Genomic DNA, 134137 nt, shown 5'->3' with positions numbered 1-134137 from the left:
GTATATTTGAAAAGAAAGACGCAGAAAGCAGGAAAAAGAATGGAAGCAAGATGGCGGCCACTCACCTCTGTTCAGAAGGATAAGGCCCGCCCACACACGCACCGATTGGTCGACCGGTCAGGTCACCGAAGCGTAGGATTGGTCAATCGTCAAGTCACTCGACACTCAACTGTAGGATGGCACGCGCCAGGAACCCGCCGTACGATTGGTCGACCTCGACGTCACACGGTCGCTAATGAGATGCTAATGAGCGGAACGCTGAACGTTTTTGGATACCGCGGGGCGCGATTTTTGTCCGACCGAAACGTAAATACGCCTATGACCGGTCCGGAATCGCAAGCTTTCTTTTGAGGCGATGCGCGCGTCGGTACGCTCTATAACTTTCAAACGTATAGAACATGGACAGACAGACAGACATCCAGACAGACATAAGAGCCGCTTTAGCCGCTTTATATATATAGATAGCTGGGGAGCCCCGCGTTGCGAGGGCAATTTTGGGGCGATGGGTCTCCCTGCCCCTGTGTGTCCCCCCCTCTCCCTGTCATGTCCTCTCCCTGTCCTATCCCTCCCTCCCCTCTCTCCCTCCCCTCCTCTCCCTCCCGTCCCCTCCTCTCTCCCTCCCTCCCCCTCCCCTGTCTCCCTCCCTCCCCTCCCCTGTCTCCCTCCCTCCCCTCCCCTGTCTCCCTCCCTCCCTCCCCTCCCCCACCCCCCACACCTACCCTCCCCCTCCCCTCCCCCCCACCCCCTCCCCCTCCCTCACCCCACCCCCTCCCCTCCCCCGCTCCCCCACTCCCCTCTGTCCCTCTCTCCGGCCCCTCCCCCTGCCTAGCGCCTGAGGTCCGGTTCTGAGGCCGGGACGGACCGGAGCTGAGGTCCCCCCGTGTATGGCGCGGCTGATGGACGGCCGCTGCGGGCGGGCGGCGCATGCGCGGGTCAGTGCGGGCGGCGCATGCGCGGTCAGTGCGGGCGGCGCATGCACGGTCAGTGCGGGGCGGCGCATGCGCGGTCAGTGCGGGCGGCGCGAGGCGGCCCGCGGGGAGCAGGCAAGGGCGGCTTGGCGGCCGTTAGCGAGCGGGAAACTTCGGGCGGCCCGCCCGCGCTCCGTCCGCGACACCGTGAAACCTGAGACGGGGAACTAGAGAGAGACAGAGAGGGAAGAGGAGAAGGAGAGAGAGGGAAGAGGAGAGAGGGAAGAGGAGGAGAGAGAGGGAAGAGGAGAAGGAGAGAGAGAGAGGGAAGAAAGAGAGAGAGAGAGAGAGAGAGAAATTTTTTGAGCTTCAGGCCCCGAATCCCCCCTGCGCGAGGGTGAGGAGGAGGGGGGGGGTTGCTAAACACAATATAAAACTCAAATAAATTGTTAATTAATTCCCTAACACATAATTCAAATATTTACCTTACTTCCCTAACACACTGAAAGTGTGGGGAAAAAATCGTGAAAAATCAAGATGGCGGCCACTCACCTCAGTTCAGAAGGATAAGGCCCGCCCACACACGCACCGATTGGTCGACCAGTCAGGTCACCGAAGTGTAGGATTGGTCAATCGTCGAGTCACTCGACACTCAACTGTAGGAAGGAACCCGCCGTCCGATTGGTCGACCTCGACGTCACACGGTCGCTAATGAGATGCTAATGAGCGGAAGGCTGAACGTTTTTTGGATACCGCGGGCGCGGTTTTTGTCGGCCGAAACGTAAATATGCCTATGACCGGTCCGGAATCGCAAGCTTTCTTTTGAGGCGACGCGTGCGTCGGTACGCTCTGTAACTTTCAAACGTATAGAGAACGGACAGACAGACAGACATCGGGACAGACAGAAGAGCTCTTTTATATATATAGATACTAGCTGGGGTGAGCCCGCATTGCCGAGGTTTTTTCGAGGGCATGTTGTTGTTGGAAGAGAGAGAGAGAGCGACTGGGGGGGTGGGGGGGCGGCAGAGAGAGACTGGGGGGGGGGGGAACAGAGAGAGACTGGGGGGGAACAGAGAGAGACTGAGGGGGAACAGAGAGAGACTGGGGGGGGATCAGAGAGAGACTGGGGGGGGAACAGAGAGAGACTGGGGGGGAACAGAGAGAAACGGGGGGGGAACAGAGAGAGACTGGGGGGGGAACAGAGAGAGACTGGGGGGAGGGGGGAACAGAGAGAGACGGGGGGGAACAGAGAGAGACTGGGGGGGAACAGAGAGAGACTGGGGGGGAACAGAGAGAGACTGGGGGGGAACAGAGAGAGACTGGGGTGGGGAACAGAGAGAGACTGGGGGGGAACAGAGAGAGACTGGGGGGGAACAGAGAGGAGACTGGGGGGAGGGGGGAACAGAGAGAGACGGGGTGGGAACAGAGAGAGACTGGGGGAACAGAGAGAGACTGGGGGGGGGAACAGAGAGAGACTCGGGGGAGGGGGGAACAGAGAGAGACGGGGGGAACAGAGAGAGACTGGGGGGGGGAACAGAGAATCTCTCCCCCCCCCCACGATTTCCCGAGGCTCTCCCCCCCCCCCCGCGATTTCCCGAGGCTCTCCCCCCCCGCGATTTCCCGAGGCTCTCCCCCCCGCGATTTCCCGAGGCTCTCCCCCCGCGATTTCCCGAGGCTCTCCCCCCCCCGCGATTTCCCGAGGCTCTCCCCCCCCCCGCGATTTCCCGAGGCTCTCCCCCCCCCGCGATTTCCCGAGGCTCTCCCCCCCCCGCGATTTCCCGAGGCTCGCCCCCCCCGCGATCTCCCGAGGCTGTGTGCTGGCGTCACGGGGGCCGTGCGCATGCGTGCCGGCGTCAAGGCGGCTGCGCAACTGGCGGCCTCTTCATTTTTTTGAAACTCATGCGTGCTGGCGTCACGGGGTGGCGGGCCGTGTGCATGCGTGGTTTCAAGACCGCCGGCGTGCCCCGTTGCCGGGGTAACGGGGGCCGTGCGAATGCGTGCCGTCGTCAAGGCGGCCGCGCAACTGGCGGCCTCTTCTTTTTTTTAAACTCATCTTTCGCCGAGTAAGAGGAGATTAAATAAATAGAGAGCAGCAAAAGAGGAGGAGGGAGTAGGAGTCGCTCGGTAGGCCCATGCAAGAAGGACGGTAGATGTGAATAGGAGGCAGGGCTCGGCTGCCGGTTAACTAAGTGGCCCCTCGGGTCGGACGCAGGCCTGGTCTCGAACGAGGAGCCAACTGCCCCGCCCACCGCGTGCGCATTTGCTAAACACAATTTAAAACACAAATAAATTGTTATTTAATTCCCTAACACATCATTAAAATATTTACCTTAGTTCCCTAACACACAGAAAGTGTGGGGGATAAAATCGTGAAAAATCAAGATGGCGGCCACTCACCTCGGTTCAGAAGGATAAGGCCCGCCCACACACGCACCGATTGCTCGACCGGTCAGGTCACCGAAGCGTAGGATTGGTCAATCGTCGAGTCACTCGACACTCAACTGTAGGATGGCACGCGCCAGGAACCCGCCGTACGATTGGTCGACCTCGACGTCACAACGGTCGCTAATGAGATGCTAATGAGCGGAACGCTGAACGTTTTTCGGATACCGCGGGCGGGATTTTTGTCCGGCCGAAAGGTAAATACGCCTATGACCGGTCCGGAATCGCAAGCTTTCTTTTGAGGCGACTGGCGCGTCGGTACGCTCTATAACTTTCAAACGTATAGAACACGGACAGACAGACAGACATCGGGACAGACAGACAGAAGAGCCGCTTTATATATATAGATAAATTCCTATGTAATTGTTTATTATATAAAATTTTACTGAATGTAATATAGTTAGCCATTGAACTCTGCCAAAATTGTAATTTACAGTGAGACCTCCAAACTAAACTGTGTCAAAGGCAGTCATGCTATCTATGTATTGTGCTGATTAGGATTCCCCACAAAATGAGATCATAACTTTTGCAATGCAGTAGATACATGGAAGAAAAAAAGGTGCCTTCTTACAGAGAAAAAGGATCAAACCTGAGGTTGAATGTAGGCCATTCTCGCACATGTTAGAGCCAATTAAACAGTGCCATTTGGAGAGGGAACACTGATAGTTTGTCACTGCTGCGCATTACATCTCTCATAGTCATAACGGCACAGAAGGAGGCCATTTGGCCCATCGCATCCATGCCGGCTCTCTGTAGAGCAATCCAGTCGGTCCCATTCCCTCGTTCTATCCCCGTAGCCCTCCAAGTTTATTTCCTTCAAGTGCCTATCCAATCTCCCCTTCAAAACATTGAGTGTCTCTGCTTCCATTGGCAGCGAATTCCAGGTTATCACCACTGGCTGCATAAAAAAGGTTTTCCTCACGTCTCCCCTGTATCTTTTGCCCAAAACCTTAAATTTATGTTCCCTAGTCCTTGTACCATCAACTCATGGGAACAGCCTTTCCCTGTCTAGCCTATCCAAACCTGTCATAATCTTGTACTCCTCTATCAAATCACCCCTCAACCTCCTTTGCTCTAATGAAAACTAATCCAGCTTCTCCAACCTGTCCTTGTAGCTAAGATCCCCCATCTCCGGAACCATTCTGGTAAATCTCCTCTGCACCCTTTCAAGGGCCTTCACATCCTTCCTAGAGTGTGGTGACCAGAACTGGACGCAATACTCCCGTTGTGGCCTAACCAGCGCTTTATAAAGGTTCAGCATATCTTCTCTACTTTTGTACTCAATGGGCAGGATTTTAACTCAGGAGTCGGGTAGGAGGCGGGACTACAACTTTCGGGGTTGTAGTCCCGCCTCCATCGTGATGTGGCCAATCCACGCGATTTTAACTTGGTTGACCTTGTTGAGCTCGCCTCCTTTGAAACTGGCATGGAGGTGGGTTTGGGTGCGGGATGGGGTCAGGACCCCTGATTTTGGGATTTTAACCCCCCCCCTCCCACGCCTCCAATCCCGACTCCACGGCCCAATGAAAATCCTGCCCAATACCTCTATTTATGAAGCCCAAGATCCCATATGCTTTGTTAACCACTCTCTCAATATGTCCTGTCACCTTCAGGGACCTATGCACATTAACTCCCAGGTCCCTCTGTCCCTGCACACTCTTTAAATCTGTGCCATTAAGTGTATATTGCCTCTCCCTGTACCTTCTGCCAAAATGCATCACCTCACACTTCTCTATATTAAATTCCATCTGCCACTTGTCTGCCTATTCTGCTAGCCTTTCTATGTCCTGTTGCAATCGATTGGTATCATCATCACTGTTTGCCACAACCCCAAGTTTGGTGTCATTGGCAAATTTAGAAATTCTACTCTGTATTCCAATATCCAGGTCATTTATATATATAAAAAGCAGTGGCCCCAGCACTGACCACTGTCTACCATCCTTCAGTCTGAAAAACAGCCATTTACCATGTTGTATCCCGAAAAGTGGACCTGGTGTTGTGCCAGGTCGACACTTAACCCTTTCCCCCTCAGAGCGGACTAAGTGATATACAGAGTCGACGCTTAGCTTTGGTACAGATGACAGACTTCGAGTGAAGGATGGTTCAAAACGGTCTTTATTCACAGGCCTGGGGAGAACCTTCTGAGACCCCTCTCAGATCCGATGCCACCGATTCCCTAGCAACAATCACAGTTATACAAAAATCAAACCCCTGCCCTAGGGGCGGGGGTAAAGCTTATCAGCATATACAGAGTTATAGCTAAATGGCAATTATAAACCATGACATTTCATCTTCTTGCCGCCCACAAATCCCACATTTCAGTTATCAGTTGGTCCCGTCACCTCCTGTGACTGTGGGCCTCATCTTAATTGCTTTACAACCATCCAGTTGCCCATAGCCAGGTGGTTTTGCTTGTTACATGTTTTCTTAAGATAACAGTCCTCGTTAAGGCGTGCAAAGCACAGACTTTTGGCCTCGTCTCAGGTTACCTCTGCAAAGCAAGCACATTCTGATTAGTCCCACCATACTTTGAAGAATGGAACCCTGTTGTGATTTACAACAAACGAATTCTTAGGTGCGTTATCTCGCATATGTGTTGCCTCGCCTGGCCGAACAGACCTCCTCCCCAATCTTCCCATGAGTTGTTCTGCAGTTTAATCTCTCAACAGTTGAAGTCACTTAATCATGTTTTAAAACTTAGCTGGGTAAATGCAATATACAGACCTCTATATCGTTTAACTCAGGGTAGGGATTAACCCATTATCTCCACCTTGTACATTAGTGCTGCATTATACATATTCTAACATAAAAACTAAATTATACATATTCTAACATAAAAACTAAGGTATAATAGTAATTTGGCTACTTCAGACCCCCTTATGGCCCATTGGTCATTTTGACCCAATACGGCCAATATGCTGCAGTTTAAGATTGTTTGCTATGAGTACCGTCGCCCTAGTGGTACCAAGCCAGGGTGTCTGGTACTCATACTTCCGCAATCCTAAACGCAGTCTTCATAATAATTCTTCTCACGCCCTACCCCTGGCTTGTTGGTGGTTAGCAACAGTGTTTCTTTCTCTTCTTCCTTCGTTATTCATTTGGTTATGGCCTGTGCTAGGTTGTGGTTCTTTCGCCATCGGCAATATCCACAAAGTAAGAACAAAAGAATCATTAATACGGCGCCTTGCACAACTACCAGCACGTGTGACATGATCCTGATCCAGGGGCGTATATCGACATTTAGCCCCCAATTCCAGATCTTATTGTACCAAGGAGTTTCCGCTAATGTTGTACCAATGTCTTTTTGTTGTTTCTTTAAGTCTTCCTCTATTTTATGATAATACTTTAAAATTTCCTTCGTTTCCTGCCATAATTTCTTCCAAGCCTCCTCTTCCTCTAACTTAGGAATTGCCTTGGGCTGTGGTATGACATAAGCTTCAACCTCTTTATTAAGTACCATACTATCAAGTGACCATGTTTTCGTTTCCTGTGGTCTTGGTGGGTATATATATTGATGTCCTATCTGTGTAGATATCTTTGGATCAAAACAAAAGTTTGGTTGGGGAATGGGACAAATCATATCTTGATATTCATATTTCTGTTCAGTTGTGGTGACACAAAATGTCCCGTTGTTCCTTGGTGCTACCCTTGTCCGGTGTATCCCCCTTGGGTGTACCTCAAGGGTGCAATTGGTGGTTTTTGTAAATCCGCACTCGGATGTGTCTCCCTCGGTGGGGGGGTGTGTGCACGCCCATGTCCTTCCCTTATGGTGGCACCCGTCCATTACCACCCCACTTAAGGTTTCATTCTTCTGTTTATTATCTTCATCCCCTTCCCAAAGTGCCTTGGTAGGGACATCATGATATTTAACCCAACTTTCCCTTTGTATCTCTCCTATATTAATCACGTCGTATAAGGGCTGTCCCTCTTCTGGGAGTTGGGGGATGGCCAGTACGAAGCCAATCACCTTAGTCCATGGGGTTAAACAATTACCTGCCCGGTATACTTGTCCCATTTTACGCCCCTTACATAGGCTTTTATTTGCGTCAATCAAAGGTTCCAGATCCTCATTAGTAATCCAGTCAGGGATCTGTCCATTATTTATTTGCCTCATGTTATGCTGAGCATTCGACAATAGCCATGAGCCATACATGGCACATACTAACTCCTTATGGGTTTGGCGAGAAGCATTGTCAAGTTGATCAATAATTGTATTGATTGTTTCTGCATGGGGGGCTACTACCTCTTCCACCCCCAACAATTGCATTATTGTTTGTTTTCCTGCCAGTGCCAATTGCTGGCTATTTCCATTGGTTTGTTTTAGTAACTTCTCTATTTTTGCTTGTAGTTCTTCTACTCCTTCGTTTACTCCTTCTATGTCCAAGCTATTAACTGTTGCTAACCCGGCCGCATACCCTGCTCCGGCCATTTCCAATACTCCCCGTTTCTTACGTCTTTGTAAGAGAGATCTTCCCTGTGGACCCTCTAATTGTTTTACCCACAGGGAGTTCCATATTTGTTTTGTATGATTGTTACACGTTGCGGGCATCTCAAAAGTACTCATATTAATGGCAAGCTTAATAACTCTATGTGCCACACTAAAATACACCTCATCCTGTGTTTTCCTTATTACTAATCCCCCTCGACAACGGCAATACTTATGTTCATCCCTAGGATCAAGGTGAGGATGTTCCACCTCATTCCGGACGTCCAGTGTTCCTGTAATTACAAAAAGGGGGGCTGGTCGTCACCAGCCAATTAGAATTATTCTATTCTTATCCGTTCTATCAGTTCAAACTGCTGTACATCTTGTTCATTTCTTGGTCTGTGGCTCTGTCTCCAGACATACCTGAAGATGCAAACTATGGCATATAACATTATCATCATACACAGCCCTATCATTGATATATGTCGAAACTCCCCTTCCCATTCTTTATACCTTCTAGCATACTCCTCACTCTCCTCAAAAGGCACCATCTCTGGCTTATTCATTGTCTTTGTTATATATTTTTAACTGAGTCCAGTGCTCCCATCTTCCTTTAACTGTTCCGGACTCATCTATATAAGCGCATGTGTCATTGTTCATTAATACTTCGTAAGGTCCTGACCATCTGGGTGCTAGCCCTGGTTTGGCTGGTATTATTTTTGCCATCACCTTGCTACCTATTGCTACGACCTCCTTCTGGTCATCCCGTGTATCCTGTTCTAGATCCCGTATAATCTGTTGGTCTTTGGCCTCATGTCTGAGAGCGTGTAATTGCGTACACAATTGTTTAATAAATCTCCTAATTCTATCCTTCAGGGGCCCTACCTCCTCACCCCCAGTAGCGACTCCTTCCGGCAGTGTCATTGCTCGTCAGGTCATTAGTTCGAAAGGTGTCAGCCCCGTGGTTCTATTCGGAGTTGCTCTAAGTCTCATCAGTATACTTGGGAGTAATTTTGCCCATCCCTTCCCCGTGTCTTCTATTGCTTTAGCTAAGGATAATTTCAAAGTCCGGTTCATCCTTTCCACCATCCCTGAACTCTGAGGGTGGTATGGTATGTGGAACCTTTGTCTGATACCTAACAATGCACATATTTCCTTTGTAACCTTCCCTGTAAAGTGTGTTCCCTGGTCTGAATCAATCTGCAGCGGGACCCCCCAGCGTGGTACGACCTCCTCTGCCATTATTCGTGCTATGGTTGTTGCCATGCAATCTCTAGTGGCGAATGCTTCAACCCATCTAGTAAATTGATCTATTATTACCAAACAGTACATTTTCCCCTTTGATTTTGGTAGAGGTCCAGTAAAGTCTATCTGCAACTTCTCCCATGGGCCTCTTGGTCTCGGCTGATGTCCCCACTTTACCTTGACAGGTTTCCCTATGTTGTACTGCGCACATATGGGGCATTGTCTACAGAATCTGTCCACAGCTTGTTTCATTCTGGGCTACCACCAGCATTGCTGGAGGCTGTTTAACATATTGGATATACCTGTGTGTTGTCTACCATGGTACATTTTCATTAATTCTTGTTGTATACAGCTTGGTGCACATATTTGCTGCTCTTTCCTCCATATTCCCCCCACCCTTTCTCTTGCGCCCCCTCGTTCTCATAGCTGTTTCTCCTCCTGGGATACTTCCTTATGTAATTTGGATATATCTGTATCTTCTGGCAATGCAGTTATAGCAGCTATGTCTATCTGTATTTCTGATTCTGTGTTGCTCTTGTTTGCTGCTGCAATCTGTTGCTCTACCACTTTTCTGGCTGCATGATCGGCGGCTGTTTCCCCTTTCTGTCGAGGAGTTCCCCCTCTGGTGGGCTTTTACCTTCACTACAGCTGTTTCAGTGGGTAACCCTGAGGCGGCTACCAATTCCTTTACTAATTCCTCATGCTGTATGGGTTTGCCACCTGAGGCAATATACCCCCTTCTACTCCAAGCTGCCAAATAATCATGTACTATGCCAAAGGCTATTGGTATAGATATTCACCCGTTTCCCTGCTGCCAATTTGAATGCCTCTGTCAACGCTGTTAACTCGGTGACCTGTGCTGAACTACCCCCTGGTAATCTTCCTTCCCTCTGGATGGTGCCATCTCCAGTCACCATGGCCCAACCTGTTCGTGGTGTTCCGTTAACATGTTTACGGGACCCGTCCACATATAGCTCTAGGTCTGCCTGTGTCAAAGGTAATTCCCTGATCTTGTCTACATACTCTAATTCCTCTTCACTGGTGCAACAGTGATCCGCTCCTTCCATTCCCATCATAGCTGCAGGGTTCTGGCTCATGTCTCTAACTATCTGTATAGATTAATCTTTGGGTAACAGGACAGCCTCCCAAGCAGCCTTCTGGCCGTTTGAGATGGTGCTGCAATTAGTTTACAAGATAACTTCCATTTATCAAATCATAATTTTCCTTCTATCACTGTGGGGAAATATTAACTTAACATTAAGAAACTTAAATTTAATAATGTCCAATATCTTTAAATTTTATTCAGTAATACTGAAGTTGTTGCTTGGTGAACTTAAACAGCTGTCAGTGGAAAGGGTTAATTCCTTTGCAGGCTTTTGAAGGTGGAGCAAAACATTGCGTCACTTCACGTAAATAAAGAAAACCATTCCCGATCGAAAAAGACAGTTGTGTTTTCACACTTTAACTAAACATGAACACTTGGGCTTCATTGGTCAGATTCCCTTTCTCAGCTGCCCGTGAAGTACGTTCCTTGGCCGGGATCTATTTGTAAGGGTACCCCCCTTTGATCAAATCCTGTATAGGCTGGGCCATTTCTGCATATTCTGGGATAAAGTTCCGGCAATAATTAAATAGCCCTAGTACCTGCCTGACCCCCTCCCCTCTCTGGCGCGGTCCCTTCCTGCTGCCATCTCTAGCTGCTTGTGCAGTCCTAATGCCCCTCCCATCTGTTTTTGGGCATTTGTCTCTTCCCTTGTGTTATTATGTATCCTAGGTAGATTTCTTCATCCTTCCCTACCTGTACCTTTCTAGGGTTTAACTTTAGTCCCGCATTCTGTAGGGCTCCCAGTACCGTAGTCAATTAAATATTGTAGAGGGACCTGCCACTATCGGATGTTCTTGCGGAGTGGAGTTATCTTATTCAATTCGGACTACACCAATTTACACCAACCAGAATTTCACTGTGGCCACAATGAAAGTCTGGTTTTAATAGGTTAATTTACCTCACAACTCCAATTCAATCTAAACCAATCCCCCTTGTGCTGCCTTCCTTTAGGAATTTATGTTAGTTTTCCAGTTAATTCAGGGGTTTGAGTAATTTGGGTCGATTTCCATTGTGTGCCGCCACCTAGTGGATATTTGGTACCTAGCAAGTGCAGTAAAGCGCAGTAAAGTGCAGTAAAGCTCAGTAAAGTGCAGTAAAGTAAACTACTGTATATCACAGACCTGCAGCTCGACACATGGTCTGGGAAGTTATTTTCTTGTTATGCTCCGGCCTTGGACACTATTTGTCTGTAAGTACTTGAGAATGTTATAGATGATTAGTGTACACTATATTTTGCAGAAAATGTTTAGTTTGTAACTTTTCTCTGTAAGCAAACCTGTACAGCTAGCCGTGAAGTGCTCACTCTCTGTCTAGCTGGTTAACTTGCAGCTGTATTTGATGCACTATGTACAGGGCTAATTTAAAGTGAATGTAAGAGAATGCCTTTCAGTTTGCTAAATGTATATTCACAGTAAGCTGTGTTTCCACGTGTTTTGGTAAGGTACATGCCAAATGTACTGTGTTGCTCAGGCTTACCTAAATTTGTGTATGCATATCAGTTATGTGCTTGTGTACTAATGTGTGCTTCCATTTCTGTATTGTATTTCAGTTTCACAATAAGAATCTTTCAGTAAAGTTTACAAGAAAAGTCAAGCCTTGTGATTTTTATGGGAAGATATCAAGTTGTTAGCTACCTGTCTAGCTCTGCATAGGAACGCGCTGCAAGGGCAGAATACCCCTTTCAACTAACCAGTATCATTTGGAAACGAAAGAAGGAAGCCATTTCAACAAAGAAACAATCACTCATGCTCTGCAAACATTCACATTCAAATTCATTTTCTTCCAGGCACACCGGCAACTGTAACGTCAAGGCCGAAGCCCATTCTCTGCATCAACAATGAACAGACAAAACAAAACAAAATAGCACATTCTTGCAGAAAACAGTAAATTATGTCATATTTCTTATTGTCCTTTCTTCAGATGTCTTTCCAAAATACTATAAAAACATTGAATATAACTGGAGAAAAATTAGTATTTCAACATTTAAACAAATCAAATCAAACTGCTCTGGAAGACTTCACCATAGCAACCGCAACTCTAAGGTTAAATCTTAGATTGAAACTTAATCTTTTGTTAAACAAATTGTTTTTGTTCTTCTCAGTTTTTTTTTTACACACCAGCTTAACTTAAATTAATTCAAAGTTTTTCCAGTTCTGGGGCACAATCTTATTCGCACATTCTTAAAACTTCCAAAATCCAAGACAAGACAAAAGGGTTAAATGCTTTTTTTTAACACAGAGAAGTGGGTGGAGCTAAAACACACAACAGACATTTTTCTTTTTTTAAGACTTTCAGACAAAGGAATATTGTAACTTCTTAAACATTCATAGTCAGGAAAACATTCACACTTTAACACACAATTTCATACAACCTGAAATTCCAGCATACTTTTAAGGTTCCTTTCACTCAGCAAATCTTGTGTTTTATTTGTCTCGGTACAGATGTTAATAACTTCCATGTTGGTAAAGCTTTAAGTTTATCTTTTTTTTCTTTTTACATCGGTGACTCAGCAACTTTCCCTGGCTTTCCAAATCCCTGTTTGTTTTTTTTTCTTCCTTTGCTAAGGTTTCAAATTGGTTAGCCTGCAAATTAGATCTTTTTCCTTCTTTATCTCTCCCTTCTGTTTCGATTCCTTACATTGTTTCTGGTAACAAGCTAAGATTACCATTCCCTCTTTATCTTTGGTTTGTCTCCTCCACCAAGCCCTTTGGCTTTCTGCACAGTCTTCGGGATCCCACCCTTTCTTTTTCATAGTTTCGATAAGTTTTTGATCTTTGTCTGCTACATAGCGAGTGACGGAGTCGGGATCTCCCCAAGGGGACGGTCCCTCCTCCTTTATCTCTGCATCCTTTTTAGGCATTCTATATAGTTTCTGACTTACTTCTCAATAGTTCTTATGTTACCCTATCATTCACACACACACACTTATTTTGCGCACACTCACTCGTCATGGGGTCACGATCCTGTGGTGTTTCGTTCCCTACACCTACTTGGTCCTGGCCGTCACATGGGACTACATCCTTTTAATTCGGGCTCAAGCTAGGCGTTTAGGATAGGCAACCACCCTTGTCCGTGTTGGTCACCCTGTGACTCCCAAGGATCCACTATTCATAGGAGTTACCGCCCACTTAACCACCTCTTTACCCTGGAGGCCTTGCTGTCTTAACAGCTCTGAGGATTTGGTTTGCCACCTCCCAGCTTCCTCGTAGGTCTTTATAGCCCACTTATCTGCCTCTTTATCCTAGAGGCCTTGCCGTCTTAACGGCTCTGAGGATTCGCCGCCTCCCGGCTCACCAGACCGCACCCCTTTCTCGAGTCTGTCTCTAATTTAGTTCTTTTAATCACAGCTTTACCAGATCTCACAGTATGTTCTGAGCTTTCTAATTTATGGGTGGTAATTTAAAATGTACTCACCCTTCTTAGCTCGTCGTTCCTGTGGACCGGTCAGAGTCTGTGTTCCTGTTCGTGATGCCAATTGTTGCATCCCAAAAAGTGGACCTGGTGTTGTGCCAGGTCGACACGTAACCCTTTCCCCCTCAGAGCGGACTAAGTGATATACAGAGTCGACGCTTAGCTTTGGTACAGATGACAGACTTCGAGTGAAGGATGGTTCAAAACGGTCTTTATTCACAGGCCTGGGGAGAACCTTCTGAGACCCCTCTCAGATCCGACTCCACTGATTCCCTAGCAACAATCACAATTATACAAAAATCAAACCCCTGCCCTAGGGGCGGGGGTAACACTTATCAGCATATACAGAGTTATAGCTAAATGGCAATTATAAACCGTGACATTTCATCTTCTTGCCACCCACAAATCCCACATTTCAGTTATCAGTTGGTCCCGTCACCTCCTGTGACTGTGGGCCTCATCTTAATTGCTTTACAACCATCCAGTTGCCTGTAGCCAGGTGGTTTTGCTTGTTACATGTTTTCTTAAGATAACAGTCCTTGTTAAGGCGTGCAAAGCACAGACTTTTGGCCTCGTCTCAGGTTACCTCTGCAAAGCAAGCACATTCTGATTAGTCCCACCATACTTTGAAGAATGGAACCCTGTTGTGATTTACAACAAACAAATTCTTAGGTGCGTTATCTCGCATATGTGTTGCCTCGCCTGGCCGAACAGACCTCCTCCCCAATCTTCCCATGAGTTGTTCTGCAGTTTAATCTCTCAACAGTTGAAGTCACTTAATCATGTTTTAAAACTTAGCTGGGTAAATGCAATATACAGACCTCTATATCATTTAACTCAGGGTAGGGATTAACCCATTATCTCCACCTTGTACATTGGTGCTGCATTATACATATTCTAACATAAAAACTAAATTATACATATTCTAACATAAAAACTAAGGTACAGTATAATAGTAATTTGGCTACTTCATACCACAACTCGCTGTTTTCTGTCCTTAAGCCAATTCCTTATCCAAGCTGCCACTGACCCACCTATTCCATGAGCCTCTTTTAATCTTATCCTCCAACAAGTGTGAGGAGTTCATGGACTTCTTTGTCTCTTAAGATTGAGACCATGCGTTCAGCTGCCTCTGCCACTTCCCTTCCTTCCCCTAGCCCACTGGGCCAAATTTCCTCTCAGGTTGCTCCCGGCCCTAGCCCTGAACTCACTTCTTTCTCCAGTTTCTCTCCAAGCTCCCCTCATGACTTCTCCGCCTCAGCTTGTCCATGAGACCCACTTCCTGCTCCCTCGACCCTATTCCCACCCAACTGCTGACCACCCAACTTCCTTTTCTGGCTCCCATGTTACCTGAGATTGTTAACGGTTCTCTCTCTTCAGGTACTGTCCCCCTCTCCCTCAAATCTGCCATCATCACCCACTCCTCAAAAAAACAATCCTTGACCCCTCCATCCTTGCAAACTACCACCCCATCTCCAACCTCCCTTTCCTCTCAAGTCCTTGAACGTGTTGTTGCCTCCCAAATCCATGTCCATCTTTCCCGCAATTCCATGTTTGAATCCCTCCAATCAGGTTTCTACCCCATCACAATACCGAAACGGCTTTCATCAAAGTCACAAATTACATCCTTCGTGACTGTGACAAAGGTAAACTACCCCTCCTTGTCCTTCTTGACTTGTCTGCAGCCTTTGATACGATTGACCACTCCATCCTTCTCCAATGCCTCTCCACCGTCATCCAGCTGGGTGGGACTGCACTCACCTGGTTCCATTCTTATCTATCTAATCATAGCCAAAGAATCACCTGCAATGGCTTCTCTTCCCGCTCCCGCATCGTTACCTCTGGTGTCCCCCAAGGATCTATCCTTGGCCCCCTCCTATTTCTCATCTACATGCTGCCCCTTGGCGACATCATCCGAATTCAACAAAGGAGGACAAAGGAATTAATTAAGAAGGGGAAAATAGAATATGAAAGTAAGCTTGCAGGGAACATAAAAACTGACTGTAAGAGCTTTTATAGATATGTGAAGAGAAAAAGATTAGTGAAATCAAGTGTAGGTCCCTTGCAGTCAGAAGCTGGGGAAGTTATAATGGGGAACAAAGAAATGGCAGACCAATTAAATGCATATTTTGGTTCTGTCTTCACAAAGTAGGACACAAATAACCTCCCAGAGATGTTGGGATGAGAGGGAGGAACTGAAAGAAATCAGTATTTGTAGGGAAATGGTGTTAGGGAAATTGACGGGATTGAAGGCCGATAAATCCCCAGGGCCTGATAATCTACATCCTAGGGTACTTAAGGAAGTGGCCCTAGAAATAGTAGATGCATTGCTGATCATCTTCCAAAATTCGCTGGAATCTGGAACTGTACCTATGGATTGGAGGGTAGCTAATGTTACCCCACTATTCAAAAAGGGTGGTAGAGAGAAAGCGGGGAATTACAGACTGGTAAGCCTGACATCGGTAGTGGGGAAAATGCTAGAGTCCATTATAAAGGATGTAATAGCTGAGCACTTGGAAAACAGTGACAGGATCGGACAAAGTCAACATGGATTTACAAAAGGTAAATCGTGCTTGACAAATCTACTGGAATTTTTTGAGGATGTAACTGGGAAAATAGATAAGGGAGAACCAGTAGATGTGGTGTATTTGGACTTTCAAAAGGCTTTCGATAAGGCCCCGCATAAGAGATTAGCGTGTAAAGTTAAGGCACATGGGATTGGGGCAAGGTATTGACTTGGATAGAGAACTGGTTGGCGGACAGAAAGCAGAGAGTAGGAATTAACGGGTCTTTTTCCGAGTGGCAGGCAGTGACTAGTGGGGTACCGCAGGGATCGGTCCTTGGACCCCAGCTATTCACAATATACATTAATGATCTAGATAAGGGAACTAGATGTAATATCTCCAAGTTTGCAGATGACACAAAGCTGGGTGGGTGTGTGTGCTGCGAGGAAGATACCGAGAAACTCCAGGATGATTTGGACAGGTTGGGTGAATGGGCAGAAGCGTGGCAGATGCAATATAACATGGATAAATGCGAGGTTATCCACTTTGGTGTCAAAAACAGAAAGGCAGACTATTATCTGAATGGCAATAGATTGGGAGAAGGGGAAGTGCAACGAGACCTGGGTGTCCTTGTGCACCAGTCACTGAAGGTAAGCATGCAGGTGCAGCAGGCGGTGAAGAAGGCAAATGGTATGTTGGCCTTCATAGCGAAAGGGTTTGAGTACAGGAGCAAGGATGTCCTGCTGCTGTTGTACAGGGCCTTGGTGAGACCATAGCTTGAGTACTGTGTGCAGTTTTGGTCGCCTTATCTGAGGAAGGATGTTCTTGCCATGGAAGGAGTTCAGCGAAGATTCACAAGGCTGATCCCTGGGATGGCAGGAATGACGTATGAGGAGAGATTGGGTCGATTGGGATTATACTCGCTGGAGTTTAGAAGAATGAGAGGGGATCTCATCGAAACTTATAAAATTCTGACAGGTCTGGACAAACTAGATGCGGGTAGAAGGTTCCCGATGGTCGGCGAGTCCAGAACCAGGGGTCATAGTCTAAGGATAAGGGGTAAGCCATTTAGGACAGAGATGAGGAGGAATTTCTTCACCCAGAGAGTGGTGAACCTGTGGAATTCTCTACCACAGAAGGCGGTTGAGGCCAAGTCTTTAAATATATTCAAGAAGGAGTTAGATATATTTCTTAGAGCTAAAGGTATCAAGGGATATGGGGAGAAGGCAGGTACGGGGTACTGAGTTTGGATGATCAGCCATGATCTCATCGAATGGCGGAGCAGGCTCGAGGGGCCGAATGGCCTACTCCTGCTCCTATCTTCTATGTTTCTATGAAAACACAACGTCAGTTTCCACATGTACACTGATGATACCCTCACCACCACCTCACCCGAGCCCTCCACAGTCTCTAAATTGTCAGACTACTTGACCGAGATGAGCAAAAATTTTCTCCAATTAAATATTGGGAAGACCAAAGCCATTGTTTTCAGTCTCCGCCACAAACTCTGTTCCCTAGCCACTGTTTCCATCACTCTCCCTAACATCTGTCTGAGGCTGAACCACATTGTTCGCAACCTTGGTGTCATATTGGACCCTGAAATGAGCTTCCGACCACATGTCCGCAGCATAACTAAAACCGCCTACTTCCAGCTCCGTAACATTGCCCGTCTCCGCCCTTGCCTCAGCTCATCCGCTGCTGAAACCCTCATCCATGCTTTTGTTACCTCTAGACTTGACTATTGCAATGCACTCCTGGCTGGCCTCCCACATTCCACTCTACGTAAACTTGAGGTCATCGAAAAGTTGGCTGCCCGTGTCCTAACTCGCACCAAGTCCCGTTCGCCCATCACCCCTGAGCTCGCTGACCTACACTGGCTACCGGCTAAGCAGCGCCTCGATTTCAAAATTCTCATCCTTGTTTTCAAATCCCTCCATGGCTTCGCCCCTTCCTATCTCTGTAATCTCCTTCAGCCCCACAACCCCCCGAGATAGCTGCACTCCTCTGATTCTGCCCTCTTGAGCATCCCTGATTATAATCGTTCAACCTTTGGTGGTCATGCCTTCTGTTGCCTAGGCCCTAAGTTCTGGAATTCCCTGCCTAAACCTGTCCGCCTCGCTACCTCTCTTTCCTCCTTTAAGACACTCCTTAAAACCTACCTCTTTGACCAAACTTTTGGTCACCTGCCCTAATTTATCCTTATGTGGATCATGCGTCAAATTTATTTTTGAATACCACTGTGCAGCGCCTTGGGACATTCTACTACGTTAAAGGTGCTATATAAATACAAGTTGTTGTTGTTGTTGTCGTTATCCTATCTTTAACTTCTCTTGTGAGCCACGGTTGGACCATTTTTCCCGTGGGGTTTTTATTCCTTAAGGGAATGTATATTAGTTGCAAATTATGAATTATTTATTTAAATGTTTGCCATTGTTTATCCTTTCTTTTAATCTAGTTTCCGAACCCTCTTCTGAGTGTGAAAACCACTTTGCGTCCTGAAAATTATTGCTTTCTGACATACTAACAGGTGTGTGGATGACAAGACTGGCACAAAAATACCGCCAAGATAAAAATAAAAAAACCTGTATGAACAATTCATTACCTGCTGGAGTGAGACTCCACTGCTTAAGTGGTCTCTTTATGGACCTCCAAGGTTGAGTGTCATGTCAGGACCATAAATCACGTCATTACTCAGGTCCTCTGAGACATTAATTACCAGCCCCAAATGGCTGCGGTATGAATAATTTGTAATAAAATCGTAAATCCAGCAATTTCACGATTGGCATTAATTTGCAGAGAATTGGACCTCATGGCACATCTCTCACTCAGTAAATTGCAGAATTTTTTACAAATTAATAATGGCGAGTGCTGGCAATGCGTCATTCTGATGATGCAACTTCCCAGCGATTTTTGGCCCATGTATTTTTAAATATACAAAAGCAAAATACTGCAGATGCTGGAAATTTGAAATAAAACCAGAAAATGCTGGAAATACTCAACAGGTCAAATACCCTTCATCAACCTGGAGTGTTAACAACAACAACAACTTGTATTTATATAGCGTCTTTAACGTAGTAAAATGTCCCAAGGCGCTGCACAGGATTATTTTAAGTCAACAAATTTGACACCGATCCACAAAAGGATAAATTAGGGCAGGTGACCAAAAGCTTGGTCAAAGAGGTAGGTTTTAAGGAGCATCTTAAAGGAGGAAAGAGAGGTGGAGAGGCGGAGAGGTTTAGGCAGGGAATTCCAGAGCTTAGGGCCGAGGCAACAGAAGGCACGACCACCAAAGGTTGAGCGATTATAATCAGGGATGCTCGAGGGCAGAATTAGAGCAGCGCAGATATCTCGGGGGGGGGGTGGTTTGGGGGCTGAAGGAGATTATCGAGATAGGAAGGGGCGAGGCCATGGAGGGATTTGAAAACAAGGATGAGAATTTTGAACTCAAGGTGCTGCTTAACTGGGAGCCAATGTAGGTCAGCGAGCACAATGGTGATGGGCAAACGGGACTTGGTGCAGGTTAGGACACGGGCAGCCGAGGTTTGGATGACCTCGAGTTTACGTAGGGTGGAATGTGGGAAGCCAGCCAGGAGTGCATTGGAATAGTCAAGTCTAGAGGTAACAAAGGCATGGCTGAGGGTTTCAGCAGCGGATGAGTTGAGGCAAGGGTGGAGACGGGCGATGTTACGGAGGTGGAAGTAGGCGGTCTTTGTTATGCTGCGGACATGTGGTTGGAAGCTCATTTCAGGGTCAAATATGGCACCAAGGTTGCGAACAGTGTGATTCAGCCTCAGACAGATGTTAGAGAGAGGGGTGGAGCCAGTGGCTTGGGAATGGAGTTTGTGGCGGGGACCGAAAACAATGGCTTTGGTCTTCCCAATATTGAATTGGAGAAAATTTTTGCTCATCCAGAACTGTATGTCGGACAAGCAGTCTGACAATTTAGACATCATGGAGGGGTCGAGAGAAGAGGTAGTGAGGTAGAGCTGGGTGTCATCAGCGTACATGTGGAAACTGACGCTGTGTTTTCGGATGATGTCACCAAGGGGCAACATGTAGATGAGAAATAGGAGGGGGCCAAGGATAGATCCTTGGCGGACACCAGAGGTAACGATGCGGGAGCAGGACCAGAAGCCGTTGCAGGTGATTCTCTGGTTATGATTAGATAGATAAGAATGGAACCAGGCGAGTGCAGTCCCACCCAGCTGGACGACAGTGGAGAGGCGTTGGAGAAGGATGGAGTGGTCAACCGTGTAAAAGGCTGCAGACAAGTCAAGAAGGATGAGGAGGGATAGTTAACTCTGTTTCTCTACAGATGCTGCCTGACCTGCTGAGTATTTCCATCATTTTCTATTTTTACATATATTTGTGGCTTAAAGTCAAATGGTGTAATCTTTTATTATGTATATAATTCTACTTGTTTTGCATTTTCTTCAGAGCTAGTAAACTTTAATAACTAAATTAAATGGCAATTGAAATATGATTTTTTCCCTGTGTTTTTCTTTCTTGGCCGAAATAGACTGAAAAGCTTGACTGAGGTTTGCTGCAACACCTGACTATAATTAAAGGCGGGGGGTGGGGGGAGAATCTAAGATGTTGGGCGGGCACTGAAAGAGCGACTCCTAGTGAAGTATCCGCCTCAGTGTTGCATCATTCCTGACCTAGTGGTGATACGAATGGCGCTTTGATAAGGAGGGGGACGACATTCAGGCTCATAAAAGCGTGAAGCAAAGAAATCGTGTTCAGTTGCGAACGGGTACCGACCGGAGGCGGCAGGGGCAGCACCACCTTTCCAGACAAAAGCTACACCACCAAAAAAGGAGTCGGGTGAAATTAATAGCATTGCTTCAGCTGGGCTGGGACTCCATTCAGATCCGCATGTCTAATTTGAAGAAGAGGGGCTTGGGCTCGGTCCGGGAGCAAGGGGAGGACGATGGGCAGGCGAAAGAGAGCATGTTGGCGATAGGTGCGTCCCCTGGCCGGGACAACAAGCCGGCAGCCCAGGAGCAGCAGGCTTCAGACGTGGTCCTGAAGCGGACCATCACGCTGAGGAACGGCATCGCCATCATCGTGGGGACCATTATCGGCTCGGGCATCTTCATCACCCCGACCGGGGTGGTGCGGGAAGCGGGCTCGGTGGGTTTCTCGCTCATCATCTGGGCGATGTGCGGCGTCTTCTCCACCATCGGGGCGCTCTGCTACGCCGAGCTGGGCACGACCATCGTCAAGTCGGGCGGCGATTACGCCTACATCTTGGAGGTGTACGGTCCCCTGATGGCTTTCCTCAAGCTCTGGATCGAGCTGCTCATCATCCGGCCCAGTTCGCAGTACATCGTGGCGCTGGTCTTCGCCACCTACATCATCAAGCCGGCCTTCCCTGACTGCGCCGTGCCCGAGGATGCCGCCAAGTTGGTGGCTTGTCTCTGCATCTGTGAGTATTGGAGCCAGCCCCCTCACTCACCCACACAGCATCACTCCTTCGCCTCCAGGCAACTTTATATTTCCACAGCGGAGGAAGGAACCATTCTTTTTTTTAATCACTCAGTCGCTTCTTTAAAATCTTAGTTAGGGTTTGGAAATTTAACTTGATTTAAAAAAAAATGAACGTTGAACATTTTCACTGACTTGTAGCTTCCCTTGAGCTACTCAGAGGAAATACATTGTTCTGTTAAACATTGCTTGGGCTACTTAAAATAGCAGAGGAAATAAATTGCATCTTTGCAATGTTCGTAGGACTGTTTAACACGTGTTGTTTTGGAATAAACTTCTCCTCTCCAAAACTGAACCCAGCTTTAAGCTGATTTGTATGGTGCTTTATTCCTTGTATTTTGTTGCAGTGTTGTTCCAGTGTCTGCCACACTACTCCATCGGCCGGCCCCACGTGCGCCTCTTCCTGGTTCAGTTCCTTCAAATCTTTTCCAGGCCTGTGTTTGTTTTTTCTGCTGTAAACGGTTGCTGTTTGGGAAGTGTGAGCTGAGAGAGCCCAAATCAGATTGCTCCAGCTATTTCCTTGTGTTATTTTCAGTGTAACCCAGCTCCGTCGGTTCGCGGGGCACATTCAGCGACCGGTGGGCACAGCAAGATAAAAACCGAATCATTGATTTCGCTGATACTAATCATAAAACATTGTTGAAGTTACGATCACACTACTGTGTGGCTTGGATCCACAATGGGTGCGATTTGCAACCTGGCTGCTGTTACTCAAAATGAGCTGTTAATGTAGTCTGAATGAACAAGCTGGAGGAGGAAATGCGATGGAAAGCTAAAATCATTTGCGTAAATCGCCCCCATGAGCTTGGTTAGGAAGAGATTGCTTATTGGGCAGAGTTTCACAGTCACCAGTGTACTGAAACCGTGCCCAATTGTCCATGTGAGGCTAAGCAGTGATATTGGTAGGCTATTGGGGTGAGGGCTAGGGGGGAGGAATCACAGACAATCCTATCCTGTCCTCAATGGAGGATTGTATTCTTTCCCCGAAACGTTTTATCGTACTTTGGTTCATGACTGGCCCAAGCAGTGTGAGGGAAACTAGCATTGCAGTCGCGCACATGCACAAAGTTAGATTTTTTTAAAGTATAAATATGAAGCAAACTCTTGTGTGTCAACTATTATTGTTCTCCCACAGATGGGTAAAATTTTTTTGCAAACTTTATTTCTTTACCTTTGTTACACAGCAAAAACATTCTTTAGCAGAAGCTGTACATTCTACTTGTGTCAGTGCTGTAGTGTAGGCTGTTTATTGCCAAGACATATTAAATAAAAAGAACTAAACAAATATGCTCTTTAATGTGCAGTTGTCTTAATTCTACACTGAAGTTGCCATGAAAGCAACTCCCAGATCAGAGGGAACAGTTAGGGATTTCCTGTATTTCAAGCCCTGTCCTTTATAGAAAGTGTTACAATGCTTCAATTCAATATCTGTGCATCTCCCTCAAAAGAAAAGTAACCTTTACACAAGAACACTTCAATCCAATTTCCATCCTTGGTTTTATGTGGTATGATCTGACATTCACTTAATTGTTGCACTTTTGCTTAAATCTATTTTCCTTTTTTTTCTGGTTGCTGAATTCTGATAACTTCTCTAAGCTTATCAAGTTCTTTGGTACTTCAGTATAGCTTCTCTTTTACATCATTTACTAATGCATCAGCTACTCTCCTAGGTTTCAGAAGTTAGTTTGCCGTAGTCTTTGAGCTGGTTGAGTTGTCCAGTATCTCACTTGGTGTATTGCATCAGTTGAGAACTTCTCATGGCCAGAAAAAAATCAAAAACATTTTATTGTTTGCTGTATGTTTGAAACCAGAATAGGGAGAGATACTTACCAAAAGAAAGAACTTGGATTTATATCGTGTCTTTCACAACCTTGGGATGCACCAAAGCATTTCACAACGAATGAAGTACTTTTGAAGTGTAGTTGTAATGTAGGGAAACTCAGCAGACAGTTTGCGCACAGCAAGGTCCCACAGACAGCAGTGAGATAAATGACCAGATAATTTGTTTTATTAATATTGATTTATGGATAAATGTTGGCTAGGACACGGAGAAGTCTGCTGCCTCTTCTTCGAAGTGTGTCATGGGACCTTTTACGTTCACTTGAGAGTGCAGACAGGGCCTTGATTTAACATCTCAACTAACAGATGCCACCTCTGACCATGCAGCACTCTCTCAGTACTGCACTGGAGTATTAGCCTAGATTATGTGCTCAAGTCTTTGGAGTGGGGCTTGAACCCACAACCTTCTGACTTGGAGGCGAGATTGACAATAAAGCAAATGATGATGGCTTGACAAAAGAGAAAACCTAAGATTGCTGAGTGTTTCTATGTTTGAATTGAACTGAGTATACAGGATGGATTGATATTCAAGTAGAGTCCCATTGTTGCATGTTCCAGCAAAGGTTCAGAGGCTCACAACATACACCTCTATTGTTTTATCAGGGTCTTGGTTCCAGTTGTTGAAAAGTGTAGTGTATGTTAATAGCCTATTAACCTTGGACGATATCACAACCAGGGCCATTGTTTTCCTTGCCCATCATTTACACACACACACTCTTCAGCAGACTCATTTTAGAGTGATTATGGGTGACCTCGGCTGATTTTTTCTTCCCCTCCTTAACCCAGGGGTATCTATGAAGAAACTTTTGTTATGATTCTTTCACCCATGACAGATACTCAACTCTGAGTTACGCAGTCTGCGAACAATGTAGAATACAAATTCTAATGTAGTACTTCGGGGGGGGGGAAGTACTACATATAATCTTTGAATATATAATTTCTAATAATAGCATGCATATTTGAGGCATATAGATTGTAATCATGTATGTTGAGTAAAGTGCAACTGTCACATGTTACAACAAATTACCATTAATAGGTATTCTTAGCCAATGATTTAAATGTTGTCAGTATTGTGGATTACTGCATTATTTTTGAGGACTTTTAAGAAGTGTTCCTGATAACTGAGTGATAACCTTTCTTGATGCAGGCCATAATTCCGAGGGTTTCACCATGTCTTCATTGTCTACCTTATGTGGACTGGGGCTGTGTAGATAGATTAATAAAGTAACAAGCCCTTCTAGGAAGGCAACTTAAAAAATATATCCATATGTTTTGCTCATTGCTGCAGCAACTGCATGCTTATTGTGCTCGAGCTGCAAGTTCCACATTCTTTACATTGGAACTGGAAGTTATGATGTTCTGGTTGAATTCGAGAGACCAAAAATGGCCATATTACTTCATGTATCCTGATAACATTGGATTTTGTGCACCAAAAATAATGGCAAAACATTACAGATTAATATAATTCTACAAGAAGGAGATTTCTCAAATCATGAGTTGCAGTAAAGTTATAACTTTTGCAAAAAGAAACAGAGCAGGAAACTTCACTAGCTTTATACGATTAACCCCTTCTAATAACTGTAGTACAGTATTATGATATTAATTTATTAGGAAAAACACAATTTTAACTCAAATTTTCCCATGTAATTTTCTTTATTTCCCTTGCTCTATAAACGGAGATTGCAGGAGACATTCCTAATGACTTAGTGAATTGCAGCTATAGCTGGTCCTAATTGCTAAATAACAGATGCATTATGAAGGCCAAGGAGCCTAAATGTGCAGAGATGAAATACTGTTTAAATAATTATTTTGAATCTGTACACTTAGAGCCATAAGAACTCAGTTAACAAGATCTTAAGCAACCACAAAGATAACAACATAACACGCAGGTTTTAAACAGTAAAATGCGTTCCACTTCAATTCTGACTGACTGACTTCTTTAGAAATGGACTCATTTTAAATAAGACATACATGTTATTATTTTTTAATGAAATTGCCATTTTAAATGCATACATTTTCGGGTAGAGTAGCTTTAACTTTAACAGTCACGGTTACCCACTAGGACTAATGTTTCTTGAAATTGAAGCACATTTATATTTTGTATTCCCTCCCAAGTGACCAAGATGTGGAGTTTTCACCGTAACTAATTAGCTTGGGGGTGAATTTGCAAAGCCATTACAGGTATTAAGTTTGAGGAAAAAGGCATCCTAGAATAAGTACTGTATAGTTACTGTTCTTCAGTTTCTTATGCAGCCTTTTTCTGCAGCTTTCTGAAGCTGTTTGTAAGAGGAACAGGAGAATGTATGGGTTACTGATAGTATTTATTATATAAAAACAAACGTTGTTGCAAGGAAGTAAATGTTCGCATAAATGTGGATAGCATAGCTTTGTTCTATACATTTTTATTAGTTTGTTAGGAATGAGGCAGATTCCTCAATAGATTGTAAAATCAATCTTCATTCAATGTTTTGCATGTGGGTGAGGCAGACTTGTCTGATGCAAGCATGGCCCGGCCTTGCATGCAAGAGTAGAATTACTCATGCAGTACATGATAAAAAGGGTGGAGCTGAAGTTAACAAAAGAAGTATACGAGTAGCTTGTATTAGTCATTAAAGCATGAAGTCTGCTGCAACCATATGCATCAATGAACTTTTTCACCAGACAACATTTTCATCTATTTCTTTTGAATCGTACTCATTTTAGTAGGACAGAAGGTCACTTAGAATAATATGTTCCTTCTCGTCAGATAATGTTTTATCTATCAGATGGCCTGTACTTTGGTTCTCTCCTACCAGATGTGTATTTGCAGATAAATAGGGTGTAACACCATGTTTTTTAGCACAATGCCATTTTGTAAATTAAAAACTCTAGGTGCTATGAAATTTAAAAAATATAAATTGATCATCTTGATTGGTTCATTTCATCAAACTTTTTAATAAAATGCAGTGTACCTTTTGTTTCATAGCTATACTTTTTGAATCCAATATTTTAAATATTTTGCCATAATTTTCAGACAAAACATAAAATTGGAATGCAATAATATAGAACAGCTTTGAGGGTTTTGCGCGTCCAGTGCGGTAACGCAAACGATCCCGGAGAAGCCGGCGAGAGTCCCGGGGAGAGTTCTCGCCACACAAGTGCAAGGCAATGACTTTCTCCAACAAGCGAGCGTCTAACCACCGCCCCTTGACATTCAACGGCATTACCATCGCCGAATCCCCCACCATCAATATCCTGGGGAGTCACGATTGACCAGAAACTTAACTGGACCAGCCACATAAATACTGTGGTAACAAGAGCAGGTCAGAGGCTGGATATTCTGCAGTGAGTGTCTCACCTCCTGACTCCCCAAAGCCTTTCCACCATCTACAAGGCACAAGTCAGGAGTGTGATGGAATACTCCTCCACTTGCCTGGACGAGTGCAGCTCCAACAACACTCAAGAAGCTCAACACCATCCAGGACAAAGCAGTCCGCTTGATTGGTGCCCCATCCACCACCTTAAACATTCACTCTGTCCACCATCGGCGTACCGTGGCTGCAGTGTGTACCATCTACAAGAGGCACTGCAGCAACTCGCCAAGGCTTCTTCGGCAGAACCTCCCAAACCTGCGACCTCTTCCACCTAGAAAGATAACAGCAGCAGGCGCATGGGAACACCACCACCTCCAAGTTCCCCTCCAAGTCACACACCATCCTGACTTAGAAGTATATCGCCATTCCTTCATCGTCGCTGGGTCAAAATCCTGGAATTCCCTCCCTAACAGCACTGTGGGAATACCTTCACCACATGGACTGCAGCGGTTCAAGAAGGCGGCACACCACCACCTTCAAGGGCAATTAGGGATGGGCAATAAATGTTGGCCTTGTCAGCAACGCCCACATCCCATGAACAAATACATTTTTTTTAAACTTGGTTTCTCGGTATTTGTATTGTTTTTTGCATTAAAATAACAGAGTGTGGCATCAAACCTGAAATTTTGGTGGCAACACATGAACAAACTGTAACTTTAACTTGTATATGTTGTGGCCTTATTCTTATCCATTGTTTTTACTCCTGACACTTACCTTCTTAGCCACTTTTCTACAGCACTTCATATGACAGCCTACTTAATAGGTATTTAAATCTTACCTTTCAGCAAACCAGCTTCACTCATGGGAATCAGTTGGGGTTGATTTAGGGCTTTGTATTTAGGTTGCTTGTTTATAACTGCTGCTTGCGCTGCTGACTACTACCATTTTATGAAAGCTAATCGCGCTTCTCGGATAAAATTTCATACTGCATAGAATTATGAAGTCGGTCTTCTGTGGCCTTACACATGGGGAGTCAAGACCAAGTGCAGTCTTCAGGTGAAAGAGGGCAGAGATCAACTACACCAGGAGGCACAAACATAATTTAGACCCTGTTTTAAAATAATTAATTATGTCCTTATTTTTATATTTATCTATTTACATTTTATATTAAAAATCTGATGTTTGCATGCATTCCCTGTCAAAATTTTCTTTTATATATTCTTAGGTCTACATTTATAATGGAAACTGCCCATGTAAACTGTTCATGCTGTAATTACACTCTATTCCTCTAGGAAGCACTACCCCACTGATGGCAGTGTATAATTACAGTGTGATAAGTTTAAATGTGGACATAGGAATTTGTAATGGAAATCTGAAAGTAAGGATTTGACTTTAAATAGGGACTGAATTACAGCTGCACACCCTGGTCCAATTATCCATCTAACTTTGCTTCACCTAGAGATTGCAATTAGTCTTGACTCCCGGGTGCAATGCCACAGGAGATTGACTAGTTTTAGACCTAATTGCATTGCATCGTATTTTGTTTTGTTTTGTAGCCAACGAGGCTACAGTTAAATAAAGCTAAATTCCTACATCTTTGCAAGACTACACATTTCTTTTTTTAATTGGTGAAAGCTTGGTTCAATGATAGCACTCCCGCCTCTGAATCAAGATTATGCCCCACTCTAGGGCTTAAGTATATAATCAGTATTGAAGAAGTACTGCATTTTTGGAGGTATAATTTTTGCAAATGAGACATTAAACTGAGGCGCCGTCTGCTTGGTCAGTGGGACAGAAAAGATCCCATGGTACTATCCGAAGGAGAGCAGGGAGTTCTGATGTCTTGGCTGATAGTCTTTCTTCAATAATCATCACCACCAAAAACAGTCTGACTGCACATTCCTCTCATTTACTGTTTGTGGGATCTTGTGTGCCGGTTGGTTGCTGTGTTTGCCTGTATAACAATAAAACTAGTAAGTGGCAAAGCTATTATTTCTTTAGTCTGGCATACATTTTACAGTGTTTAGGTCTCCCTTGTTTGGAGTGATAGTGCTGTGCGTGCGTAGCCAGGATTTCATAAGCAAAGTGCAGTTGTTTTATCCGAGTTTGCTTTGCTTCACGTCAGTCGCTGGATCCATCTAACTTGAAACATAGTTCAGATTGTGCTACTGGTCCTTATGGAGTAGCTTAAAATTCTTCTGTTTATGATTTCTTAGGGACTATTTCTTCTCCAAAGAGGCAGATTTTACCAAGAGTAAAAATCAAAGTTTCAACTTGCATAACTTTAACACAAAGGTCTTTTTTATTGCAGAGAGAATTGGCTCCTGATCAAGATTGGAGTATCCTATAGATTGATATCTGGTGTATTCTTGTTAGAATGATTACGTAGATAGCAGAAAATGTCTGACAACACACGTGGCACCAACCCACAAACAGGAAAAGGAGACAGAGCAAAGAAACCCCTGTATATTTAGTTCGTTGATGGAGTTCTAGAAGCTGGCTTAAACAACAACTTTCCTCCTCCCCTTCCCCCCCAGCTTCTCGTCCTTCTACTAAATGTACTCACTTGGAGATCTTTTTGTACTGTGAATTTATCCAGTGAGTACCTGTGCCATACAGATCAGGAAGGATCCACTGCACCAGCTGAGATCAGCCAACTGAGCACAAACCCAGTATTAAACACCAGAACTTTGTGGCCTGTATGGGCCAGTACTACATTAGTAGGTGTATTAATCCAGTGACCCTTCAAAGGACCAATGTCTTGTACATTTGGGAAAGTGAAGTAGTTACGGTGTTTATATAAAAATAAATTTAAAATCCTTAAAAAATAAACAATGTTGACTGCCTTTCTCCTCTTCATTTCAGTGTTTCTGACAGCAGTGAACTGTTACAGTGTAAAAGCAGCTACGAGAGTGCAAGATATCTTTGCTGCAGCCAAACTGCTGGCTCTATTTATCATCATCATTATTGGCTTTGTGCAGATATTTAAAGGTAAGTGTGGGACAACTTTTAATTGTACTGTCAGTCTGTTCCTAATAAATCTGGCTGAAAAACCTATTGTACCAGACAGGAAAGGTTCCATCCCGTGTAAAATTGGATTACATTTATACTGAGCCAACATATTTTGGAAAATAAATTTAATCTACTATAAATAAAAATATGGATGAAACAAAAGATTGTTTATTGCCCCTGCTGTAGTAAATAGGAAGTCCTGCTTTAAATGTTCCCTGTATTTGTCTATATTTTTAACCCAACATCCTTAAGACCAGTACAATTCAAGGAGTAGAATTTCATATTTGCTGTTATTCCTGTTTGCATCAGCACTTGTAAATAAAAACTGACTATAGTCTGTCTCAAAAATTAAAATTGTAACTTCCACTCCACTAATTTGAGGGTCCTGAGCTGAGAGCACCTAGATATTTAAAAAATGTGACTTCACAATGGACTACTGTGTACTGGAACTCCAAGCAGTGCAAGTGTAGGCCTCTTGGACGAGGTCTCACATCTCCTTAGTGCACTTGGGTGTTCATGGCGTTGCTGAAGCACTGCTTTTCAGGATTTCAAAGTATTTTATTTGTTTCATTCTGCAAAACAGCTGACATTGTGCAGCACCAAAGAAATATGAATGATTTCATTTAATCATGATTTTATCACAGTATGTGCCTGTGATAGAATTTTGAAGGACCATCAGAGAAAACGGTTTTATATTGTGCCTAGGGCTGTCAATTAATCACAGTTAACTTCTGCGATTAGTACGTATATGCATCTGCCGATTTAATGTTCTTAACACATTAATTGCAGAAGTTTCGGAAATAATACTGGGTTTCAAAAAATGAACCCAAATGGTCAATACTTTGTTTTCAAACACCACCTTTTTGTGTTTTCAAATTAAAAATCTTAAGTTATTTCAGTTTACTTGACGATGAATCACCTGGTGCCTACCGTTGCCATCCAGCCTATAATAACAGCCTATAATAACAATAAGAACCTAAGAATTAGGAGCAGGAGTAGGCTATACGGTTCCTCGCGCCTGCTCCGCCATTCAGTAGATCATGGCTGATCTTCGACCTCAACTCCACTTTCCTGCCCTAGCCCTATATCCCTTAATTCCTCTGGAGTCCAAAAATCTACTATCTCAGCCTTGAATATACTCAACGACTAAGCATCCACAGCACTTTGGGGCAGAGACTTCCAAAGATTCACAACCCTCTGAGTGAAGAAATTTCTCCTCATCTCAGTCTTAAAAGGCCGCCCCTTATCCTGAGACTCTGCCCCCTAGTTCTGGACTCTCCAGCCAGGGGAAGCAATCTGTCAGCATCTACCCTGTCAGCCCCCCTCAGAATCTTGTATGTTTCAATGAGATCACCTCTCATTCTTCTAAACTCCAGAGTATCGGCCCAATCTACTCAATCACTCCTCCATAGGACAACCCTCTCATCCCAGGGATCAATCTAGTGAACCTTTGTTGCACCGCCTCTAAGGCAAGTATGTCCTTCCTTAAATAAGGAGACCAAAACTGTGCACAGTACTCCAGGTGTGGTCTTACCAGAGCCCTGTGCAATTGTAGCAAGACTTCCTTACTCTTGTACTCCAATCCTCTAGCAATAAAGACCAACATGCCATTTGCCTTCCTGATTGCTTGCTGTACCTGCCTGCTAACTCTCTGTGTTTCTTGTAAGGACACCCAAATCTCTCTGAACACCAACATTTAATAGTTTCTCACCATTTAAAAAATATTCTGTGTTTTCTATTCTACCTACCAAACTGAATAACCTCACATTTCCCCACATTATACTCCATCTGCCTCCTTATTGTTCACTCACTTAACCTGTTTATATCCCTTTGCAGGCTCTTTGCATCCTCCTCACATCTTACTTTTCCACCTAGCTTTGCATCATTTGGATACATTGCACTCGGTCCCTTCATCTAAGTCACTAATATAGATTGTAAATAGCTGAGGCCCAAGCACTGATCCTTGCGGCACCCCACTAGTTACAGCCTGCCAATCTGAAAATGACCCATTTACCCCTACTCTCTGTTTTCTGTCCATTAACCAATCATCTATCCATGCTAATAGCTTACCCCCAACCCCATGTGCCCTTATTTTGCTTAACAACCTTTTATGTGGCACCTTACCGAATGCCTTTTGGAAAACCAATTACAGGAAACTTTGGTTTATCTGGAGGTTAACTGTCTGGAATGCTCGAGCCACCGGCAAAAATCAGGAGCCGTTTCGTTAGGTTTTTTTTCTTTTCGTTGCTTTTTTTTCACCAGTCAGGCTCTGCAAGGTCTCGCTGAAGCTGTTGCTAAGCTACAGAGACGCTTGCAAGGTACGACCGACTGTTTAGAAGCACAGGGTTTGTTGCCAGATACGGAGCTCAAAATCTCCGTATGTTTCAACATTAGCGCTGGTTTGTCCGGCAGTTTTGATGGGACGGCAACAGCTCGGTCCCGTCGGTGCCGGATATCACAAAGTTTCCTGTATACTACAGCCACTGGTTCTCCTTTATCTATCCTGCTAGTTACACCCTCAAAAAACTTTAATAAATTTGTCAAACACGATTTATCTCTCATAAAACCATGTTGACTCTGCCTAATCATATTCTGATTTTCTAAGTACCCTGTTACCACTTCCTTACTAATGGATTCCAGCATTTTCCCGACGACTGATGTCAGGCTAACTGGTCTAAAGTTCCCGATTTTCTCTCTCTCTCCTTTCTTGTATAGCGGGGTTACATTTGCTACCTTCAATCCGCTGGGACTGTTCTAGAATCTAGTGACTTTTGGAAGTAGCGAATGCCACTTGATGTTGGCTGACTGGGGTGGGGGGGAAAGGGTGTCATTCTGCGCCGAGTGGTCAGACAGAAGGATGCCAGGTTGGGTTGGGTGGGGCAGAGAGGTTGGATGTGACATAGCAGGGCAGAGAGCCATCCTTAAAGAAAGGGAGGAGAGCTAAAAATAAAAGCAGGGAACAGGGTTGTCAAGCAAATACTGTCAAAAATAGTTGGCAGTGTTGCAGGCAACGAACAGCTGCTGTGGCAATTGGGGGAAATGGATCCTTGCATTTGTGTTTGTATGTTTTGTAATGAGGCAAATTAAATAGAATTCCCAGGACGATGGGGGGTGGCGGGGTGAGGGTATCCATTCTAGTTAAGCTGAAGGAAGTTCTCATCCTGAAGAAACAGATTGTATTGTTGGATTGGTAAGTCTTTGTATCCCTGGAAAATCCAATAATTTAAGGTGAGTGGAATTGCTTATTGTAACAGAACTTGCTTCTTTAATCAAACTGTTCCTAATGCAGTTTGTTTTCATAGTAGGGTGACACAAGTGTTTACGAGCTACCGCTTACAGTGCAGTAAGTGGGATGCAACATTAGAACACTATTCCTAGGCAAGGGTGAGTGTTCTTGAGACACAGCCAAACTATTATTTGCATATAAATGACCTGGAATAATTACTTTTTGTATTTATTAACTAGGTGTACTCAAGTTGACTAACATTATCAACTTTCTGTAAGTACAGACATTGTGGACTTGCAGTATATTTGTAACAATACATTACTTTATCAGCACAGAGCTTTATTTTGTGACGTATTTCTTTAACTGTAAAGTAGAAATAACTTAAGGCTGAGACTGCGGCTGTGCACAGTTTAAGGATTGTTGTTGTAGCAGATTTTGCAAACTTGTCTTTAATCTAATTGTAAACCTGCTGGGATCACATTGTTAGGTGAAAGTTAAGATGAAACATATAGATTTTTCTTAATATATAAACTAAAGCCTACTTTACAGTTGCATTTTTTCCCCTCAGGTTTGTCTCTTTTTTCCCCGAAGACAATGATTCATGCTGGGGTATAGTTTCACAAGCTCCTTAGCTTCCCAGTATCTTGTGATAATAATGATAATAGTGGCTATTCTTTGTGTGAGTCTAGAACAGCAGTATTCAAACTACACCCAGTGGGCCATATCCAGCCTCAAAGGTCAGGCAAATCAGCTGATTTGTGCATATACGTCTTAGGTTTGTTCGCATCTTTCAATTTCTGGGGTGTGGAGGTTAGAAAAGGACTGCTTCTGCCACTTTTGCACCACTGATGGACAAATGCTAAATCTGTTAGTGACTGCGGTTTGAGATATATGCAAATTCATGGAAACATTTGAGGGCAATTTTCAACATTTGCCCAAAACGGGCAAGAAGTTGGTGATGCGTCCGCTGCTCCCGCCTGAACACCTCAGCCTAAGGCCTAAACCATTTTCAGGGTCAGGTTTCATTCGAATATAGTTGGCGAGCTACCCAGTACTCCATGGTCGTCAAACCAGGGGGCAGAAAATGTGTTTGCTTCTTGAGTGAACCTAGTGGAAGTCAGCAATAAAGGAGGGAGGGAGTGCATGGGGTGGTGGGGGCTCACAGTTCTACTCGGCATTACTGTTCTTCCTGGCCCCTCAAAACTTCCATCAAATGTTCTGGACCATTTTTGAAGTGTCCTTCAGTGGTCCCTTTAAGGACCGCTGGTTATTGTACTCACTTGCACAAATGAGTGGAGTTTGTCCTTGAAAATTGCGAACAAGATCCTACAAACTGGTGTACGACCCCAATTTGCATATACAAGAAGCTTCCTGCCTGTTTGGGGCAGGAGTGCTCGGCGCTGATTTTCAGGCCCGCTCAAAAATCACATTAGGCGGGCTTTGAGCATTAAGGATCGGCTGCTATTTCTTTGCCATTTCCAACTGTCGAACACCTGGCAAACGGGGCGCTCGATGGTTGAAAATTTCCCCTATTGATTTCATCATCTTTATGTGGACCATGAAACTCCACGGTGCATATCTAGAGGCCTACAAAGACAAAAACATGTCAACATTCCTGGTCTAGACATTTGAGTGTTGGCAGACTGTTCAACAGTGGATGCATCACAGCTTGGCCCAATCCTGTCTTCGCCTGACATACACACATAGCTTTTCCACATCGGTGACTAGATAGTGGAAAGAAGCAGGAACCCTGGATTTTTTTCCTCCTCCCTAGCCTGGGGATGCTGAGGAAAATTGTGATGCTCCTACTGCTTTTTTTCCCCAAAAATATACTTTATTCATAAAATTTGTCAAAATACATTCCAATACTTCATTAAAACATTTTCTACATCATACAGCCCAAGGCGGGGTTTACACTGGTTCCAGCCCCTCGGTGTACAGTGGTGGGAGGGCCTTAAACTGTGGCCCTTCCCCATCGTGCCTTTGCAGTGACGGACCAACCTTTAGTGCGTCCCTCAGCACGTAGTCCTGGACCTTGGAATGTGCCAGTCTGCAACACTCGGTCGTGGACAACTCGAGTCCTGTGTTACAGCGCTGCTCAGGATGAACCTCGACAAAAACCACTGCATCTCTTTCCAGACTTTCTTTGCAAACTCACATTCCAGGAGGAGATGGATGACGGTCTCGTCTCCACCGTAGCTGCGGTGGCGCTGAGACGGATTTGACGAGGAGGGCCCTTCTCACCACCAGCCAAGCTATGTCTTGGTGCTTGTTTGAAAGTTCTGGCGATGAGGCATTCTGCCAAATAACTGACAGTCTACCCGGGGAACCTTCCAACAGGATCCATCATCTCCTTTTTCCGTACGGCCTCGAGGACATTACGTGCAGACCACTGCTTTATGGCCTTGTTTCCCTGTACAAACTTTTCTACGAAGGACAGGTGTGGTCCAACTGAATGGAGCGTTCCGCGGCAGCGTGGCCAGACCCATCCTTCACAACACTGGGGACAGATAGAACCTCAGCACGTAGTGACACTTGGTGTTTGCGTACCGAGGGTCTATGCACCGCTTGATGCAGCCGCACACAAAGGAGGCCATTAGGATGAGGGCGATGCTGGGTACGTCTTTTCCCCCTTTATCTGGAGATTTGTACACCATGTCCCTGCGGACACAGTCCATTTTTGATCTCTAGATGAAGTGGAAGATGGCGCGGGTGACTGTGGCGGCACAGGAGCGGGGTATGGGCCACACCTGCGCCATGTACAGCAACACCGACAGCACCTCGCACCTGATGACCAGGTTCTTGCCCGCAATCCATAGGGAGCGCTGCTCCCACATTCCCAGTTTCTACTTGACCTTGGCAGTATGCTCCTCCCAGTTTTTGGTGCACGCCCCGGCTGCTCTGAACCTTATTCCCAGCACCTTCAGGTAACCTGACCTGATGGTGAAGGGGACAAAGGATCGGTCAGCCCAGTTCCCAAAGAACACAGCCTCGCTTTTGCTGCGATTAACTTTCGCTCCCGAGGCCAGTTCAAACTGGGTCGCAGATGCTCAGCAATCTGCAGACCGACAGCAGATCCGAGCAAAAGACGGCGACGTCATCCATGTACAGGGATGCCTTGACCTGAGTGCCTCCGCTGCCGGGGATTGTCACCCCTCTTATGCCCGCATCCTTCCTGATGGACTCGGCAAAAGGTTCGATACAACACACGAACAAGACAGAGGAGAGGACAGACTCCAGATTTGATCAGAAAGCTTTCCGATTCCCACCTGTTGATTAGAACTGCACTACTGATGTTTGTGTAGAGCAGTCGGATCCAATTGCGGATTCCCTCCCCAAACCCCATTTTGGAGAACACGTCCACTATGTACGTGTGCGATATTCTGTCAAAGGCCTGCTCCTGGTCCAAGCTGATGAAGCAGGTGTCCACCCTCCTGTCCCACACGTAGGCGATCGTATCTCTGAATAGTGCAAGGCTATCAGAGATCTTCCTAGCGGGTACAGCGCAGATCTGATCCGGGTGGATCACCAGCTCCAGAGCAAACTTGACCCGATTGGCGATGACCTTGGACAGAATTTTGTAATCTACGTTGAGCAGCGAAATGGGCCGCCAATTTCTGATCTCTTCTCTCTTCCCCTTCTGCTTGTAGCTGAGGGTGATGATGCCTTTCCTCATGGATTCTGACATGCTGCCAGCCAGAAGCATACCCCCGTACACTTCCAGCAGGTCTGGGCCTATCCAGTCCCACAGAGCCGAATACAACTCGACTGGTAAGCTGTCGCTTCCGGGAGTTTTATTCGTCTCGAAGGACCGGATGGCCTTTGTCAACTCATCCAGAGTTAGCGGGTGATCCAGACTCTCCCGCTTGCTGTCGCCTAACACTTCCGAGATAGCGGTCAGGAAGGACTAGGAGGTTGCGCTATCTGTGGGCTTCACGTCGTACAGCCCGGCATAAATGGATTTGCTGATCCTTAGTATGTCAGGCTGTGAGGACGTCACAGAACCGTCTTCTTCCGTCAGGCTTTTGATCACAAGATTCCTCTTTGTACCTTTTGGAAGAAGAAACGCGAGCATGTCTCATCCTGCTGCATGGAGCGGACTCTGGAGCAGAAGATGATCTAGGAGGACTCTGAGGCAAAGAGCGAGGCTTGCTGGCCCTTCACCTCTTGGAGTTCCTCTGCATGCTTTACTGGAGACGGGACATTTCCCTCTGTGTCTCTCTCGCCTTCTGAACACTTTTGAGGATGAAGAATCTCTTGATGTTCACCTTGATCGCTTCCCACCAGTGCATCGGGGAATCAAAGAGGGGTTTCACGGTTCTCCAACCTTTGTAATCCCTTTTGAATTCTTCAATGTTTTCTGGGGTCAAAAGTTTCACGTTCAGCTTCCATATCCCCCTGCCGACCTTCTGCTCTTCTTGTGGGTGACAGTTGGCCAGTAGGAGGCAGTGGTCAGAGAAGAACACCGGCGTGACGTCGGTGGATCTGACCGTGAGCGTTTGGGACACAAACAGGAAATCTATCCTAGAACGGACGGACTCATCTGGTCTCGACCAGGTGTATCTACGCAGTGCTCCATCTGTAGGGTTGCTGAAGGCGTTGCACAACTTGGTGTCTTTTACCACTTCTATCAGGAGTCTGGATGTGGCATCCAGTTTGCTGTCGGCTCTGCCGGATCGTCCAGCCGCATCGATGATGCAGTTGAAGTCACCGCCCAGAATGACCGGCCTGGACGTCGCCAGCAGCAGTGAGAACTGCTGGAAGACGGCCAGCCGCTCGCTCTTGAGAGCCGGGGCGTACACATTGATTAGCCTGGGCGGAGCGTTCATGTACAATACGTCTGCTATGAGGAGGCGGCCGCCCACCACCTCCTTTACTTCGGTGATGGTGAAGTTGCCTCTTTGCAGCAGAATACCCAGGCAGGAGATGCGGCAATCGTTGCCTCCTGACCAGATCGATGGCCCTTGGGACCACCATCGTGACCACTGCTGGTAGTTGCTGAAGTCCTGCAAGAACAGCACGTCGGCCTTGACCTTGGCCAGGTACCCCAAGGTGGAAACACATCGCTTAGTGTTTTTGATGCTACGCACATTAATGGTTACAATCTTTAAACCCATTTAAATAAATAAACAAATTCCGAAATCCCACTTGAATAAGCAGTCTGTTATGGTGTTGGCAGCCCTTGGGTCTGTTCATAAGAACATAAGAACATAAGAAGTAGGAGCAGGAGTAGGCCATACGGCCCCTCGGGCCTGCTCCGCCATTCAATAAGATCATGGCTGATCTGAATCTAGTCCACTTCCCTGCCCTCTCCCCGTAACCCCTAATTCCCTTATCTGCTAGGAAAATGTCTATCTCCATTTTAAATTTATTTAATGTTGCAGCTTCCACAGCTCTCTGGGGTAGCAAATTCCATAGATTTACTACTCTCTGAGTGAAGAAGTTTCTCCTCATCTCAGTTTTGAAAGGGCAGCCCCTTATTCTAAGATTATGCCCCCTCGTTCTAGTCTCACCCATCAGTGGAAACATCCTCACCGCATCCACCCGATCAAGCCCCCTCACAATCTTATATGTTTCGATAAGATCGCCTCTCATTCTTCTGAACTCCAATGAGTAGAGTCCCAACCTACTCAACCTTTCCTCATACGTCAACCCCCTCATCTCTGGAATCAATTGAGTGAACCTTCTCTGAACCGCCTCGAGAGCAAGTATATCTTTTCTTAAATATGGAAACCAAAACTGCACGCAGTATTCCAGATGTGGCCTCACCAATACCCTGTATAACTGCAGCAAGACTTTCCTGTTTTTATACTCCATCCCCCTTGCAATAAAAGCCAAGATTCCATTGGCCTTCCTGATCACCTGCTGCACCTGCTGCACTTTTTGTGTTTCATGCACCAGGACCCCCAGATCCCTTTGTACTGTAGCACTTTGCAGTTTCTCTCCATTTAGATAATAACTTGCTCTTTGATTTTTTTCTGCCAAAGTGCATAACCTCACACTTTCCAACTGTGGTAAACCACTGTTTGTATTCCACTGTGTACATGCCTGGACATGCCTCGGCTGACTCCTCCCACAAGTCCGAGTATAAAGGTGACTGCTCCCCAGCCCCTTTGTATTTCTGGACCGGTCGACCACTCGAGGCAGACCTTCATTCTTTTGTTAATAAAAGCCTTTAGTTACTCTCTTAACTCTCAGTCTTTTATGAGTAATTGATAGCGCATCAATTTTATTAACAAAATCTTTATAATGGAGAAGATCCTCACACCAGCATGCCTGGACTTAGATCATCGGGAGGCGGACTCATCCACCAAGTTTACTCACTGGCTTAAGTGTTTCGAAAAATTCCTGACCGCCTCCGCAGCAATCAAATCGAACGAGGACAAACTGGATGTCCTGACCTCCAAAGTGAACCACCGAGTGTACTCGGTCATCCAAGACGCGACCTCGTACGCGGACGCTATCAAGCTCCTCAAGGACCAGTACACGCGCCCAGTGAACGAATTGTACGCCAGGCACCTTCTGGGGAGTCGTAAACAACAACCTGGGGAATCGACCGTGGAATACCTTCAGGCACTATCTGTGCTTGGCCGGGCCTGTGGTTGTAAGGATGTAAAGGCCGCCGTGTACACAGAGGAACTTATCCGGGACGCTTTTGTAGCGGGCCACAGATCCAATTACACCCGACAGCGACTGTTGGAGCAGAGTGACCTCGACCTCAACAAGGCCTCTGAACTCGCACGATCATTGGATGCAGCCTACCGGGGCATGGATGCCTACTCCTCTGCACCGTGGACGCCGCGGGGAACGACAGCCTGGGACACGGTAGGACCGCCTCATAGCGCCGTGCCACCCCAGCCACACCCCAGCAACGGCCCAACTACCGCAGCAGTGTCCCAAGGCCAGACAGCAGTGCCCCAAGGCCAGAAATGCTACTTCTGTGGCCAGGCAAAACACCCCAGAGCGCGCTGCCCGGCGAAAAACGCGATCTGCTCGGGCTGCGGGAAGAAGGGACACTACGCTAACGTCTGCAGGGCCAAAGCCACCCCGAACCCCAGCAGCGCCGCGTGTGGGCCATGCGGGCCGCCATCTTGGGCCTCCCCGGCCATGTGCGAACCACCGGTACAGCAGCCATTTTGGACGCCACCAGCCACATGGGGATCATGGACGCCGCCATCTTGGACGACAGCCGGAACGCAGCAGGCCCCCAACACCGCCTCATCTGATACCCGCAGCGACACACCGACCCCTACGCTGGCATCCGTTACACTGGACCAAGCGAGACCGCACCAGCTGGCCAGTTCCACAATGGACATTAAGGTAAATGGCCACGATACAATCTGCCTTTTTGACTCTGGGAGCACGGAGAGCTTCATCCACCCCGACACAGTGCGGCGTTGCTCTCCCCCAGTCCTGCCTGCGCACCAGCGGATTTCTATGGCCTCCGAGTCCCAGTCGGCGGACATCGGCGGCTACTGCGGAGTGACACTCGTAGTAGACGGGACCATGTACGATCATTTTAAACTTCTGGTCCTGCCCGACCTCTGCGCTGCCGTCCTGCTGGGGTTAGATTTTCAGTGCCACCTTAAAAGTGTTACGATGGCGTACGGTGGACCCCTACCCCCACTCACAGTCCGCAGCCAGCAGCTCCCAAATTGCCCGCCGCGCACCAGGTGCAACCTCTCCACACTCAGAGTCACCCGCCCCCCCCCCCCCCCCCACTGTTTGCTAACCTCCCCCCCGACTGTAAGCCCATCGCCACAAAGAGCAGGCGATACAGTGCCGGGGACAGGGTTTTCATTAAAACCGAAGTGGAGCGGCTCCTGAAGGAAGGGATTATTGAGGGCAGCACCAGCCCCTGGCGAGCCCAGGTTGTGGTCGTTAAGACCGGCGAGAAGCAGCGCCTGGTCATCGACTACAGCCAGACAATAAATCGCTACACCCTGCTGGACGCCTACCCACTCCCCCGCATAGCTGATATGGTCAACCAGATCGCGCAGTACCGCGTCTTCTCGACCATTGACCTGAAATCAGCGTACCACCAGCTCCTTATCCGCCCTGAGGACCGCCAGTATACTGCCTTTGAGGCAAACGGCCGCCTCTACCACTTCCTTAGGGTTCCCTTTGGCGTCACCAACGGGGTCTCCATCTTCCAAAGGGAGATGGACCGGATGGTAGATCAAAATGCGTTGCAGGCCACTTTCCCATATCTGGACAATGTGACCATCTGCGGCCGTGACTTGCAGGATCATGATGCAAACCTCTCAAAATTCCTCCGCACCGCCCAACTCCTGAACCTGACATATAACAAGGAGAAGTGCATATTCCGCACAAACCGCCTCGCCATCCTTGGCTGTGTTGTGGAACACGGAGTCATCGGCCCCGACCCCGACCGGATGCGTCCCCTTATGGAACTCCCACTGCCTCAAGGCCCTGAAGAGGTGCCTAGGGTTTTTCTCCTATTATGCCCAGTGGGTCCCCTACTATGCGGACAAGGCCCATCCGCTGATCAAGTCCACCTCTTTTCCCTTGACGGCAGAGGCCCGCTTAGCCTTCCACCGTATCAAGGAAGACATTGCCAAAGCCACCATGCACGCAGTGGACGAATCCATCCCCTTCCAGGTGGAAAGCGACGCGTCCGACTTTGCCCTGGCCGCTACCCTCAATCAGGCGGGGAGACCCGTGGCCTTCTTTTCACGAACCCTCCAAGGCCCGGAGACCAGACACTCCGCTGTTGAGAAGGAGGCCCAGGCGATTGTGGAGGCTGTGCGTCATTGGAGGCACTACCTGGCCGGAAAACGATTTACCCTGCTCACTGACCAACGTTCAGTTGCTTTCATGTTTAACAACAAGCAGAGGGGCAAAATCAAAAATGACAAGATCTTGAGGTGGAGAATCGAACTTTCCACCTACAATTACGAGATCTTGTACCGGCCCGGGAAGCTCAATGAACCCCCGGATGCGCTATCGCGTGGCACCTGCGCCAGCGCGCAGATCGATAGACTGCGGGCCCTCCACAATGACCTCTGCCACCCGGGGGTCACCAGGTTCTTCCACTTCATCAAGGCCCGCAACCTGCCTTACTCTATTGAGGAGGTCAGGACCATGACCAGGAACTGCCAAGTCTGCGCTGAGTGCAAACCGCACTTTTATAGACCAGACAGGGCCCACCTGATAAAAGCCACTCGCCCCTTCGAGCGCCTGAGCGTTGATTTTAAAGGGCCTCTCCCCTCCTCCGACCGCAATGTGTACTTCCTCAATATTATTGATGAGTACTCCCGTTTCCCGTTCGCCATCCCCTGCCCGGACATGACCAGTGCCACGGTCATTAAATGTCTGAACGACCTCTTCACCCTGTTCGGTTTCCCCAGCTATATCCATAGCGACCGGGGCTCATCGTTTATGAGCGACGAACTCCGTCAGTACCTGCTAACTAGGGGTATTGCCACAAGCAGGACCACCAGTTACAACCCCTGGGGGAACGGACAGGTGGAAAGAGAAAATGCGACAGTTTGGAAGGCCGCCCTGCTAGCCTTAAAGTCTAGGGGCCTTCCAACCTCCCGCTGGCAGGATGTGCTCCCCGATGCGCTCCACTCTATTCGGTCACTGCTCTGCACTGCCACTAACGCCACCCCTCATGAGAAAATGTTTGTCTTCCCAAGGAAGTCCACATCGGGGACATCGCTACCGCCATGGCTGACGTCCCCAGGGCCGGTCCTACTGAGAAGGCACGTGAGGACCCATAAAACGGACCCCCTGGTCGAGAGGGTCGACCTCCTCCACGCCAACCCCCAGTATGCTTACATTGCATACCCGGACGGGCGGGAGGACACAGTCTCCATAAGAGACCTTGCACCCTCGGGGGCCGCAGTAACCCACTACTCACTACCAACCCCCCCCCCCCCCCCCCCCCCCCCCCACGATCCGATATCCAGCCCCAGCAGACGGCAGGCCTGGGCCCCGCGACCCGCTCGACATCTACGAGGCCGACACGCCTGTGCCACAGCCCACGCAGGACTCGACGCCGGAAGCTCCACTACCCCTGCCGTCGCCACGCCGATCACAGCGGCAGACAAGACCTCCGGAGAGACTCCAATACACTAACTTTTAATACACTTCACCCTGCCGGACTCAATTTTAAACAAGGGGTGAATGTGGTAAACCACTGTTTGTATTCCACTGTGTACATGCCTGGACATGCCTCGGCTGACTCCTCCCACAAGTCCTAGTATAAAGGTGACTGCTCCCCAGCCCTTTGTATTTCTGGACCGGTCGACCACTCGAGGCAGACCTTCATTCTTTTGTTAATAAAAGCCTTTAGTTACTCTCTTAACTCTCAGTCTTTTATGAGTAATTGATAGCGCATCACCAACATTATATTGCATCTGCCAAATCTCTGCCCACTCACTTAGCCTGTCTATGTCCTTTTGCAGGTTTTTTATGTCCTCCTCACTCACTGCTTTTCCTCCCATCTTTGTATCGTCGGCAAACTTGGATATGTTGCACTCGGTCCCTTCCTCCAAATCGTTAATATAGATTGTAAAGAGTTGGGGTCCCAGCACTGACTCCTGCGGAACACCACTAGTTACTGATTGCCAGCCCGAGAATGAACCATTTATCCCAACTCTTTGTTTTCTGTTAGATAGCCAATCTTCCACCCTGTGATTTTTTATCTTGATCAGTAATCTTTTGTGTGGAACCTTGTCAAATGCCTTTTGGAAGTCCAAATACCCTACATCCACTGGTTCCCCTTTATCCACCCTGTATGTTACATCCTCAAAGAATTCGAGCAAATTTGTCAAACATGACTTCCCCTTCGTAAAACCATGCTGACTCTGTCCTATTAAATTATGTTTATCCAAATGCTCTGTTACTGTTTCCTTAATAATGGACTCCAACATTTTGCCAACCACAGATGTTAGGCTAACTGGTCTATAGTTTCCAGCTTTTTGTCTACTTCCCTTCTTAAATAAGGGTGTTACATTAGCAGTTTTCCAATCTGCCGGGACCTTTCCTGAGTCCAGGGAGTTCTGGAAAATGATCACCAATGCATCCACAATCCCTACCGCCACTTCTCTCAAGACCCTAGAATGTAGGCCATCAGGTCCGGGGGATTTAGCCGCCTTTAGTCCCATTATTTTACTGAGTACCATCTCTTTAGTGATTTTAATCGTGTTTAGCTCCTCTCTCCCCCCCCCCCCCCCCCCATTGCCCCCTGTTTGTCCAGTGTTGGGATATTTTTAGTGTCCTCTACTGTAAAGACTGATACAAAATATTTGTTCAGCGTCTTTGCCATCTCCATGTTCCCCACCACTAGTTTCCCGGTCCCATCCTCTAAGGGACCAACGTTCACTTTAGCCACTCTTTTTCATGTTTGAGAACTGCTGTACTACCCCTGGGCTGAGAAACCAGACCTGGTTTCTTGAGGGGACGTTGTACCGATGAGGTGATGACGGCGGTGTTGTGTAGGGGTCCCCCTTGCAGCCTGGGCAGTCCTTGGTTGGTGGTGGCTCTTCCGTCTGTCGCCTGCGGTATCGCTGCTCCCGGTGTCCCGGAGCTGGAGTGTGCTGGGCGCTTCCTGGAGCTGAAGTGCGCTGGGTGCTTCATTGCTCCCACTGTTCCAGAGCTAGGGGGTCTTCTCTGTCTCCGTTTCTTTCTTTGCGTTTTGCCGCTTTTTCTGTTGGTGGCGACTGTTCCTTTCGCGCTCTTCCTCGTCAGACGAGGAGCAGCCGCTATTGTCCGTTTGCGACATGAGCCGCTTTTTTCTGCTGGGCTGGGCCTTTGCGGCATCTTTTCCCTTTCTTGGGGGGTTGGCGGGCTTTTTCTTGGTGGTTTTATTCCTCACCACCTTCCCGTCACCCGGTTGTTCCTCTGCTGCTCCTCTTCCATAGACTCTGTCTACTGTGGAGGAAGCTGAGGGCTGGTTTCCAAGGTGTGGCAATTTCCTGCAGCGTCCTTTTCCTTGTTTCCCTCGGTGTCCTCCCATGTTCATGACATTTCCACTGAGGGGCTTGGTGCTGGGAGCGGTGTTGGTCTCCTTTGAGACGACCATTGCGGTCTCTTCCTCGTGCACCATATTGTTCTTTGCCGCCTGCGCATAGCTGAGTGGCCTTGTCTGGTGACCTTCTTTCTTGCAGTTCCTGTTGATGATGACCGTGCAGTTGGCCGCCACGTGCCCGGATTTCCCGCAGGTTCGACACACCCTGGGTTGCCCGGCATACACCATGTGTCCCCGCCTTCCTCCAGTGACGAAGCTCGAGGGGATTGCAGGATCGCTCCTTTAGCGTCCACTTTCAGCGTGACCTTGAACTGCCGTTTACTCGTCCAGATCCCGAAGAGTTCGTTGATGTCCACGCTATTCCCAGCATCATCAACATAAATCCCAAGGAATGTGAGCACATCGATGACAGGATGTGGGGGTTGTACATGTGTACAGTAACAAGGCGATTTCTTTGCGATGGTAGGGTGAACAGCGTCTCCTGCAGAGCGAAGATGTCCGCAGCTTTGAATCCGCAACATCCAATCAGGATCCTCTTCATGAAGAAGGGGCGGTCTATCGGCGCTCCTTCTTCTATCTTCTTCACTGTCACTTGGACAGTATTCCGGGCTCCCTGTCTCGCTGCTCAGTTGGTCGTCATCATGTATGCGTTTCCCTCTTCTCTGGCATTAGGCCGAAGCAAGCATGAAAATCCACGAATAGCAGAGAGAGTTTGCTTTTCAGAGGGCGTTTGGCCGAAGCCAGCATGAAGATCCACCCAAACTGGAAAAACAAGGACTGCAACACAAGGTCAATTAGCACAGGAACAAGTACTCACACTTGATCTTAGCCAGAAGGCCAAGATGCTCCTACTGCTGCCCTAGCTGAAGTCAGCACAGACATGGAATCAAATCTGGTTTCTTCCTGCAATAGCAAAATACTGCGGATGCTGGAAATCTGAAATAACAACAAAAAGTGCTGGAAGCATTCAGCAGGTCTGTCAGCATCGAGGAGAGAGAAACAGAGTCAACGTTTCGGGTTGAATCCTTCGTTAGAACTGCCTGGTCTTTCTGGTCTGGACACTTTAGCACCACATTATATAGTGTATTTACCAACTCCAATTGAGATACTGAGAGAACAATGGCTGCTGTTCCTCTTACCTACATGAGTTCCTTGCAGTACATTCATAAGAACATTAAGACGCAGGAGTAGGTCATTTGGCCCCTTGAGCCTGCTCTCCCATTCAATAATATCATGGCTGACCTGATCTTGGCCTCAACTCCACTTCCCTGCCCGCTCCCCATAACCCTTGACTCCCTTATCGTTCAAAAATCTGCCTATCCCCACCTTAAATATATTCAATAACCCAGCCTCCTCAGCTCTCTGGGGAAGAGAATTTCAAAGATTTACGACCTTCTGGCATTAAAAGGGAAATTAAAGAAGCGTGCAATAAGGGCACAGCAGTCATCATGGGTGACTTTAATCTACATATAGATTGGGCTAACCAAATTAGTAACAATACTGTGGAGGAGGAATTCCTGGAGTGTTTACGGGATGGTTTCCTGGACCAATATGTCGAGGAACCAACCAGAGATCAGGCCATCTTAGACTGGGTATTATGTAACGAGAAAGGATTAATTAGCAATCTTGTACGAGGCCCCTTGGGTCAGAGCGATCATAATATGATCAAATTCTTCATTAAGATGGAGAATGAAGTAGTTGACTCAGAAACTAGGGTCCTCAATTTAAATAAAGGAAACTACGATGGTCTGAGGAGCGAGTTGGGTAGGATTGATTGGGGAATGACACTCAAAGGGTTGATGGTGGATAGGCAATGGCAAACATTCAAAGACCGAATGGATGAACTACAGAAGTTGTTCATCCCAGTTTGGCATAAAAATAAAACAAAAAAGGTGACTCAACCGTGGCTAACAAGGGAAATTAGGGATAACATAAGATCCAAGGAGAGGACATACAAATTGGCCAGAAAAAGCAATAATCCTGAAGATTGGGGTACCTGCATGCTAACTTTTTGTGATTCATGTACAAGGACCCCCAGATTCCTCTGTACCTTAGCATTTTGTAATCTCGCCCCATTTAAATAATAATTTGCTTTTTTATTTTTCCTACCTAAGTTGATAACCTCGCATTTTCCCACATTAAACTCCATCTGCCAGATTTTTGCCCACTCACTTAGCCTATCTATATCCCTTTGGAGATTCTTTGCGACCTCCACACAATTTACTTTCCCACCTATCTGTGTATCATCAGCAAATTTGGCTACATTACACTTGGTCCCTTCATCCAAGTCATTAATATAGATTGTAAATAGTTGAGGCCCCAGCACTGATCCCTGTGGCAACCCACTAGTTACAGTTTGCCAACCTGAAAATGACCCATTTATCCCAACTCTCTTTTCTGTTAGTTAGCCAATCCTCTATCCATGCTAATATATTACCCCCAACCCCGTGAGCTCTTATCTTGTGTAATAACCTTTTATGTGGCACCTTATCGAATGCCTTCTGGAAATCCAAATACACACATCTACTGGTTCCCCTTTATCCACCCTGCTCGTTACATCCTCAAAGAATTCCAGCAAATTTGTCAAACATGATTTCCCTTTCATAATATAGTCAAGCAGAGTCAGCATTGTTTTATGATTTTCTAAATGTCCTGCTACCACTTCCTTAATGATGAACTCCAGCATTTTCCCAATGACAGATGTTCGGCTAACTGGTCGATAGTTGCCTGCTTTCTGTCTCCCTCCTTTCTTAAATAGGGGCGTTACATTTGTGGTTTTCCAGTCCGCTGGGACCTCTCCAGAATCCAGGGAATTTTGGTAGATCACAACCAAATTCATTTCCACTCAGTAAAAATGTGTTTGTGACACGTTTGTACACATATCATTACATTGCTATATTTTGCAACCGTAGCTCATTATCATAACAGCATTGTGTGTAACATTTTCTTCTTAGGCAGTCCCTCGGAACCGAGGATGACTTGTTTCCACACTAAAAATGAGTTCTCAGGTGACTGATGAGTCCAATGCGGGACCTACAGTCTCTATCACAGGTGGGCAGACGGTGGTTGAAGGGGCGGGTGGGTGGGGCGCTTAGGTTGCTGTGCGCTCCTTCTGCTGTTTGTGCTTGGCTTCCGCTTGCTCCCGGCGAAAAGACTCGAGGTGTTCGGTGCCTTCCTCCACTTCTCCTCCACTTTGTGCAGTCTTGGGCCAGGGATTCCCAGGTGTCGGTGGGGCTGTTGCACTTCTTCAAGGAGGCTTTGAGGGTGCCCTTGAAGCATTTCCTCTGCCCACCTGGGGCTCTCTTGCCGTGTCGGAGCTCCGAGTAGAGTGCGTGTTTTGGGAGTCTCGTATCGGGCATGCAGACGATGTGGCCCGTCCATCGGAGCTGATCGAGTGTGGTCAAAGCTTCGATGTTGGCCTGAGCGAGAACACTGACGTTGGTGCGCCTATCCTGCCAATGGATTTGCAGGATCTTGCAGAGGCAGCATTGGTAGTATCTCCAGTGCTTTGAGGTGCCTGCTGTACATGGTCCATGTCTCTGAAGCATACAGGAGGGCGGGTATCACTACTGCTCTGTAGACCATGAGCTTGGTGCTGGGTTTGAGGTCCTGGTCTTCAAACACTCTTCCTCAGGCGACCAAAGGCTGCACTGGCACACTGAAGGCGGTGTTGAACTTCGTCATCGATGTCTGCCCTTGTTGACAGTGGGCTCCCGAGGTATGGAAAGTGGTCCACATTGTCCAAGGCCTCGTCATGGATTTTGATAATCGGGGAGCAGTACTGTGTGGCGAAGGCAGGTTGGTAGAGGACCTTTGTCTTACGGATGTTTAGTGTAAGGCCCTTGCTCGTACGCTTCGGTGAAGGTGTTGACAATGGTTTGGAGTTCGACCTCAGAGTGTGTGCAGACGCAAGCGTCATTTGCATATTGTAATTCGATGACAGAGGATGGAACGACCTTGGATCTGGACTGGAGGCGACGGAGGTTGAACAGTTCCCCGTTTGTTCTGTATATTAGCTCCACTCTAGCGGGGAGCTTACTGAGGGTGAGATGGAGCATTGCAGCCAGGAAGATCGAGAAGAGCGTTGGTGCGATGACACAGCCTTGCTTGACCCCGGTTCGTACGTGAATTGGGTCTGTTGTGGAGTAATTTTAAATACTCAACACAAGTCTGAGATCGAGAGTTCAAGTCGTCTTTATTCGCACGAGTGGGGAGACCGTCTGCCCTGTCTTAGCCAGACTCATCCAAATTGCTACAGCAATTGTTAAACATTTATACACATAGGTATACATGGTTGACCTCGTGCACGATTCTTTCTAGTAATCTGACTGGGTTGCACCCCGACTGCACATTTACTGATTGGTTACCTAAATCGCGTCACATTGTCTTCGCCTATATTTCAAAAATAACTGCATTAATCATCTTAGTAAAGCAATCATTTTAGTAAAGCTGAGGCTGCAACTTCTAATCTTTGCATTGTTTAATTTCTTCCCCTGTGTCCCTGCAGCTACGGTCTCACACAACCCTATCGTCCCTGTCTTTGTTCTATATCTGTGATTTGTTCTTCCTGTGTCTCATTTGATGTCTGGCCTTGTCTTGTGGTTTAAGCTGAGGTCGTCTGTTTGCACAGCTTCTGCATTATCTGTTGCGAGGCTGGCAGCTCTTATTCCGTCTTTGAAATGTTGTGTTGTATTATATTGACCCTTGCCCGGAGAGTAAACCAAGCCCCTTCGTGCTATACTACCCTACACTTATTTTCCTCAACATCTTTGAATTTTTCCCCTTTCAGGCCTGTGGCGGATCCGTTGGTCAGGATCACGGCTTGCATGTTGTCGTGAAGCAGGCGGAGGATGGTTTTAATCAAATAATGTAAACACACTCAGGCAAGTTAGCATTTCACTGAATGCTCTCATTGCTGTTAATATTTGCTTCAGATAAAGAAACAGAAAAGTGGTGACAATTTTGTCAAAACAGCTGGTCATATGCGCTGCTGGTAGCAGACATGAGCCCTCCTGCATAAATTTGCCATCCAACAAGGAGTGACACTGCAGCAGGATGTTGAGGCCAGTGGGACTTCAGGCCTCAGGAAGAGGAGGGGTCGTAGCTGATGTACTGGCCGGGCTTGGTGTGACACTCTTGTGATTGAGAACATTGTCCGGTAATTCTCGCAAGATGCCATTGGAAAAACAGTGCTTGCATTGAAGACCCTCCCAGCACTTGATAACTTTCTTTGACCTTCCGCAACAAACAGTATCTGCACTAAAGAGTAATAAAAATATGAAGATTTAGTGATCTATCAAGTGCTCTAATTCTAATCACTGTTTCCATTTGGTGACCCTATAAGGTTTTCTTGTTCTATTACATAATCTAAGGCTATGTCTAACAGGTTCCTGGGTGGGAAGAGCAACTGTTGTGGTAGGTTGCTGTTGGGTGGTGTGGCGCTGTAGGGTTGGTGGTGGTGGTGTTGAACCTTTGGGTGTGGGCTCATGCGATGTCTGAAGTCATGTGTTAGCTACATAGTGGCTGTCAGTACCTGTCCAATCTCTGGCACTTCATTAATCGTTTGAGGAGCCTGGATGGTGTGGTTAGATCTGAGGATATTCTGAGAGGAAGCTGTCTCATTTGCTACCTTTTCTTGCCAGGTGCTGGGTATCTCAGCAAGATGACCAATGATACTTGGTGGTTGGTGGCATCACAGTTCCAAACTTGTCCTCACCTGTACATTCCACAGATTCATGGCCTAAAAAGGGCCACGGTCACCTCCTTCTGTCTTAGTCCCCCTTGTGATTGTATACTACATTCACCTGGGAGCACTCCGAATTTATGAATATATGAGGATCCCAAACACCAACACTTTGCCAAGCCACCTTCCTTCTCTGTTTGAGGGCGTTGCAAAGTACCATGCATGCCGATTATTGTGGCCGTAACCTTTATGGATGGAACTTTGAATGGTTGTGTGTCCCACTAGAATGACACCCTACAGCTCTTGTGCAAAGTATCAGTGTTGAGAAACGGGACAAAGGTCATAACCGTGCTTTGCAGTTGCAGATTTAGATTTGTTCCATGCATTCTTTGAGGAAATAATCATATAGATGCTGTTGAGTACACTTAACTTTGACAGTCCTGATGCCACTGAACAACTGCTGTTTGCAAACTACATTAACTTGCTCTGCAATCTTCACCCGTCCATGTTGGAATTGTGATTTATCTGGAGGGTGGTCTTCAACTTCAAAAACAACTGTCCTCCTTCATTCACCTCTGGTACCAGAACCTCCAACAACTTGTCTGGAAAGGAGGAAGTTTTTTTTCTCCACTGCCCACATTGCATACATTTTCAAAGCTAATAATATACACAGAGCCTCAAAGCAATGAAACTCCTTCCACACCCAGATTTATTTACGAAAACAGTCCACTCCCTTCTAGTGATGAACAACAACCCTTTTAAGAGCCGTTGCTTTCTTAAGATTGTGCTTCCCAGCCAATTGCCATATAGGCCTGCCTCCCTGCACATACTTCACAAACTGATTGCATGAAAATCAAGGCGAACGGCTTGCCTCGCAAAATTTGGTGATGCCAGCCCTGCATTAAAAATAGATCCTATTCACAAGATTCCTTTTTTTCCAACGAAAGTTCCCTGTATCTGCATTGTAAAATTTGAAATATATATCCTCAGAGGAATCTCATCTATTAAACGTGCGTTAGATGTTGAAATCTGTAAGCCTACCTTTACAGTTGCCCATCAAGCTCACTCATTTTGGAATGTTAATTACTGGGTGGCTGAATGTCCAGCCAAACTACAGGAGGAGTTGGTGGTCACCCTCGTAGGGAAGGATTAAAACATTTTTTCCTCTGGTTTGGCTGAGTACTTGGTCAGCTGCTAATCTCGTGATAGATTTTGCTTTTAAATTATTCTAAATCATATAGACATTGTTCCATTGGACTTTATGGTTGAATTGTTGAACCCTTGAGGAACTGTCGAGCATGTGATGTGGTGAGAACAGCAAGTAATTGAAAAATTAAGACATTTTATTAATCTATGCAGTGAATCACTTTTTGTTCTTAAATCATTTATTTCTTGATACCTTTTCCATACCAAAGAGATTTTTCATTGTTTCTACCATTAAAGTTTGTTTATTTTCATTTTTTTTTTAAAGTTTTAATTCAGATTGGAATTGTGACTACAAGCATTTACTTCACAGGTTTTCAATTGCAATTTTTTTTTACATGAGAACAGTAAGCTTGATCTCTCCCACCTCGTCACACTACTCCTGTATTCACTTTCCTTGAACTGTTCAATTTAGTGAGAGATTTTGTTGTTTTGCAAAAGTATAATATTTTTGTTCCCATCGTGTCTTTTAGTTGAAATCTCATGAGGCAGGAATAATGTTAGAATTTGGAGAATGTGATTCAGGGTCCCTTTCTAGTAGTTTAATGGACACTGTAGTGGTATCCGATTTATAATGACCCATAGAAACAGGCTGGCAGTTGTTCATCTCGGCCTTTTGTCTAATAAAACCATTGCAAAGTGTTTGTAAAGTTACAGAAAAATTAGAAATGCAATCTCCATTAAAATACAGTGCAGGTATTGTTCTGGTAGCGTTTTCTCATAACCTCTGGCATGAACTTTGGTGGGGGGGAGATGAAATCTTTTGTTTACTATGTTGAACTTGCGAATAGTTTGTACTTGTAAAAGAAAATACAAACTGGGCTTTAATTAATTCTTTTAAAATGTGTTTACAGCAATAATGCCCATGTGACAGCAAGAAGTGCAGAAGCTGAAGGACCCAGTGTTGAGTGACCCACTTTTTACACTGGAAACCTTTAGCGGTAACTAAGTAATAATAGACGATTGTCTGTACTTTGTAATAGAAGTTAGGATGGATCAAGTCTGAAGGACAGGATCACTAGTAGATTCTTTCAATTGGCCTGCTATCCTTTTCCAATGCAGATTGGGCTGAGTTGGTGATTACTATTTGGCAGCATTTCTAGCTGTATTTGGAAATTTTAGGAATCAACAAATTAGCTTTTCGTATGTTCAGAATTGTTTTCCAAACAGTATATTAAACCTTTAAGGAAGCCTGATTTGTAAAAATAAATCTTCATTGGTGCTCACAAGACAAAGCAGCACTGATGTTCCTCACACTCAAGGGCTTCTGGTGAGGGTTACTCTATTGGGCAGAACATCCCCAAATTGAGTTTTTGAGCACGATACTCTCAATCAGTTTTGCATTTTTCAACTTGTTCAGTGCAGGACCTCAGAGCAGTGTTGCTCTTAAAAAAAATTTCACCAACAGTAATTTGAATTTCTACAGCACCCTTAATAGAAACATCCCAAGGTGCTTCACTGATTACAATTGGGAATGAATGCTGTGCCAGAAATCAAGAGATGAGGAAATGGTGCAGAAAGCTAGGCTGAAGAGAAGGGAAGGTTTTGCAAAGATTTTTAAAGGTGAAAGGAGAGGTCCAGGGAAAGAGTTCCAGAGAATGGGACATGTGGTGGTGGTTTAGACAGGCTAGAGCTTCTAAAGAGAGGGGATTGGGTGGCCAACAGGTAGGGCATTAAAGTACGATAGCAAAATACTGCAGATGTTGGAAATCCGAAATAACAACAGAAAATGCTGGAAAAACTCAGCAAGTCAGGCAACATCCGTGGAGAGAAATTTGAGTTGACGTTTCGGGTTTGACCCTTCAAAACTGGAGAGAACTAGATCGAAGGCAGGGCTGCGATCGGACAAAAGAATAAAAGAACCAAAAGAAGTAAAAGAGATTAGAAGCTAGACGAGATGGTAATAGGCTGTGATTAGGTGTAAAGTGTACTGGCAGGGCAAAAGATAGCTGCCAGGTGTGAGAGAGAAACAAAAGGAAAGGGGGGGGGGGGGGGGGAAAGGAAAGGAGTGGAAAAATATAAGTGAAAATGAAATAGGGGCCGAGGTTATGATCTGAAATTGTTGAACTCGATATTGAGACCGGAAGGCTGCAGAGTGCCTAATCGGAAGATGAGGTGCTGTTCCTCGAGTTTACGTTGAGCTCCCGTGGAACAGTACAAGAGGCCAAGGACGGTGAGGTCCGAGTGGGAATGGAGCGGTGAATTGAAATGACAGGCGACCGGAAGCTCGGGGTCACCCTTACGGACTGAACGGAGGTGTTCCGCAAAGCGGTCACCCAATCTGCGTTTGGTCTCCCCAATGTAGAGGAGACCGCATCGTGAGCAGCGAATACAGTATACTAGATTGCGAGAAGTACAAGTAAATCGCTGTTTCACCTGGAAGGGGTGTTTGGGGCCCTGGACAGTGGGGAGGGGGGAGGTATAGGGGCAGGTGTTACATCGCCTCCGCTTGCACGGGAAGGTGCCAGGCGAAGGGGAAGGGCTGTTTGGGGTGATAGAGGAGTGGACTAGGGTGTCTCGGAGAGAGCGGTCCCTGCGGAATGCTGAAAGGGGAGGGGAGGGGAAGATACGTTTGGTGGTGGGATCACTTTGGAGGTAGCGGAAATGCCGGAGGATGATCCGTTGAATGTGGAGGCTGGTGGGGTGAAAGGTGAGGACAAGGGGAACCCTATCGTGGTTCCGGGAGGGAGGGGCAGGGGTGAGGGCAGAGGTGCGGGAGATAGAACTGACACGGTCGAGGGCAGTGTCAACCACGGTAGAGGGGAATCCTCGGTTGCGGAAAAAGGAAGACATGTCTGAAGCACTGGTGTGGAAGGTGGCATCGTCGGAGCAGATACGGCGGAGGCGGAGAAACTGGGAGAATGGAATAGAGTCCTTACAGGAAGTGGGGTGGGAGGAAGTGTAGTCCAGGTAGCTGTGGGAGTCAGTGGGCTTGTAGTAAATATTGGTCGATAACCTATCCCCAGAGATGGAGACGGAGAAGTCGAGGAAAGGAAGGGAAGAGTCAGAGATGGACCATGTGAAGGTGAGGGAAGGGTGGAAATTGGAGGCAAAGTGAATGAAATTGTCAAGTTCGGGGCGAGAGCAGGAAACGGCACCGATACAGTCATTCTCACATTGAACAACTTCTCCTTTAACTCCACTCATTTCCTCCAAATCAAAGGTGTTGCCATGGGTACCCGCATGGGTCCTAGCTATGCCTGCCTTTTCGTGGGCTATGTGGAACAATCTTTGTTCCAGTCCTACTCGGGTCCCCTCCCTCACCTCTTTTTCCGATACATTGATGACTGTATCGGTGCCGTTTCCTGCTCTCGCCCCGAACTTGACAATTTCATTCACTTTGCCTCCAATTTCCACCCTTCCCTCACCTTCACATGGTCCATCTCTGACTCTTCCCTTCCCTTCCTCGACTTCTCCGTCTCCATCTCTGGGGATAGGTTATCGACCAATATTTACTACAAGCCCACTGACTCCCACAGCTACCTGGACTACACTTCCTCCCACCCCGCTTCCTGTAAGGACTCTATTCCATTCTCCCAGTTTCTCCGCCTCCGCCGTATCTGCTCCGACGATGCCACCTTCCACACCAGTGCTTCAGACATGTCTTCCTTTTTCCGCAACCGAGGATTCCCCTCTACCGTGGTTGACACTGCCCTCGACCGTGTCAGTTCTATCTCCCGCACCTCTGCCCTCACCCCTGCCCCTCCCTCCCGGAACCACGATAGGGTTCCCCTTGTCCTCACCTTTCACCCCACCAGCCTCCACATTCAACGGATCATCCTCCGGCATTTCCGCTACCTCCAAAGTGATCCCACCACCAAACGTATCTTCCCCTCCCCTCCCCTTTCAGCATTCCGCAGGGACCGCTCTCTCCGAGACACCCTAGTCCACTCCTCTATCACCCCAAACAGCCCTTCCCCTTCGCCTGGCACCTTCCCGTGCAAGCGGAGGAGATGTAACACCTGCCCCTATACCTCCCCCCTCCCCACTGTCCAGGGCCCCAAACACCCCTTCCAGGTGAAACAGCGATTTACTTGTACTTCTCGCAATCTAGTATACTGTATTCGCTGCTCACGATGCGGTCTCCTCTACATTGGGGAGACCAAACGCAGATTGGGTGACCGCTTTGCGGAACACCTCCGTTCAGTCCGTAAGGGTGACCCCGAGCTTCCGGTCGCCTGTCATTTCAATTCACCGCTCCATTCCCACTCGGACCTCACCGTCCTTGGCCTCTTGTACTGTTCCACGGGAGCTCAACGTAAACTCGAGGAACAGCACCTCATCTTCTGATTAGGCACTCTGCAGCCTTCCGGTCTCAATATCGAGTTCAACAATTTCAGATCATAACCTCGGCCCCTATTTCATTTTCACTTATATTTTTCCACTCCTTTCCTTCCCCCCCCCCCCCCTTTCCTTTTGTTTCTCTCTCACACCTGGCAGCTATCTTTTGCCCTGCCAGTACACTTTACACCTAATCACAGCCTATTACCATCTCGTCTAGCTTCTAATCTCTTTTACTTCTTTTGGTTCTTTTATTCTTTTGTCCGATCGCAGCCCTGCCTTCGATCTAGTTCCTTTTCTCTCCAGTTTTGAAGAAGGGTCAAACCCGAAACGTCAACTCAAATTTCTCTCCACGGATGTTGCCTGACTTGCTGAGTTTTTCCAGCATTTTCTGTTGTTATTAGGGCATTAAAGTAGTTGAATCTAGAAGTGACAAAGATACGTTTAAGAGTTTCACTGGCGGAGGAGGGGCTGAGATTATGGCAGAGACGGGCAACATTGCAGAGTTGGAAGTGAGCAATCTTGATTATATATAGGATATGTGGTTTAAAGCCCAGCTTAGGGTCGAGCAGGGTGCAAATTCTATAGTTCAGCTTGAGTGAGTGGTCAGGGACGAAGAAAGAGGCAGTGACAAAGGAGCAGAGTTTATGTTGGAAGCTTCAGTGTTGAGCTGGTGGAAGCTGTGCTCATCAGGATGTGACGTAAGACAAACAAGTTGACAACACAGAGACAGTTGAAGGGTCAAGTGAAGTGGTGGAGAGGCAGACTTGTGTACCATCAGCATAGATCTGAATGCTAACTCTGCCCATGGATGATACAGCCAAAGGACAGCATGAATTTTACAGTTCCACTCTGAGGGCTCAACAATACTGGGCTTATGTAGAGTTTTTATTCCTGTTCCAGAGGGTAAGGAAAAGTATTTGAGCAAATCGGCATAGTTAAGTTACAGGAAACTTTCGTTTAAACAGAGGTTAAATGTCCGGAACGCTCTATTCACTGGCAAAATTCAGGAGTCGGTTCAGATAAGTTTTTTTACTTTTCGTTGCTTTTTTTCTCCAGTCATGGCTCTGCAAGCGTCTAGCTGAAGCTGTTGCTTAGCTACAGAGACGCTTGCAAGCTGTGCCGACTGTTTTGAAGCTGTTGCTAAGCAACAGGGTTTGTTGCTTCAGACGGAGCTCAGAAGCTCCGTATGTTTTAACATTAGCGCTGGTTTCTCCGGCAGTTTTGATGGGCCGGCACCAGCTCGGTCCTGTCAGTGCCGGATACCAGAAAGTTTCCTGTAACAGTAACTCGCCAAGGCTTTTTCGGCAGCAGCTCCCAAACACGTGACCTCTTCCACCTAGAAGGACAAGGGCAGCAGGCGCATGGGAACACCACCACCTCCAAGTTCTCCTCCAAGTCACACACCATCCTGACTTAGAAGTATATCGCCGATATTTCATCATCGCTGGGTCAAAATCCTGGAACTCCCTACCTAACAGCACTGGGAGTACCTTCACCACATGGACTGCAGTGGTTCAAGAAGGGAGCTCCCCACCACCTTCTCTAGGGCAATAAATGCTGGCCTTGCCAGCGACGCCCACATCCCATAAACGAATAAAAAAAAGATAGTTAACAGATAGTTGTTATCAGGTATAAGTGTGAGAAACTTCGTATGTGGAACACTTGGAAGTATGCTGGATACTTTTTCATGCACTACAGATGGTCACTAGAAACAAGACTATATAATCTAGAACTAAATTGAGCTGGCCTGGAATGGAGTGAATGAAAGTTTAATGGACAACTTATTCAGCAGTCAATCTGCCTGTCTGCAGTGTTGTATTGCGAATTGTTCAGGCCTTAGAATTGGCTTCAGACTATGGGAGATCACCCCTTTTAAGCAAACTGTCTGAATAGACCTGCAACAAAAGCTCAGGAAGAGGAGTATAAAATAATTAACGTAAGCACATCAGTGATCTAACTTTGTACAGCAGTTAGATCTGATATGACGGAATTGAATTTTGACATTGTTTACTGTAATTCTACCCAGTAAGTCAGGGGAGTGGCTAGGTTAGAGGTTGAAAGGCTTCAAAATTAATTCAGAGTTAAGTCTGCTTCCTGAAGTCTGCACCTTTTTAGCAATGGGTCAGTGAAAGTGGGAGTATTGTAATTCCAAGGGCCTATTGAATGCATTCCAATGTCATGTACTGCACTGTACTTTATACACAGCTGACCTTTTTGTGAAGTCTTTGTACAGATACATAAACGAATGCATGTTTTGTACATTTTGTTTTTTTTTTAATTGGCGGGCCAGTGACTTTCCAGCTGTTCAATAACTTAATTTCTGTGCAAGAAATATGAATTTTAACAAAGAATATGCTGGAAATATGCAGCCGGTCAGTCAGCATCTGCAAAAAGAAAAGACAAGTTTTGCATTTTGGGTCCGAACCCTTTAACAGAACTAGCATTGTTTTTGTCCCTGGGTTGAGGTTTACTGTGTTATTCTGTCCAATAGATTGAAAGCACAAGTGTGGAAATTGTTTAAAAATTTGCTGGTCACTTTTGTTGATGATGCTAGATCTGGAATGATAAATGCATGTTTAATATCTCATTGACTGGCTCGGACTCTTCTGAACGGTCAAGTATTTCCAATATTAGAAGGCAACAGGAGGTTATTTTAAATGGTGGCTGATTTTTCTTTTTGATTTTATAGTAATAATAATCCCAAATGGAGAGTAAAGATCCATAGTAAATTTTAGGCAACCAGTTCTCAGATTGATTGGAATTTTCGAAGTCTTGAAATGTCATTACTATTGGAAGATTGCAAATGAATGTCTTCAGGAGATTATTGATAATTATAACTGCTACTCTTAAAATATCTATTTTAAACAAATTAGTAAAATGGCCAGCAGCCATTTTAAATACGCTGTTAATCATTTGTCATTTTGAAATGCTTGGGAAACCAGAGAAATTATAATTTCGGAATATAATGGTGAGGGTATCTCAACAGCACAACATGTTACAACATGCTTCATGTATTCAGTAAAACTCTTCAGGATAAATGTTATTAAACATTATTCTTTTCATGTCACATTCATTCCTTGTCCTCCTAAAGAAGGGTAAAGAGAATATACATGGGAAAGAGTGGCACTCGCCATTTTTAACACATGAGTAGGTTCAATTGAGGGCTGACTAGGCAATCCTCATGTAGAATTGATCCCAGTGTTTGCAATTTTGTATTTATTTAATACAGTCAACTGTTAATTTAAATTTGAATACATTTGGATAAAAATGATTTTGAATTATCAGTTGACTGTACAAGGGAATGTCTTTAAATCGAAATCCACCTGCTTCCTCAATTATTGGAGTTCTTTCCTCTTCCCCTCTGATGTCATCTCACTATGCCAGAATAAATTAGTTTTATCTCCATTTTAAGCATTTTAGCCCAGTACGGTGGTTTTCCTGTTCCCACTTAAACAATTGTTGAGACATATGGGAATCCGATTAGTGCGACTATGATCTTGGAGACTTAATCTCATGGCTCTCGCATTAAACAAAGGAAAATCCGCTCAGTCATGTCTACTAACGTTCCTGTTAGACCTGTGCGTCCGTGTGAACAAGCAATACCACCTCACACGCCAGCCAAGTTATACTGCCTTAGAATGTCTTCGTTATTTGTGAATTCATACCGCTACTTGAATTTTGGTGAAAAGCTTAAATTTACAGCTTGGTGGGAATGGTTAGGCCCGCGCCTGTAGTGGGTTCCAATCTGCGTCATGACATGGATTGGATTTTTTGCGGGGGGAAGGTCTTGTCATGCCATCAGTGCAGCACTGCTTCAGCACTGAGATATTTGTTTTGAACGGCTGCCAGTGACACTGCAGCAGCAGAATAAATGTGATCTGGCTCCTCTTTTCTCATTTTCATGCTGAATTTTGCACAAACTGCGCAGGGGAGCTCTCCATGGTTAGATCTTTAGAATGATAGCCAAACCGCTCATGAGTTTGTCTCCTGGAAGATGTTATCGGATGAATGTGACTAACTGGCACCAACTCTTTAAAAGCTTGTAGAAGAGTTTAGATCATTTCACTGATGAGTAAACTGAAATATAAGGGGGCATTTTAATTGCCAGTGGATTTTGGGCACCAGTGTGCGAGGCAGGTGGCACAGCCGGACGAATTTGTCAGTGAGAGACGCAAAGGATTTTAAACTGCTGGGCTGCATTAGCATTTGATTGGCGGGTTGCCCACCTGATCGCATCAGTGACAGGCAGCACACGCTTGTCGGGCAGGATTTCTTGTGAGCCTCCTGATTGCTATAACATGTGAATGCACGGGAGGTTACATTTGCATCGCTGAAATTTGCCTCTGGCCTCGCTGAAAACATCTTGATCGAAAGCAAATCCTCAGGTCTTCAGACACATCCGTGGAGGTCCTCGTTGAGGAGGTGAGAGCATGGAGGGATGTCTTGTTTCTATCTGATAGAAAGAAGTTGCCAAACAGATCTTACAGCAGGCTTAGAAAGAGGTGGCAGTGGTAGTTAACTCTCGGAGCATGGCCCCCCCACCGCCCCCCTCCAGGACCTGGACTGGATACAGAAAATGCTTCAATGACTGACCAGAGCAGCAAGGGTGAGTACACGCCTTCATATCTCCATTTCTATGCAGTACACCTGGCAACAACATTTCCACCCCATCCCCCTTACCCCCCTCCCTTCGCATTGCAAACACGTCCATCCCCTGCATTACATCCTCTCTACCAACCACAAGGGGACACTGTACCTCCTCTCCTTCTCTTTCCAATCATACACTCACCTGTTGCTTGCTGCCTTCACAACAGGCAGTAACAGCATTCTGTTCTCGCCTGGTCGCAAACGTCGAACAATAATCTGCTGTGATGACTGCTTTCTCGCTTCTTCACAGTCCAACTCACTTCTTCACAGTCCAACCATTTTCTTTCCATTGAACAGTTCTCCACCCTGCTTGCAACTTGCTTCTTCTCCCTCTCAGCATACACACTATATGAAGAAGCCCCATACAAATGGACATCCCTTTTCAACAGGCACTCACTAACTCTCAATCTATTTCGGTAGGACAAATTGGTTCATAATGCAAGGGAAATTAGAAACTGCATCAACTGATGCTTAACCCAGAAGTGATTTTCACTCCAGAGTTTTACTGCTTCAAAATATGCTGCTATTTGCATTTTCCTTTTTTTTCCCTTTTTGAACAACTTAATTTGACCTCTTCCCATGGATTCTTTCTACCAGTCTAGTTGTTTTTTGAAGTCCAGATGTTTCTGTCCCTAGTCGTCTTGGGGGCGATTTTGCCAGCGCTCAGGGGTCGGGTTTGGAGGCAGGACTGCTGGCAAAATCAAAAAGATAGGCAGCGGGTCCCGAACCCGCTTCCAACCCGTCTCCAGTCAATCTTCCTGGGAGTCGGGTCCCCGATTTGCGCAGGGACCAGACTCCCAGCGGCGGGAAGAGGATTATAGCCACACAACTGCTCGTTAACAGGCAGTTAAGAGGCTTTTTCCAATTTTGACACTTCTACTGCGGGCTTCCTGACGTTGGGAAACCCTGCCAGGGTAAGTGTGGCGTGCTGTGGGTCTACTGTAATGTTTGTGTATAGCTGACAGCTGCAGAAGTGGTGTGAAGGCTCCAATGGGACACTGGTGAGTTGCAGAGGTAAGAAAATGTTGGGAAAGTCATTTTTAATGTGTTTAGAATTTTCTGTATGTGACAAGCTTTGAAGTGTTTGTGTAGTCCCACCTCATTGGGAGAATCTCTCACCAGTGAAAGATTGCTTCTGTAACCTCACCTGCAGCTGCCATCTGTTTTAGCCTAAGGAGAGAGTCACTGGAGAGCCTGGGTGCAAGGGCTCACCTTTGTACAGTGATTGTCAGAGTTTGCAGCACCTCCATGCTGTCACACACTGAAAAAATCATCTGTCAAAAAGAAATGGTGGTGGCACCTTTAAGAAAACCGGCAAATGACGCGTAATCAACTAACGTCATCTGACACCGGCTTTCTCTTAATTGGCCGGCAAGCCCGCAGGCCAATTGATGCAAAATAGCGTCTGTGCGTCGAACGTCGCTGGGGGCGGGACTAGATCCCGAACGGCAGCAGTCTCGCTCCCAACGCACCTCTTCAGGTAAGATCCCGGCCCTTGTCTCTGCATTGATTGCAGTGGCTCACGCTGACAAAGGAGTGTTTTTGTACCTCGCTGCCAGTGTGAGCCATTTTAAAACAAACTCCCCTGCCCTGGATCCGATTGAAGCCTGATTACAGTAAATCCTCCCTTCCTGGTGATAGAGACTACTCTGGTGATGCACCCGCAGCTCTTCACTACAGACAAAAAATGTTTTAGAAACAAACTATCAGCAATAGGACAGATAGTTCAAGTCTTACAGCTCTGATATTGTAGCATAAATGTAAAGCAAATAACATCAGGATTCACACTGCCTATGAAGCCAACTAACACCTTTAGGAAAGGGGATGGGAAAAGGAGAGCATTTTGGGTGGTACGAGGGAAGGAAGATTAAAAAAAATGCATAAAGGCACCCACAATTTAGCCTGTAACTTTATTCAAAAGTAGTGCTGAATTGAGACTGCCTCGTTACTCGCTCGTTAGTAAATGCAAAGTACAGTTAATTGAAAAAGTTATATTTCAAATATTTTATGATATTTTAAATTGATTAGCTTGTGTTACAACAGTGTTTTTATTGTTTGTTAATATGTCATTTGAAATAATCCAGTTGCTCCAGAAATTTCCTTAGGAGCTTATCAGTGTACTAAAAGTCCAGGTTGCAAAATGTCAAATTAATTATCTGTACTATTTGACCTCCTGAGCCATTGATAACAGTGAGCCTGAGGATGTGCTGGTTCCTTTATCTATATATTTAATTAATTTTTATCACTTTTTTTAAAAGCACAAAATCTGTAACACAATAGTAGCCAAGATGTTCCAGGTTAAAGATAAGTATCTGGAATTTAGGGCCATGGAGGAGGGGTGGGGACGTCATGGAGTTGAACAAAACTGGGGAGGCCTGGAGTTTGGCAGAACTGGCGTTTGGAGGATGACGGTGGACATGCTGAACTTTTGCAGTTTGAGAGGTGGTCTGGCAGCTTGAGGTTGAGGGTGCTAGAGGTTAGTAGCACTAAGAGGATGGTCCCGCAGTTTGCCAGTAATGTGTGGGGAGATCTTGAGGCCTCCTGCCCAGCAGAAATGGGGGGAGTGGCATAGTGTCCCGAAAATGGCAGAATATGACTTACCATCTCCGTCCCATCGACGGCATGGCCGCGCTATATTCCCAAGGGCCGAGGAAAAACTTTTTTACGCAGCGAGCGGTTAAGATCTGGAATTCACTGCCTAAAAGGGTGGTGGAGGCAGATTCAATCGTGGCTTTCAAAAGGGAATTGGATAAGTACCTGAAGGAAAAAAATTTGCAGGGCTACGGGGAAAGGGCGGGGGAGTGGGACTAGATGAAGTTCTCTTGCAGAGAGCCGGCATGGGCTCGACAGGCCGAATGGCCACCTTCTGTGCTGTAACCATTCTATGATTCTATAATATGATGTATATAGAATCCCGATTTAAGACTTAACTGGGTGGCGTGCGTATCATGCACAATGCACACCATCCAGCTGAAGAGGAGACCAGAAGGTAAGTTTTTATTATCCAGTTTTGTGAGGCAACAGTGCAGCTCTGGGCTCCTCAACCTGGGTCCCTGCCACATTGGATCAAACCACCGCCCGCCACACCCACCCCGACATACCTCTTTCTGGGCCTGGAGGTTGGCTGGGCCGCCCCAGGATACTCATTTAACGCCTGCAGTCTGCTGGCCCTGTGTTAATGCAGCCCGTCTGTTTCACAGGCTGGCCACTCCTAAACCACACAGAGAGAAAATCTACCCCGTGGTATGGGTCCTGGGGTTTTGCAGCACTGGGAGGAAGGCTATCTAGCTTAGCACCAAGAGGAGAGGGTCATCAGTTTTGACCGCATCATACTATGCTTGCTGTTCTCCGGCGGTGCCAAGACTTCCATTTCCTGTACAGTATCTGAATTACCAGGTCAAGAGGAGCACTGCACCTTGTTGCTTCCTTGACACACTGAGTCATGTACTGGTGGAAAGAAGTGGTAGCATAGGTACGAGTCAGTTAAGACTACAGGATGAATGCATTGCGGTGTAACCTTTGCCGTGCTACATTGAAATGCTATAGGATCTGCTCTCAAGTAACAGGTGGAGTAATATAACCAACTGGATTGCGGCTACAATGGCAAACTCTGATGAAGTACACAGCAGTTAGCTGTTAACATTTGTAGAATTACCAGAATCATTTAATTGCAAGATTTTTCTTTTGTGGTGGAGAATTGCAGTAGCCTTGTTTGCATGTTTTAAATATAGTAACGGAGGGGGCGATTTTGCCAGCCCTGGGGAGGCAGGTTTGGAGGCAGGACTGCCGGGAAAATGGCAGAATCTGGGGGCGGGTACCCATCTCGCCCCCAACCCTCCTCCATGCCATCTTCCCAGGAGGCAGGTACCCGACCCGCGCCGGGTCTTGTCTCCTCGAGGCAGGAAGGGGATTAGTGCCAATTAACTGCCTGTTAACAGGCAGTTTTTTTGAGAATCCTCATTTTGAACCCAAAGTGTGGGCTTCCCGACAGCTCCGAACCTCGCCAGGGTCAGCGAGGTGGGCCGTCAGTCTGCGGGGGTCAGAGGGGCCGAAATGTCCGGTGTTCAGGTGAGTGATGGGCGCATGTGTGCAGAGGTAAGTCTGTGAGGTGTGTGTAAAGTATTTTAATAAGTTTTACTTACCTTTACTTCTTCCTGCAGGCTTCCTCCCTTCAGGTCTTAGGAGTCCCTCAGCTCACCGGCACAGAAAGCAGAATGGCCGCTGAACTGTCAAAAGCTGCAGCCTTCTGCTTTCTGCCCAGGAGAACTCTCTTACTCAGCCTGAGTGACAGGACTGAACTTAGAGGACAGATTGTCAGTGTTTGACAGCGTCAAACGCTGACATTTCATCTATCAAAAGCTCTTGACAGATGAAACGTCACTCGCTGACGTCACATGTAACCGGCTTTCCCTTAATTGGCCTGCTAAGCCTGCTGGGTGGGCTTAACAAGGTCAATCAAGGGAAAATAGCGTGGGTTGGCCACAAGTCGATGGAGGCGGGACTAAAACCCGACAAGTGGGAGTCCCGCCTCCAAAAGCTCCCCATTGACAAAATCCAGCCTGTAGTGTCTGAAATTCCTCTGTGGGATACTAGCATATGAATGCTTAATGTGCCCATCTCAGATTCCTCTCTGCTATTTCAGCAGAGGTGTTAATCCATTTAAAATAAATGCCTCCCCTAAAATAACAGGAATTTCAGGTGATTGTGACCATTATTTCTTAAGCAGAATTATTTCTTCTCAACTATGTCGTTCAAAAGTAATCTTTGGCTCTTTTTGTTCCATATAGGAGACATTCCATATTTGAGACCTGACCGGGCCTTTGAAGGGACAACCACAGATGTGGGAAAAGCAGTGTTGGCAGTGTACAGTGGCCTCTTTGCATATGGTGGCTGGTAAGGCAGACTACTGTTTGATGTTTTTAATTGGCCCCACAGGAACTTGAATAACCCTTACGCACAAATGTCATTGTGCTCCGACAGAGAGCTGATTTGGCCATTAGCAAATTTACTGCACTGAGATTACATGTAAAATCTCAACATTTCCTACGAGTCATTTAGTATCCCAAACATTTAGTATCATGAATGGAAAGGGATGGTGAGTTTCCAATCTCAAAATTTTTAAAAAGGCCTCTTTTGTAAAAGTACTGAAAGGTGAATTTTATACCTGTGGCTTATAGGGGGCATTTTATTGAACCTGGCTTGAAATTGCTACTGTATTCAAATAGGTATTGAGATGGAAATATGAAAAGAGGCATATATTTTTAAGAATTTGAAAGGATTGACAAAAATTGATCCAGGAAAATTGCAGTGAAATTTCAGTCAGGAATTTGAGAGGAAGAGGAGAAGTCAGACAATTTCACCCAGGATACTACAGTTGTAAGATAAGTTACCAGGAAAATAATTGAAGCATATGTTATAGATCGGTTTGAAAGAAAGTTAGCCACATTTCTGGAGAGAGAAGGCATTGAAGGATTAAAAATGTTTAATCTTTGAAAAAGATTTTGCTATTTTGGTCTAGTGACCTTTTCAAGTTGCTAAAGATTCTTATGTTACCAGATTTATTATCCATTTTAGGGGCTTGATCTCTGTTGCTCTGTAATTCTCATCCCGGTATATACAGTACTAGTTGGAGTGCCCGGCGGTGCCGAGGGTTTTTTGAGGGCATGTTGTTATGAAAAAAGTAGAAATAATTTTTATATATATATAAATGAGTTTGTCTGTCTGTGTGGGAAGGAGAGAGAGAGAGGGAAAGAGAGAGAGAGAGACTGGGGGCGGGGGGAGAAGAGAGCGACTGGGGGGGAGAAGAGAGCGACTGGGGGGAAGAGAGAGAGCGACTGGGGGGAAGAGAGAGAGCGACTGGGGGGAAGAGAGAGAGAGACTGGGGGGAAGAGAGAGAGAGACTGGGGGGAAGAGAGAGAGAGAGACTGGGGGGAAGAGAGAGAGAGACTGGGGGGAAGAGAGTGAGAGACTGGGGGGAAGAGAGAGAGAGAGACTGGGGGAAGAGAGAGAGAGACGGGGGAGTGGGGAAGAGAGAGAGAGACGGGGGAGTGAGAGAGAGAGAGAGAGACTGGGGGAAGAGAGAAAGAGAGAGACTGGGGGGGAGAGAGAGAGAGAGACGGGGGGGGGGGGGAAAGAGAGAGAGAGACTGCTGGATTTAGTTCGCGATTAGCCTGGAGAGAGAGGGGGGGAAGGAGCGCCTCAGGCCTGGCCCAATGGACCCCTGCGAAGGAAGGAAGGAAGAAGGCGAGCTGCCCCTGTCATTCCCCTCTCTCTCTCCCCCTCCCCACTCTCTCTCTCTCTCTCTCTCTCTCTCTCTCTCTCTCTCTCTCTCTCTCTCTCTTCCCTCCCTCCCTCCCTCCCCCTGCTTTCCTCTCTATCCCTCCCTCCCTAGCGCCTCAGGCCTGGCCTGAGTCACCCCAGCTGAGCTCGCGCTGTGGCACGCCGACCGAGTCACCGGACAACAAACACCGTCCTCACCTGTCACGATTAGCTGCAGCTTGCTTTTCGCTGGTCGGGGAGGAAGGAGGGAATGGTGCCTGATGGCCGCGAGGGTGTACTCCCGCAGAGAGAGAGAGAGAGAGACAGAGAGAGACAGAGACTTGTTTCAGCTTCAGGCCCGGCCGGTCTGTAATGGCCGCCACTCACCTCACTAACAGCAGTTTGAAGGATTAGGCCCCGCCCACAAACGCCATGAAACGCCCCCCGTGACGCAGCGCGCGGATTGGTCAACCATCACGTCACTCAACGCTAATGAGCGGTAGGATTGGTCAACCGCTAATGAGCGGATTTTTTCCCATTTTTTGAACGATTTTTGTCTACTGTCCGAACAATTTTTGTTTGACCAAAAAGTAAATACGCCTATGACACTTCTAATCATAAGCTTTCTTTTGATATAACATATGTGTAGGTATGCTCTATAACTTTTGAGTGATGCACAGACAGACAGACAGACAGACAGATCGATCCTTTTTATATATATATATAGATTAGGGTACATTTTATAATTCCGGCACAGGTCAGTGGGTCCGAAACAATATTTCATCCGAAATCCAACAGAGTCTGCTGATCGTCCTGCCTGAATTCCCAGTGTGCAAAGCTCTGCACTTTAAAAAAAAATGATTTATTGTTAAGATGTGATGTGAATGCTGCTGGCAAGGCTGCATGTATTGCCCATCCTTCTGAGAACCCCATGGTGGGCCTTCTCCTTGTACTGCCGCATTACTTGTGGTGATAGTCCTACAATGGTGTTAGGCACAGAATTCCAAGATTCTGACCCAGCAACGATGAAACAATGACGATTTATGTCCAAGTCAGGATGGTGTGTAACTTAGAGAGGAACGTGGAGGTAAAGGTTAAAAAAAAAAAAGCAAAATACTGCGGATGCTGGAAATCTGAAATAAAAACAGAAAATGCTATAAAATACTCAGCAGGTCAGGCAGCATCTGTGGAGAGAGAAACAGTTAACGTTTCAGGTCAATGACCTTTCGTCAGTTCTGATGTAAGCTGATCAACCTGAAATGTTGGCCCCGATATTAACTCTGAGTCACGTTGGAACCGGGTTGGGGGGTTTCCGATGTCACATGGGAAACCCGGAAGGACGTTCGGTGCGTCTTTGATTGGCATTTTAACGCAGCCAGCTCACTATAATTTTACTTCCGGGTTTGGCGTCGATTGCGTGGCAGCAGACGTGGTGAGGACCTTCACACCGCGATCTCAACTCCAATATTCAAAGATGGAATTTGGAAGAGTTTGGAGTTGGAAGCAAGAGAAGACAAGGTGTGACAATAAATTCAGGAGGCTCAAAGGCTGCACCCCGCTTCAGTGACACCTCCCTTGATGTACTGCTGGGGTCAGTGAAGAGCAGGAGAGAGATACTCTTCCCCGGAACTGGGAGGAAGAAACCTGCTGTTGCTACAAAGAAGGTGTAGCTAGAGATGGCCCAGGAGATCAGCAGCAGGAGCATTGTGCCAAGCTCCTGGATTCAGTGCAGAAAGCACTTTAATGACCTAAGCAGGTCAGGAAAGGTGAGTACAGGTGCGCATTCACCTACATCCTGCTGTGCACATCATCTCTCCCCCTCACTCTGCCTTGTCAAGCCTACTCCATCACATCAGTCCTCACACCTACCTACCTTGCCCCAGCCTTTTCTTTCTATGCACTTCTTCATATAGCCATCTACCACTGCCACATCCTTGTGCAATTTGATGCCTCTTCCTGATAGTTACTCTCACCAAATGCACTGCATCCATCAGGTGAACACATGGCATCACTTATAGGTCTGTCCTTTCCCCCGTTGCAGGAGAAGAGAGCACAGAACACGAGGGAGAGGAAGAGAACTGGAGGTGGTCCCCACAGATTTCCCAGCTAACAACGGCAGAGGAGGAAATGCTGGAGATCGGTGGCGTTTCGACGTCCTGGCCATGGGAGATGGGACCTCCCAGCTACCTGGTGACACAATTAAATATCAGCAACCTGATGCGCTATCAATTACTCATAAAAGACTGAGAGTTAAGAGAGTAACTAAAGGCTTTTATTAACAAAAGAATGAAGGTCTGCCTCGAGTGGTCGACCGGTCCAGAAATACAAAGGGGCTGGGGAGCAGTCACCTTTATACTAGGACTTGTGGGAGGAGTCAGCCGAGGCATGTCCAGGCATGTACACCGTGGAATACAAACAGTGGTTTACCACACAACCCACATGTGATATAGCACTCAGTCTTGTTGAGTTGATTTCAACAGTGAGTTTAATATGATCATCTTCATAATGATAAGTTGCAACATATTTACCTTGCCAGTATTAATTCATATATTTTCTCTCCGCCAGGGTCTACACGGGTGCAGCAGGAGTCCAAGCACCTCGTGGATGATGAATTGTTAGAGGAGCTGATTCCTTCTGAGGGTGCACCGTCACAGGACTCCTGCTTACCATGCACCAGCTCAGATACTCGCACTTCGGTGGGACCAGTTAGACAGATAGTTGGGTTTTCACCTGGTGACTCACACTTCACAAGTGAGCAAGAGCAGACGGTGGTGGCAGGGACAGCAGTGGAGAGTCTTTGTCGGATGGCGCTGCCTTGTCCAAGCTCTGCTCAGCTGGACACAGATGCTGTACTCCGGGGACTGTTGATGAAAGGGAACATTGGTGGCAAACTACCCGTTGGTTACCTGTATCATGCATTTGTGGGCCGCTCACTGGGGGATCCTGGATATGCCTCTGGCAGAGCCCTGGAAGGATTCGGAGGCAAAAAAGTTGAGGACGGTGGTCACTTTGACAGCTACTGGGAAAGCACGACCACCAGCTCCGGCAGGGAGCAGGCCTTCTTCTAGGAGGCTGCAGATGTCTGCCACCACCTGACGTGACAAGCTGAGCCTCCTGAAGTGTTGCTGATCCGACATGCCAAGGAAACTCAGCCTCTGCCTGTACACCCTGTGTCGCGGGTAATGTCTCCTGTGAGTTACACCCCTCTGCTTCTCCCCTCTTTGCTGTCCAGCTGCAGGCCTCTCAACAGCAGGCTGCTGGTACTGGTCATATTGCTCCTCGTCCGAGGTCCAATCTAAGGCAACCAAATCGCAACAACCTGAGGTAATTCAGAAAACCTCCAAAGTGTAGAAAAAGTACTGTAGTAGGTACCCCCTAGTAGGTAAGAAAGCAGCTGTGTGCACTGAGTATTTATTGCAGTCTTTCCGTTAGTTTTAATCAGCCCTCTCAATTGCCGTTGTGTTCTCGTCGGACTTTCAGGAAGCCCGGGAAACCCGTGGATGCGACGTGAAACTTGAAACTGTGTTGAAATTGAACTCCAACTGAGCGATTACCATATGTTAATAGGCAGCCCGTCTCTCCCGAGGGGGTTTGTGCGCAATCAGCCTGACTCGGTCGAGTTAAACGCGGGTTGGAGCCGGCTTCCTGACGCTCTCGCATTTTTGCCGGACTTAACCCCCCGCCCCGCACTCAAACCCACGCACTCCTGGTTAAAATCCACCCGTTCACTCAGTTTCACTCTCCACAGGTGCTGCCTGACCGGTTGAGTATTTTCTAGCATTTTCTGGTTTTTGTTTTGGAGGTAAAGGTGTTCCCCACAACATTGCTACTCTTATTGGTTGTAGCTGTGGGAGGTGCTGTTGAAATAACCTTGGGAGTGCAAATTTGTAAAATCTACCCTATTGTGCTCTCAATTTTGTTTTAGATTTTTTATCTCAGCAGAACTGCATTTGATGGATTATAATGAAACTTTTCTATTCATTGTAGGAATTACTTGAATTTTGTCACAGAAGAAATGATCGAACCATTTAAGTGAGTACAGCAAGATTTCTGTGTTAAAAATCATGTCGCCCTTAAGCTGCATTAAATTTTAGGTTGCCTCCTCAATGGAGCGAGCGTTTGGTTCAGTGGTAACATTCCCACCTCTGAGGCAGAAAGTGTCGGGGTTCCAACCCCACTCCAGACAGTCCCAGTGAGTGGAGTCGGAGCTCTGCCTCTGAATTCTGGGTTGACATCCACTGGGACACTTGCCCCCCGCCACCCCTCAATCGTATGGGTTGTGGGAGCCCATAAAACCCTCCCGCAGTATAGGCCTAACCACCCTATTGGCTGGGATAAAGATGGTTATGGCCATGGAAGGAGCATTCATGTCACTGCCTATCAGACTGTTAATCAGCCTGCGAATCTTCACACTGTTCAGCAAGAAGATTCAAAATGATGATGACCTCCTCCCCCTGAATATACCTCTTGCCAGTCAGTCAAAGCGGAACTTAAAATCTGACCCTTGTTTCACAGTCATATCAAAAACAGGTGGAGAGGGAACGGAATTAGCCTCTGGCAATATGCAACTGATCTTGGCTTGTTGCTATAGGTAATTAGGAACATTTTGAGTCTAAAAAACAATTTGTGCAATGGTGGTCTGTGCAGCATTGAGTTCCCAGTGTGGCGAATCATATCTAAATCCCAGCTCCATCAGTCTTTAATGTGTACTGACTTTGTTAGGTAATATATTCCTCCAGAAAGAGGATTGGAAACAGATTGGTACCTTCGGGATGTGAACTGTGCGTACTGTTGGAAACATTAATGCTTCAGGTTTTCAAGCATGGGCTGGATGTGACAACAGTTAGCCCTTGAGCAGATTAATCTTGTGAATAAATTGACTGGCATTGAACTTAGTCACAACTCCTGTTGATCTTGTAATGTAACATTGTAATTCTACCTTAAATGTCAAGCAAGGTAAACATCACCAGAATATGCACCATTTATATTATAGTGTGAGTTGAGTGAGCTAGTTCCTGATTCCTTGAAATTAGTTTAATCATACAGAAAGAATAGTTCAGCAACTTCCTAAAAGAGGTACTAAATCTGAGCATAAAGATTTTGTGGTTTTTGTTTTTAAGTCCTGACCTAAGTTTGGAGAGCTGCTATTTTTTTTCATTCTTATTTTTTGTAATCGAATACAGGGAGATGTAATTTTAACCTAACTCGCCGGGCGGGAAACCAATAAGATTGGGTGGAACGCCGGTTTTACGTTCCAATATTAAATGAGTAAAATATGCCAGGGTGTAAACTGGAGTTGCACCCAATCCCACCAGTTTCCCGATGGGTGGGTTAGGTTAAGATTACCCCAAGAATGTCTAAGAGCTTTCATAGAAGAATCATAGGGGGGAAAATTGGGTCACGCCCCCTTTGGGACGCTAACTTTGCCGAGGCGCCCCCACGCCCGAAATTCATTGGTAGCGCCCCAAGAGGGAGGCAGGGTGCTACTGGAAGCGCCCCGCCTCCCTATTGGGGCGCTGCGAGTGAATATCACGGCGCTAAGTGCCGCAGCAACGTGCGCTGCGGCACATCGCACCGTGGTACTGCAGGCCTTCCTCCCCTTATTAAAGGGGAGGGGCCTAGCATAGCGCGACCTGGGGCACAGCTGGGCCACCAGGGATCGGAGTGCCGGCAAAAGAGCCCGGCACAAGAGAAGTGCCGGCTCACGGAGCGAAGCCGGCACTCCGCGGGGGTGCTGCACAGAAGGCTGGAGACAGCAACGAGGGCAGGTGCTGGCAGGCAGCCAGCAACAAAAATGGCCGCCCGGCACCTCCCCTTTAATTTGCGCCACCCTGGCCGCAGGTAGGCCCCCCTGACCCTGTCGGACATTGCGTCCGGTGCTAAGTCAGGGGGCGCTACCGAAGATCGCGAGTGGGGTGCTGCGCACGGTGATGACATCATCGGCCGTGGCGCAGCGCCGTGAGGCGCTAATGATTACCGCCGCCGCTAACCTCCCGCTGAATTTCGCAAGAGGATTTGACGGCTGCGCCCAGGTGCTAGTTGCTTTGCGCCCCATTAGCGGGAGGTGCAAATCAACCGAATTTTTCCCCCATAGGATCTTACAGCAAAGAAGGAGGCCATTCGGCCCATCATGACTGCTGGCTCTTTGAAAGAGCTGTCCAATTTAGGCCAACACCCCAGCTTTTTCCCCAGAACCCTGCGAATTAGTCCTCTTCAAGTACATGTCCAATTGCCTTTTGAAAGTTCCTATGTAATCTGATTCCACCGCCCTTTCAGATAGCGCGTTCCAGATCTTAACAACCCTCTGTGAAAAAATGTTTTATTTCCCCTCTAGTTCTTTTGCCAATTATTGTAAGTCTATGACCTTTGGTTACTGACTCACTTGCCAGAGGAAACAGTTTCTCCCTACTTACATAGAAACATAGAAGATAGGAGCAGGAGTAGGCCATTCGGCCCTTCAAGCCTGCTCCGCCATTCAATGAGATCATGGCTGATGATCCAAATTCAGTACCCTGTCCCTGCCTTCTCCCCATATCCCTTCATCCCTTTAGCCTTAAGAAATATATCCAACTCTTTCTTGAATATATTTAATGAACTGGCCTCCACCGCCCTCTGTGGCAGAGAATTCCACAGGTTCACCACTCTCTGGGTGAAGAAATTCCTCCTCATTTCAGTCCTAAATGTCCTACCCCTTATCCTTAGACTACGACCCCTGGTTCTGGACTCCCCGACCATCGGGAACATCCTTCCAGCATCTAGTCTGTCCAGGCCTGACAGAATTTTATAGGTTTCGATGAGATCCCCTCTCAATCTTCTAAACTCCAGTGAGTTTATACCCAATCGACACAATCTCTCCTAATATGTCATTCCTGCCATCCCAGGTATCAGCCTGGTGAATCTTTGCTGCACTCCTTCCATGGCAAGAACGTCCTTCCTCAGGTAAGGCGACCAAAACTGCACACACTACTCAAGATGTGGTCTCACCAAGGCCCTGTGCAACTGTAGCAAGACATCCTTGTTCCTGTACTCGAACCCTCTTGCTACGAAGGCCAACATACTATTTGCCGCCTTAACCGCCTGCTGCACCTGCATGCTTACCTTCAGTGACTGGTGCACAAGAATACCCAGGTCTCTTTGCACTTCCCTTTCTCCCAATCTATTGCCATTTAAATAATCTGCCTTCCTGTTTTTGCCACCAAAGTGGATAACCTCACATTTATCCACATTATAGTGCATTTGCCATGTTTCTGCCCAATCACCCAACCTGTCCAAATCGTACTGGAGTTTCAGGACATCCTCCTCACAGCATACCCTCCCACCCAGCTTTGTGTCGTCTGTAAATTTGGAGATATTACATCCAATTCCCTCGTCCAGATCATTAACCTCTCATAATTTTGAATACCTCTATTGGGTCTCCCCTTAGGTCTGCTTGAAAGAACAATCCCAGCTTCTCCATTTTCTCCACATAACTGCAGTCCCTCATCTCTGGTATCATCCTGGTAAACCTCCTCGGTACCCTCTCTAAGGCCTTGACATCCTTCCTACAGTGTGGCGCCCAGAATTGTACACAATACTCCAGCTGAGGCCAAACCAGAGATTTATAAATGTTTAGCATAACTTCCTTGTTGACGTAATCAATGCCCCTATTTACAAAGCTAATTACAGCTTTGATATATTTGTACTTTAAAATCAGTGATGTTTCTCTACGCTGTAAAGGTTCCTTCAGCTCCCCAGCCTATTAGTTGACTTGTACCACCACAACCTATTCGGTTTTTTAACGGATTGTGAAAATACAGATTAGCTACCAAAAATGATAATTGGCTGTAAATCTACTGAGTAAAGGCAGCTAGCTTTGCCTTTATCTCAAAGCTCAAATTAAATGACATTCCTCCTACAAAAAGAGCTCAATGTTCCTGTCTGCTACAGAACTGTACTGGGCATTTGTGTGCGGGTCCACTGCTTGTATATGTAATTCCTGAACGTTAAAGTTTCAGAACTTTGCCTTGTGCCGTTTAGTGCAATACAAGCTGCATTGTTGGAATATTACACCTGTGCTTCATAAGTGTGCCATGAAAACTGTACAATAAGTGATTTTTTTACCTGTTGCTCTAAAAAAAAAAAATCAATATCATTTTCATGAAAATGTGAAATATTTTGTTCTTGCACTCTTACCATCAGTAATCTTTCTTTGTTCCTCAGGAATTTGCCTCGTGCTATTATCATCTCCCTGCCCATAGTGACAGTTGTGTATGTGTTGACCAACTTGGCGTATTTTACTACCCTGTCTCCAGAGTCAATGCTGCAATCAGAAGCTGTGGCTGTGGTAAGTTGTTACAGATCAATGGTCAGGAAGCAATCCATTACTTCTTAAACATAATTTTAGTGATATATATACTTAAATAGTTGTGATAATACTTTTTTTTTCACAAGTAAAATCAGTGGCTCTGCACATAGCTATTCGAATTAATTTTGTTCTTTTAATTCTGTGAATTGTCACGGTTTTGTCATGTCTGTCTGACCAGGAAATAAGAATCCTGGAGTAAGGTTGCGTGCGTATCTATTGCATAAGGTAAAAGTCGCATCTACCTTTCTTGCTCAACCAGGAACTGTTCTCTTCTTCCTGTTCTGAATTTGGGAGTGCCATGATAACCGACAAAAGAACTGACACCCTGCCCACATTGGTTGCAGAAGACTAATCCTTAGCATGGCTTCAAATCTTGCAAAATTGGGGCTTGGATATGTTTGGCTATTTTTATAAGTGCCTTACTTTCCGTACTTGCCAGTTTTATTTAAATCTGCATTTTGATTCATTGTGCACATCCTGTATGTTGTCCTCCACAAGAATGACATAGTCTGGGCTGTAGATATCTCCATAACTACAGTAGTTGGATTGTGTGATCTACAGACAGGGAGCGCTTTTTAGGGCACTTGACTGCAAAGCTGAGTTTCTATTCTAGTGCTTGGCATTTACTTTCGAGATTCTGCTGTAAGGGAGATTTGGGCTGGATTTTACCAGCCCTGAGGAGGCGTATCTGGAGGCCGGACTGCTGGGAAAATCCCCAAAAATGGGAGCGGGTCCCAAACCCGCCTCCAACCAATCTTCCTGGGAGTCGGGTCCCCGATTTGCGCAGGGTCCCAACTCCTAGAGACGGGAAGAGGATTACAGCCACTTAACTGCCTGTTAACAGTTAAGAGGCTTTTTCCCATTTTTCCACTGCTGCTACAGGTTTCCTGATGTGGAACCCCGCCAGGGTAAGTGAGGCGTGATGTGGGTCTACTGTAATTTTTGTGTATATATGACAGCTGCAGAAGTGGTTTAAAGGATTCAGTGGGACACTGGTGAGTATCAGAGGTAAGGAAAAGTTATGAAAGTAATTTTTTATGTGTTTAGATGTTTCTGTAGGTGATAAGCTGTGAAGTGTTTGTGCAGGCTCATCTCATCGGGAGAAGTGACAGATGGCTTCTGCAATCTCAGATGCAGCTGCCATCTGTTTTATCCTAAGGAGAGAGTAATTGAAGAGCCTGGATGCAAGGGCTCACCTTTGGACATTGATTGCCAGTGTTTGACAGCACCTCAATGCTGTCAAACACTGTCAAATCATCTGTCAAACAAGTGTGGTGCATATGCCTTTAAGAAAACCAGCAGATGAAGCGACATCAACTGAAGTCACCTGACACCGGCTTTCCCTTAATTGGCCGGCAAGCCCGCAGGGCGGGCTTAACAATGCCAATCAGGGGAAAATAGCGTCAGCTCGTCATACGTCGCTGGGGGCGGGACTGGAACCCGAAAACCAGCAGTCCCGCCTCGAACTCAGCCTTCCAGGTAAGATTCCGCTAGTATATGTACCCACATCACTTAGGGAACAAGTCAGATGAAATTGTTGTTTCCTTCTTGCATTGCTCAGACATCCCTTTTCCTGGGTCCAAGAACAATGTTGGAAGCATGCATGGTAAGGTCTATCTGTCAGCTGTAGACTTACTTTTTCAACCTGTTCCTTCACCTATATTGAACATAGAGTTATCTGTTAATAAAACAAACTGATATTCAAAATCAAAAAAGTCTTAATACATCTTGGTTCTCTACTGCCCAAATAAGACCCTCTTCGAAGTGAGCAGTTGAATATACAGTTGAACAAAATCTAAAATAAACTTTTTTTACATCACCGTTTTATGTTGTATATTTCCAACCTGGAGTGTAGTATTTGATTTCTCTGTTCGTTTTAAGACTTTTTTTCCTTTTTTCTGTAGGACTTTGGTAATATCCACCTGGGAGTGATGGCCTGGATTGTTCCTGTATTTGTCGGACTCTCCTGCTTTGGTTCTGTCAATGGATCGCTCTTCACTTCATCTAGGTAAACTGACTAAAATGTTGTAATTTTATATTTGAGATTATTACAATTAGTAAACATCTACAGTAATAAGCCTTTCTGATTTTTTTTTAGCCTTTTACCAGCATAAGGGTTTAAATAAATATTAAGGTTTAATCGTACAAAAACCTTTAAAATTAGTTTAGGTTATTTTTGGTCCCTTGAAAAATGTTTAAATTTATTCTTCAAAAAATTTTTGTTTTAAATGTTTAATAAAATTGTATTTTAATTAATTTGGACCATGTGATGATTTATTTTTATTTAGGTGCTGTGAAAGTGTTTTTTAGGGGATTCCGTACATAAATGGAATCCCCCATAAGCATAATGGGAATCCTCCTTTGTGATTGGTTGGCCTGGCCCACGTGATCCCAGGGATGCTTGCGAACTGCCTGCGCTCCCTGGGATATGTGGGCCTTTACGCAGGCCTACGCCTGCAGACCCAGGGGCGCGAGTCTCCGAAGGTACAGAGGCACCCGGTGGGTGCGGAGTTTACTTGCGGTCCAGAGGTATTCAACAACAACTTGTATTTATATAGCGCCTTTAAAATAGTAAAACATCCCAAGGTGCTTCACAGGAGTATTATAAGACAAAAAAATTGATACCGAGCCACATAAGTAGAAATTAGGCCAGGTGACCAAAAGCTTGGTCAAAGGAGCGTCGTAAAGGAGGAAAGAGAGGTAGCGAGGCGGAGAGGTTTAGGGAGGGAATTCCAGAGCTCAGGGTCTGAGGGAATTCCAGAGCTTAGGGCCTAGGCAACAGAAGGCACGACCACCAAAGGTTGAGCGATTATAATCAGGGATGCTCAAGAGGGCAGAATTAGAGGAGCGGGGGGTTGTGGGGCTGGAGGACATTACAGAGATAGGGAGGGGCGAGGCCATGGAGGGATTTGAAAACAAGGATGAAAATTCTGAAATCGAGGCATTACTTAACCGGGAGCCAATGTAGGTCAGCGAGCACATGGGTGATGGGTGAGTGGGCCTTGGTGCAAGTTTGGACATGGGCTGGTGAGTTTTGGATGACCTCAAGTTTACGTAGGGTAGAAAGTGGGAGGCCAGTCAGGAGTGCGTTGGAATAGTCAAGTCGCGAGGTAACAAAGGCATGGATGAGGGTTTCAGCAACAGATGAGAAAGGGTGGAGACGGGCAATGTTGCCTCCGACCGCAATTTCCAGCCGATAGTGTTTTTTCAAAGTCATTAGGTTAACAAGTTAACTGCACTATCTGATTCATGAGGGACTTGATTTTCCAATGCTGTACTGCAAAATGCAGAAATATCGGGCGAAGAAAACCATCACCAACGTTGATGTTCCTCCCTCTTCCACTGCAGGGAAGTAGACAGCTAGACTCCATACCCTCTCACTGCATGTAAATGTGGAAGGCAGAACCCAGGAATCCACTGGATTCCCTTCCTTTCTGCCGTTGTTGCTGCCGCCTCCAGAGACTATCAGGCGAGTAATGGTGGTAGTCATTGGGATGGCAGCGGAAAACCCGCTGAAACCTCTTTTGGTGGGACAGGACACAATAGTGGCACCTTTCCCTCTCCTTTGGCCCCAGAAATTTACCTTGTTTAGCCCTCAGCTCTGTCTGAAGCCTATACAGAAATTCTTTCTCACCTATTGGGGACAGTCTGCCCTTTAATTTGGGCTCCTTCTCTTCTGGTGCAGCATTGGCAGCACCACTGCATCTTCCATCCCCAACAGTGGCCGGCTCCATCTTGCTGACATTGATCCCACCCTGACTCTCTTCTGGCAGTGAACTCGCCTTGGAAGAAAATTCAGACCGAAACGCCTTTGACTATTTAAAAAAAAAAGTAACTTGCTTCTCTGCATTCGCGGCACTAATTTGGTTATCTATTCAGGTCACTCAGTCAGTACAGTAAATGTCAGCCTTGGCTTATTTGGTAGCACTCTAGCCTCTAGATACAGAAGTTTGCGGGTTCAATTCCCACTCCAGGACCTGAGCACATAATTAAGCACACAGAACTGACAGAGCTCTGCGTAGTTGAAGATACTGTCTTTTGGATGAGATAGTAACCTGAGGTAAAAAAGCAAAATACTACAGATGCTGAAAATCTGAATTAAAAACAAAAAATGCTGGAAATACTCAGCAGGTCAGGCAGCATCTGTGGAGAGAGAAACAGAGTTAACATTTATGGTCAATTACCTTTTTTGCATACACTTGAACAACTATATGGAGTCTCTGTTTAATATCTCATCTGAAAGATGCACCTCCAACAATGCAGCATGCCCTCAGTACTGCACTAGCCTAGAACAGGTGCTTGGGTTTTATGTGACACAAGTACTGGGGGTGGCTGAACTTGTAGAAGTTCAGTTCGGTTTCCTTTTTTATTGGGTCAAAGTGAATGCCTAACTGGTAGATGTACAAGTACAAAATACTGGTAGATGTACAATACAGGAAACTTTGTGCTATCCGGAGGTTGAATGTCCGGCAACTTCGATCTAACGGCAGAAATCAGCAGCCGTTTTGGTTAGTTTTTTTTTCTTCTCCTAGCATTCTTTTCACAGGCAGGCTCTGGAAAGCATCTTTGTAGCTTAGCAACAGCTTCAGAGACGCTTCCAAGCTACTGGGCCGAGTGTTTACAAGCTGTTGCTGAGCAACAGTGTTTGTGGTCAGATACGGCTGGCTCTAGAAAGGGTCTCTGTATCTTAGCAACAGCTTCAGAGACGCTTCCAAGCCACGGGCCGAGTGCTGACAAGCTGTTGCTAAGCAACAGTCTTTGTTGTCAGATACGGAGATGAAAAGTTTCCTGTATGTACAAAACATTAACGTGCAGCTGGACTGTTGAAAACCAAGTGATATTTTTTAGCATGTGAAAATGCTACTGACACATGCAGTGGGTTTCATCAGAGCTTTGGAAAATACCAATGAAGCTAAGCTGTTCTTGGGTTTTATTGGATTCCCCCAAGAAATTCAGTTGAGTTGAGATTTGGCCTTGTGCTCATTCTATCTGAATGTCCTGAGGATTCATCGGCATTGCCCAGGAAACTGAATTCAGCTATCGAGATCAGTAAGTGTTTGACTTCCCTACTGTACTTTTGTGTTTTTTTATCTTCAATAGTTCCATTTTTTTTTTTGCAGATTATTCTTTGTGGGATCACGAGAGGGTCACTTGCCCAGCCTCCTGTCAATGATTCACCCAAAACATTTTACCCCCCTGCCATCATTAATATTTACTGTGAGTATCTCCTGGTTGGTATCTTACTGTGTAAACAAAGGGACAATTCACTGCTGGAGGATTGTTTGCTTAATTTTTAATGGGCTTTCAAAGTACAAAACCAAAACCTATTCTGTATATCAAAACCACCTTAGCATTTACATTACTGAGGTCCAGGTGGCTTTTCAAAACGCTATACAATAATTTTGTATGATTGCAATCAATTTTCTCTCTCAGTTTTTTTTTTTGTCCGCACGGCCCCTTTAACGGGCTGCGTGGCCCAGACAAAAATTCCCGCATGCACAGTTTTTGCATTTAAAAGCCGGTGAGCCGGCTGCATGGAAGTTCTAGAGCGGCACACGGCTGCTCGGCTTAAAGGGAACATTGATTGGAATTATAAGTTACTAATACAGAACAGCATGCACACATGCACCCCATTTGGGTGTGAATTTATTTTGAAACCTTCCATTTCATTACCAGTGTCTGCTGTTTGATCCTTGATTTAATCCGGATTAAGGTCCCCCTGGTTATACTGGTGCCTGCCAAAATCCTATTCGCAGTGCTGGAATCTTTCATTTCATAGAAGCGGGAGCAGTAAGTGCGTTGGCAATTTGTTGACTAGTTATGCTGTGACCCATACATAGAAAAAAACAAGCTGATGTAAGACTGCTGTTCATGGTTGTACAAGAGGAGAGTGATATTGAGATTTACCAATGTTGTGGGGTGAGTAAAATGATGTTGCCTGACCTGCTGAGTTTTTCCAGCATTCTCTGTTGTTATTTAAGATACTTAACTGCTTGTTAAGTGCTTGTTTACTACTATTTTGCCAGCCTTTTTCTATTTTACCACATTTTTAACGGGGTTCACGTCGTTCGGAGATCACGTCAGGTAAGTAGGTCGGGTTCTCTATGTCTCCCCACTGCTGTGAATAGGTGACAGTTGCAAAAGTGGTATGAAAGCGACCATTTCACAGCTGGTCACTTTCCACTATCAGAAGCTTGAGCCTTCAGAACTTGGAAGGCATTTTTGAGCTGTATGCAGTTTGGAAGTGTTTGGAGTAAACTCTCTATCCGCTGTCACCTCCTTGTAGCAAGCTCTCTCATCATTGACAAATCGCTTCTGTCATCTCTTAACTTCAGCTGCCATCTATTCCAACAACACCAGTGCCCTTGATAAAATCTCACCTTGGTCCTCTGAATCCCTCCACGATCAGCCCCATCACCAACAATAAAACCAACCTTCTCCGCAGGTCACAGGGCATCAGCACCCGACAACATTGCTGCCCAGGAGACCAGCGATGGCATCACCATAGCCAGATTTATGTCACTTGACGCTGCACACCCTGGCTGCCACATGATGTGCCAGGTTAACACCACCCCACACCCGCACCATAAAGCATCCCGACAATGACCAAGCCATTCCTTTCACACTCATCACCATTGTGGGAGATACCGTTATGTCTCACCATTCACTGCAACTTACTAAGACACTTCCAAAGGTGAGCACAGATCTGTACAATAAGGCAAAATGTTGAAAATAAAGATTTCAATGTTTGACAACACATTAACAGAAAATTTACATGAACATTGCATAAAACACCCAAGTGCCTACCCTTGTGTGTTGTTAGTTGGTATGATTGGATGAGGGTGAGTGTGAGAGGTGGCTAGTGAGATGGGGAAGTGATAATATAGATAGAGAGGGATGGGTGGAGGTGCAAGGTAAGTTGGTGTGAGTAAGGATGTGCAGGAGTAGGGTAAGGAAGGCAGAGTTATGGGGATGTGATGAGTGGCACAGCAGGATGAGGTTGAGTGTGGCTTTGCAGTAAAGTTTCGTGATCTACTAAGATCATTGAAAGGCTTGTGCCACTGCCCCCAAGTCCTCCTGACGACATCCCTGCTTGTGCCCTCCTGTGCAATGTGCATCCAGGCTGCGTTGATCTCCCGGGGAGGTCTCTTCCGTCCTTGGAAGGGAAGAGAACCTCCCTGCGTGCTGTGACTCCCTCCATAAGCATATAAAGGGAGTAATGTGAGAGCCTTGGTGCAACCGTGCACCTTTGTGCAGTGCTTGTCAGTGTTTGCAGCACCTCAATGTTGTAGAACACTGACAGCACAACTGTCACAATGAATGTGGGCATGGTCCCTTTAAGGAAACCGGCTGATGACACATCATCAAATGATGTCATCGGACCTGCTTCCTTTTAATTGGCTGGGAACCCCACAGCGCAGGCTTAACAAGCCCTATTAATGGAAAATCCTTTTTACAGAGTGGCTGCAGCTGGAAATGGGACCAGAACCCACCAACCACCTCTCCCGTTGCGATCCCACCTCCGCTGGCGAAATCACGGCCATTGCTTTGAGGTGCAGTTCAGAGAACTAAATATTTGTTTAAAATGGATGTTTTTCCATAAAACCTGTGGCGTGTCCTTCCTACTTTTTTTTCCAAAAGCTAGCACTGCAGAGGCGGAGGTGTTTTACTGCAGGCAACAATGGATATGACAACAACATTTACATTTACATAGGGGGGAAAATTGGGTTGCTTTGCACCCCGCTAGTGCCCTAAGAGGGTGCTAACGGGGCACAAAGCAACTAGCGCCCGGGCGTGGCGCCGCCCACGACTCCCGCGAAATTCAGCGGGAGGTTAGCGGCAGCACTAACCGGTAGCGCCCCGGCCGTGATCTTCGGGAGCGCCCCCTGACTTAGCGCCGGATGCTTTGTCCGACGGGGTATGGGGGGCCTACCTGCGGCCGGGGAGGCGTAATTTAAAGGCGAGGTGCGGGGCGGCCATTTATTTGCTGGCCACCTGCCTGCGATCCTGTCCCTGGCCTCCTGAACGCACCCCCACCCACCCCCCCGCGGAGTGCCAGCTGTGCTCCCAAGAGCCCGGCACTTCTCTTGAGTGCCGGGCTTTTTTGCTGGCACTCCCGATCCTCGGAGATCCCGCTGGGCTCCGGGTCACGCTGTGCAAGGCCCTGCCCCTTTAAGAAGGGGAGGAAGGTCTGCAGTACCACGGCGCATAGCGCCGCAATATAGACTCGCAGCGCCCCAAGAGGGATGCGGGTCGCTTCCAGTAGCGGGGCATTTCCAGTAGCGCTCCGCTTCCCTCTTGGTGCACAACCAGTCAAGTTCAGGCGCGGGGGAGCTAATTATTCGGCGAAGTTAGCGCCCCAAATGGGGCGCTGCTCAATTTTTAGCCCATAATGTCTTTAACATAAAAAATGTCCCAAAACACTTTGTAGAGGTGTAAGGAAAAAAAGAAAGGGATATTAGGGGTTGGCCAAAAACTGGGTCAAAGGAGGGTCTTAAAGGTGGAGAGGGAGGTGGACAGGGTTCAGGAAGGGAATTTCCGATTGTGGGGTCTAGGCGGCTGAAGGCATGGCGCCAAGTAGCGGGGCGAAGAGAGAGAGGTGTACAATAGGCTGGAGTAATAGGAATAGAGAGATCAGGGTCAGGTTCCAGCCCTAGAGGAAGTTACAGAGATAGGATGAGGTGGGGCCATGGAGCGATACAACATAAAGATGTCATATATTGAGTCCTAACACACAAAGTGTGGGGGAAAAAATTGTGAAAAATCAAGATGGCAGCCACTCACCTCGGTTCAGAAGGATAAGGCCCGCCCACACACGCACCGATTGGTCGACCGGTCAGGTCACCGAACCGTAGGATTGGTCAATCGTCGAGTCACTCGACACTCAACTGTAGGAAGGAACCCGCCGTCCGATTGGTGGACCTCGACGTCACACGGTCGCTAATGAGATGCTAATGAGCGGAACGCTGAACGTTTTTGGGATACCGCGGGCGGGATCTTTGTCCGGCCGAAACGTAAATACGCCTATGACCGGTCCGGAATCGCAAGCTTTCTTTTGAGGCGACGCGCGCGTCGGTACGCTCTAACTTTCAAACGTATAGAGAACGGACAGACAGACATCGGGACAGACAGAAGAGCCGCTTTATATATATAGATTTTGCTGACTAAAATAAAAAAATAAGAAGAAAGGGTGTTACCCGGGTGAAACAATGTTGCAGTTGCAGTGAACAGTATGTTTGTTGCAAATGGCTGTTTCTGTGCCCATGTTACTACAGCTGTAACTGCACCACAGAGTTGAATACGTGCATGATGCAATCAGCTATAGCTACAGTGAATGAGATTGGTTATTGGCACCAAGCAAAGAGGTTTTTTATTAATAAATTGAATCCTGACCCACTTGATTGAACCTTCACATATAACTGGAATTACATTAACCTAGTACAGAAATTGGCATAGACTGAAAACGTAAACGTTTAGGCCTACTTGAAGCAGTGGACTCTGAAGTGATTGTTACCATGATCTGACAGCTCTGTTTGATGAAAGGATACAAGTCGCTGCAGGCAGGCACCTTGCAGGTGGCTACAAGGTAAATTCTCTGCCTGTCTAGCTGTGAAGTTTTCACGGTGAAAGTAGCCTGATTCTGATCTTCACTTTCTGACCTTCCAAAAAAATAAATCGAAATTTATTCTACAACCCAGTCAATTTTTTGTGTGTTCTGTGACCTGAAAATTTGTTCCCATTTCATGCATTTCCTGGTTTGGCAAATGCTGTCTGTGCTAGAAAGTTAAAGCCCTTCAGTGAAAGAAACATGAGATGCAAGATAAACTTTCCTGGCAAATTAGTGAAAGTCTGGCCCAATTTTTGTCAAGAACAATGGATATGTTCCTGTTTGAGTACTAGCCGGTGGCTAGATTCTCTTCTTCATGGCAGTATCATAGTGGGGTGGGACTTCCATCCACCTCGCTGAGACCGCTGCAACCTTGACCCATTTTCTTGGGTTGGGTGTCATTTGTTATGCAGGGTGGGCTTAAAGACAGGATCCTGCCACTGCTACCGGGGCCAGAAAAAGTAGCGGTACTGCAGTGATATGAGGTGGCGGGAGACCTTAAAGAAAGAAAGACTTGCATTTATATAGCGCCTTTCACGACCACCGGACGTCTCAAAGTGCTTTACAATGAAGTACTTTTGAAGTGGAGTCACTGTTGTAATGTGGGAAATGCGGCAGTCAATTTGAGCACAGCAAGGTCCCACAAACAGCATTGTGATAGTGACCAGATAATCTGTTTTTGTTATGTTGGTTAAGGGATAAATATTGGCCAGGACACCGGGGATAACTCCCCTGCTCTTCTTTGAAATAGTGCCATGGGATCTTTTATGTCCACTTGAGAGAGCAGACGGGGCCTCGGTTTAACGTCTCATCCAAAAGACGGCACCTCCAACAGTGCAGCTCTCCCTCAGCACTGCACTGGAGTGTCAACCTAGCTTTATGTGCTCAAGTCCCTGGAGTGGGACTTGAACCCACAACCTTCTGACTCCGAGGCGAGTGTGCTACCAACTGAGCCTCAGCTGAGAGAGAGCCCAAAAGATGAAGAAATCGCCCAGCACAGACTGAGACCTACAAATATAATTGCTGGAGGCTGATTTTGGAGGGAGAGGAGGCCTGTACTGGGCCATCTCCCTTCACTTACAGAAATAGGAGCTGTTACCACCACTATCCTGGACCTACTACCTGCCGCCTGGTAAGAGGAGCAGGTAGCAAGATAATCTGATTCCATCAGAGGCTAAGGAACTTTATTCTAACTTGCAGTAACATGCATTTCCAATTAAACAAAGACTAAAATATTCATCTTTAATTCGGCTTTGCACCACTAAATGTTTTTACAGCACAGTATTAGAACAAATTTTCTGGACTCAACATCGAGTTCAACAATTTCAGACCATAACGTCTGCCCCTATCTTTTTTTTTCTCTCTCTCACATGGCCACTGTCGATCATTCTGCCATCGCCATTTACACTTCATCTAGAGCCATCTTTTGTTTCTTAACTGGTCCCATTACCATCTCCTTTTGCCTTGCACCATCATCCCTTTTGTCTCTTAATCTCTCCTGCCTTCCATCCTATCACAGACCTTCCCTTTTGTTCTTTCTGCCCCTCCCCCCTCTCCCTGCCCCTACACTTAAAAACCTGTTCCATCTCCAGCTTTTTCCAATTCTGACGAAGGGTCATCAGCCTGAAACGTTAACTCTGTTTCTCGCTCCACAGATGCTGCCTAACCTGCTGAGTATTTCCAGCATTTTCTGTTTTTATTTCAGATTTCCAGCATCCGCAGTATTTTGCTTTTGTATTAGAACAAATCCTTTGGTATAATTTCCTTTGCTCACTAATATTAGTGAAAAAGTAGATGTAAATGTAAAGTCGTGGTTTCCGCTTTATCTCCTTATCCACTTTATTGGTAAAAATTAGTGGATAAAAGAAAATACAACTCTCTCATGATCCAAGAAATTACTACATTAACTATTTCAGTGAAATAATACTGTAATGCTCTGGTTGTTCTGATTTCAGATTGATCTGTCAATTGCTCAATGCTAATACCAGACCTGTTCAGGTATTGCATGTACTGGTGATGGGGTCAAGGTTCCAGTTCCAGTCTATTACCAATGCGGCCTACATGCTCTGACTTCAACATTCTTTCTCATTTGTACAATGGAGTCTAATTTTACTGGAGCCGTTACTGGGAAAAATGTCTTATTAAAATTGGATTTGGTGTCTCAGTGAAAACATGATATTTCATTGCTCAGCTCATACAAGCTGATTTTCAGACTTGCTGTTCATTTGATCATAACTATCTCCCAAAACAAAACCTAAAGTGCTCCACAACAGAAGAGATTGATTAACTATATGGCTCTTAAAAGCTCCTATCTTCTCCTGTTGCTGATGATGTTTCTTTGTTCTTGTTTTTGCAGTGTTGGATGACTTTGATGTATGCATTCTCTGTCGACATATACTCTGTCATTAACTTCTTCAGTTTCTTTAACTGGCTGTGTATTGCACTAGCCATTGCCGGGATGATGTGGCTGCGCTACAAGAAACCAGAAATGGAGCGGCCTATCAAGGTAAATGGGCAGCTACAGTCCTGACCCATTTCACATATGTACAAAGGCAGCTTTGTGCCTTGTGCCAGAGATTTATCTTATTTGTGGCTGAAATATTATCAATTCATGTGATTCATTTATAAAATAAACAGGTTATCTAAACATTGGCTATCCCAATAATTTCTAACTCAGCAATTTGTAACCGTAAAAAGTGAAATCGCTCGGCCATCATGGGAGTAGTGCTAGGTAGAAGGGAAAACATATCTCACAAGGAGTAAGGGAGCAAAAGTCTGAAGTCAGGTAATCTGTGCCACCTCTGCACAGCTCTTGGCAGTCAGTTGCAGAGCTGCTTTGAAAGAGATTTGAGAGTAGATCTCCTGTCGACTTCAACTAGGGGCTGATGCATGGCAGACGTGAAGTAAAGCAGAGAGGCACTCAAGAATCATAGGCATCAGTGGTCAGACTTGAGGCAAGTGATGTGGCACAAAGTGACATCCTTAAAAATTTTCAGCTGATCAGAGAGAGCCAGCATGGATTTGTAAAGCGTAGGTCATGCCTGACAAACCTGATTGAATTTTTTGAAGAGGTGACTAAAGTAGTGGACAGGGGAACGTCTATGGATGTTATTTATATGGACTTCCAGAAGGCATTTGATAAAGTCACTCCTAAGAGACTGTTAACTAAAGTTGAAGCCCATGGAATTGAAGGCAAATTATTGACCTGGTTATGAAATTGGCTGAGTGGCAGGAGGCAGGCAGCAGGGTTATTGGGCAAATACTCTGATTGGCAGGATGTGACTAGTGGTGTCCCGCAGGGATCTGTGTTGGGGCCTCAATTATTCACTGTATTTATTAACAACTTAGATGATGGGATAGAAAGCCACATATCCAAATTTGCCGATGGCACAACGATAGGCAGCATTGTAAGCAGTGCAGATGGAAACATAAAATTACAAAGAGATATCGATAGAATAAGCAAATGGGCAAAACTGTGGTAAATGGATTTCAATGTTGGCAAATGCGAGGTCATCCACTTTGGATCTAAAAAGGATAGAACAGGGTACTTTCTAAATGGCGAAAATTTAAAAAAAACTGGAGATCCAAAGAGACTTGTGGGTCCAGGTACATAGATCATAAAAATTTCATGAACAGGTAGAGAAAATAATCAAAAAGACTAATGGAATGCTGGCCTTTATATCTAGAGGACTAGAATACAAGGGGATAGAAGTCATGCTTCAGCTATGCAAAACCCTGGTTAGACCACACCTGGAGTACTGTGAGCAGTTCTGGGCACCACACCGTGGGAAGGATATATTGGCCTTGGAGGGAGTGCAGCATAGGTTTACCAGAATGATACCCGGACTCCAAGAGTTAAATTACGAGGAGAGACTACACAAACTAACCTTAGATCTGGTCCTGTGTAACGAGACAGGATTAATTTAAAATGTCCTAGTAAAGGATCCCCTTGGAATGAGTGACCATAACATGGTTGAATTCCATATTCAATTAGAGGGTGAGAAGATTGGATCTCAAACAAGCGTGCTAAGCTTGAATAAAGGAGACTATGAAGGTATGAGAGCGGAATTGAGTAGAGTGGATTGGGAAAATAGATTAAAGGGTAAGACGATACATGATCAGTGGTGTACATTTAAGGAGTTATTTTACAACTTCCAAAAAAATATATTCCACTGAGAAGAAAAGGGTGTAAAAGAAAAGACAGCCATCCGTGGCTGATTTTAATTATCCCTCTATCTGAAGACTAGGAGATCAAGAGGGGTTGGGTTACAGTAACACAGGTTTACGTTTGACACTTAGGTAGGGCTACATTACCAGGTGTTGTGTGTAAAGTCGCATTCCAATTCATAAGGAGCAAAGGCTAACTTATTGAAGTGGTGTTTGGTGCTAAGCCGGAGAAAAATATCTGTGTAAAGTCTAAAAAGTTAAATTGTCTTCTCCTTTAAATGATGTATTTCAGCATTTTAGAGGAACAGGTTTAAAGATGTGTCATAAATATTAAAAATAGAAATGTGGCCTAAAAGGACACCAGCAGCAAAATATTTTGCAGTTTGTCAATGGCTCGCCTCCTTTCTAATATTCAGCATTGTTTTAGAATATTAACATTGTTGTTTGCATGAGTTTCAGCCGTTCTTCACCAGCCCCTTTGTGTTAAAACTGACTTGTGGTACTGCAAATAGATTTCCTATTGGTTGAGAGTGGTGTCAATTCAGTGATGGTTGTGTCAAGAGCTGGTCTGCTGCCTGATTTAAGTGTCCTAGAAAATAAATGAGGATGAAGCAGCAAATTGATTCAGATAGAAATTCATAAGAAATAGAAGCAGGAGTGGGCCATTCGGCCCTTCTCCGCCATTCAGCAAGATCATGGCTGATCTTCTACCTCAACTCTACCTTCCCGCACTATCCCCATATCCCTTGATTCCCTTAGTATCCAAATATCTATCGATCTCTGTCTTGAATATACTCAACGACTGAGCATCCACAGCCCTCTGGGGTAGAGAATTCCAAAGATTCACAACCCTTTGAGTGAAGAAATTTCTCCTCATCACAGTCCTAAATGGCAAACCCCTTATTCTGAGACTGTAACCCCTAGTTCTAGACTCCCCAGCCAGGGGAAACAGCCTCCAAGCATCTACCATGTCAAGCCCCTTAAGAATGTTATATGTTTCAATGTGATCACCTCTCATTCTTCTAAACGCAAAGAATATAGGCCTAATCTACTCAATTCAATTGTAATGAAGTTTGAAAGCAATTTTTTAAAGCTGTTTTGTATCTTTCTTATCTCTTGCAGTTTAACATCCTGCTCCCAATCACTTTTGTGCTAGCCTGCATCTTCTTGATTGTTGTATCTATCTGGATGACACCTGTGGAATGCGCCATTGGGCTTGTCATAATCCTCTCTGGAATTCCGGTCTATTTTTTTGGAGTTTACTGGCAAAACAAGCCCAAGTGGCTCTTGAACATAATCTGTACGTATGACCACAACAAGAATATATGATTAGTAAGGAAAAAATTGACTTGTCAAAAAATTAAGTGCACACTTCAATTTTTGCTTCAGAAGTGTCAAGTAGCCTAGTCCTTTAGACATCTGCTTCGCATCACTTTTGTTGTGTCTTTGTGGCTTAAGACTGAAATGAATCACTTGGCAAAGAGGAGGTTTTATGCTGCGCCATAAGTGGCAATTCATTGGGAAACCCAGAGATTTTCTTGTGAGTGGGGTAAAATGGATGTGCTTTATTTTACACTATATGACGGCACTTTTAGTTAAATGGTCAGTAGCAGTAACTGGGTTCTTGCTTGCTCTCAGAACTATATTGTTCAGAGTGCATTGTGATCATTGAAAATTGTTCCATCTAAGATGTCCGCTTCGGGTAGATTTTAAACTTTGGGCGACTGAACAACGGAGTGAGCTGACTGCCATCCCGTTCTGGCAGAGAATAGTCCAGGGCCATTTTCAGGCCCAGGCCTCGGTCAAATAGAACCAGTGGGTTACCACACCAAATAGGCGTTCTGATGCAGCTTGCCAAATTCAGGCTGGCACGATATCAGGGAATCCGGCCAGCGGCAAGGTAACTACTGGGGACGGGAGAACAATGGTGGGAGAGGGGGTAGGGAGAGGGAGAAGAGCCCGGGGCAACAGTGGTACGGATTATTTTTGTTGGGCCCAGAGAGGCACCCCTACTACTCTTGGCTTCACAAAAATAATTTTAAGCTTCCCTTTTTTGAGGCCTCTTGAGCTGTATCGCCAGTAAAACTGGCCAGCGAGTGTACGGCACTGATCCGAGCATTCTTTCCAGAAATGGCAATCAGCGTCCTATGCATGTCATAGAACAACCAATTTCATATTAAAAGTGCACTGCTGACTGAAACAGGCAGATGCTTTGGCCGCCTAGTGATAAGCCCCTGTAAAAATGGCAGGGACCAGAGGGTTGGCGTTTGCCGGGTGGTAAGTCTACCGGCACCATTTTGAGGCCATTACCGCCTCATTAATTTGTGTGCCTGAAAGCTTATGCTGGTTATCACTAGCACGTTGTTAGTTTATCAATAAATAACTGGATTTTTAATCTTTCTTGCAGATTGTCTAACTGCTTTCAGTCAGAAAATTTTGGACGTGGTACCTCAGTCTTCATAATAAAACAAATTGAGCTCCTTCAGAAAAACGCACAAAAGTTAAAGCAAAAGAGGCATTGTTACATGCTCCAAAGTCAACTTTTTATTCTTGGAATCATTTCTTCTTTCTTCAACTTGAGGATTGGTCAGCCATCTTAAAATTGGTTGTGAAACAATCAGCTGATCCCTTCATTGGAAAGGGATTTAATGGTCTAAAACTGTACCTGGGTGAAGAGCATGCAATGTGCTTTTAGTGTTTATGTAGATGTTCTTGTGTGGTTATTTGTGCATTGGTCAATGGTAATGCTTACTGCCCAGTTTTGTTTTTTCTTAAATTTGTTAAAGAACACAATTCTGAAATACCCTCGTGCCTGGAGAACCTGTCTGGTGAAAGGTCCTGTCACAGGACTAAAATCTAAAACTTACATGGGGAAGATTGACTTTTTGTTAGGCATGTAGAGTGTTTTTGTTTATATAGCTGGGAGAGATTTAGAGAGAAGACATTTTGTGACCGTAAGATTTTTGTGGTTCCTTAAGTTCAGAAACTACATCTTGAACTCCATGCAGCATTCCTCTGTTTATTTTGGACTAATACGTTTAATGAATAATTATGTAAATACAGTGGCTGACAACAGCCCAACTGGTTTATCCAATAAGCAGGAAGGTTCAATGCCTGATCTGTGCTGTTCGCTGACGTCAGCAGGAAGCAGTAATACAATTGTCCTCAGCATCTCTAGTTTCAGAAATGGAAATTGGTCATAGTTCCTCATCACTTTTTACTGAAGGGTGGGCAGGGTGAGGTTTAAGGTCAGGTTATTGCAGTATTGGGCTTGGCTGTGATGGCCCCATGATTGAATAGCTTGCTGACGCTCGCAGTCAAAGTTCACTTATGAATCAAATGGCCATTTGTGTGAGGTTCTGGAAGGCAACCAGTGCTTGTGGAACCAAACCCAACAGGAAAGAATGCATCAGGGTCGCACCCGACGGTGCTTCATATTACCCTTCCAGAATTAGCAGGAGGGCCTTTCATTAGCATGGGGCAAACGGGCACAAGGGCCCACTTTTTAAGAAAGTGAAGTCTTAAGGGGTCAAGGCCACATGCCTCACTCAGCGCACTGGCCGCCATTACCGCACCAGGCGCGGGAGCAGGACTCAAACTTCGGGAAATCATGTCCCTGTCTCTGCTATCTTGCTGTCATTTACCCTGTGAGGGGTGAATAGAGGATCTGCCCCATACAAGGCAAATGGCCCCACATAACCCTTGTGTGATTTCAACAGGGGAAGAAAAACATGTAAATGCAAAGACTTGGCATCCATCAGTTTTGAAGGAGCTTTTTTGTATTTATTTTATTTATTATGTTCGCTTTGGCATACCCTCAATGTCTGCTAAGGAAGGGTCTTCTAAAAGATATTTATTATTTTTAGGAATTAGATAATTAATTCCTTAACCCAACCAGTCCTGTATGATATAATTTTTCCTTGAGGAATTTTCCCCCTATGGCAGTCTGTGTCCTTGAATCATCATTGTTGCTGTTTTTTGAACTATCTCAACACCTCAATGTCCTTCGGAAGGTAGGATGACCAACACTGTAAATTTATCAGCAGTGTCAAATGCAAGAATGTTTTTCTTCAAAACTGTATTTGCTTAATATTTCTAATTGGTATAAAAATATTTCAGACATAAGCAAGTTAAACATCACAGCAGGAAAACCAGAGATATGTTGGCTTATATACATTTCACTGCAACTTTCCACAGTTCTTGACATGTAAAAGTTTATGGAGCAATAATCAGGTCAAACGGTGCACTCTGGCTCTAATCTTTTCTTTTGTATTAAGTTTATTTTTAAAACAAGTCATAGCAACAGGTCATGGGATTTTCCCTATGTTTATGGGTAACTTATAAATGCAGGTCTGTAAAGGGAACACAGCAATGGAAACTCTTCCAGTTAACTGTTTATAAAGTGGCAGTGCTAAATGTATATTCTGGCTGTGAGTAGCAAATAATCCAGCTGCTGTGTTTAAGACTCCGTTCTGATTGGTGGTGCTGATAGTGTTAACTGAATCCCCATAGGATTGCCAAATTGGTGATGGTGGAAATTGAGGTTAAATTGCCCAAAATATGTTTTAAATGTTATTTAACTGACCCTGACTCAAATGGGGGAAAGCTTTTTTTTTTTGTTCACTGTTTACAGAATCACCCCTTTAATGATCCCAAGCAATTGGACGATGTTGTTGATGCATAAAATGCTGCAACATGGGCTTGTGGAGTCTTTTGGTGACCATTTCCATTTATGTTTTGTTCTCTGCTGTAATACAGCAACCTAAAATTTGGTCAGGCTCCTTATTGGGGTTATTGCTTACCCTTGCAGTTGTGTAGAATGGTGCAAGACCACTGGACCAGCAGAATGGAGCCAGTGCCTGAATGGATTATCCATTTGATAATGGCAAATAATAATTGCACACAGATACACTTTTTTCATTGAGAATGTGAGCATTCGCAGATTATGCATACCCAGAACTAGCTTTTGCTGTTTATATGTGTGAATTGCTAACAGTCCTAGTATTACGCCTCTTCTTACCCTATAAAATGCACAAAACAATGTTTTATGTGCAATGACATTTTTTTAATTCCCTTTTACTGCTTTTAAACTGAAGTTTGACATTTTCTACATTGAAGGTACAGTACAGGAAACTTTTTATTATCCGGGACCAGCGTGGTGCTGGTTGATCAAAAAGTCCGGATTACAGAGAGGTATACTTACCAAGGTACGAGAGCCCCGTACACAGCCACAGGTGCAGGAGCCCCGGTTACATGGCACTTGTGCAGGAGCCCCGGTTACACAGCCACAGATCCAGGAGTCCCTGTTGCACGGCCACTAATATATAGTAAAACTTACCTGAACCTACTCCTGAATTTTGCCGGTTAAGAGAGATTTCTGGATATTTAGGTGCCGGTTAAAAGAGAGTTTCCTGTACTATGTAAACGCACAATATGTAAATGCACAGTATTTAAGGATGATCTGAAATTTGTCTTAAGAAATTGACTGTTTAGTTTGCCATTAATGAAATTGAGCCTTCAATTCACAGCTGGTATAACTCACCACTTGTCATATTGTAGTACTATTAAAAAATGAATGTGATCTTTGGTTTGACAAATACAAACTTTATTTAACTATGGTACGTTTTAGTTCATGGAATTCATTTACATATTTCAAATACTTCTTAAAGGGAGTGAACAGCCAAGGAGAGGAGTGAGTTGAAAAAAGGAAGCACAATTTCTTCTAAGTACTAGAAAAAAGATACCTATAAATTACGGTTTATTTGCTTTTAAAGGCTATGGCCCGCAATTTGTGGTCAGCGGCGAAGCGAAGACGATCGCCGTCGACCTTGAAGAAACCTGCCCACAAAGATCATGCAATCTCTGTGACGAAAACTTTAGGTTTCTTGACGTTACTTTGATTGTAGCTCTGTCAAAAGGGTATCCACAGCGCAGAGCAGCAGTGAGGTCATCAAGATGTCTAAGCAGCCAATCACATTGAAGAATTCTCAGACAGCAAACCAGGAAACAAAAAGCACTGATTCAATTCACTTTTTAAAAATTTTACAGAGAGCAAAATAAAGATTGGGACATACACATGGGGTTAAGGTATAAGCTGCAATATCATAAACAAAAATAAAAAATAAAACATTTTTTTTTTTTTTAAGTCTAGTACAGGAATCTTTGGTTTATCCGGAGGTTGTATGTCCGGAAACATTGATCTACCGGCAGAAATCAGGAGCCGTTTTGTTAGGTTTTTTTTCTTCTCGTGGCTTTGTTTTCAACAGTCCTCTGGAAAGTCTCTCTGAAGCTGTTGCTAAGCTACAGAGACGCTTCCAAGGTACAGGCCGACTGTTTACAAGCTGTTGCTAAGCAACAGTGTTTGTTGTCAGATACAGAGATGAAAACCTCCGTATGCTTCAACATTAACTTTGTATGTCCGGCAGTTTTGATAGATCGGCAACAGCTCGGTCCCGTCGGTGCCGGATACAACAAAGTTTCCTGTAATTTTCTATCATGGAGGGCAAATTTGAGGAGAAATTTGACATTCCACAAATATAAAATTCATTTTTCAGGGCCAGAATGGTTGTTAAAACAGTACGCCGTTAAAACCCCAGTTACACCTATTCCAACAAGGATTAACTTTTAATGGGGTATTTAACAGCATAATTAGATTGGAAAAGCTTACTTTTTTGTCAGTTCAGCTGATTTCACTGATTGCCGGCTATGGGGTGCTCCACAGCGCAGCCTGTGTCAGAGCAGGGAATGACTGATCACAACTTCAGGACCTCTGTTTATCTGCGCATGTGCTAAATCCTGAAGCTACGGTCAGTTTCAGAGGGGTAATGACGGCGAACACTGGCAGTTCGCCGTCATCACCACGGCAAAATCCAGGTCAATATTCTGAGCTGCGTGGAGACCTGCTAGATTGTCCCCTGAGGTTAAAACAGTGCTTTCAGGCCAATCTACATTCTTGATTTCTGTGGCTCCACTGCTAGACAAGTATGGCAGCCCCCCATCAAAATGTCAATGGTAGTCTAGCAAGGAGGGAGACGTGTAAAGGAATAGAAACCTTTGTACGGAAATCAAAGCACATCAAAGTTTGACATTTTGAATCTTCCTGAGAAAATGAGGCCTTCTGAAAAAATGCTATGCATAAATATTTCTGTGTGTAGTTCAAGTTTCTGGCAATACAAAATGCAGTTTAATATTCATTTATGTGTGAGTTCTATACTTGAAGTGTACACAAAGATGTTCATGTTGCTTCTTCCAGTACTGCTATTTCCTCCACCAGAAAATGGTCGGGGAGTTGAGAAATTATTTTCTCCCCCTTTTCCATCCAATTTGCTGCTTTTGCGTGATGCAGTGATGCTCCTCCTGGCCCAGAAGGAACCTGTAAAAAGGAAATAACCTTACTTGGGCCTCCTGTGGCCAGGAGGCTACGTGCTGCCAGCTTTCGCTAGCGGTCCAAGACTGCAGCATTTATTTGACTCTCAGTTAAAATTAGGCCTCCGCTCCTCTGGGGCGGGAATGCCGCACAAACTCTCCCCCCTAACCCCCCCCCCCCCCATACTGAGCCATACAAAACAGGAAGGCTGCAGTTTAGTTCCACTTCCTGGTCTGCTGAGTTTGCTAATTTAAGCAGGGGCAGTAGTGGAGACAATTCAATTGGTCTTAATGTCGTCAGGCTACGGAGAGGTGGAAAAAAGGTCCTGAGCATCCAAAAAGTGTGCATGTATGCTGAGTCAGGATCAGGAGCAGCTGTGACATCCACATACATTCTTAGCAAAATAACCGGCTAGGATCAGACGTTTGAGCAAGATACCTACTGGGACTGCACCTAGCATGAGTCACTGCCTTGAGGACAGGGAGAAAATTAGGAAAATTGGATCTGCTGACCTATTTAAAAATATACAAAATAGTTATTTTTAACTATTGGGTGTGATAGGCACACCCTTTTAAAAATGGTGGGATACAAACTGTTCACGCTGCAGTTGATTAGTATAAACATTGCAAACTTATAAAAGAGAGTGGGTTCTAAACAGATCTTCATTAGTAGGCATTGTAGACTGCGAAGTCAGGTGGGTTTGGGACAAATCAGAATGGTCCAGGAAGTAGTATAAACCAGAGCATCCTAAGGTGCCAATACAACCCAAAAGAATAAAGACTAGATGACTTATTTGATAGCAAAATGTTTCCTAAGGAGAGCTCATCTCAGTTGAATGATGTTTAATGGTGTTCACTGACCTTGATCATTTACATGATAATCCGTTAAGAATGAATGGATTGCAGGGCCAAAAATCTGACCATTTTGGTGGAATCCTGGCGTAACTTTAGAGGACATTCGCAAGAGCGGCTGGAAACTAGGCTGTGATGTGACGGAAAGAGCTGGGACCCTGAACATTGGAGTTTCCCTGCTCTGGGCCAGGCGTACTTCCCCAATGGGGATGAAGGTGGGGTCGAGGTCAAAACCTGGACCCTCAAATTTGGGGGCCAAATTTTTTTTCCTGGCAATTTAAAGCCCTCGACTGGACTTTCTGGGTCCTCAAACTTGCTGGGCATCCTAGATGCACCCATAGAGGTGTGGGCACCCATCATTTGCAGGCAATTTAGGGAAATTCCCCATACCCCGGAAAGTTCAGCGGTGGAGGTTCATGGTGAGCTCCTGTGTTAGTGCTGAGATTGCTGGCCCACAAATTTTTGACCCCTGTATATTTTACTTAAGCATTTGGCTTCACCCATCTTGCCTGTTGCTGCAACATGAGAACTTTTGGTTGAGAGGGGTATTTAAATTGTTCAGGTTGTGAAAAAGTAATGTTCTGAAAATAGTTTGACGAAATAAATTAAGTAGAGGAGAAACTCATGATGATGTGCAAATTCTGTTCTTAATGCAAAATGAAATTGTAAATGAGTCGTTCACAGATGTTTTCACTCCATCTTTAGTTTAAAGAATTCTGTTTTTAGAATTCATGGTACTAATTTTAGCAGTTTTAGTATTTATGTACATTGACTTTCCGGTTTTGTATGTTGCACAATTTATCTTTTAAGATTTTTTTTACTACTTAAATCAATCTCTCATATTGTAACATTGCTTTGTTTTGAAGTGTTTTGAGAAATCTCTTGACAAGTATGTAAAATGCTGTATACTGGCTGTTACCAGTTAACATTCCAGGAGTGCTACCGTATTGACATTGATATTTTGCTCTAATTAATTGGTTTGAGTAGTTTTGTGCCAACATTTAATGACTTGTGTTTTACAAATTCTTGTGGGAGTACCTTCACCACACGGACTGCAGCGGTTCAAGAAGGTGACTCGCCACCACCTTCTCGAGGGCAACTAGGGATGGGCAATAAATGCTGGCCTTGCCTGCGACGCCCACATCCCATAAGCAATTTTTTTTTTAATTGAATACTGTATTAGGTTGGAGTTGGGGAAATCCAAAGTGTTTTGTAGCAAAATTGTTTCTTCTTGGATTGTCCCAAAAAATTAAGGTTTGAGCTGCTCCTTTTCATATTGCTTTTACTGTAGGTTTTAATTGACTTGTTTCCCCGTCTCCAAGTTTTTACAGTGTCATTAAATAGGGCACTTCAACAAGAAGGAAATCAAAAACTAGTGTCTACATTCACCCCTCTCCCCTTTCATGTATTTTCAAGATGTCCATGTATCGGAGATGAATTGACACTGGAAGTGTGAAATTATTTTATTTTTGCACTTTTTTCAATTTATTTATTTCAATAGGTTAACAAAAGTCTTATCAAGTAGTCTACAAATTCTGTTTGGAAACAAATTCCATAATTGCTCATGATCCCCAAAGGGCTTTTTTGTTTATTTGTAACAAAATGAATCTTGAAATCGTGTACTGTAATATTTCTTTTCAATCAGTAACACAGTACTTCATGGTGATGCATTGTGACTTTACCACAAGGTGAAAAATCACTGTCAACTATTGGAATGATAAAATATTTATTCACACACTGATTTGCTTGTCTCGTACTCTGGTGTATTGAAAGACTGCTATCAGAACAAGTCCCAAGTTTGCAAGGATGCCTTTTAAAAGCAAACCTTTGTCTGCTTCCCTCTGTGTAGATTTGTTATTTTAAAAAAATGACTGAGATGAGGTCACTTTTTAAAAATAGTTACTCATTACTACCTGCCGTATTGTTTCACAGACCTGTACATGTCTCCATGGTTTTAGACCTAGGTGCCACTTCGTCATTGACGTGAGGGTTAAATCCCAGTGCTCAAACATGTAGTTGCAAGAGTGTAGCTTTAATCTAATTGCTGATGTGATCCTGAGTTTTTTTACTTTGGTATATTTTACAGCTCTATTTTAGTTTTGATTCCTCAAGCAATCAGGCCCAACAGTGAATTCAGTCACATTAGTCAGCTAACCCAACAAGGTTACCTCATAGTGGTTGGCTGAAAAAACTGCCCATCCCAGTACAAACATGAACAAGTATTAATTGCTCAGCCACCTGTAAATAAACCTTCAGTTTGAACAGTATGGGGGTTAAATTGAGCCGCCTAGTGCCTGTTTTTCAGGGCTATTTGACAGCAGTATTTACAGGTTAGTTGAAGAAACCTGAAGCATCGCATACATTTTTAAAAAGGTAACTAATTACCACAGTCACTGCTGTCGGTCCCGAGGCACCGGCACCGGCACCCGACAACCATGTTCCCCCACCATCTCCCAACCTCCAGGCTCCTTGATTTTCATCCCTTCCCCTTTGATCCCGACCACCAGGCACCGAGGCCCCGATCTCCCTGACAGGAAGCTCGAGTCCCCTGATTCACCACCAAAAGGTACTTCATTGGCTGTAAAGTGCTTTGGGACATCCAGTGGTCATGAAAGGCGCTATATAAATGCAAGTCTAGGTCTGAGGTCCAATCTCCGGGGCTCCTCGGACCTCACCATCTGTGTGTGGGGGAATAACGCGACGGGGGAACGCCCCGAATTTAAACCCCAATATCTGGTATGAATTCTGGTCTGAGGTAAACAATCTTCTCTGGTTCAGTGGCATCAGTAACTTCCGACTGGTCCGAGAACCTTACCTTATGGGAGTTCACTTACACTACCCTATATGTGTACTTGTACGATAGCAGAACCTGGCAGATGTAAGAATGAAATCCCATTATAATCCGAACTGGATATCCTTGTCTTTTTGCACGTGTATTTCTTCAATCTCTGAAAGATGACTAAATTAACACTAGATGAGGTGAGATTTGGTTTTAATCGTTAAGCTGCTTAATTTCATAGAAAGGTGAATGTACAAAGCCATGATCAGAATCACTTAGTTCAACTGAATTGCTTACTTTTTACAGGCCATGATGAAACAACAGCAATGCTAGCTCATTAACATCTTAACTACTGGCCTAGAAATTCATTTGTGCCACACACATTTTTCAAACGCTAAGCAGGCACATAAGCATCTAATATGGCAGGTAGTAAGCGTGTGCTCATTCTGAGCCAGCCATATTGGATTGGGCTTCTTCATAGGCGTCCAGGTCGCACGCCAGGACTATTTAAAGCAATGAATAAAATATTTAAATAAGAATCCTACTCTTGTTGTAGGACCCTTTTCTGAGGGCTGCCCCAGTGCCTGACTCGCCATGTGATAAATTTGCCTAGCAACCCATGGCACTAACAGGCAGGAAGGACCCTTCTCTAGTGCCATTTAAAGGGATCTTGCATTAATTGCCGGTTTGGCGTTTCAGGCTGCTGGTTAACTTCTGGGTGTTTTTTGTCCTGCTGATCTGTCTCTGGAAAGTTAATTTTGATTTCTAAGAAGATTATTTTGCTGGAGTTGCACTGTTTCTAGCTGCTTTATTAACAGTTCGACCGCATGTGATGAAATATTCCATTCATCACTGCCTGTGACTGTGGTTGGTTTCAGGTTCCCCCTTACCATTGTATTGCCTGTGACTATGGTTGGTTTCAGGTTTCTCCTCACCATTGTATTGTGTATTGGAATGTATGGAATGTGTTGTGTGTAGGGCTCCACCCATACCTGGCCTCTATGTAAGCCAGCTCAGTCTGGCCTCACAGCCAGTACTGCAGACCTCCAGGGAAGATACCTCTCTCCACTGCGTGTTATCTTCTAAGTTAATAAAAGCCTTGTTTTGTTTCGCTAACATCGAGTCTCGGGATTATTGAGGCACATCAATTTTATTAACTTATTTTTCAACACAATGGATCAACTCCTGAAACCCGAACGTTTGGATTTGGATCAGCATGCTCCGGACGCATCAGCACGCTTCGGACACTGGTTTATGTGTATGGAATTCTCCCTGGACAATTCCGCAGCCGTCAAAGATGCTACGGACGCTGCGAGTATGAAACTCGGAATTCTGCGGAATTGGGTAAGCCACCGGGTTTACCCCCTCATCCAAGACGCCGACACGTACCTGGCCGCCTGCGACATCTTAAAGGCGCATTACCAGCAGCCTACGAATGAGGTGTATGCTAGGCATCTGCTCGCCACTCGCGCACAGCGACCTGGGGAATCGGTGGAGGAGTTCCTAGGCACCCTGAAAATGCTTGGCAAAGACTGCAAGTGCCGAGATGTAAAAGCCGCAGTGTACACCGACGAGCTTGTTCGCGATGCCTTTATCACAGGCCTCAGCTCCACTTACATCCGGCAAAGACTGCTGGAAAAAACGGGATTGGACCTGAAACAGGCTGCGGACACCGCGCGATCCCTGGATGTGGCCCAGAGAAACTCGGACGCCTACTCTTCAGCCCGCGCCGTCCACGCCGCCACGTGTGCACCAAGGGCGCCGCCATCTTGGAAGGCATCTTCCCCGCCCGGCAGCCCGACACCGTCGGGGCCCCGCTCTCCCCCCAGAAGCCCTACGACAGCCGCGACGCGTCGGGGACCCAACTGCTACTTCTGCGGGCAGCCAAAGCACACCAGAAACCTGTGCCCAGCGAAAGGCACCACCTGCTTTAAGTGCGGTAAGAAGGGGCACTTTGGGAAGGTGTGCAGAGGGAACCCCGCTGGAAAACCAAAACCCGCCACCGCCGCGTGTGCGCCGTGGGAGTGGCCATCTTGGACGCCATCTTGCCCGACCTCGTGGGGTCCGCCATCTTGTGAGCAGACAGCACGGACGCCATCTTGTCTCGATCAGGGCCCTACAGTGGCATCGGTCACAGTGGACCAGACCAGGCCCCACCCGCTATCCAAATCAATGGTGGACATCGAGGTAAACGGGTGCGGGGTTAAATGTTTAATTGACAGTGGAAGCACGGAGAGTTTTATCCACCCGGAACTGGCACGACAACTCTCCCTAAAGGTGGTCCCTACTCGGGGTACCATCTCTATGGCTGATAAAACCCAGACATCGACCATTCTGGGTTACTGCACGGTACAATTGTCCGTTAACGGGACTGTATACGATAATTTTAAAGTATTAATCATGAAGAATCTATGCGCGAGCGTGATCTTGGGCCTGGATTTCCAGTGCAACCACCAAAACATCACGCTCAAGTACGGTGGGTCCCAGCCGCCCCTCACAGTGTGCGGCCTGGCTACCCTGAAGGTAAAGCCGCCTTCGCTATTCGCGAACCTTACCCCTAACTGCCGGCCAATAGCGACCAAAAGCAGGAGGTACAGCTGGGAGGACAGGCGGTTTATCGCAACCGAGGTAGACAGGCTCCTGAAAGAGCGCATTATTGAATGCAGCAATAGCCCATGGCGCGCCCAAGTGGTGGTGGTAAGGGGTAGCGAGAAGAAACGGATGGTGATCGACTATAGCCAAACGATCAACAGGTACACCCAACTAGACGCCTACCCGCTACCCCGCATATCAGAAATGGTGAACCAAATCGCCCAATACCGGGTGTTCTCCACCATCGACCTCAAGTCAGCGTACCACCAGCTCCCTATCAGACCAGAGGACCGCCTTCGAGGCGAACGGACGCCTCTACCAATTCCTCAGAGTCCCCTTTGGGGTGACGAATGGGGTCTCGGTCTTCCAGAGGGAGATGGATCGCATGGTCGATGACCACCACTTGCAGGCAACCTTCCCCTACCTCGACAACGTCACCATCTGCGGTCACAACCAGCAGGATCACGACTCGAACCTCGAGAGGTTCCTGAAAACCGCACAAAAACTCAACCTCACCTACAACGAGGACAAGTGCGTTTTCAACACCACGCGCCTCTGCATACTAGGCAGCGTGGTGGAGAATGGGGAAATCGGACCAGACCCCGACCGATTGCGCCCCCTACGGGAGCTGCCCCTGCCCAACACTCCCAAAGCCCTGAAAAGGTGCCTGGGGTTATTTTCTTATTATTCCCAATGGGTCCCCAACTACTCCGACAAAGCCCGCCCCCTCTTGAAAGCATCCTCTTTTCTGCTCTCTGCTGAGGCCCACGCCGCCTTCAAAAGCATTAAGCAGGATATTGAGCGGGCCACGCTACAGGCAGTGGACGAGAACACTCCATTTCAAGTGGAAAGTGATGCGTCTGACTTCGCCTTGGCGGCCACCCTCAACCAGGCGGGGCGGCCCGTAGCTTTCTTCTCGAGGACCCTCCAAGGGCCCGAGATCAGACACTCCGTGGAAAAGGAGGCCCAAGCCATCGTGGAGGCAGTGCGCCACTGGCGCCACTACCTAGCCGGCAAACGCTTCACCCTACTTACCGACCAGCGGTCGGTAGCGTTTATGTTCAATAATAAACAGAGGGGGAAGATCAAAAATGATAAGATTCTTAGGTGGCGGATCGAGCTCTCCACCTTCGAGTATGACATCATTTACCGGCCAGGGGCCCTTAACGAATCCCCAGATGCCCTCTCACGAGGGATGTGTGCCAGCGCCACCGGGGATCGGCTACAGACCCTCCACAACGACCTCTGCCACCCAGGGGTCACGCGGCTGTTCCACTTCATAAAGTCCCGCAACTTACCCTACTCGATTGAGGAAGTTCGGTCTCTGACCAGGAACTGCTGCACTTGCGCTGAGTGCAAGCCTCGGTTCTACCACCCTGATAGAGCCCACTTAATCAAAGCTACACGGCCCTTTGAGCGGCTCAGCTTAGATTTCAAGGGCCCCCTCCCGTCCGTCGACCGCAATGTTTACTTCCTGAACATTGTGGACGAATACTCCCGGTTCCCATTCGCCTTCCCCTGCCCAGACATGACCAGCGCCACGGTCATTAAATGCCTCAACAGCCTGTTCGGTATGCCGAGCTACATCCACACGGATAGGGGGGCGTCCTTCATGAGTGAAGAGCTACGCCAGTACATGCTGTCCAGGGGTATCGCCATGAGCCGTACCACCAGCTACAACCCCCGGGGTAACGGTCAAGTGGAGCGAGAGAACGGGACAGTATGGAAAGCAGTCACTCTAGCTCTAAGGACCAAGGGCCTCCCTATCTCCCGCTGGCAGGAAGTCCTCTCAGATGTGCTCCATTCGATACGGTCGCTATTGTGTACTGCCACTAATGCCACGCCTCATGAACGAATGTTTAGCTTCCCCCGGAAATCCACCTCAGGCGCATCCATGCCGTCATGGCTCTCCACCCCGGGTCCGGTATTCGTGCGAAGGCATGTGAGGGGCCATAAGACGGACCCTCTCGTGGAGCCAGTGCACCTACTCCACGCCAACCCCCAATACGCGTATGTCCGGCACGCCGATGGAAGGGAGGACACCGTGTCAATAAAAGACGTCGCCCCAGCCGGTAACGACAACAACCACGGCAATAGCAGCAACAACGACCACAGCAACTCTTACCCACCCACTACTCTTTCATCACCCCCGGAAGAACATCGACCAACGGCACCCCCACCAACTACCCCTTCAACAACCCTGGCGGCACCCCCGGCAGAGACCCAGGAGGCCACCGGGGACACCCAGCCGACACCCGCGACACCACAACAGCCACGTCGGTCGCAGAGGACTACCAAACCCCCGAACAGACTAAATCTATGGAAGGGGTGAATGTGATGAAATATTCCATTCATCACTGCCTGTGACTGTGGTTGGTTTCAGGTTCCCCCTTACCATTGTATTGCCTGTGACTGTGGTTGGTTTCAGGTTTCTCCTCACCATTGTATTGTGTATTGGAATGTATGGAATGTGTTGTGTGTAGGGCTCCGCCCATACCTGGCCTCTATGTAAGCCAGCTCAGTCTGGCCTCACAGCCAGTACTGCAGACCTCCAGGGAAGATACCTCTCTCCACTGCGTGTTATCTTCTAAGTTAATAAAAGCCTTGTTTTGTTTCGCTAACATCGAGTCTCGGGATTATTGAGGCACATCACCGCAGTCATGGGTGGTCTGATGGGCTGGAGGAGGACGGGGCAGCAAGGAAGGCAGGAGAGAGCGGAAGCAGCTGCGGCAAGAGGGGGGAGGAGGAGAAAGGAAACAGGACGAGAGAGCACAGGCTTTGCCTGCATGGTAGGCATCCCCAGGCTGAATGGTGCCATAGACTGCAACCACATTGCTTTGCATACTCCCTATAACCTGCCTGGCATATTTATTAATCAAAAAGGATTCCCACCCTTCATGTACAGCTGGTTTGTGCCACTATCCTGGCAGCAGCCATGCCTCATCCTGTGCTGCCTTTATTTCAGCCAGACCATCCGGTTACTTGCTGGCTACAGGGCGCCCAGGCCTATCCCTTCCAGACATGGCACATGACTCCTGTCTGGAACCTGGGCACAGCTGCTGATGTGGCCTGCAGTGAGAGCCCTGCTGCCACCAGAAATGTGATCAGACAAACAATTGGCGTGCTCAAGAAACACTCCCACTTCCTGGACCTTTTGGTGAGCTTTACAGTAAACCACTGAGCGGGTATCCAGATATGTGGTCAGAAGGATCAGCCCTCACTGTCACTTGGGCAGCAAGAAGTGCAGGAGCAGGAAAGACATCAACTACCGGGGCCCCTTGCTGCCAGAGTTCTCAGAGAGAGCAGCTCATCGAAGAGCACTTCACCTAAACTATCCCTCACATTCCCAATACACTAAAGATCCCAAAATTCTTACGGCTGCCATAAGGGCCTGGCTACAGGCTGCAGCATCTCGGAGTGGACCAAGAGCAGTCTGGCCAAGCTGGCTGTGTGGCACTAACAGGGACACTGGTGTTGGGGAGCAGGTGCCTTTCCCATGGAGCCAAGGCCATTGGACTGAGGCTCTATGCAAGAACAGAGTGCAGGAGTGATGTGACATTCTGGAAGCCCTGTCAACATTGACCCACCACCCCAAAGCCAAGATGGCAGTCGTCTGAGCAGCCATGATAGCTGTGAGGGCTGTCAGGAACGGCTACATGATGATGGGCACCACCATTGTGTTGATGGAGCGGAACACTTGGCCCATGTTGGACAGAATGGTTGCACACTCAATGTATTCTTAACACAAGTTGGAGCTGGAATCCTCCATGCCCTGCAACATTGTGCGCAAGCTCGCTAGAAGGCTGCCCAGTCCAATTAACATCTGGTATATGCCCATCAACACTTGCATCCGAGTCCTCTGATGAGCTGGCACTTGTGGCGTCCTATCCCCCTGCCCTAGCTCCTGTACACTTATGTTCGGTGATTCACTGGTATGCAGTGTGTCACATGTGAGATGTGGGGAAATGAAGGTTGCAAAAATGGTGCGTGTGAGTCTGAGGAGAAGGAGATGCAGCAAAAATGTGGTACAGTGATTATAGGAATCGGAAGGGAAGCAGGGGAGGGGAGAATTGTGAGTAGTGAAGCTGGAGATGTGAGCAGAGAGTAAGAAAGCAGTATTATTAACCTGACAACTCTGGTGAGATCATTGAACTGCTTTCGGCATTGCAGCCATGTCCTGGGAGCTAAGCTCCTGAAATTGACCTCTGCAATGTCTTCCCACTGGTAACAGAGGTGTTGCCTGGAGGGGCCTCTCCCTCCCTGAATGGAGGAGGATCTCCATTCTTGGCAGGGGCATAGCTGAGCCCTTGGCCAGTGGTGGGGCTGAAAGGATACAAGATGCTGGTATCCTCATACGTTATCCTCCTTCTGGCATGCACCTCTTGCTTTCCCATCACCACAACTCCACCCTTGTGCCTTCCTCATTTCACAATGCAGCTTGCCCAACCAGTGGGTGACCAAGAGGCAGAGGAGAGTGAAGAAGAACAAGAACAGAAGAAGTTTGATTTGACACTCCCGGCCACCAGCTCAAGGTCAACCAGCAAGGACATTTGCAGTGTTCCCCACTGAAAGTCAGCAGCCTTCCACCAGCCATGCTGCAGCCACTGGGGTAGCACTGTGTGACATCAGTAGGATCGGCATAAACACACACACAAGACCGTCATTAAGAGAATGCATACAGGTGATGAGTTTATTTCTTGATGTCACATTGGCTGGATAGATGTATATAGGTGGCTTTTATTTCAGCATTGTGGCCAAGAGGACGCTGTGATGGTCAGTAACAGATGGAAGGTAAGGTGTGGGACTAATGTTGAAAGGGGAATTGGGATTGTGGTCACTGGGACCGGAGGCAGATGATTCCATCCCGGATATACCGGCCAGAAAGGGGCTGTCTGGGATGCATCCTTCCGTCTGATTCTTCCTCTTTGATTCCTCCTCTTCTGCATCCTCCTCTTTGGCTTCCTCCTCTGCGGCTTCCTCCTCTTCTGTGTCTTCCTCTTCCCTCTGCAAGTGAAATGACAGCATAAAATGCTAGAATATTAAGGGAATCAAGGGATATGGGGATAGTGCAGGAAGGTGGAGATGAGGTAGAAGATCAGCCATGATCTTATTGAATGGTGGAGCAAGCTCGAAGGGCCTTAAATAATCAGCTGCTCACGTAGCATCTCGACCTGAAATGTGAACTCTGTTTTTCTCTCCGCGGATGTTGCATGACGTGCAGAGTATTCACAGCATGTTCTGTCTTCTCAAAGCCCTTCATTTACCATCTGAGCCCTTGCAAGTGTCCAGCAGCACTCCTTACACACTTAAAAAAACTTTTCACATCTATTGCAGCAAGCCACTACTTCAATAAAATAAAAAAAACCTAGTCCAAAACCTTACATTCAAATTTACTTAACGATGTGTGTGTCTGCTTGCACGCCAGATTAACCAGTGCTGAATTTACGTTGGTAATGTTAAGTTGCCGTTTCACACCGATTGACGTCACCACACCGCCAGTTTTTCTTTCAGGGTGCTACCAGTTACCGGCAGCGCAAAGGGGGAGACGAATATGGCGGCCGCTGCAGAACCTGCCACCAGTTGGCGAAAGAGCTGCGGCTGCCATTTTATCGTCATTTCATGGCGCTACAGAGTGGTGGTAAGTAGATGAATTTCTAGCCCCAAGCTTTTTAACTTGCAGTAATACACTCTGCTTTAAAACACATTGGGCCGTATTTTCCGATCGGAGGCTTCCTGCGTGCGGAGGCCTCCAATCTGAAAAAAATCTACGGACTTACCTGAGAGCTCCTGAGGTGCGTATACTTCCTCTCCTGGGCCTCTCCAACTCAAAATGTGCAGGGCCCACGTATCCCAGAGACACATGCGGTTCGCAAGCGTCCCTGGGATCACGTGGGCCATGGCCAGCCAATCGGAGAAGGGAATCTCTCTTCATACACTTGACAGATAGACCTGTCAAATATATGAATGGAGATCACCCCAAAAACATTTAAAAACATTAAATACATTTTTTTTTAAATCACATTTTTAAAATGAGTTGAAATTACAATAAATTAAATATTTTAAAGACAAATTTAATTTCTTGAAAAAAATAATTAAAGTTTTTTACGGGGCTAAAAATAAACTTACCTTTGTTTAAAGTATTTTTAAATGATAAATGAGTGAAATTATTTTTCTTTTTTTTCCAAATCTTATGCTGGTAAAAAGCAAGCCTGCTTTTACCAGGCGTAAGATTTCTAAGGGTTTTCTGCGGGTGGAGGTTCTCCAGAAAGCGGAACTATTTGCCCGCAGAGGCCCTTCTCCAGGGCAGGTGTCCGATCTGTCAAGACCATTCTTGGCAGATCGGAAATGCCGGTTTTCAGCGCATGCCTGAAACCAGCATTTCCGATGTCCCTACAGGTGTGTACACAGCCCCCGTAGGGATTGGAATATACGGCCCACTAAAAATAATTATTTCTCCAAATCATTTCTGTGGAAAATAAATGATCAAAAAATCTAAAACGTGACATAGCCTGTTTCAACAGTACATCTTGGGCGCAACAGTGACCCAGTTTCCACCTCGTGCATTGGCCTCGAACAATGGGGTAAATGTTCTGATTGGTTACATGCATTTCACATCTAGTGGAAGTAACCAATCAGAAAAGGGGTGGAGATGTATGATGCTTTTTTCTCTTGTATTGCATCCAATTTCACAACAGCTATCAGCTCCATGCAAATGAGGGAGAAATGATACACTTGCATCATCTTTTCCTAACATTCATGCTGACACAGCACAATGTCACGTTTCTGTCCATATAAAACGTGAAAATAGTATGGAAATGAATTTGAAGAGCTTTTTAAAAGTGCAAGCATTTGGAGGCTATTTCTGATCCTGCCCCCAGCTTTTTTTGTTTTTCTGTTGGTTAGATGGTCATCAACTTTTCAGGCAATTATTTCGGCAGTCCCATTTTCCACCTACAAGTTCCTTCAGTAGCAAAATGGATCTCCTCATGGGAGTCCCCTTGTGCTTTTTGCAAGTGGAGGATGATGACCACCCATGTGGCCCTTTGTGCTTCTTCGCATAATACCACTGCCTCCGTTAAGTACAGAAGTAGGCCATTTAGCCCCTCTAGCCTGTTTTGTCGATCTATTAGATCACGGCTGATCATGTATATTTACTGTTTTTGATCCATATCCCTTGATAATTTACCTAAAAAAAATCTATTGATCACAGTCTTGAAAATTTTAATTGACCCAGCATCCACAGCCTTTTGGGGGAGAGAAATCTACATTTCCACTACCCTTTGTGTGAAAAAGTGTTTCCTAATTTCACTCCTAAATGGCATAGCTCTAATTTTAAGAGTGTGACCCTTTGTATCAGATTCCTCCACCAGAGGAAATAGTTTCTCTGGATCTACCTTATCGAATCCCTTTATCATTTCAAACATCTCAATTGGATCATCACTCAGCACGGTGGCATAGTGGTTAGCACTGTTGCCTCACAGCGCCAGGGACCCGGGTTCGAATCCGGCCTCGGGTGACTGTCTGTGTGGAGTTTGCACATTCTCCCTGTGTTTGCGTGGGTTTCCTCCGGGTGCTCCGGTTTCCTCCCACAGTCCAAAGATGTGCAGGTTAGGATGATTGGCTATGATAAATTGACCCTTAGTGTTAGGGGGATTAAATACATGGGGTTAGGGTGGGATATGTGTTGGTGTAGGGGTTACGGGGATCGCGTGGGATATGTGTCGGTGCAGGCTCGATGGGCCGAAATGGCCTCTATCTGCACTGTGGGGTTTCTGTGATTTCAACCATCTAAATTCAAGGAAATACAAACCAAGTTCAGTAAACCTGTCCTCATAATGTATCCTTTTAAAATCCTGATATAATTTGTGAATCTGCGCTGCACCCCCCCTCCACGGCCAATACATCCTTCCTGAGGGGCGGTGCCCAAAACTGAACGCAGTACTCCAGATGGGGTGGGAGCTCGCAACGACGGGCATTTTTAAACACAGGGGCCTTGCCTACAGTCTGTTAATGAGGCTGAAACTAGAACTACATGTAGAGTCAGCACACAAAGGTTAGGTGGCTACTCTTCCTGTACTGTCTAAGTTCTGAGGTATGCTTTATGAGAAATTCTAGGCTAGTGTAGCCAAATTATTATTGTACTGTAGCAATAATATGTTGGTTGCTCAGCAGAGATGTGGCATTACAAATGACAGTTGCCACACTGAACCTGACGCACTGCCTGGAATCCTTGATGCATGTTTGGCAACTGTTCAGTGTCATGGAATGGATGCAGCTGGCTTTAGTTTGAAAGAAGTGACATGCACTCTCCTCCAATGGATCCACAGACCATGAGGGAAGTATCCTCATTTCTGGCATTTCAGTTATTCATACTGTGAGACCTCAATGCCATTTAAACAAATCATTGTGGATGTACAAGCTGTTTCATTTTACCCAGGTCACTCGGGGGAAGGACACTTCCAAACACCACCTCTAGTCCATTATAGGGGTGAAAATAACTTTTTGTAGGTGGGAGAAAAGCAATAGGGAGTATCAATACACGCAGTTCAATGGATCAATAGAATAAAGCTTCACCACTGTAATTCCTGACATGGTGAGCTCCTGATATTTTTTAAACTATCTAATAACAGTAGCAAACAAGGAAAGCTCTATTCCACAGGGAGAGTTAGTGGAAATATCTGAGGATTAATCATCGCACACTGCTTCCCACAATTTCTTTCAGGCTAAACATAGACCAGCAGAGGTTTGGAAGCAGGTTTCCAAGTAAACTTGTTTAGGAATGGTGAATGATTGATGATTTAGCGGTGTTACATCCATCAGGACCTAAGCAACTGTTGTCTGAGCACCACCATGTCTGGTGTTTTAAAGTGCCCCTGTCAGGAAAACCTTTTGGGGTATTTTTGGCTGGGAGGGTAGGGGTACGGGAAAAAAGCCACACATTAATTTCAATACAATAACACCACGTACACAATAATGCATTTTGATGTCATTTAGATCATTGTGTTTGCAAATAAATCATTTGTTAAATCAGAACAATGATTCTTCAAAACATCTTCCCCAATAAATTAAAGAATAGGCGATGTGCCAAAGAGCTTCACAGCCCAAGAATTAATTTTTGGAGTGTAATCGTTGTTGTTACATTGACAAACACATCAGCCAATTTACACAAAGCAAGGTCCCACAAAGAGAAATGAGTGAAATGACCAGATAATTCAGTTTTGGTGGTGTTGCGTGAGGGGGTAAATGTCGGCCAGGGCACCAGGAAAAATTCCTTTGCTTTTCTTTGAATAGTGCCATAGGATCTTTCACATCCACCTGAAGTAGTGGAGAGGGCCTCATCTGAAATGAATGTCTCATCTAAAATGCAGCATTCTCTCACTGGAGTGGGGATTGAACCCACAACCTCTGACTCAGAAGTAAGAATTATACCACTCCGTCAAGTTGACATTTTTACATAGAACTAGAACAACCGGTACTCAGATTTCTCCACTGGCAGGTTACTGTTGCAGTAGCTAGTTATAATTTATCGTAAATGCCAAATTTTATTATGAAATTGAACACCCACTGTGATAAGATTTCCATCAGAAAAATGCTAACCACACCTAGTGAACAAGAGGAAGGAGACCAGTCAATGAAGGTAAATAAGAGATTGCAACTGCCCCACAATACTAATGTAACACATACTGGAGTCCCACCCTACTAGCAAGTGGAACTAGGACAAGAAAGAAGTATGTTGTGAGACAACAGAGGAAGGTTGAAAGAGTCATGGAGAGATGAGAATTTTGTAAAACTTCTCAGAGTATCAAAGCCTATTGGAATCAATGTTTGATTGGATATGAACACACATAATTTCCCAACATAAGGGTTTGGCATAAAAAACAGTTCGGATTACCACCAGTCACAGAATCACACAGAATCACAGAAACCCCACAGTGCAGATAGAGGCCATTTCGGCCCATCGAGCCTGCACCGACACATATCCCACCCGATCCCCGTAACCCCTACATCAACACATATCCCACCCTATTCCCGTAACCCCACGTATTTAATCCCCCTAACACTAAGGGTCAATTTATCATAGCCAATCAACCTAACCCGCACATCTTTGGACTGTGGGAGGAAACCGGAGCACCCGGAGGAAACCCACGCTCTGTTTGAGTGTTTTGTCAGGAAATTTCTAAAATGTTAACTGCTGAGGGGTGAATTTTGTCATTGTTTTCAGTGGACTGGTGATGTATGACCAGCGCAGGAAATTGTTTTAGGCAAAAAAAATCAGGTAGAAGCCATTTCTGCCTAATTTCTGCTATTAAAACGCTCCTCGCTTCTGCCCGCATGTTCCGACTGACCTCATTTCTATTTGTCAAAGTAAGGGCCAGAGGCACTGCAGCGCCCAGTTTTAGGATTCGACACTCCTAATGCACTCTGGGTAACTTGGACTGAGATTTATGAGGTGCACCAGGTGCTAGGATCAGCTGATTAAGCTGGAAGTGAGCAGTTTTTGAGACAAAAGAGTGGAGCATTTCACTGCAGATTTCTGCGGCTGGGAAATGATTCGTTAAACATTTTTTTTTCGCCATTCTGCTTACAGACACTGGGGACTTGCTTCTGACTGCTTTTTACAGGGCCAGACCACCACCAGATTCTCGTCCCCACAACATTCTCCCGTGGTGAGGGCTTCTTGGGAGCAGATATGGCATTCCTTGCATCATACCCTTTAAGCTGAATTTGTGCTTCTAACTCGCTTGTTTTATTTCTATGTGCATTCATGTGCAGATTCTTATTTTCGTACACTTTATACTTATGTATGCATCCTGCATGGTGTATGAGTCCAGGCAGGTCCACATCATGCATCCTGCACACATCACTCCAGACCCTGATCCTGCCATACCTATTTATATATTAAACCCAACAGAGATTTAAAGTTATTGTTTATTGAATCATTTCTATTTACTCACTCCAATTTATTATTTTTATTGAATATGTTTAGAAAATCTCTTTCTGTCCAACTCCCCGAAGCCATTTTATAGTCCAAATTACAGTTCAGATGAACAATTACTTGAACAAAATATTTAGCTCTTTCTTGCCACTTGCAGGTTTTTTGTTGGGTTTCTTTTGGTGGGTGGGAAAGGCAATACAGTAATGGATTGTTGGAGCTCTTACTATGACAAAGAAGGCAGCTGATTGGCATGCTAACAACCGTAGGTGGTGGTGACACCCAATGCAAATACTCGGTCGATGAAACACTGAGTCTTGCTATATCCTAATCAGCAAATCCAAGTTTTAGGGAAAAATCCCAGCATGCATCCACTCTGCCTCCCATATCCCACTGATGTGGGGCTCTAACTGGAGGCCTGGCATGTGCTACTGTCCTGAGAGATGGAACTTTGGAAGTATCAGATAGGTAGACTCCAGACGTTGCCATTCCACTGAGCCCTGGATCTGTGGCCCCACTGATCAGTAGTATTGCTGGTCTAATGGCAGCTATCAGATCCTGAAAGTCCCAAGACACAGCATTCGCCACAGTCCGCTATGCAGGCTGTGCACTATTCTGTCCCTTATTGCCTCCAGAGCTGCACTCTGTGCTTCCGTGAAGGCGGAGGCATTGACTGGTCCCTGGCTGCTTTTTACTTGGGGGGTCTGCTGTAGATTCCAATGCAGCTACCACTTGCTCCATTGGTGCCTGCAAAGAAGACAAAGCTTCCAAAACGTTGCCGCAAGGGACAGCTGCAGAAGCCAGCGTAACGCCTATCAGGTGTTACCCATCCTCGAAGATTGACCTCAGAGCCTGCATGGAGGTGCGATATTCTGAGAATATCCTTTTCAGCCAAGTGTTCATGAGTTCTGGGTTCCATGAGTCCGAAGCCATTGGCAGCTTTCTCCTCAACCTCTGCTGAGAAGGAGGTACTTACTCACCCACTCCTAGGAGTGAGGAAGCAACTGCCGCAGGTGGTAAATTGGAGCGGGGTTGGGGCAGAAGAAGATGGGGGAGGATGAAGTAGCTGTAATTTGTGCATGGCCTGGTCCTCATCCTGCTCTTCTTCATCATCATATTAAGCAACGAAGAAGAAATAACTTCCATGCTGCTCCTCCTGATCATCATCATCATAACCATTGGGATTAAGAAGACCGAGAAAGGGGTGTGGAAGGTTCGGTCTGTATGCTGCTTCACAGGGATGCCAGGGCGACAGCATAGGTGCTCAGTCACTAACATAGCACCGGCAAAATGCCACCAAACTTGCCATCTCCCACAGCATTAGTGGCGTGTCTTCCCACTAGCTCAATGGCTTAAGGGGCTGTGATGTTTAAAAGTAGGGATACCCACTCCAGTGGCCTGCTCTGTCGGGTATTGTGCACCAATTTGTCCTGCAGAAAGATAGAATAAATGAGGGAAAGGCTTGCAGTTGAGGACTGTGTACGAAGTGGCATGGGATGCTGAAGTAAGTGATCTGGGAGTATGAGGCTGTTCAGAACAACAATAACAACAAAAACTTGCATTTATATAGCACCTTTAATGTAACGTCCCAAGGCACTTCACAGGAGCATAATCAAACAAAATTTGACACCGAAATACATAAGGACAGGTCCAAAAGCTTGGTCAAAGAGGTAGGTATTAAGCAGTGTCTTAAAGGAGGAAAGAGAGGCAGAGAGGTTTAGGGATGGAATTCCAGAGCTTAGGTCCTCAGCAGCTGAAGGCATGGCCGCCAATGATGGAGCTATTAAAATCAAGGATGCGCAAGAGGCCAGAATTGGAGGAGTGCAGATATCTCGGTGGGTTGTAGGGCTGGAGGAGGTTACAGAGATAGGGAGGGGCGAGGCCATGGAGGGATTTGAAAACCAGGATGAAAATGTTAAAATCAAGGTGTTGCTCAACCGGGAGCCAATGTAGATCAGTGAGCATGGGGTGATGGATGAACGGGACTTGGTGAGATTTAGGATATGGGCAGCAGAGTTTTAGATGAGCTTAGGTTTATGGAGGGTACAGTAGCATCGTGGTTATGTTACTGGACTAGTAATCCAGAGGCCCGGACTAATGATCCGGAGACGTGAGTTCAAATCATACCACAGCAGGGGAATTTAAATTCAGTTAATTAAATAAATCTGGAATAAAAAGCTAGTATCAGTAATGAAACTACCAGATTGTTGTAAAAACCCATCTGGTTCACTAGAGAGGGAAACCTGCCGTCCTTATCTATATGTGACTCCAGACCTACAGCAATGTGATTGACTCTTAACTGCCTCTGAAATGGCCTAGCAAGCCACTCAATTGTACCAAACCGCTACAAAAACCTGTTGCATCGACGTAGGCATCGAACAAAGCAAAGACTCACCAAGCCCAGATCGACCCTGCAAAGTCCTCCTCACTCACTTGACTTATACCAAAATTGGGAGAGCTGTCCCACAGACTAGTCAAGCAATAGCCTGACATAGTCATACTCACAGAATCATACCTTTCAGCCAATGACCCAGACTCCTCCATCACCATCCCTGGGTCTGTCCTGTCCCATCGGCAGGACAGACCCACCAGTGGTATACAGTCGGGACGGAGAGGCCCTGGGAGTCTTCTGGACCCCATGAAGTCTAATGGCATCAGGTCAAACATCAGCAAGGAAACCTTCTGCTGATTACCACCTACCGCCCTCCCTCAGCTGTTGAATCAGTACTCCTCCATGTTGAACACCATTTAGAAGAGGTGCTGAGGGTAGCAAGGGCACAGAATGTACTCTGGGTGGGAGACTTCAATGTCCATCACTAAGAGTGGCTCGGTAGCACCACTACTGACCGAGCTGGCCGAGTCCTGAAGGTACATAGCTGCCAGACTGGGCCTGCGACAGGTGGTGAGAGAACCAACACGAGGGAAAACCTACTTGATCTTGTCCTCACCAATCTACCAGTCGCAGATGCATCTGTCCATGACAGTGTTGGTAGCAGTGACTACCGCACAGTCGTTGTGGAGACTGAGGACACTGTCGAAATCTCGACTCTGAGTAAGACTCCAAAACACAAGCAGTACCGTCAGATTGTTAGTTTATTTTACTTGCACAAGGAGAGCGTCCCGCTAAGTCAAAGGCTAGCAGAGACTCTCTGCAGGATTACAGATTGACAACATATTTATACAGTAAAGTAAACAGGTTATGGTTTCATCATGTGTCTTTCAAGTCAGACAAAGGGACAAAGAGTTCTTCAATCCTTAACTAAGTTTCTACATATTTCTAAAGTCTGGCGTAGAGAAAGGCTATTGATAATGCAATGGGTTTATTCCAAATTATTTAATTAAGACCATCAGTATTGTTTGGAATGTAGTTACTTCATACAATATGTTTCTTCTGTTATCTGGTGGCCAAGCCTCGGGCCAGGTGGCCTGCTTAAGGTTCCCTTTACTCATGTAAATGGTCTTTGTTTATAACGCAGATAAGCAACGGTTTATGGTGTTTAGTCAAGGTTAACAAGTTTAAGGAAGGAAACGAGGACATTTCTGCAGAGGCTTCTGGGAGGACCGGGACTCCATTTTGTTTGTCAAAAAGGGGCACATGTAACTATATTCAGTTTTAAAAGGTACATTTCCACAACACCCTCCATTGTGTTGTGTGGCATTACCACTGTGCTAAATGGGATAGATTCAGAACAGATCTAGCAGCTCAAAACTGGGCATCCACGAGGCACTGTGGGCCATCAGCAGCAGAATTGTATTCCACCACAATCTGTAACCTCATGGCCCTACATATCCCTCACTCTACCATTACCATCAAGCCAGGGGACCAACCTTGGTTCAATGAGTATAGAAGAGCATGCCAGGAGCAGCAGCAGGCATACCTAAAAATGAAGTGCCAACCTAGTGAAGCTGCAATGCAGGACTACATACATGCTACACAGCAGAACACCATGCTATAGACAGGGCTAAGCAAGCCCACAACCAATGGATCAGCTCAAAACTCTGCAGTCCTGCCACAAATAGTCATGAATGGTGGTGGACAATTAACGGGAGGAGGAGGCTCCATGATCATCCCCATCTTCAATGATGGAAGAGTCCAACACAGGAGTGCAAAAGACAAGACAAGTTCGCAACCATCTTCAGCCAGAAGTGCCAAGTGGATGATCCATCTTGACCTCCTCCTAAGGTCCCCACCATCACAGAAGCTAGTCTTCATCAATTTGATTCACTCCACATGTTATCAAGAAACAGCTGAACGCACTGGATACAGCAAAGGCTATGGGCCTCGACAACATAAGAACGTAAGAAATAGGAGCAGGAGTAGGTCATTCGGCCCCTCAAGCCTGATCCACCATTCAATAAGATCATGGCTGATCTTCTACCGCAACTCCACTTTCCTGCATTATCCCCATATCCCTTGATTCCCTTAATATCCAAAAATCTATCAATCTCTGTCTTTAATATACTCAATGACTGAGCCTCCACAGCCCTCTGGGGTAGAGAATTCCAAAGATTCACCACCATCCCGGCTGTCGTGCTGAAGACGTGCTCCATAACTAGCCGCACCTCTAGCCAAGCTGTTCCAGTACAGCTACAACACTGACATCTACCCAACAATGTGAAAAATTGCCCAGGTATGTCCTGTCCACAAAAAGCAGGACAAATCCAATCCAGCCAATTACTACCCAGCAGTCTACTCTCAATCATCAGCAAAGTGATGGAAGTTCTCATCGACAGTGCCATCAAGTGGCACTTACCAATAACCAGCTCACCGATGCTCAGTTTGGGTTGTGCCAGGACTACTCGGCTCCAGACCTCATAACAGCCTTGGTCCAAACATGGACAAAATAGCTGAATTCCAGAGATGAGGTGAGTGACTGCAGTAAAATTGAAGTCAATGGGAATCGGGGGGAAAACTCTCCATTGGCTGGAGTCATACCTAGCACAAAGGAAGGTGGTTGTGGTTGTTGAAGGTCAATCATCTCAGCCCCAGGACATCACTGCAGGAGTTCCGCTGGGCAGTGTCCCAGGCCCAACCATCTTCAACTGCTTCATCAATGACCCTCCCTCCAACATAAGGTCAGAAATGGGGATGTTCGCTGATGACTGCAATGTTCAGTGCCATTCACAACTCCTCAAATAATGAAGCAGTCCATGCCCGCTGCAACAAGACCTGGTCGACGTTCAGGCTTGGGCTGATAAGTGGCAGGTAACATTCGCACCACGGAAGTGCCAGGCAATGACTATCTCCAACAAGCGAGAGTCTAACCACCGCCCCTTGACATTCAACGGCGTTACCATCGCCAAATCCCCCACCATCAACATCCTGGGGGGTCACCATTGACTAGAAACTTAACTGGACCAGCCACATAAATACGGTGGCAACAAGAGCAGGTCAGAGGCCAGATATTCTGCGGCAAGTGTCTCACGTCCTGACTCCCCAAAGCCTTTTCACCATCTACAAGGTACAAGAAAGGAGTGTGATGGAATACTCTCCACTTGCCTGGATGAGTGCAGCTACAACAACACTCAAGAAGCTCGACACCATCCAGGACAAAGCAGCCCACTTGATTGGCACCTCATCCACCACCTTAAACTTTCACTCCCTCCATCACCGGCGTACCGTGGCTGCAGCATGTACCGTCTACAAAATGCATTGCAGCAACTCGCCAATGCTTTTTCGGCAGCACCTCCCAAACCCGCGACCTCTTCCACCTAGAAGGTCAAGGGCAGCAGGCGCATGGGAACACCACCACCTCCAAGTTCCCCTTCAAGTCACACACCATCCTGATTTAGAAGTATATCGCCAATCCTTCATCGTCGCTGGGTCAAAATCCTGTAACTCCCTAACAACACTGTGGGAGTACTTTCACCACACGGATTGCAGCTGTTCAAGAAGGCGGCTCACCACCACCTTCTCAAGGGCAATTAGGGATGGGCAATAAATGCTGGCTTTGCCAGCGACGCCCACATCCCATAAATGAATCAAAAAAATAGTCAAGAGAATTTCTCCTGCTCCTCAACATATCCACTTAAGTGATTGTCACGTTTCGGAATTTTTGATTATTTGACCTAGGAAGGATTTCACATTCATGTATATTAAAATGATGTTGTTAAGGTAAATTCATCTCACAAGAGATTACATTCACACAACATGCCCTGAATACCAGCTCAACAAGCCAAGAACTGGGCATAGAGAGGTGGGGAATGGTCATAGATCATGTTTTTGGCTTGCTGGCTAGATGGAACACCAGAGGCTTTGGTGAGGGTGTAAAACAGGTAATATATGATCGGCTAGCCAATGAAGGAAAAAACATATAACGGGCAGCTGATCCAGTATTACCCATTTTACGCCATCACCACAAGTTAACATTTCCGTCAGTGTGTTCAAACATAAACAAAACAAATTTTGAGGCTAATGTTACTAATCACAAGATGAAGAACAAAGAACATTTTAAGTAGCCTGTTTATTCCAAAGCTGTCACTTTTTTTTTACTGAATTGCCAAAGCAGTGTTTTCCTCCATGACCTTGAAAAGATGTCACTGTGGTCCAGAGTGGAATCTACCATGCCAAGATCAACAAAAAACTCTTTGTCTTTAAAGCAGGTCTGAGTACTCATGCGCTTACCCTTCAAAGTTATTACATTAACAAAGAATCAGATTTATTTCTGCAATTGCAAGGTCAAAAATAAGGGTAAACTTATGATTTTATGCCATACTGCATTCCCTATTAGTACTCTGCAGAGGCTTATGCAACAAAGATTGCTCGTAAAGATAGAGCCAGACTCGGCTAGAGTTCTGAGTGTACATTTTCCATGTCCTCACTATGCCGTAATTCCAGGGTTAAAAATTTTACCACTGTGAGGGTAACTCAACAGATCAAAAACCTCATAGTAATCCTGATCCATATCCAGAAGGCATAAGTCTGGACAACCATCATGTTACTAGTTTATGTGCAAATAATAATGCTCTATTAATACTGTTCCCTAAAGGTTTATTTCAATTTGTGAATACGTTGTTTGCAACAGTGTCTAACTTAGTGTATTAATGAGGCAGAATAAGTCAGAATGAGTCAAAACTCTCAGTTTGACTTTGTTAGCATAGATTCATCTCATCTGCTGAAAGCACAATTAATTATCTTTTTTGTATTTGGTCAATGCATAAGGTGCAGTTGAAACCAGAGACCTAATGTATCATATGCTCCGAGAAAAGCATGTATTTTGCCTCTATCTCAGGACCACAAGCCAGCTATTAAAACTGTACCCCAGCTTTGGAGGTTTCTATGAACAACAATTCCAGGCTCACTCACATGATGCCATCTGAGTTTCTGGTTGATTAGAATATCATAACATAGATAAGAATGACGTAGGTTATAATCCCTCTTAGCTCATCCATCCAGAAAGAACATGCAGGCCCCCATCAAAGTATCCAAATGTTTCTTAAATTATACCAGAGCCTTTGTCTCAACTGCCCAGTCAACTCCATGTGTTGATCGTGTTTCTGACATCAGTCCTAAATTTGCCTTTTGCTAATTTCAATCTATGTCTCCTTGCCCGACTGTCATGCTTTAATTTAAAATTGTGTTTTGGATATACTGGGCTAAAAATTCGATTGCATAGCGCCCATTGTTTGGGCGCTACGGGTGCCATTTTGGGTCAGAAATGGTGTCCAAGTCACACACGCACACTTCTGGTACGGGCCGCACTGAACGGCATCTTGTTGAGGGCATTAGCATCAGCGCTGGGAGCTTGCGCCATAAGTATGTAGAGTAGGTGCAACACTGATTTGACTCCAGCGCTGCCATTTTCATCCTCAACGCTGGAACTAACACCCTGTGTTAACCTCGCACAGCTGAACGTGTGTTCAGCAGCTGCAAGGACCCCCTACCTGCGATATTTAAAGGGATTATCACCTACATACAGGTTAGTTACTGATTATTTTCTACTGGATCTGTGTAAAATTGGTGAGATAATAAGGAGTGGTGCTGCAAGTGGAGAAGGCCTTGCTTCTGACTTCAAGCTTTCTGGTCAGACCAAATGCTCCCAGTCATGGGTGCCCTAGATGTCATCCCCCTTGGCCGGCAGTATGACAGGGAGATGGAGCAGAGGCAGCAAAGATGAGGCCAAGCTGCTCGCAGAGAGAGAAGGAAGAGGGGAGAAGGGCTCTCAGCAGGAGGCCTTATGCACTTAGGGTCTTCCGAGAGCAATTCTCTTACCTCAACCTGAGCCATGAGCAGTGTGTGAGGTGTCAGCGCTTTACGAAGGAGGTGCTCATAGAACTCTGCCACCTCTTGCAACCAGACCTGCAGCCTCACTCCAGGGCAAGGAGAGCCCTGCCATTGGCTGTGAAGGTAACCAAGGCCCTAAATTTCTTCGGGTTGGGTTCCTTCCAGGCTGGATCATGCGACATCTGTAACATCTCCCAGTTCGCCGTCCACTGTTGCAGTACTCTCCAGATCGAGTCTCAAGATTCGTCGTGGTCTGCTGCATGCTCCCCAAACTCGACATCATAAGAGAGGTGACAGACACTCTTTATACCAGGAGGGGGCACTTCATTGTCTTCTCCCTGACTAGAGAGAAGCAGATGGAGTGCGCACGTGGCTTTGCCAGGATAGCAGGCTTCCACATGGTGCAGGGCACCATTGATTGCGTACACGTGGTTTTGCAGGTGCCGCATCTAAATGCTGAGATGTACCGCAACCACAAAGGCTATCACTCACTGTGACCATGCTCAGCACATCATGATGGTGAATGCCAGGTATCCTGGCAGCAGTCATGATGCTTTCATTCCGCACCAGTCTGCTGTTCCCTCAGTCTTTGAGTCACCAAGACAAACCAAAGGCTATCGGCTTACCACCTGGCTCATGACTCCACAACCCAACCACACGTGGGCAGCATGCATACAATGAGAGCCATGCTGCCACACAAAATCTGATAGAGCAGACCATTGGCGTCCTTAAACAATGCTTCCACTGCCTGGCAGAACGCGTCTCAAGAATTGTCGTGGTCTGCTGCATGCTGCACAACCTCGCCATCATGAGGGCACAGCCCTTGCCATCAGGCATATGGTGACTAGCTGAGGAGGAGGAGGAGGAGGAGGAGAAATAGAAAGCAGAAGAGGAGGAAGAAGAGGAGGAGGAGGAAGTGGAAGCGGAAGGGAGGAAGAAGTGGAAGGGAGGAGGCAACCCAGACAGCCCCTTTCTGCCTGGGCTGTCCGTGATCGACTCATCTGACTGCGGTATGAGTGAACGCAACCCCAATTCCCCGTTCAACAATAGTCCAACACCTCACCTTCGCTCTGTTACTGACCATCACAGCGTCCTCTTGGCCACTATGCTGCAATAAAAGCCACCACAAAAGAAACATTTCAATCCAACTTTATCCATCAATCCATCTAATATTACATAGCAAAGTCAATTAAGCATCCTTGTGCATTCCCTTAGTGCCTATCTTCAGTGTACCTTTGCCTGTCCTAGTGCTCCTATGAAGTGCTACCCCAGTGGCTACAGCCTGACTGGTAGAAGGCTGCTGACTTTCAGTGGGGCAGACTGCAGATGGCCTTGCAGGACGACGTCGAGCAGCTCTGGGCCTAGTAGGCGCAGCTGCGGATTGCACCACCTCAGCATCGACGGCAGCAGTCTGGGCTGGCTGACAGGCAACAGCAAGGGCACTGGCAGAGTGGGAGGATGAATGCTGTCATCCTGAGAGAGGACAGCAGGTTCGTGTACCACGGAACCACTGCCACTCCCCCAGGGCAGCACCTCAGCTTTCCTAGTCATCTGTTGGAGGAAAGATTGCTGGACTGCTGTGACACCCTGCAGGCCTCTTTCCACACTGGTAACTGCAGCCATGATGGCAGCAGTCTGAGCTTCATGGCAGCAAGCTGAGCCTGCATTATAGCAGTCTGAGCTTGCATGGCAGAATTCTGTGCTTCCACTGCTGCACTCAGACGTTGGGTGGCTTCTGCTTGTGCTCCAATGGAAGCTGAGACATCGGCCATGATACGCTGTATCATGGTTGGATCCACAAGCGCACCAATGGAAATCATGGGCTCCAAGCTCTGCGCAAAGCCCTGTGCAAGGTTGGTGCCGGACTCCTCCATGCTCCTTAACATTGCACTCAGGCTTTCCGGCAGGCCTGTCAATGCACCAAGCATTTTGTTGTGCGTACCCATCAGCGTTCTTCTGTAGGCTGCCCCATCGACATCCCCATCTGAGTCCTCTGCAGCAGAACTCATGTGCGACCTTGCTGTCCAGGGACCTGGCACCTGCGCTACCCTTTCCCCCTGCCCCGGCTGCAGCCCACTCATGCCAGGTAACTCACCACGTGCAGATCCCACCTTTAAGTTACCCTCTAAAGTCCGCACAGTGCCTGTATCTGAGCTGGTGGCTGCGACAGTCAGATCGAGTGACTCTTCATCAGTCTCCTCTCCCTCTTCTTCTTGAACCACTGGCTGGGCAGGTTGAATTTCTTGGGTCTCTGAAATGAGAAAGTTACAAGGGTAGGGTTGTGGTGAGGGGAGAGGGGAAAGCAAGAGGTGCATGCTTACACCACCCGCAGCTTGTAAATCAAAAGAGATTGTGGGATGAGAGGGAAATGGGATGTGAGAAGGAGGATAACGTACAAAGATACCAACTGATTCTCCACAAATCAGGAATTTAAAAACAAACTCTGAGATTTAGACTATTTTTAGCAAGATAAAATGAACAGCCTCAAAGCTGTGAGATTTACCATGACTGGAGCTTGTTGTTGTAGTGCACAGAAATTTCAGACAGAACAGAAATTCTATATTACAACAACAACTTTCTATAGCGCCTTTAACGTAGTAAAACGTCCCAAGGCGCTGCACAGGAGTATTTTAAAACAAAAAATTTGACACCGATCCACATAAGGATAAATTAGGGCAAAAGCTTGGTCAAAGAGGTAGGTTTTAAGGAGCATCTTAAAGGAGGAAAGAGAGGTAGAGAGGCGGAGAGGTTTAGGCAGGGAATTCCTGAGCTTAGGACCTAGGCAACAGAAGGCACGGCCACCAAAGGTTGAGCGATTATAATCAGGGATGCTCAAGAAGGCAGAATCAGAGGAGCGCAGATAACTCGGGGGGTTGTGGGGCTGAAGGAGATTACAGAGATAGGGAGGGGCGAGGCCATGGAGGGATTTGAAAACAAGGATGAGAATTCTGAAATCGAGGCACTGCTTAACTGGGAGCCAATGAAGGTCAGCGAGCACAGGGGTGATGGGCGAACAGTGCTTGGTGTAGGTTAGGACACGGGCAGCCGAAGTTTGGATGACCTCTAGTTTCCGTAGGGTGGAATGTGAGAGGCCAGACAGGAGTGCATTGGAATAGTCAAGTCGAGAGGTAACAAAGGCCTAACAAAGCAAGATACTAATTGAGTAAGACCATGCACTGTTGTCCAAAAGATGTCTAGTACTGTTGCAATAAACAAGTTCCAACATCTGAAAACTCTTTGCAAAATTACATTTGGTTGAAAAAGTTTGCTGAATCAAAGTTCGAAGTTTCAGTTTTATTTGTGTGCTGCTCACATTGCAGTGTTAAGAGTGACTTTATTGTGCTGCTCCTCTAACTCATAACTAAAAAAAGCTGAGAAAGTATTTCAACAATGACAAGAAAAAATGAATAATATTTGCTGCCATTTCCAGACTTTACTCTCTTACCTTAAACATTGCAAATTTACATAGCAGTACCTTAACGCTTATGCCCGATACGAGATTCCCAAAACAAGCGCTCTACTCGGAGCTCCGACACGGCAAGAAAACCCCAGGTGGGCAGAGAAAATGCTTCAAGGACACCCTCAAAGCCTCCTTGAAAAAGTGCAACATCCCCACTGACACCTGGGAATCCCTGGCCCAAGACCGCACAAAGTGCAGGAGAAGCATCCGGGAAGACGCCGAACACCTCGCGTCTCTTTGCTGGTAGCAGGCGGAAGCCAAGCGCAAACAGCGAAAGGAGCGCACATCAACCCAAGCACCCCACCCACCCGTCCCTTCAACCACCACCTGCCCCACCTGTGACAGGGACTGTAGGTCCCGCATTGGACTCAGCAGTCACCTGAGAACTCATTTTTAGTGTGGAAGCAAGTCATCCTCGGTTTCGAGGGACTGCCTAAGAAGAAGAAGAACGCTTTGAAGCATTTGGTCATCCATCTGCCTTGAATCAGAGTTACTTACCTTCAAGACATTCTGGTGTGTACCATTCTCATGACAGTCACACAACCAAAGTGTCATATCCTGCCTTTTCTCTTTATTGAGCAGCACGGTGGCATAGTGGTTAGCACTGTTGCCTCACAGCGCCAGGGACCCGGGTTCGAATCCGGCCTCGGGTGACTGTCTGTGTGCAGTTTGCACATTCTCCCCGTGTTTGCGTGGGTTTTCTCCGGGTGCTCCGGTTTCCTCCCACAGTCCAAAGATGTGCGGGTTAGGTTGATTGGCTATGATAAATTGATCCTTAGTGTTAGGGGGATTAAATACGTGGGGTTACGGGGATAGGGTGGGATATGTGTTGATGTAGGGGTTGCGGGGATAGGGTGGGATATGTGTCGGTGCAGGCTCGATGGGCCGAAATGGCCTCTATCTGCACTGTGGGGTTTCTGTGATTCTGTGATTCTGATGCTGACTGATCTGCTGTATATTTCCAGTATTACCTGTTTTGATTGCATATTTTCAACATCTGCAGTTTTGCCTTTTTACTTTATTTAACTTGCTATCATAGAAACATAGAAGATAGGAGCAGGAGTAGGCCATTTGGCCCCTCGAGCCTGCTCCGCCATTCAATGAGATCATGGCTGATCATCCAAATTCAGTACCCTGTCCCTGCCTTCTCCCCATATCCCTTGATCCCTTTAGCCTTAAGAAATATATCTAACTCCTTCTTGAGCTATTTATATGTCCAAGAGACGACACAAGCAAAGTGCCATGTTTTCCCTTTGCAATCATAAAGTTGAGTCACACCACACTTTTGTTGAAATTAAAGATTAGGGCCTAGAAATTCGGTGGGGTTAGCGCCCAATTAGAGGCGTTAGAGGGCCTTGCGCCGGAATTATAGCCGCGATCGAAATTGCGTTGGGCCCTACCATCGGCGTTAGCCGGTAGCGCTGTGCCGGCACCGATGACGTCATCGGTGTGCGCAGCGTCCCGGTTGCCGTGGTAACGCGGCCGGACGCCCAAATTCAGTTGCGGCCGCCTCGCCCGTGGCAGCCGCAACCAACGATTGTTCAACGGGATGTTGCAGCACGTAGCGCCGGCGCATTAAGGTGGAGCGGCGGCCGGCCGCTTTCCCGGCGGCCGCCTGCCCGCACCTCCCTCCCCGGACTCCTCCACCACCCCCCCGCGGCACTGATGTGTGTGGCCCGCGAGCCCGGCACTTCTCCGAGGTGCTGGGCTCATTTGTCGGGCGAATCGACCGGTCAGCGGTCGGCTGCAGGCAGCTCCTCCTTAACAGAAGGAGGAGGCCTGCAGTACCCCAGCCTGCCGCACCGCATCGGGTGCCGCAGCGGGGGATTAGCGCCGCAAACCTGCATTCAGCGCCCATAGCGAGGCGCTGAAACCCTCCATTAGCGCCCGCAGCCGTCTGGGCGTGGGGCAGCTGAAATTTTGGTGGGCGCAGCGGCAATTATCGCGGGCGCAAAATTTCGGGCGCAAAAGCCCTGGCGGAGGCAAACCTAATTTCTAGGCCTAGCAGTTCTTGAAAACAAATCACAATTTAAATCTGTTCTTTTCAAGATAATAAATAGAACTTTTTCTGAATCACGTTACATTTCTGTGCTGCCCACTATCCACAGCATCAATGAAGACCTTATAATCCCACAGCTCTGTAATTCAGCACCAGAAATGACTTTTCTTTAAATACATGATATATATGCATTATGGATTTTTTTTCAGTGAATGATGCCTCTCTTCCTGAAAATGCTGACTTCTTGCTGGGGATAATGTTCCATGGAGACTAGGCATCCTTTAGTACTTGGCACAAGTAGCCATTATTCATGTGTGAGGCTTGTCAGTGAGTTTTGGCAAGCTCGGTATCGGCAGCAGTGAGGGGGTGCATCACAGGCAACTTCGATCCTGTCTGCACCTTATCACCACACACACACATGCACTTCCTCAGCTGTGGGCACTGTGGCTGATTTTCCTCTTCCTCCAATCCGGGGCACTGATTTGCTGCTCCAGATGTGATCAACTAGGGATGCCTTGAATCTGTAATTTTTAAGAAATTTAGGCCTAGAAATTCAGTGGCGCGCTCGCCTGGGTGCCGGAATTACCGCTCCGGATGGAGCCGCTTGCGTCAGCCCGATATTCAGTTTCAGCACCCCAAATGGAAGCGGGGCGTTGCTCGAGGCGCCCCGCATCCCTCTTGGGGCGCTGCAACTGAATATCGCAGCGCAACGTGCCGCAGCGCCACATGCTGCGGCACAGCGCGCTGCGGTACTGCAGGCCTTCCTCCCCTTCTTAAAGGGGAGGGACCTGCACCAGCGCGATCGGAGATCGCGAGTGCCGGCAAAAGAGCCCGGCACCGAGGAGAAGTGCTGAGCTCTTGGGACACAGCCGGCACTGCCCGGGGGGGGTGCTCAGGAGGCTGGGATGGCAGCACGAGGAGGTGCTGGCAGGCGGCCAGCAAAAAAAATGGCTGCCCCGCACCTCCCCTTTAATTAGCGCCACTACTGCCGCAGGTAGGCCCCCCTGAACCGGTCGCAAATTGCGACCGGCGTTACAGCGGGGGGCGCGACCAAATATCGCGATCGGGGTGGTAGCGGGGCGCTGCGCACACCAATGACATCATCGGTGGCGGCACAGCGCTACAGGCTAACGCCACCATTAGCGCCCTGCTAAATTTCGCGGGAGGCGTGGCCAGTGGCGCTAAACTCACTAAGTGCCCTCTTTGGGCGCTAACTGGTGGCGCAGCCCACCGAATTTCTAGGCCTTACTGTCTTGTCCAATCCAATTTTAGCTTCTTCAGCTAAGCAATAGAAAGACCAATGCCATCACGCTTGACCCTCACCACAAACTCTGTCCATTGCCACCGGCTCTGGAATTCCTCGGCAGCACGTCCCAAAACCACGATGTCTACCACCTAGAAGGACAAGGGCAGCCAGTGCATGGGAACACGACCATCCTGTCTTGGAAAATATTGCTGTTCCTTCGTCATTGTTGGGTCAAAATCCTGGAACTCCCTACCAATGATCCCCATAATTTTTTGCGGGCCGCACGGACCCTTTCTCGGCCTGCGCAGCCCATTCAAAAGTCCACGCATGCACAGTTTTTCAACTTAAAAGCTGACTTATCGGCTGCGCGAGAAACCTGGAGTGCTGTGCAGCCATGCAGCTTAAAGGGAACATTGTTCCTTACTGAACAGCACTGTGGGAGTACCTTCACCACACGGACTGCAGCAGTTCAAGGCGGCGGCTCACCACCACCTTCTCAATGGCAATTAGGGATGGGCAATAAATGCTGGCCTTGCCAGCGACGCCCATATCCCGTGAATGAATAAACATTTTTTAATTCCCACCTAAAACTCTTCCGCATCTTCACTAACCTCTCCTCCTTTAAGACTCTCCTTAAAACCCGCCTTTGATCAACCTTTTAGTCATCCTTCCTAACTGGCTTGGCATCCATTTTGTTGCTGAAATATCTGTGAAGCATCTTGGAAATTCTTTCTACGTTAAAGATGCTATATAAATGCAAGTTGTTGTTGTCTTAAAATGTTTTGGGTCATTACGTTCAATATACAAGTATCACTTTTGGTTAGTTAAATCTTTTTCCAAAATGTAATTATGATTTTAGCAGCCAACCAAATTGTTGAGTGTGTGTATTTAATGAGAAAACTCACTTAAGAGATCACTTCCAAAGATTTTAGCACTCCACTGAAGCTGAACCCCTCTGTTCATTCATATCAGTGGATTTGCAAAATCCATTGAAGTGGTGTCCTCTTAAATGAATGAGGTTATCAAATATGGAATAGCAGAACACGGAATGGAATGACCACTAAAGATTTTAAAGGTGAGGAGCCAAGGAATCTGTTTCTTTATCGCCTCTCATGACGGTGATTCCTCAACCCAAATTAACTAGTGATGCAGCAGATTTTGGGGGGCCAGTTTCCTCTCTCTTTTTTCCCTTTCCTTTCCTTTTCCCCCAGAGGCACCTGACTCCTTTTGTGAGGCACTCAGAAGTATCTTGAATGGTCTGCCACTCTCCTCTCCCTCTACCTACCATTTGAACGATCGAATGCCTCCTCTATCCCCCTGCTGTACAAAATGAATATCCAAGTGTTTCAAGCTGCCTTATTTTGTCCTTTTCACCTTCTGTATATGACATAGTCATTACCCAAGGTAGATTTTTAGAAGTGAATAAAGACTGGGTTTTCCACTGGCTGCCGATTTGTTTTATACTCTTTATGACATTATTCAGCTGTTGACAAACGCTAAAGGAAAAACCTGAAATAATAAATTTAAACAACCTGATCCATTTCACAAGCCTGGCAAATTATTAACTTTATCAGTGGAAAATTAAACCATATTTTTATTGCTATTTGTTTATTAAGTAAATGTTACAAGAGGCACTATTGTCCATTGAAGTATGATATAATCTAGACTCAGCCTACTCCTATCGAAATACGCATCATGCAATCTAAACACATGGGCCACATTTGAAAACAAATAGTGGTTTTGAAGCATGTTTATTTCTTGATTTTTATGGGCTTTATGTTTCAGAATCAAAGGTCACTTTTATTCTCAAAATAATATATTGTACTGTAAAATATTACAGCGTACAGAACAGAAGTAGCATGTTCTTATTTGCAGCACACTCTGACCGGGACTTTCTGCTTCAATGTCCCTGACCCATGCCGGGAATGCATATCGAGAAATTCAGCATCCCAGCCGGTGATTTTCCAATCTTTCTTTTTAATGGCCAGAAAATCCTGGGCCAATGGGTGTGGATTTTCCTGAAATGTGCTCCGGGCATGTGCCAGGATTGCTGAAGCAGAAAATCCCAGCCTTGTTTCTTTGTCTGGGCAAGGAGCTGTCAATTAATCCCTTTCCAAGAAGCAAAGGACATCAAAAGGTGTCTTTCACAAGTAAATAAAGCTGTCAATTACAATAGACTTCAAAGATCTCAGGCTGGTCTGCGAGAAACTGTTTCCAACCAACCATGCAGATAGTTAGCAAGAATGTTCCAGCAAAGTGCTAACACTAAGCATTTGTAATTAGAACAGGAGCATATGAAGAACCTTTCAAAGCCTGGCAGCTTTCTGCAGCTGGGTTGAGTTTATGACCAAATGCACCGACTGAATGAACGTGCAGCATCGAGACTGAGTCTGGTATTTACTTTAAAATAACCTATTTTAAACTCAGAAATACCAAAAAGAAAAGGAAGAATAAATCAGCAACAAAGCACTCATTTTTGTCACACTGGACAAATGGTTCCTTGGGGACTATCTTCATAAGCCCCAGCGCAGGGCTTTGTTGAGACAGCCATAAACTAAGAGAAGAGCAACATAAACAAGGCACATGCGACCAGCGGGATCATGGTGGAATGTGTTATCAGAACGTTAAAACAATAATTCAGATGCTTGGACTGAGGTGGGTATTGCAGTATAGCTGTGCCAAGATCTTAAACATCATACAGTAGTAGCCTGGTGAGTATTACATAACTTTGCCGTTCAAAGATGCATTAGTATGGTGGAAAAGGAGACTGTAACCACTGGCAGAGGCAGACAGTGCTCCTCAGTACCTAAATCCTCCGAAGTGAACATAGCTGAACTGGTGCTTGCCATTGTCGGACTGAGTGACATAGAGTGCAGTAAGGGGACATGACGAACACTGGCTTCTGCTTTTTCCTCCTTATAGGGATCAATAGAACAGAAAAAAGAAACATGTTAGAATGCTGGCACTCCTTGAAACAAAGCTTCAATGGCAAGGTATTGTAAGTCATATTGCTATGCCTGTGTGTCAGTAAGTGAATCACTAAGAAGAGGAGAAGGAATAAAACGCGAAGAATGGTGCCAGTGCTGAGATCGAGGGAGGCCACTGAACTCACTCTCCCCAAATCTATCACTTCTGGGATCAGAATCTGCGGGGCTGATTTGTCACGCTGAGTCAATATGGAAAAGTGAGGATGCTTTCCTAGTCTGCTGTTTTTTCGACTTGTTATGTTCAGCCTTTTTCTGTAAGCAGATACAAAGCATACATATGTTGAAATTTGCAAGAATGCAGTGTCTCCCTACATGCCACTCTGTGTGAGTCCATGAAAATACAGCATGTAAGTTTTTTTTAATTCATTCATGGGATGTGGGTGTTACTGGCAAGGCCAGCATTTATTGCCCATCCCTAATTGCCCTTGAGAAGGTGGTGGTGAGCCACCTTCTTCAACCGCTGCAGTCCGTGTGGTGAAGATACTCCAACAGTGTTGTTAGGGAGGGACTTCTAGGATTGTGACCCAGCGACTATGAAGGAACGGCGATATATTTCCAAGTCAGGATAGTGAGTGACCTGGAGAGGAACTTGCAGGTGGTGGTGTTCCCATGCGCCTGCTGCGCTTGTCCTTCTAGGTGGTAGAGGTCGCGGGTTTGGGAGGTGCTGTCAAAGAAGCCTTGGCGAGTTGGTGCAGTGCATCTTGTAGATGGTACACACGGCAGACATGGTGCACCAGTGATGGAGGGAGTGAATGTTTAAGGTGGTGGATGGGGTGCCAATTAAGCAGGTTGCTTTGTCCTGGATGGTGTTGAGCTTCTCAAGTGCTGTTGGAGTTTCACTCATCTGGGCAAGTGGAGAGTATTCAATCACACTCCTGACTTGTGCCTTGTAGACGGTGGAAAGGCTTTGGTGAGTCAGGAGGTGAGTCACTTGCTGCAGAATACCCAGCCTCAGACCTGCTCTTGTAGCCACATTATGCTCTTCTACACTCATCAGTGAACCAGGGTTGTTCCCCTGGCTTGATGGTAATGGCAGAGTAAGGTTACAGATTGTGGTGGTATACAATTCTGCTGCTGCCCAGTTTTGAGCTGCTAGATCTGTCCTGAAAGTATCCCATTTAGCACAGTGGTAGTGACACACGAGACAGTGGAGAGTGTCCTCACTGTGAAAATGGGACTTTGGGGGAGAAATTCGGTGGAGCCGCAAACGGGGCACCCAGCTCGCCTGGGTGCCAGAATTACCGCTGCGATCAGAGCAGTTGCGACCACTGGAAATTCATCTTGAACGCCCCAAGAGGGACTCGGGGCGCTGCTCGAGGCGCCCCGCATCCCTCTTAGGGCGCTGAAAATGAATATCACAGCGCAAAGTGCCACAGCGCCACACGCCGCGGCACGGCGCGCTGCGGTACTGCAGGCCTTCCTCCGCTTCTTAAGGGGGAGGGGCCTGCACCAGCGCGATGAGCGATCGTGAGTGCCGGCAAAAGAGCCCGGCACCGAGGAGAAGTGCCGGGCACTCGGGACACAGCCAGCACTGCCCGGGGGGGAGGGTTCAGGAGGCCGGGGATGGAGGTGCTGGCAGGCGGCCACCGGAAAAAATGGCCGCCCCGCGCCTCCACCTTAATTTGCGCCACTGCCGCCACAGGTAGGCCCCGTGAACCGGGCACGATTTGCGAACGGCACTACAGAGGCGGGCGCTACCAAATATCGCGATCGGGGCGCTAACGGGGCGCTGCGCACACTGATGACGTCATCGGCGGCGGCGCAGCGCAACAGGCTAACGCCGTCATTAGCGCCCCGCTAAATATCACGGGAGGCGTGGCCAGTGACGCTAAAGCCACTGAGTGCCCTCTTTAGGCGCTAACTGGTGGCGCAGCCCATCGAATTTCTAGGCCTTTGTCTTCACAAGGAATGTGCAGTGGTCACTCTTACCAACACTGTCATGGACAGATGCATCTGCGACAGGTAGATTGGTGAGGATGATGTCAAGTAGGTTTTTCCTTTGTGTTGGTCTTCTTACCATCTGCCGCACGCCCAGTTTGGCAGCTATGTCCTTCAGGACTCAGCCAGCAGTGGTGCTACTGAGCCACTCTAGGTAATGGATGTTGAAGTCCCCCAGCCAGAGTACATTCTGTGCCCTTGCTACCTTCAGTGCTTCTTCCAAGTGGTATTCAACATGGAGGAGTACTGATTCATCAGCTGAGAGAGGTAATCAGCAGAAGGTTTCCTTGCCCATGTTTGACCTGATGGGTCCAGAGTCAATGTTGAGGACTCCCAGGGCCATTCCTTCCCGACTGTATACCACTGTGCTGCCACCTCCGGTGGGACAGGACATACCCAGTGATAGTGATGGAGGAGTCTGGGACGTTGGCTGAAGGGACAGCTCTCCCAATTTTGGTACAGATCCCCAGATGTTAGTGAGGAGGACTCTGCCATGTCCGAAACCAGTGCCTAGGTCAATGCCAGGTGGTCCATCCAGTTTTATTCTTCGCGTTTTTCTTAGCAGTTTTGATACAGCTGAATGGCTCACTAAGCCATTTCAGAAGGCAGTTAAGAGTCAACCACATTGCTGTGGGTCTGGAGTCACATATAGGCCCGGTAAGGGCCTGGC

At 46.3% G+C, this 134137-nt stretch overlaps 1 protein-coding gene and 1 long non-coding RNA gene across 2 annotated transcripts; one reads left to right on the top strand and one right to left on the bottom strand.

The window, feature by feature from the left end:
• Window positions 1-13731: 13731 nt before the first annotated feature.
• On the bottom strand, window positions 13732-51860 carry LOC147116555 (uncharacterized). Its single transcript, XR_015078836.1, has 2 exons — window positions 51624-51860; window positions 13732-14125 (listed from the first exon to the last, which is right to left on the bottom strand). It is a non-coding gene; the product is annotated as an uncharacterized LOC147116555 (long non-coding RNA).
• slc7a5 (solute carrier family 7 member 5) lies at window positions 20824-94710 on the top strand. The gene is made up of 10 exons (XM_085991599.1): window positions 20824-21472; window positions 29529-29654; window positions 65504-65609; window positions 70962-71006; window positions 75174-75297; window positions 77223-77326; window positions 80439-80535; window positions 87282-87431; window positions 90215-90392; window positions 91500-94710. The coding sequence occupies exons 1-10, from the start codon at window positions 20920-20922 to the stop codon at window positions 91553-91555; spliced, it is 1539 nt and encodes a 512-aa protein (XP_085847725.1). The 5' UTR covers window positions 20824-20919; the 3' UTR covers window positions 91556-94710.
• The last annotated feature ends 39427 nt before the right edge of the window (window positions 94711-134137 follow it).

This window comes from Somniosus microcephalus, chromosome 6 (genome assembly GCF_052327205.1).
Source record: "Somniosus microcephalus isolate GS21.2 chromosome 6, FLI_Smic_1.0, whole genome shotgun sequence".
NCBI lineage: Eukaryota > Metazoa > Chordata > Chondrichthyes > Squaliformes > Somniosidae > Somniosus > Somniosus microcephalus.
This window is presented reverse-complemented; position numbering and strand designations above follow the sequence as displayed.

Excerpts from the sequence above, each read along its gene's own strand:
- slc7a5 (XM_085991599.1), top strand. The coding sequence starts at position 20,920 with ATGTCTAATTTGAAGAAGAGGGGCTTGGGCTCGGTCCGGGAGCAAGGG. Across the intron at positions 71,007-75,173 it reads GAAATGATCGAACCATTTAA|GAATTTGCCTCGTGCTATTA; the intron begins GTGAGTACAGCA and ends TTTGTTCCTCAG. Across the intron at positions 87,432-90,214 it reads AAATGGAGCGGCCTATCAAG|TTTAACATCCTGCTCCCAAT; the intron begins GTAAATGGGCAG and ends TATCTCTTGCAG.